At 31.6% G+C, this 144,179-nt stretch overlaps 1 protein-coding gene across 1 annotated transcript; it reads right to left on the bottom strand.

The window, feature by feature from the left end:
- Positions 1-51,977: 51,977 nt before the first annotated feature.
- Positions 51,978-139,222, bottom strand: LOC135711773 (uncharacterized). Its single transcript, XM_065234738.1, has 4 exons — positions 139,064-139,222; positions 53,964-54,221; positions 53,090-53,776; positions 51,978-52,829 (listed from the first exon to the last, which is right to left on the bottom strand). The coding sequence occupies exons 1-4, from the start codon at positions 139,220-139,222 to the stop codon at positions 51,978-51,980; spliced, it is 1,956 nt and encodes a 651-aa protein (XP_065090810.1).
- Between the last annotated feature and the right edge of the window lie 4,957 nt (positions 139,223-144,179).

The following is a 144,179-nucleotide window of genomic DNA, read 5'->3' as shown; positions in this document are numbered from 1 at the left end:
GAATAAGCCGATGTGCTTATTCTGTAGCCATTGCTGCTTCTTCGTCGTTGTCGAAGGATATAAAGATGCGTACTGTTCAGAGGTTTATTTTGACTAATTTGATACTGGTTTCTATATAGGTAGTAAGGGGAAACGGCTCTAATGTTGGCCTATTGATCTAAGATTGGGCCCATCGCTAAAAATCAACTATTTATCAATTTTATCTAGATGGACGCGTTGGGACGATACTAATGGATATTTTTGGTCGCTATTGAAAATTTAGTCGATTGCTGAATTTATGTGTAGGCATTTAGGCCGACATTACATCCATTTCCCCTATATATAGGATTTCTGTGCAGAAGGGATTGATCAAAAGGCCGACTCTATCGAGATCAATTTCGCTCCCTAGCTGAAGGCCAGTGATAGCAGAGGAAAGATTGTTATTGACATTCATATGGGAGTAAACGAGATCGTTAGTGCTATCGTATACCATTGCCTATATCAGTACATGAGAGTGTGTTGAAATCGGGATAAATTGATTCTTAATCCTAGAGTTGCTCCAACATACTGAAAAGATAAACTTTTATCACAAGTGATTATTTTGAATTTAATCATGCATGACTACTGGCAAAGTAATCATGGCTCGGACTCAATAAGGTGAAGCGTGAATTTGCATGCTTTTAAAGCTTTTTTGATGTCATTTATTATTGAGTGTATCCTCTTCGCGTTCAGACTCTTATCCCTCTGAAACTTTTTAACACCCCTCATTCAGACTGATTCTCTGATCCATTCCCATCTAATTTAAAAAAAAAAATATTAAGGGTTGTGTCCTAAACACGACCGCAGTATGACGTAGAACTACGGCAAATTGGTGTATGTCGTGCATTTTTGACCATTATACTTTATCTTAAATTTTTCAAGTATTACAATGTTTCGGTTATGGTTCAACGTACGTGTATCTCTTAGCGGAAGTGAATATTCACTGTAATAATTATTTTTGAGAGGCATTGTGTACTACCGCAAACTACGTTATAAGAAATATTCTCAGTGATTATTCACTTTCGCTACCTTGAAAAGCAACCGTTTCGTGATGAGTGTGTGAGTGAAGACCACGATTTGCGTCCATTTTTACAGTGGACGCGCAATGCCCCCCTTTGGCAATGTTGCCATACTTTGAAACCACTGGAAGTGAATGGACGAAGCTTTTTGGATAGCTGAAGATAAAATATTGTGTGCCTAGTAAAATAAAGTAATTATTAAAAAAATTGAATAATGTTCTCATAATAGGATTTGCGGTTAATATAAGGCATGAGGCTAATTGCGACCTTAAGCGAATAAAACTTATCATGTGACACCTCAAATCACATTAGAATGAAAAAAAAAAACTAGTTTAATGGTAGTCATTTGGTGACCCTGTGACACATTGGCCATGTTTTGATTTCTCCGGACAAGTGGCCAGTTACTGAATATGGTCGAAACCATCGAATCATTAAAATTCAACAACCAGTCCAATTAGGAATAGCCAGGATCTAATCAATTTCCGGAAACCCTTAGGAAAGTAGCCAGTTTTAGACTTGGATTTGTATAAATGAACCCAAGTTTCCTTCGACCTCATCGCTTGTTGTCAAGGTGATCACACCGTAGTCCACCTCGCTAGTGTACTTACCAGCTAGCACATGCCCTGCGTACATTATGCTGGCTACTTTTTTGCACAGTGCTAGCACACTAGCGCTAGCAAATTCGCATAGATGTAAACCACATTAACCACTGACTCGCTCCTGCCTGCTGCAGGACCCAGTGCCACGCCGTCCGAAGCGGTAATGAGCACAGGCTGTTTTATATCTTTTGAGGTTCAAGCAGAACGATGTGCAACCAAGTGGTACTCGATTATGACAACTGAGTTTGGGGAAAACATTTATTTTATGAAAAAAATTATAAAATTATCATTTGTAAATTTTTCAAAAGTTTTTATGGAAAATTGGAAAAGCATTTGTTTCAGAAGATGCGTAAAGTAATATCCTATCGATTGGCGTATTTGGATTTTAATTTCATCTATAAATGACAAATTTATGAGCGTTCAAAACCTAACACTACTTCACCACACATATTTTTTGATTTGCACCCCAGTATAGTCGACAAAGACGTAGTTCTACGTCAAAATCTCATCATTAATGTGTTTCCCCGAAAACCTAAGTAATTACTAGACTGTTAAAAAGCAACCAAGTGAGTGTCACTCCCCCTGGCACAAGAGATGGTAAAATGGCTAACCAGAAATCACTAAGGCCCTATATAGTAAAAGTATGGACGTCTGTCAGAGGTTGTTCCAAGCGAACCGACAAAATGCACCGCTTTCCTCGATTGGAACAGCTTTTTCAGTTTGGTGGTGACAGTCGTCCATACTTAGAGGGCTTTAGTAATCACCAGTCGCAAAAAAATCTCAAAAAATTTGCTAAGTTCCATCCGCAGTTTGCTAGTCTACGAGATTACGTGGTTTGCCATTTTTTTTTTCATCTCGTGCGTGTAGCGCCCACGTTTATTTTTATACGGGTCCCAAAATTGGCCTCCGATGGCCATCTACAGGAGCGGATGTTCTTTCAACGGGACCAAAGAGAACGAGTCAACTTGTTGAATATTTATAATGCTTTTGAACAAATAAAAAAAACCAAAACAATATTGATAATTTGTGTACTTTCTTTTCAGCCGGCTGAAATCAATGTAAGTAAACACGATAATTGCACACCTTTCATTATAATAATTTTAAATGTTGACGAATTGATCTGTTTGATGTGTTGAAAAGAGATTCACAGTGAAATATTTGTTGTGTTGGTGCTGTCAAAGTGATTGTGACAAAGTGAGCTTGTTTCAGTTAAAAACAATGTGTTTGTTTCCTGCCGGTATAGCCTCGATCGCGCGTGCTCTACTTTGTGGTTTTTGTTAGAACAAAGAAAAGTGATACTGTCGGTAAGGTGTGCACCCGAGTGCATGAACATAGTTGAGGCTTGTGGGGCAAAAGACACTATGATTTATCCCAGGCTACTATTGTAGAAAATCGTTAGTGATAGAACGCCAATCGAAACATTGAACGTCGTGTGATAGTGGAACCTAATGAAGGCCATGTGTTTTTTTCGTAGTTTTTAGATTTCGGAGTTGAAAGATCGTCGGTGGCAGTCGTTTGCTTACTGAGCAAAAAAAAAAACGGTCCAGGTCATTCATATTAATGAGATTTATGGTCAAATCACTTATTTATCGTGTATTTTGCAAAACTTGTCGTCGTTGCTGGTACCGGCTTTCAATGGGTATAACAACTAGAATAATGATAAGAGGGGCTCGGTGGCCTTACAGCGACCGTTCTAACTTACTGAGCAAAACATCATGAGTCTAATCTCAGGCCCATCCACATTCAAGATTCGTCAATCGTGTTTTTCGATGATTAACAAGGAGCTCGTTTACCTAGTGGCAAACGTTTCTGCTTACTGAGCAGAAGACCGTCGGTTCAATCCCAACATCCGTCGTATATGATCGTTAGGTGATTAATTCATATTATAGTTTACCAAACCGAATTATGCTGCAAACCCAACCCTCTTACCCAAAATGTTAAAATAAAGTTAAGTTATGAAAAAGCAAAAAAAAAAATTAAATTAAATCAAGTTGAGTTTATATAAAGTTAAAGTTTAGATATTTTAAAGGGAAGCTTAAGATGAAGTTAAGCTACAGTTAAGTTAAATATGTGTTAACACTATTTTATAGCTATGTTGAGTAAAATTAAAGTTAAATGGAATTTAAGTTTATGTTTAGATGAAGCTGACCTGTGGTCAATTAATGTTAATAAGTTAAAGTTAAGTTTAAATTATGTAAAAGTAATGTTGAGGTTATGATATAGTTTGGGTTAAGCAAAGACAAATTTGAAATAATGTTTAATTAAAGTCAAGTTGAAGTTAAGTTCAAGTTATTTCGAGATAACTTCAGGGAAACTTCGGGTCTTGTCAGTTTTTGAAACTTGAAAGTTCTTGTTCAGATAGAATTAAACCAAAGTTAACTTAGATAAAGAAATAAAAGTTAATGAATAGTTAAAAAAGTAAGTTTAAGTTGAGTTAATTAAATTAGTAAAAGTTTAGTAAAACATATGTCATAGTTTTATTAGAGATAAAATCCAGTTAAGCCAAAGTTTAGTCAAAGTTTAGTGAAGGTTTCGTTAAAATTCAGTTAAGGTATAGTTAAAGTCAATAATATGTTAAAATTTAGTGAAAGTTATAAAAAAATTATGCTAAAGCTCAGTACAATATAAATTGAAGTTATGTTAAACTAAAAGTTATGTTTATTTTATTAAATAAGGTTTTGTTAAAGTTATATTAAACAAATGTTAAAGTTAAGTTGAAGTATTATTGTTCAGCTTTTAGTTAACGGTTTTGTAATACATAAGTTATGTTATGTTTGTCTTAAATTAAAATGAACTTAATTTGTTAAGGTTATGTTACAGAAAATATAAAGTAAAGTTAACATTGAGTCAAAGTTTTGTTGAAGTTTATTGAAGGTTTAGTTAAAGTTTAGTTAAAGTTAACGTAATGATACTTTAAAATTATGATGAAGCCAAGAAAAAGTAAGTTAGTTAGTTGAAGCTGTGTTAAAGTTTATTAAAAGTTTCGTTAAGTTTATAAGATAAAGTTAAATTTAAATAAAGTCAAAGTTTAGATAAAGGTTTATTCAAGTTGAATTAAAATAAAGACACTGTTAAGTTAAAGTTAAGCGAAGGTTTAGTTAAAGTTAGGTTAAATATTTGTTAAAGTAATGATAAAGCTATAACTTAAAAAAGTGTTTAGTTTAAGTTATATTAATGTTATTTCCATGGAAATTCAGGAAAACTCCAGTTCATGGACTTCTTGGAAGTTGTTGAAAGCTTTTGAAATTTATTGATTGTTCTTGGAATATTTTGGAAGTTCTTAGAAGTTTTTGATATTTCTTGAAACTTCTGTAAGTATCAAGAATCATTTCACTTGGAAGTTCTTGCTATGTTAAAATTCATTCAAAGGTAATTTAAAGTTGATTTAAAGTTAAGTTTATGTTGAGTTGAAGCTTTAGTTTAGTTAAAGTGAAGTGTCTTTAATTGCAAAGTTTAGCATACAAGTTCAAGTTTAGTTAAAATAAAGTTGAACGTTTGCTAACGATAAAATCAAGTTGAGTTTCATTATGTCAATGATAAGTTGAAGTTTAGTTTAGGCTACGGTGAACATATGCTAAATATTTTTTAAAGCTAAGTTAAAGTTATGTTAAAGATAACTAAATGATAACTTTATGTTGAGTTAAAGAAAAAATTAATTTGAAGTTATTATTTTATGTGTAATTTAAGTTAAGTTGAACATATGCTATTATTAAGTTAATGCTATTATAAGCCCAACAAACGATTCTGGCTGCAGACTAGCTTATGCAGTTTAAAAATGGCTCTATATACTAATCTGCACCTAAAATTGTTAGTTGGAAAGTTACGTTATAGTATTATTATGAATATGACTATGACTATGACTATGACTATAACTATGACTATGACTATGATTAAGACTATGACTATGACTATGAATATGACTATGACTATAACTATGACTAACTATGATTATGTCAATGTCTATGTCCATGGCTTTGTCTTTGTCTATATCTTGTTTTTTATCCTTATCTTTGTTTTAGTCTTTGTATTTGTCTTAGTCTTTGTATTTGTCTTTGTTATTGTCTTTGGCTTTGGCTTTACACCAGTAACACTTGTAGATTACCTTCACGTGGTGTGTTACTGTTGCAGGCTTGCAATTGCTCATTACTGCTAAAATGCTAATTTTTAGAAATTATGAAACTATGAGATACTATAATGATAGTTTTTATTTGTAAGAAGCAAGAATGGGTGGTAAAGTTTGTGTATGACATACACAATAGAGTGATGCAAAATTTGAAATTTTCGCTCCACAATACTTAAACGATTCCAAATCGGATCCTGACTAACCTCTCAACATTTGAACCCATTTGGTGAGAAACTGAAATGGCACAAACCATTTGAAGTTTGTATGGGAATTACTATGGTAAAACCAAGATTTTTGTTCATGTCAATCTAATAATTTACCATATCGGTCTGCTTCAAAAGCCTTCAATTTTACTTTTAGGAAATTTTGCCAGCTACAACTTTGCTAAAGACCACTTTTTGATTAAATGCAAGGATCGAAAGTTATTAATGGTTCAATGCACTGATGTCTTATGATCACGCTCAATCAACTGCTCAGCAGGCAACATTGGTGTTTCTGGGGCGTTGAATAGGACACAAAAATTATGGCTACTATGTCACACTGCAAAATACAGTGTTGCCTACAGAGCAGCTGCTTGATCATGTCATAAGTTTACCAATCTCTTAAATAATTAAAAACTATTTCCTGTCTCGTTTAACATAGAAACGATCTTCAGCAAAGTTGTAGCTGAGAAATTTTTTTATAAGAATAGCTATCGAGCTGTTTCGCAGCTCAGTATGGAAAAAGACTAGAAGGAAATGAACAAAAACTTGAGATTTCCCATAGTAATTTACATGAGAACTTCAAATGGTTTGTGCGAAGTCTGTTCCTAACCAAATGAGTTGTAACTTTTGGAGGCTAATCACGACCCGATTTGAAACCATTTAAGCACTGTGGAGCGAAAAAGACAAATTTTGCATCAGTCTAATACACAATGTATCAATTTTGCTTTCAGAAGGTCACAACTAGCGATTTTATGATCTCTGATTGCTCGCTCATCACGTTGCTCATCGTTACAGCTAATCGCTATTGTGACTCTCTAAAGGCTTAATTAACAAGTTTTATGTATCATACAAATACTTTACCTACTCTTCTTGCATCTTGTCAATAAGAATTACCATTAAACTATTTCATACCTTCATAAATCCAAAAAAATAGCATTTTAGCTGTAATGAGCATTTGCAAGCTTGGTTATAAGATCTATTTCCTAAACCCTAGTCCTGACATCTTCAAACTAGGGGAACAGGATTTTTCAGTAATCAAAGGAACACATTTAAGTCCTTGTTACTTTTTCTGCCTTTTTAATAGTGACATGACTCGGAGAAGTAGTCACAATGTATGTTGAGTTTTTAAGTTAATTTAAATTAAATTTGAAAATTAAACACCATTTTTTTGAAAGATTGGATAATCTTCTTTGGATAAATTGACATAGTCATAGCCAATACCATAACTATAGTCATAACCAAAGCAGTTGTCTTTGTGTTTTTTTCTATTTCTTTGTCTTTGTCTTTGTCTACGGTTATGACTATGTCCATGACTATGATCATGGCTATGACCTTGAAAGTTCTTGTTAAGATAAAATTATACCAAAGTTAACTTAAATTAAGAAATAAAAGTTAATGTATAATTTAAAAGTTAAGTTATAGTTGAGTTAATTAAATTAAAATTAAGCCAAAGTTTAGTTAAAGTTCAGTGAAGGTTTCGTTAAAATTCAGTTAAGGTATAGTTAAAGTCAATAATATGTTAAAATTTAGTGAAAGTTATAAAAAAATTATGCTAAAGCTCAGTACAATAAAAATTGAAGTTATGTTAAACTAAAAGTTATGTTTAGTTAGTAAGATAAAGTTTTGTTAAAGTTATATTAAACATATTTTAAAGTTAAGTTGAAGTATTATTGCATGGCTTTCAGTTAACGTTTAGTTATGTTTGGTTTAAATTATAGCGAAATTAATTTGTTAAATTTATGATAAAGAAAATATCAAGTTAAGTTTAACATTGAGTCAAAGTTTTGTTAAAGTTTATTGAACGTTTAGTTAAAGTTTAGTTAAAGTTAAGGAAATGATTTTTTTAAATTATGTTAAAGCCAAGAAAAAGTTAAGAAACTGTTAAAAGTTTAAATAAAGTCAAAATTTAGATAAAGGTTTATTCAAGTTGAATTAAAATAAAACACTGTTAAGTTAAAGTTAAGCGAAGGTTTAGTTAAAGTTAAGTTAATTTTCACCAAAAGTTAGGTTAAATATTTGTTAAAGTAATGATAAAGGTATAACTTAAAAAAGTGTTTAGTTTAAGTTATATTAATGATATTTCCATGGAAATTCAGGAAAACTCCAGTTCGTGGACTTCTTGGAAGTTGTTGAAAGCTTTTGAAATTTATTGACTGTTCTTGGAATATTTTGGAAGTTCTTGGAAGTTTTTGATATTTCTTGAAACTTCTGTAAGTATCAAGAATCATTTCACTTGGAAGTTCTTGCTATGTTAAAATTCATTCAAAGGTAATTTAAAGTTGATTTAAAGTTAAGTTTATGTTGAGTTGAAGCTTTAGTTTAGTTAAAGTGAAGTGTCTTTAATTGCAAAGTTTAGCATACAAGTTCAAGTTTAGTTAAAATAAAGTTGAACGTTTGCTAACATGACTATGACTATGACCATGACTATGACCATGACTATGACTATGACTATGTCTATGAATATGACTATGAATATAACTATGACTAACTATGATTATGTCAATATCTATGTCCATGGCTTTGTCTTTGTCTATATCTTTTTTTTTATCCTTATCTTTGTTTTAGTCTTTGTATTTGTCTTAGTCTTTGTATTTGTCTTTGTTATTGTCTTTGGCTTTGGCTTTACACCAGTAACACTTGTAGATTACCTTCACGTGGTGTGTTACTGTTGCAGGCTTGCAATTGCTCATTACTGCTAAAATGCTAATTTTTAGAAATTATGAAACTATGAGATACTATAATGATAGTTTTTATTTGTAAGATGCAAGAATGGGTGGTAAAGTTTGTGTATGACATACACAATGTATCAATTTTGCTTTCAGAAGGCCACAACTAGCGATTTTATGATCTCTGATACCTCGCTCATCACGTTGCTTATCGTTACAGCTAATCGCTATTGTGACCCTCTAAAGGCTTAATTAACAAGTTTTATGTATTATACAAATACTTTACCTACTCTACTTGCATCTTGTCAATAATAATTACCATTAAACTATTTCATACCTTCATAAATCCGAAAAATAGCATTTTAGCTGAAATGAGCATTTGCAAGCTTGGTTATAAGATCTATTTCCTAAGCCCTAGTCCTGACATCTTCAAACTAGGGGAACAGGATTTTTCAGTAATCAGAGGAACACATTTGAGCCCTTGCTACTTTTTATGCCTTTTTATTAGTGACAAGACTCGGAGAAGTAGTCACAATGCATGTTGAATTGTAAAGTTAATGTAAATTAAATTTGAAAATTGACTATGACTATGACTTTGATTATGGCTTTGACTATGACATGACTATGACTATGATTAAGCCTATGACTATGACTATGACTATGACTATGACTATGACTATGACTATGACTATGACTATGACTATGACTATGACTATGACTATGACCATGACTATGACTATGACTATGACTATGACTATGACTATGACTATGGCTATGACTATGACTATGACTATGACTATGACTATGACTATGACTATGACTATGACTATGACTATGACTATGACTATGACTATGACTATGACTATGACTATGACTATGACTATGACTATGACTATGACTATGGCTATGACTATGACTATGACTATGACTATGACTATGACTATGACTATGACTATATGACTATGACTATGACTATGACTATATGACTATGACTATGACTATTACTATGACCATGACTATGACTATGACTATGACTATGACTATGACTATAACTATGACTATGACCATGACTATGACCATGACTATGACTATGACTATGACTATGAATATGACTATGACTATAACTATGACTTACTATGATTATGTCAATATCTATGTCCATGGCTTTGTCTTTGTCTATATCTTTTTTTTTTATCCTTATCTTTGTTTTAGTCTTTGTATTTGTCTTAGTCTTTGTATTTGTCTTTGTTATTGTCTTTGGCTTTGGCTTTACACCAGTAACACTTGTAGATTACCTTCACGTGGTGTGTTACTGTTGCAGGCTTGCAATTGCTCATTACTGCTAAAATGCTAATTTTTAGAAATTATGAAACTATGAGATACTATAATGATAGTTTTTATTTGTAAGAAGCAAGAATGGGTGGTAAAGTTTGTGTATGACATACACAATGTATCAATTTTGCTTTCAGAAGGTCACAACTAGCGATTTTATGATCTCTGATTGCTCGCTCATCACGTTGCTCATCGTTACAGCTTATCGCTATTGTGACTCTCTAAAGGCTTAATTAACAAGTTTTATGTATCATACAAATTACTTTACCTTCTCTTCTTGCATCTTGTCAATAATAATTACCATGAAACTATTTCATACCTTCATAAATCCAAAAAAATAGCATTTTAGCTGAAATGAGCATTTGCAAGTTTGGTTATAAGATCTATTTCCTAAGCCCTAGTCCTGACATCTTCAAACTAGGGGAACAGGGTTTTTCAGTAATCAGAGGAACACATTTAAGTCCTTGTTACTTTTTTCTGCCTTTTTAATAGTGACATGACTCGGAGAAGTAGTCACAATGCATGTTGAGTTTTTAAGTTAATTTAAATTAAATTTGAAAATTAAACACCATTTTTTTGAAAGATTGGATAATCTTCTTTGGATAAATTGACATAGTCATAGCCAATACCATAACTATAGTCATTACCAAAGCAGTTGTCTTTGTGTTTTTTTCTATTTCTTTGTCTTTGTCTTTGTCTACGGTTATGACTATGTCCATGACTATGATCATGGCTATGACCTTGAAAGTTCTTGTTAAGATAAAATTATACCAAAGTTAACTTAAATTAAGAAATAAAAGTTAATGTATAATTTAAAAGTTAAGTTATAGTTGAGTTAATTAAATTAAAATTAAGCCAAACTTTAGTTAAAGTTCAGTGAAGGTTTCGTTAAAATTCAGTTAAGGTATAGTTAAAGTCAATAATATGTTAAAATTTAGTGAAAGTTATAAAAAATTATGCTAAAGCTCAGTACAATATAAATTGAAGTTATGTTAAACTAAAAGTTATGTTTAGTTAGTAAGATAAAGTTTTGTTAAAGTTAAACTAAACATATTTTAAAGTTAAGTTGAAGTATTATTGCTTGGCTTTCAGTTAACGTTTAGTTATGTTTGGTTAAAATTATAGCGAAATTAATTTGTTAAATTTATGATAAAGAAAATATCAAGTTAAGTTTAACATTGAGTCAAAGTTTTGTTAAAGTTTATTGAACGTTTAGTTAAAGTTTAGTTAAAGTTAAGGAAATGATTTTTTTTTAACTTATGTTAAAGCCAAGAAAAAGTTAAGAAACTGTTAAAAGTTTAAATAAAGTCAAAATTTAGATAAAGGTTTATTCAAGTTGAATTAAAATAAAGACACTGTTAAGTTAAAGTTAAGCGAAGGTTTAGTTAAAGTTAAGTTAATTTTCAGTAAAAGTTAGGTTAAATATTGGTTAAAGTAATGATAAAGCTATAACTTAAAAAAGTGTTTAGTTTAAGTTATATTAATGTTATTTCCATGGAAATTCAGGAAAACTCCAGTTCGTGGACTTCTTAGAAGTTGTTGAAAGCTTTTGAAATTTATTGACAGTTCTTGGAATATTTTGGAAGTTCTTGGAAGTTTTTGATATTTCTTGAAACTTCTGTAAGTATCAAGAATCATTTCACTTGGAAGTTCTTGCTATGTTAAAATTCATTCAAAGGTAATTTAAAGTTGATTTAAAGTTAAGTTTATGTTGAGTTGAAGCTTTAGTTAAGTTAAAGTGAAGTGTCTTTAATTGCAAAGTTTAGCATACAAGTTCAAGTTTAGTTAAAATAAAGTTGAACGTTTGCTAACATGACTATGACTATGACCATGACTATGACCATGACTATGACTATGACTATGTCTATGAATATGACTATGAATATAACTATGACTAACTATGATTATGTCAATATCTATGTCCATGGCTTTGTCTTTGTCTATATCTTTTTTTTATCCTTATATTTGTTTTAGTCTTTGTATTTGTCTTAGTCTTTGTATTTGTCTTTGTTATTGTCTTTGGCTTTGGCTTTACACCAGTAACACTTGTAGATTACCTTCACGTGGTGTGTTACTGTTGCAGGCTTGCAATTGCTCATTACTGCTAAAATGCTAAATTTTAGAAATTATGCAACTATGAGATACTATAATGATAGTTTTTATTTGTAAGAAGCAAGAATGGGTGGTAAAGTTTGTGTATGACATACACAATGTATCAATTTTGCTTTCAGAAGGTCACAACTAGCGATTTTATGATCTCTGATTGCTCGCTCATCACGTTGCTCATCGTTACAGCTAATCGCTATTGTGACTCTCTAAAGGCTTAATTAACAAGTTTTATGTATCATACAAATACTTTACCTACTCTTCTTGCATCTTGTCAATAATAATTACCATTAAAATATTTCATACCTTCATAAATTCGAAAAATAGCATTTTAGCTGTAATGAGCATTTGCAAGCTTGGTTATAAGATCTATTTCCTAAACCCTAGTCCTGACATCTTCAAACTAGGGGAACAGGATTTTTCAGTAATCAAAGGAACACATTTAAGTCCTTGTTACTTTTTCTGCCTTTTTAATAGTGACATGACTCGGAGAAGTAGTCACAATGCATGTTGAGTTTTTAAGTTAATTTAAATTAAATTTGAAAATTAAACACCATTTTTTTGAAAGGTTGGATAATCTTCTTTGGATAAATTGACATAGTCATAGCCAATACCATAACTATAGTCATAACCAAAGCAGTTGTCTTTGTGTTTTTCTATTTCTTTGTCTTTGTCTTTGTCTACGGTTATGACTATGTCCATGACTATGATCATGGCTATGACCTTGAAAGTTCTTGTTAAGATAAAATTATACCAAAGTTAACTTAAATTAAGAAATAAAAGTTAATGTATAATTTAAAAGTTAAGTTATAGTTGAGTTAATTAAATTAAAATTAAGCCAAAGTTTAGTTAAAGTTCAGTGAAGGTTTCGTTAAAATTCAGTTAAGGTATAGTTAAAGTCAATAATATGTTAAAATTTAGTGAAAGTTATAAAAAAATTATGCTAAAGCTCAGTACAATATAAATTGAAGTTATGTTAAACTAAAAGTTATGTTTAGTTAGTAAGATAAAGTTTTGTTAAAGTTATATTAAACATATTTTAAAGTTAAGTTGAAGTATTATTGCTTGGCTTTCAGTTAACGTTTAGTTATGTTTGGTTAAAATTATAGCGAAATTAATTTGTTAAATTTATGATAAAGAAAATATCAAGTTAAGTTTAACATTGAGTCAAAGTTTTGTTAAAGTTTATTGAACGTTTAGTTAAAGTTTAGTTAAAGTTAAGGAAATGATTTTTTTTTAAATTATGTTAAAGCCAAGAAAAAGTTAAGAAACTGTTAAAAGTTTAAATAAAGTCAAAATTTAGATAAAGGTTTATTCAAGTTGAATTAAAATAAAGACACTGTTAAGTTAAAGTGAAACGAAGGTTTAGTTAAAGTTAAGTTAATTTTCAGTTAAAGTTAGGTTAAATATTTGTTAAAGTAATGATAAAGCTATAACTTAAAAAAGTGTTTAGTTTAAAATATATTAATGTTATTTCCATGGAAATTCAGGAAAACTCCAGTTCGTGGACTTCTTGGAAGTTGTTGAAAGCTTTTGAAATTTATTGACAGTTCTTGGAATATTTTGGAAGTTCTTGGAAGTTTTTGATATTTCTTGAAACTTCTGTAAGTATCAAGAATCATTTCACTTGGAAGTTCTTGCTATGTTAAAATTCATTCAAAGGTAATTTAAAGTTGATTTAAAGTTAAGTTTATGTTGAGTTGAAGCTTTAGTTAAGTTAAAGTGAAGTGTCTTTAATTGCAAAGTTTAGCATACAAGTTCAAGTTTAGTTAAAATAAAGTTGAACGTTTGCTAACATGACTATGACTATGACCATGACTATGACCATGACTATGAATATGACTATGACTATGAATATGACTATGACTATAACTATGACTAACTATGATTATGTCAATATCTATGTCCATGGCTTTGTCTTTGTCTATATCTTTTTTTTTATCCTTATATTTGTTTTAGTCTTTGTATTTGTCTTAGTCTTTGTATTTGTCTTTGTTATTGTCTTTGGCTTTGGCTTTACACCAGTAACACTTGTAGATTACCTTCACGTGGTGTGTTACTGTTGCAGGCTTGCAATTGCTCATTACTGCTAAAATGCTAAATTTTAGAAATTATGCAACTATGAGATACTATAATGATAGTTTTTATTTGTAAGAAGCAAGAATGGGTGGTAAAGTTTGTGTATGACATACACAATGTATCAATTTTGCTTTCAGAAGGTCACAACTAGCGATTTTATGATCTCTGATTGCTCGCTCATCACGTTGCTCATCGTTACAGCTAATCGCTATTGTGACTCTCTAAAGGCTTAATTAACAAGTTTTATGTATCATACAAATACTTTACCTACTCTTCTTGCATCTTGTCAATAATAATTACCATTAAAATATTTCATACCTTCATAAATTCGAAAAATAGTATTTTAGCTGTAATGAGCATTTGCAAGCTTGGTTATAAGATCTATTTCCTAAACCCTAGTCCTGACATCTTCAAACTAGGGGAACAGGATTTTTCAGTAATCAAAGGAACACATTTAAGTCCTTGTTACTTTTTCTGCCTTTTTAATAGTGACATGACTCGGAGAAGTAGTCACAATGCATGTTGAGTTTTTAAGTTAATTTAAATTAAATTTGAAAATTAAACACCATTTTTTTGAAAGGTTGGATAATCTTCTTTGGATAAATTGACATAGTCATAGCCAATACCATAACTATAGTCATAACCAAAGCAGTTGTCTTTGTGTTTTTCTATTTCTTTGTCTTTGTCTTTGTCTACGGTTATGACTATGTCCATGACTATGATCATGGCTATGACCTTGAAAGTTCTTGTTAAGATAAAATTATACCAAAGTTAACTTAAATTAAGAAATAAAAGTTAATGTATAATTTAAAAGTTAAGTTATAGTTGAGTTAATTAAATTAAAATTAAGCCAAAGTTTAGTTAAAGTTCAGTGAAGGTTTCGTTAAAATTCAGTTAAGGTATAGTTAAAGTCAATAATATGTTAAAATTTAGTGAAAGTTATAAAAAAATTATGCTAAAGCTCAGTACAATATAAATTGAAGTTATGTTAAACTAAAAGTTATGTTTAGTTAGTAAGATAAAGTTTTGTTAAAGTTATATTAAACATATTTTAAAGTTAAGTTGAAGTATTATTGCTTGGCTTTCAGTTAACGTTTAGTTATGTTTGGTTAAAATTATAGCGAAATTAATTTGTTAAATTTATGATAAAGAAAATATCAAGTTAAGTTTAACATTGAGTCAAAGTTTTGTTAAAGTTTATTGAACGTTTAGTTAAAGTTTAGTTAAAGTTAAGGAAATGATTTTTTTTTAAATTATGTTAAAGCCAAGAAAAAGTTAAGAAACTGTTAAAAGTTTAAATAAAGTCAAAATTTAGATAAAGGTTTATTCAAGTTGAATTAAAATAAAGACACTGTTAAGTTAAAGTTAAGCGAAGGTTAAGTTAAAGTTAAGTTAATTTTCAGTTAAAGTTAGGTTAAATATTTGTTAAAGTAATGATAAAGCTATAACTTAAAAAAGTGTTTAGTTTAAAATATATTAATGTTATTTCCATGGAAATTCAGGAAAACTCCAGTTCGTGGACTTCTTGGAAGTTGTTGAAAGCTTTTGAAATTTATTGACTGTTCTTGGAATATTTTGGAAGTTCTTGGAAGTTTTTGATATTTCTTGAAACTTCTGTAAGTATCAAGAATCATTTCACTTGGAAGTTCTTGCTATGTTAAAATTCATTCAAAGGTAATTTAAAGTTGATTTAAAGTTAAGTTTATGTTGAGTTGAAGCTTTAGTTACGTTAAAGTGAAGTGTCTTTAATTGCAAAGTTTAGCATACAAGTTCAAGTTTAGTTAAAATAAAGTTGAACGTTTGCTAACATGACTATGACTATGACCATGACTATGACCATGACTATGACTATGACTATGACTATGACTATGTCTATGAATATGACTATGAATATAACTATGACTAACTATGATTATGTCAATATCTATGTCCATGGCTTTGTCTTTGTCTATATCTTTTTTTTTTATCCTTATATTTGTTTTAGTCTTTGTATTTGTCTTAGTCTTTGTATTTGTCTTTGTTATTGTCTTTGGCTTTGGCTTTACACCAGTAACACTTGTAGATTACCTTCACGTGGTGTGTTACTGTTGCAGGCTTGCAATTGCTCATTACTGCTAAAATGCTAAATTTTAGAAATTATGCAACTATGAGATACTATAATGATAGTTTTTATTTGTAAGAAGCAAGAATGGGTGGTAAAGTTTGTGTATGACATACACAATGTATCAATTTTGCTTTCAGAAGGTCACAACTAGCGATTTTATGATCTCTGATTGCTCGCTCATCACGTTGCTCATCGTTACAGCTAATCGCTATTGTGACTCTCTAAAGGCTTAATTAACAAGTTTTATGTATCATACAAATACTTTACCTACTCTTCTTGCATCTTGTCAATAATAATTACCATTAAAATATTTCATACCTTCATAAATTCGAAAAATAGCATTTTAGCTGTAATGAGCATTTGCAAGCTTGGTTATAAGATCTATTTCCTAAACCCTAGTCCTGACATCTTCAAACTAGGGGAACAGGATTTTTCAGTAATCAAAGGAACACATTTAAGTCCTTGTTACTTTTTCTGCCTTTTTAATAGTGACATGACTCGGAGAAGTAGTCACAATGCATGTTGAGTTTTTAAGTTAATTTAAATTAAATTTGAAAATTAAACACCATTTTTTTGAAAGGTTGGATAATCTTCTTTGGATAAATTGACATAGTCATAGCCAATACCATAACTATAGTCATAACCAAAGCAGTTGTCTTTGTGTTTTTCTATTTCTTTGTCTTTGTCTTTGTCTACGGTTATGACTATGTCCATGACTATGATCATGGCTATGACCTTGAAAGTTCTTGTTAAGATAAAATTATACCAAAGTTAACTTAAATTAAGAAATAAAAGTTAATGTATAATTTAAAAGTTAAGTTATAGTTGAGTTAATTAAATTAAAATTAAGCCAAAGTTTAGTTAAAGTTCAGTGAAGGTTTCGTTAAAATTCAGTTAAGGTATAGTTAAAGTCAATAATATGTTAAAATTTAGTGAAAGTTATAAAAAAATTATGCTAAAGCTCAGTACAATATAAATTGAAGTTATGTTAAACTAAAAGTTATGTTTAGTTAGTAAGATAAAGTTTTGTTAAAGTTATATTAAACATATTTTAAAGTTAAGTTGAAGTATTATTGCTTGGCTTTCAGTTAACGTTTAGTTATGTTTGGTTAAAATTATAGCGAAATTAATTTGTTAAATTTATGATAAAGAAAATATCAAGTTAAGTTTAACGTTGAGTCAAAGTTTTGTTAAAGTTTATTGAACGTTTAGTTAAAGTTTAGTTAAAGTTAAGGAAATGATTTTTTTTTAAATTATGTTAAAGCCAAGAAAAAGTTAAGAAACTGTTAAAAGTTTAAATAAAGTCAAAATTTAGATAAAGGTTTATTCAAGTTGAATTAAAATAAAGACACTGTTAAGTTAAAGTGAAACGAAGGTTTAGTTAAAGTTAAGTTAATTTTCAGTTAAAGTTAGGTTAAATATTTGTTAAAGTAATGATAAAGCTATAACTTAAAAAAGTGTTTAGTTTAAAATATATTAATGTTATTTCCATGGAAATTCAGGAAAACTCCAGTTCGTGGACTTCTTGGAAGTTGTTGAAAGCTTTTGAAATTTATTGACAGTTCTTGGAATATTTTGGAAGTTCTTGGAAGTTTTTGATATTTCTTGAAACTTCTGTAAGTATCAAGAATCATTTCACTTGGAAGTTCTTGCTATGTTAAAATTCATTCAAAGGTAATTTAAAGTTGATTTAAAGTTAAGTTTATGTTGAGTTGAAGCTTTAGTTAAGTTAAAGTGAAGTGTCTTTAATTGCAAAGTTTAGCATACAAGTTCAAGTTTAGTTAAAATAAAGTTGAACGTTTGCTAACATGACTATGACTATGACCATGACTATGACCATGACTATGAATATGACTATGACTATGAATATGACTATGACTATAACTATGACTAACTATGATTATGTCAATATCTATGTCCATGGCTTTGTCTTTGTCTATATCTTTTTTTTTATCCTTATATTTGTTTTAGTCTTTGTATTTGTCTTAGTCTTTGTATTTGTCTTTGTTATTGTCTTTGGCTTTGGCTTTACACCAGTAACACTTGTAGATTACCTTCACGTGGTGTGTTACTGTTGCAGGCTTGCAATTGCTCATTACTGCTAAAATGCTAAATTTTAGAAATTATGCAACTATGAGATACTATAATGATAGTTTTTATTTGTAAGAAGCAAGAATGGGTGGTAAAGTTTGTGTATGACATACACAATGTATCAATTTTGCTTTCAGAAGGTCACAACTAGCGATTTTATGATCTCTGATTGCTCGCTCATCACGTTGCTCATCGTTACAGCTAATCGCTATTGTGACTCTCTAAAGGCTTAATTAACAAGTTTTATGTATCATACAAATACTTTACCTACTCTTCTTGCATCTTGTCAATAATAATTACCATTAAAATATTTCATACCTTCATAAATTCGAAAAATAGCATTTTAGCTGTAATGAGCATTTGCAAGCTTGGTTATAAGATCTATTTCCTAAACCCTAGTCCTGACATCTTCAAACTAGGGGAACAGGATTTTTCAGTAATCAAAGGAACACATTGAAGTCCTTGTTACTTTTTCTGCCTTTTTAATAGTGACATGACTCGGAGAAGTAGTCACAATGCATGTTGAGTTTTTAAGTTAATTTAAATTAAATTTGAAAATTAAACACCATTTTTTTGAAAGGTTGGATAATCTTCTTTGGATAAATTGACATAGTCATAGCCAATACCATAACTATAGTCATAACCAAAGCAGTTGTCTTTGTGTTTTTCTATTTCTTTGTCTTTGTCTTTGTCTACGGTTATGACTATGTCCATGACTATGATCATGGCTATGACCTTGAAAGTTCTTGTTAAGATAAAATTATACCAAAGTTAACTTATTAAGAAATAAAAGTTAATGTATAATTTAAAAGTTAAGTTATAGTTGAGTTGATTAAATTAAAATTAAGCCAAAGTTTAGTTAAAGTTCAGTGAAGGTTTCGTTAAAATTCAGTTAAGGTATAGTTAAAGTCAATAATATGTTAAAATTTAGTGAAAGTTATAAAAAAATTATGCTAAAGCTCAGTACAATATAAATTGAAGTTATGTTAAACTAAAAGTTATGTTTAGTTAGTAAGATAAAGTTTTGTTAAAGTTATATTAAACATATTTTAAAGTTAAGTTGAAGTATTATTGCTTGGCTTTCAGTTAACGTTTAGTAATGTTTGGTTAAAATTATAGCGAAATTAATTTGTTAAATTTATGATAAAGAAAATATCAAGTTAAGTTTAACATTGAGTCAAAGTTTTGTTGAAGTTTATTGAACGTTTAGTTAAAGTTTAGTTAAAGTTAAGGAAATGATTTTTTAAAAATTATGTTAAAGCCAAGAAAAAGTTAAGAAACTGTTAAAAGTTTAAATAAAGTCAAAGTTTAGATAAAGGTTTATTCAAGTTGAATTAAAATAAAGACACTGTTAAGTTAAAGTTAAGCGAAGGTTTAGTTAAAGTTAAGTTAATTTTCAGTAAAAGTTAGGTTAAATATTTGTTAAAGTAATGATAAAGCTATAACTTAAAAAAGTGTTTAGTTTAAGTTATATTAATGATATTTCCATGGAAATTCAGGAAAACTCCAGTTCGTGGACTTCTTGGAAGTTGTTGAAAGCTTTTGAAATTTATTGACTGTTCTTGGAATATTTTGGAAGTTCTTGGAAGTTTTTGATATTTCTTGAAACTTCTGTAAGTATCAAGAATCATTTCACTTGGAAGTTCTTGCTATGTTAAAATTCATTCAAAGGTAATTTAAAGTTGATTTAAAGTTAAGTTTATGTTGAGTTGAAGCTTTAGTTTAGTTAAAGTGAAGTGTCTTTAACTGCAAAGTTTAGCATACAAGTTCAAGTTTAGTTAAAATAAAGTTGAACGTTTGCTAACATGACTATGACTATGACCATGACTATGACCATGACTATGAATATGACTATGTCTATGAATATGACTATGAATATAACTATGACTAACTATGATTATGTCAATATCTATGTCCATGGCTTTGTCTTTGTCTATATCTTTTTTTTTATCCTTATCTTTGTTTTAGTCTTTGTATTTGTCTTAGTCTTTGTATTTGTCTTTGTTATTGTCTTTGGCTTTGGCTTTACACCAGTAACACTTGTAGATTACCTTCACGTGGTGTGTTACTGTTGCAGGCTTGCAATTGCTCATTACTGCTAAAATGCTAATTTTTAGAAATTATGAAACTATGAGATACTATAATGATAGTTTTTATTTGTAAGAAGCAAGAATGGGTGGTAAAGTTTGTGTATGACATACACAATGTATCAATTTTGCTTTCAGAAGGTCACAACTAGCGATTTTATGATCTCTGATTGCTCGCTCATCACGTTGCTCATCGTTACAGCTAATCGCTATTGTGACTCTCTAAAGGCTTAATTAACAAGTTTTATGTATCATACAAATACTTTACCTACTCTTCTTGCATCTTGTCAATAATAATTACCATTAAAATATTTCATACCTTCATAAATTCGAAAAATAGCATTTTAGCTGTAATGAGCATTTGCAAGCTTGGTTATAAGATCTATTTCCTAAGCCCTAGTCCTGACATCTTCAAACTAGGGGAACAGGATTTTTCAGTAATCAAAGGAACACATTTAAGTCCTTGTTACTTTTTCTGCCTTTTTAATAGTGACATGACTCGGAGAAGTAGTCACAATGCATGTTGAGTTTTTAAGTTAATTTAAATTAAATTTGAAAATTAAACACCATTTTTTTGAAAGATTGGATAATCTTCTTTGGATAAATTGACATAGTCATAGCCAATACCATAACTATAGTCATAACCAAAGCAGTTGTCTTTGTGTTTTTCTATTTCTTTGTCTTTGTCTTTGTCTACGGTTATGACTATGTCCATGACTATGATCATGGCTATGACCTTGAAAGTTCTTGTTAAGATAAAATTATACCAAAGTTAACTTAAATTAAGAAATAAAAGTTAATGTATAATTTAAAAGTTAAGTTATAGTTGAATTAATTAAATTAAAATTAAGCCAAAGTTTAGTTAAAGTTCAGTGAAGGTTTCGTTAAAATTCAGTTAAGGTATAGTTAAAGTCAATAATATGTTAAAATTTAGTGAAAGTTATAAAAAAATTATGCTAAAGCTCAGTACAATATAAATTGAAGTTATGTTAAACTAAAAGTTATGTTTAGTTAGTAAGATAAAGTTTTGTTAAAGTTATATTAAACATATTTTAAAGTTAAGTTGAAGTATTATTGCTTGGCTTTCAGTTAACGTTTAGTAATGTTTGGTTAAAATTATAGCGAAATTAATTTGTTAAATTTATGATAAAGAAAATATCAAGTTAAGTTTAACATTGAGTCAAAGTTTTGTTGAAGTTTATTGAACGTTTAGTTAAAGTTTAGTTAAAGTTAGAGAAATGATTTTTTTTTTTAAATTATGTTAAAGCCAAGAAAAAGTTAAGAAACTGTTAAAAGTTTAAATAAAGTCAAAGTTTAGATAAAGGTTTATTCAAGTTGAATTAAAATAAAGACACTGTTAAGTTAAAGTTAAGCGAAGGTTAAAGTTAAAGTTAAGTTAATTTTCAGTAAAAGTTAGGTTAAATATTTGTTAAAGTTATATTAATGATATTTCCATGGAAATTCAGGAAAACTCCAGTTCGTGGACTTCTTGGAAGTTGTTGAAAGCTTTTGAAATTTATTGACTGTTCTTGGAATATTTTGGAAGTTCTTGGAAGTTTTTGATATTTCTTGAAACTTCTGTAAGTATCAAGAATCATTTCACTTGGAAGTTCTTGCTATGTTAAAATTCATTCAAAGGTAATTTAAAGTTGATTTAAAGTTAAGTTTATGTTGAGTTGAAGCTTTAGTTTAGTTAAAGTGAAGTGTCTTTAATTGCAAAGTTTAGCATACAAGTTCAAGTTTAGTTAAAATAAAGTTGAACGTTTGCTAACATGACTATGACTATGACCATGACTATGACCATGACTATGACTATGACTATGTCTATGAATATGACTATGAATATAACTATGACTAACTATGATTATGTCAATATCTATGTCCATGGCTTTGTCTTTGTCTATATCTTTTTTTTTATCCTTATCTTTGTTTTAGTCTTTGTATTTGTCTTAGTCTTTGTATTTGTCTTTGTTATTGTCTTTGGCTTTGGCTTTACACCAGTAACACTTGTAGATTACCTTCACGTGGTGTGTTACTGTTGCAGGCTTGCAATTGCTCATTACTGCTAAAATGCTAATTTTTAGAAATTATGAAACTATGAGATACTATAATGATAGTTTTTATTTGTAAGAAGCAAGAATGGGTGGTAAAGTTTGTGTATGACATACACAATGTATCAATTTTGCTTTCAGAAGGTCACAACTAGCGATTTTATGATCTCTGATTGCTCGCTCATCACGTTGCTCATCGTTACAGCTAATCGCTATTGTGACTCTCTAAAGGCTTAATTAACAAGTTTTATGTATCATACAAATACTTTACCTACTCTTCTTGCATCTTGTCAATAATAATTACCATTAAACTATTTCATACCTTCATAAATCCAAAAAAATAGCATTTCAGCTGAAATGAGCATTTGCAAGTTTGGTTATAAGATCTATTTCCTAAGCCCTAGTCCTGACATCTTCAAACTAGGGGAACAGGGTTTTTCAGTAATCAGAGGAACACATTTAAGTCCTTGTTACTTTTTTCTGCCTTTTTAATAGTGACATGACTCGGAGAAGTAGTCACAATGCATGTTGAGTTTTTAAGTTAATTTAAATTAAATTTGAAAATTAAACACCATTTTTTTTGAAAGATTGGATAATCTTCTTTGGATAAATTGACATAGTCATAGCCAATACCATAACTATAGTCATAACCAAAGCAGTTGTCTTTGTGTTTTTCTATTTCTTTGTCTTTGTTATGACTATGTCCATGACTATGATCATGGCTATGACCTTGAAAGTTCTTGTTAAGATAAAATTATACCAAAGTTAACTTATTAAGAAATAAAAGTTAATGTATAATTTAAAAGTTAAGTTATAGTTGAGTTAATTAAATTAAAATTAAGCCAAAGTTTAGTTAAAGTTCAGTGAAGGTTTCGTTAAAATTCAGTTAAGGTATAGTTAAAGTCAATAATATGTTAAAATTTAGTGAAAGTTATAAAAAAATTATGCTAAAGCTCAGTACAATAAAAATTGAAGTTATGTTAAACTAAAAGTTATGTTTAGTTAGTAAGATAAAGTTTTGTTAAAGTTATATTAAACATATTTTAAAGTTAAGTTGAAGTATTATTGTTTGGCTTTCAGTTAACGTTTAGTTATGTTTGGTTAAAATTATAGCGAAATTAATTTGTTAAATTTATGATAAAGAAAATATCAAGTTAAGTTTAACATTGAGTCAAAGTTTTGTTAAAGTTTATTGAACGTTTAGTTAAAGTTTAGTTAAAGTTAAGGAAATGATTTTTTTTTTAAATTATGTTAAAGCCAAGAAAAAGTTAAGAAACTGTTAAAAGTTTAAATAAAGTCAAAATTTTGATAAAGGTTTATTCAAGTTGAATTAAAATAAAGACACTGTTAAGTTAAAGTTAAGCGAAGGTTTAGTTAAAGTTAAGTTAATTTTCAGTAAAAGTTAGGTTAAATATTTGTTAAAGTAATGATAAAGCTATAACTTAAAAAGTGTTTAGTTTAAGTTATATTAATGATATTTCCATGGAAATTCAGGAAAACTCCAGTTCGTGGACTTCTTGGAAGTTGTTGAAAGCTTTTGAAATTTATTAACTGTTCTTGGAAAATTTTGGGAGTTCTTGGAAGTTTTTGATATATCTTGAAACTTCTGTAAGTATCAAGAATCATTTCACTTGGAAGTTCTTGCTATGTTAAAATTCATTCAAAGGTAATTTAAAGTTGATTTAAAGTTAAGTTTATGTTGAGTTGAAGCTTTAGTTTAGTTAAAGTGAAGTGTCTTTAATTGCAAAGTTTAGCATACAAGTTCAAGTTTAGTTAAAATAAAGTTGAACGTTTGCTAACATGACTATGACTATGACCATGACTATGACCATGACCATGACTATGACTATGACTATGACTATGACTATGACTATGACTATGACTATGACTATGACTATGACTATGACTATGACTATGACTATGACTATGAGTATAGGACTATGACTATGACTATATGACTATGACTATGACTATATGACTATGACTATGACTATGACTATGACTATGACTATGACTATGACTATGACTATGACTATGACTATGACTATGACTATGACTATGACTATGACTATGACTATGACTATGACTATGACTATGACTATGACTATGACTATGACTATGACTATGACTATGACTATGACTATGACTATGACTATGACTATGACTATGACTATGACTATGACTATGACTATGACTATGACTATGACTATGACTATGACTATGACTATGACTATAACTATGACTATAACTATGACTATGTCAATGTCAATGTCCATGGCTTTGTCTTTGTCTGTATCTTTTTTTTATCCTTATCTTTGTTTTAGTCTTTGTATTTGTCTTAGTCTTTGTATTTGTCTTTGTTATTGTCTTTGGCTTTGGCTTTACACCAGTAACACTTGTAGATTACCTTCACGTGGTGTGTTACTGTTGCAGGCTTGCAATTGCTCATTACTGCTAAAATGCTAATTTTTAGAAATTATGAAACTATGAGATACTATAATGATAGTTTTTATTTGTAAGAAGCAAGAATGGGTGGTAAAGTTTGTGTATGACATACACAATGTATCAATTTTGCTTTCAGAAGGTCACAACTAGCGATTTTATGATCTCTGATTGCTCGCTCATCACGTTGCTCATCGTTACAGCTAATCGCTATTGTGACTCTCTAAAGGCTTAATTAACAAGTTTTATGTATCATACAAATACTTTACCTACTCTTCTTGCATCTTGTCAATAATAATTACCATTAAACTATTTCATACCTTCATAAATCCGAAAAATAGCATTTTAGCTGTAATGAGCATTTGCAAGCTTGGTTATAAGATCTATTTCCTAAACCCTAGTCCTGACATCTTCAAACTAGGGGAACAGGATTTTTCAGTAATCAGAGGAACACATTTAAGTCCTTGCTACTTTTTATGCCTTTTTATTAGTGACAAGACTCGGAGAAGTAGTCACAATGCATGTTGAATTGTAAAGTTAATGTAAATTAAATTTGAAAATTGACTATGACTATGACTTTGATTATAGCTATGACTATGACATGACTATGACTATGATTAAGCCTATGACTATGACTATGACTATGACTATGACTATGACTATGACTATGACTATGACCATGACCATGACTATGACTATGACTATGACTATGACTATGACTATGACTATGACTATGACTATGACTATGACTATGACTATGACTATGACTATGACTATGACTATGACTATGACTATGACTATGACTATGACTATGACTATGACTATATGACTATGACTATGACTATGACTATATGACTATGACTATGACTATTACTATGACCATGACTATGACTATGACTATGACTATGACTATGACTATGACTATGACTATGACCATGACTATGACCATGACTATGACCATGACTATGACTATGACTATGTCTATGAATATGACTATGAATATAACTATGACTAACTATGATTATGTCAATATCTATGTCCATGGCTTTGTCTTTGTCTATATCTTTTTTTTTTATCCTTATCTTTGTTTTAGTCTTTGTATTTGTCTTAGTCTTTGTATTTGTCTTTGTTATTGTCTTTGGCTTTGGCTTTACACCAGTAACACTTGTAGATTACCTTCACGTGGTGTGTTACTGTTGCAGGCTTGCAATTGCTCATTACTGCTAAAATGCTAATTTTTAGAAATTATGAAACTATGAGATACTATAATGATAGTTTTTATTTGTAAGAAGCAAGAATGGGTGGTAAAGTTTGTGTATGACATACACAATGTATCAATTTTGCTTTCAGAAGGTCACAACTAGCGATTTTATGATCTCTGATTGCTCGCTCATCACGTTGCTCATCGTTACAGCTAATCGCTATTGTGACTCTCTAAAGGCTTAATTAACAAGTTTTATGTATCATACAAATACTTTACCTACTCTTCTTGCATCTTGTCAATAATAATTACCATTAAACTATTTCATACCTTCATAAATCCGAAAAATAGCATTTTAGCTGTAATGAGCATTTGCAAGCTTGGTTATAAGATCTATTTCCTAAACCCTAGTCCTGACATCTTCAAACTAGGGGAACAGGATTTTTCAGTAATCAAAGGAACACATTTAAGTCCTTGTTACTTTTTCTGCCTTTTTAATAGTGACATGACTCGGAGAAGTAGTCACAATGCATGTTGAGTTTTTAAGTTAATTTAAATTAAATTTGAAAATTAAACACCATTTTTTTTGAAAGATTGGATAATCTTCTTTGGATAAATTGACATAGTCATAGCCAATACCATAACCATAGTCATAACCAAAGCAGTTGTCTTTGTGTTTTTCTATTTCTTTGTCTTTGTCTTTGTCTTTGTCTACGGTTATGACTATGTCCATGACTATGACCATGACTATGACCATGACTATGACCATGACTTTGACCTTGAAAGTTCTTGTTAAGATAAAATTATACCAAAGTTAACTTAAATTAAGAAATAAAAGTTAATGTATAATTTAAAAGTTAAGTTATAGTTGAATTAATTAAATTAAAATTAAGCCAAAGTTTAGTTAAAGTTCAGTGAAGGTTTCGTTAAAATTCAGTTAAGGTATAGTTAAAGTCAATAATATGTTAAAATTTAGAAAAAAATAAAAAAATTATGCTTAAGCTCAGTACAATATAAATTGAAGTTATGTTAAACTAAAAGTTATGTTTAGTTAGTAAGATAAAGTTTTGTTAAAGTTATATTAAACATATTTTAAAGTTAAGTTGAAGTATTATTGCTTGGCTTTCAGTTAACGTTTAGTTATGTTTGGTTAAAATTATAGCGAAATTAATTTGTTAAATTTATGATAAAGAAAATATCAAGTTAGGTTAATATTGAGTCAAAGTTTTGTTGAAGTTTATTGAACGTTTAGTTAAAGTTAAGGAAATGATTTTTTAAAATTATGTTAAAGGCGAGAAAAAGTTGAGAAACTGTTAAAATAAGTTAGATAAAGATAAACTCAAAATGAATTAAAATAAAGACACTGTTAAGTTAAAGTTAAGCGAAGGTTTAGTTAAAGTTAAGTTAATTTTCAGTTAAAGTTAGGTTAAATATTTGTTAAAGTAATGATAAAGCTATAATTTAAAAAAGTGTTAAGTTTAAGTTTTATTAATGTTATTTCCATGGAAACTCAGGAAAACTCCAGTTCGTGGACTTCTTGGAAGTTGTTGAAAGTTTTTGGAATTTATTGACTGTTCTTGGAATATTTTGGAAGTTCTTGGAAGTTTTTGGTACTGCTTGATACTTCTGCAAGTATCAACAATCACTTCACTTGGAGGTTTTTTGCTATGTTAAAATGAATTCAAAGTTAATTTAAATTAACTTTAAAGTTAAGTTTATGTTTAGATTAGTTAAAGTGAAGTTTCTTTTGTTACAAAATTTAGCTTACAAGTTCAAGTTTAGTTAAAATAAAGTTGAACTTTTGCTTAAGATAAAATCAAGTTGAGTTTAATTTAAGTCAATGATAAGTTGAAGTTAAGTTTAGGCTATAGTGATATTATGCTAAATATTTGTTTAAGTTATTTTAAAGTTATGTTAAAGATACTTAATGATAATTTTATGTTGAGTTGAAGAAAAAGTTATTTTAAGGTTATTACTTCTGCTTGAAAGTTTTATGAACATCTTGAAGTTTCTCTGAACATATCGAAAGTTTTTTGTATTACTTGGAAATTCTATGAACAACTTGGAATATTTACGACCATCTCGGAAGTTTTTTTTTTAACATTCTCGAATTTCTACGATCTGTTAGGAAGTTCTATGAAAATCTTGGAATCTCCGAGCCTACCTCGGAAATTCTAAGAAGAACACTGTTCGGAGGACCGCTCGGAAATTCAATGAACATTCAAGTTCTAAAAATTTATGTGTAGACTTACAAAAAAAAAAAAAAAATATTTTGATCGTTACGATGGTGATGATGGATTTTTGATATTTGTTTTTATAGTAGTAGTCAAAAAAAAAAAGAAAGTAGTCTACAAAAGTTTGAGCCTCGCGCGCGTTATACAGATATAGAGGACTAATTTTAACATTTGATAAAATAACTGTATACTGTAGTGGGAATTTATATCTGTAGCTGTAACCAGTTCGATTTTGTTTGCAAACCTGGTTAAAATGTCATAATTAATTATCTTAATTAATCAATCGTCCAGCTCAAACCTTTGTAGGGGTAAGAGGTGGGACCATCATCATCATCATCAAATTTCCTGATCTTCTGTTGCAATTTTCTGAAGATCTACAAACTTCCCTAAAGTTCAATGAATTTCCCTGAAGTCCTGCCAATTTCCTAAAAGTTCTGTGAACTTTTCAAAAGTACTCCATATTAGTCTAGAGATCTACGAACATCCATGAAGTTCTGTTAATTTCTCTCACGATCTTTGAACTTGCCTGCATTTCAGAAAATGTTTCTGAAAATGTTTCTGAAAATGTTTCTGAAAATGTTTCTGAAAATTTATGCACTTTCCTGAATCTATGCACTTTGCTGAAGTTCTGTGTACCTTCCTGAAATTCTGAAAACTTCTCTGAAGATCTACGAGCTTTCCTGAAGCACTGCAAATTTTTCTGAATGTCCACAAACTTCCATGATGTACTTAAAATTTATATCAAAAACTACGAACTTCTCTTAAGCTCTGCAAATTTCTCTGAAGATCTAAAAAGTTCAACAAATTTATCTGAAGATCTACATACTTCACTGAAGTTCCATTAAACAAACAAACACAGACATAGCCATAGAATAAGCCATAGCCACAGCCATAGCCACAGCCATAGCCACAGCCATAGCCACAGCCATAACCATAGCCATAGCCATAACCATAGCCAAGCTTGCAAATGCTCATTACAGCCAAAATGCTAATTTTCGGATTTAAGAAGCTATGAAATTTGTTAATGGTAATTCTTAGTGATAAGATGCAAGAAGAGAAGGTAAAGTATTTGTATGATACATAAAACATGTTAATTAAGCTTTCAGAGGGTCATAATAGCGGTTAGCTGTAACGATGAGCAACGCGATGAGCGAACAATCAGAGATCATAAAATCGCTAGTTGTGACCTTCTGAAAGCAAAATTTATAAATTGTGTATGTCATACACAAACTTTACCACCCATTCTTGTTTCTTACTAATAAAAATTATCATTATAGTATCTCATAGTTTCATAATTCCAAAAATTAACATTTTAGCTGTAATGAGCAATTGCAAGTCTGGCCATAACCATAGCCATAGCCATAACTATAGCCATAACTATAGCCATAACTATAGCCATAACTATAGCCATAACTATAGCCATAACTATAGCCATAACTATAGCCTTCGTTTTTGTCTGTGCCTTTGTCTTTGTATTTGTCTTTGTCTTTGTCTTTGTCTTTGTCTTTGTCTTTGTCTTTGTCTTTGTCTTTGTCTTTGTCTTTGTCTTTGTCTTTGTCTTTGTCTTTGTCTTTGTCTTTGTCTTTGTCTTTGTCTTTGTCTTTGTCTTTGTCTTTGTCTTTGTCTTTGTATTTGTCTTTGTATTTGTCTTTGTCTTTGTCTTTGTCTTTGTCTTTGTCTTTGTCATTAACTTTGTATTTGGCTTTGGATATACACCAGTAACGCTGGTAGATTACCTTTACGTGGTGCGTTACTGTTATAAGATCTTTTTCCTAAACCCAAGTTCTGACATCTTCAAACTAGGGTAGCAGGATTTTTCAGTAATCAAAGGAACACATTTTAGTCCTTGTTACTTTTTATACCTTTTTAATAGTGAACTCGGAGAAGTAGTCACAACACATGTTGTAAAGTTAATTTAAATAAAATTTGAATATTAAACGACGTTTTTTTTGAAAAATTGGATAATTTTCTTTGGATAAATTGACATAGTCAAAGTCATAGCCATAGCCATAGTCATAGCCATAGCCATAACCATAGCAGATATAGCCATAACCATAGCCATAACCATAGCCAAGCTTGCAAATGCTCATTACAGCCAAAATGCTAATTTTTGGATTTATGAAGCTATGAAATTTGTTAATGGTAATTCTTAGTGACAAGGTGCAAGAAGAGAAGGTAAAGTATTTGTATGATACATAAAACGTGTTAATTTAGCTTTCAGAGGTTCACAATAGCGATTAGCTGTAACGATGAGCAACGTGATGAGCGAGCAATCAGAGATCATAAAATCGCTAGTTGTGACCTTCTGAAAGCAAAATTTATAAATTGTGTATGTCATACACAAACTTTACCACCCATTCTTGTTTCTTACAAATAAAAATTATCATAGTATCTCATAGTTTCATAATTCCAAAAATCAACATTTTAGCTGTAATGAGCAATTGCAAGTCTGGCCATAGCCATAGCCATATTCATAACTATAGCTATAACTATAGCCTTTGTCTTTGTTTTTGTCTTGTTTTTCGTCTTGTTTTTTTGTCTTCTTTTTTTGTATTGTTTTTGTCTTTGTCTATGGCTTTGGCTCTGGCTATGACTAGTCTTAAAATTCTTACTGAGCAGAAGACCGTCGGTTCAATCCTAAGATCCTTCGTACATGATCGTTAGGACATTAATTCATCTTATAGTTTACCATTACGAATTATGCTGCAAACCCAACCCTATTACCCAAAATGTTAAAGTAAAGTTTAGTTAATTAGTTAAAGTTATGATAAAGCAAAAAAATAAAATTAAATTAAGTTAATATAAAGTTTAAGTTAAGATAATTATAAGTGAAGCTTAAGATAAAGTTTATCTACAGCTAAGTTAAATATGTGTTAAAGCTATTTTATAGTTATGTTGAGTTAAGTTTAAGTTAAATGGAAATTAAGTTAATGTTTAGATGAAGCTGACCTATAGTCAATAAAAGTTAGTTAAAGTTATGTTAATGTTATATAAATGTTATGTTAATGTTTAGTTAAAGTTAAGTTGAAGTTAAGTTCAAGTTATTTCCAGGCAATTTCAGGGAAACTTCATTTCTTGTCAGTTTTTGAAACTTGAAAGTTCTTGTTAAGATAAAATTAAACCAAAGTTAAATTAAATTAAGAAATAAAAATTAATGTGCAGTTAAAAAGTTAAGTAATAGTTGAGTTAATTAAATTAGTAAAATATATGTCAAAGTTTTATGAGAGATAAAAACCAGTTAAGTTAAGACTAAGCCAAAGTTTAGTTAAAGTTTAGGGAAGGTTTCGTTAAAATTCAGTTAAGTTATAATTAAAGCCAATGATATGTTAAAATTAAGTTAAAATTATTAGAAAATTATGTTAAAACTCAGTACAATATAAGTTGAAGTTATGTTAAACTAAAAGTTATGTTTAGTTAATAACATAAAGTTTTGTTAAAATTATATTAAACGTATGTTAAAGTAAAGTTGAAGCATTATTGTTTTGCTTTCAGTTAACGTTTAGTTACAGATAAGTTAAGTAATGTCTGGTTAAAATTATAGCGAAGTTAATTTGTTAAAGTTATGTTACAGAAAATATCAAGTTAAGTTAACGTTGAGTCAAAGTTTAGTTAAAGTTTATTGAAGGTTTAGTTAAAGTTTAGTTAAAGGTAAGGTAATCATGTTTTCAAATTTTGTTAAAGCGAAGAAAAAGTCAAGATACTGTTAAAATAAGCTAGTTAGTTGAAGCTGTGTTAAAGTTTATTAAAAGTTTCGTAAAGTTTATAAGATAAAGTTAAGTTTAACTAAAGTCAAAGTTTAGAAAAAGGTTTATTCAAGTTGAATTAAAATTAAGACACTGTAAAGTTAAAGTTTAGCAAAGCTTTAGTTAAAGTTAAGTTAATTTTCAGCTAAAGTTAGGTTAAATATTTGGTAAAGTAATGATAAAGCTTAAACTAAAAAAAGGGTTAAGTTTAAGTTTTAATAATGTTATTTCCATGGAAATTCAGGAAAACTCCAGTTCGTGGACTTCTTGGAAGTTGTTGAAAGCTTTTGGAATTTATTGACTGTTCTTGGAATATTTTGGAAGTTCTTGGAAGTTTTTGGTACTGCTTGATACTTCTGCAAGTATCAACAATCACTTCACTTGGAGGTTTTTTGCTATGTTAAAATGAATTCAAAGTTAATTTAAATTAACTTTAAAGTTAAGTTTATGTTTAGATTAGTTAAAGTGAAGTTTCTTTTGTTACAAAATTTAGCTTACAAGTTCAAGTTTAGTTAAAATAAAGTTGAACTTTTGCTTAAGATAAAATCAAGTTGAGTTTAATTTAAGTCAATGATAAGTTGAAGTTAAGTTTAGGCTATAGTGATATTATGCTAAATATTTGTTTAAGTTATTTTAAAGTTATGTTAAAGATACTTAATGATAATTTTATGTTGAGTTGAAGAAAAAGTTATTTTAAGGTTATTACTTCTGCTTGAAAGTTTTATGAACATCTTGAAGTTTCTCTGAACATATCGAAAGTTTTTTGTATTACTTGGAAATTCTATGAACAACTTGGAATATTTACGACCATCTCGGAAGTTTTTTTTTTAACATTCTCGAATTTCTACGATCTGTTAGGAAGTTCTATGAAAATCTTGGAATCTCCGAGCCTACCTCGGAAATTCTAAGAAGAACACTGTTCGGAGGACCGCTCGGAAATTCAATGAACATTCAAGTTCTAAAAATTTATGTGTAGACTTACAAAAAAAAAAAAAAAAATATTTTGATCGTTACGATGGTGATGATGGATTTTTGATATTTGTTTTTATAGTAGTAGTCAAAAAAAAAAAAGAAAGTAGTCTACAAAAGTTTGAGCCTCGCGCGCGTTATACAGATATAGAGGACTAATTTTAACATTTGATAAAATAACTGTATACTGTAGTGGGAATTTATATCTGTAGCTGTAACCAGTTCGATTTTGTTTGCAAACCTGGTTAAAATGTCATAATTAATTATCTTAATTAATCAATCGTCCAGCTCAAACCTTTGTAGGGGTAAGAGGTGGGACCATCATCATCATCATCAAATTTCCTGATCTTCTGTTGCAATTTTCTGAAGATCTACAAACTTCCCTAAAGTTCAGTGAATTTCCCTGAAGTCCTGCCAATTTCCTAAAAGTTCTGTGAACTTTTCAAAAGTACTCCATATTAGTCTAGAGATCTACGAACATCCATGAAGTTCTGTTAATTTCTCTCACGATCTTTGAACTTGCCTGCATTTCAGAAAATGTTCAAATCATAGTGTCTCATAGTTTCATAATTCCAAAAATTAACATTTTAGCTGTAATGAGCAATTGCAAGTCTGGCCATAACCATAGCCATAGCCATAACTAAAGCCATAACTATAGCCTTTGTCTTTGTCTGTGCCTTTGTCTTTGTCTTTGTCTTTGTCTTTGTCTTTGTCTTTGTATTTGTCTTTGTATTTGTCTTTGTCTTTGTCTTTGTCTTTGTCTTTGTCTTTGTCTTTGTCATTAACTTTGTCTTTGGCTTTGGATATACACCAGTAACGCTGGTAGATTACCTTTACGTGGTGCGTTACTGTTATAAGATCTATTTCCTAAACCCAAGTTCTGACATCTTCAAACTAGGGTAGCAGGATTTTTCAGTAATCAAAGGAACACATTTTAGTCCTTGTTACTTTTTATACCTTTTTAATAGTGAACTCGGAGAAGTAGTCACAACACATGTTGTAAAGTTAATTTAAATAAAATTTGAATATTAAACGACGTTTTTTTTGAAAAATTGGATAATTTTCTTTGGATAAATTGACATAGTCAAAGGTCATAGCCATAGCCATAGTCATAGCCATAGCCATAACCATAGCAGATATAGCCATAACCATAGCCATAACCATAGCCAAGCTTGCAAATGCTCATTACAGCCAAAATGCTAATTTTTGGATTTATGAAGCTATGAAATTTGTTAATGGTAATTCTTAGTGACAAGGTGCAAGAAGAGAAGGTAAAGTATTTGTATGATACATAAAACGTGTTAATTTAGCTTTCAGAGGTTCACAATAGCGATTAGCTGTAACGATGAGCAACGTGATGAGCGAGCAATCAGAGATCATAAAATCGCTAGTTGTGACCTTCTGAAAGCAAAATTTATAAATTGTGTATGTCATACACAAACTTTACCACCCATTCTTGTTTCTTACAAATAAAAATTATCATAGCATCTCATACTTTCATAATTCCAAAAATCAACATTTTAGCTGTAATGAGCAATTGCAAGTCTGGCCATAGCCATAGCCATATTCATAACTATAGCTATAACTATAGCCTTTGTCTTTGTTTGCAACTATTATTTATCTTTTTAACTACACATTAACTTTTATTTCTTAATTTAATTTAACTTTGATTTAATTTTATCTTAACAAGAACTTTCAAGTTTCAAAAACTGACAAGAACTGAAGTTTCCCTGAAATTGCCTGGAAATAACTTGAACTTAACTTGAACTTAACTTTAACTAAACATTAACATAACTTTTATATAACATTAACATAACTTTAACTAACTTTTATTGACTATAGGTCAGCTTCATCTAAACATTAATTTAACTTCCATTTTACTTTAACTTAACTCAACATAACTATAAAATAGCTTTAACACATATTTAACTTAGCTGTAGATAAATTTTATCTTAAGCTTCACTAATAATTATCTTAACTTAAACTTTATATTAACTTGAATTAATTTTATTTTTTTGTTTTATCATAACTTTAACTAATTAACTAAACTTTACTTTAACATTTTGGGTAGGAGGGTTGGGTTTGCAGCATAATTCGTAATGGTAAACTATAAGATGAATTAATGTCCTAACGATCATATACGAAGGATCTTAGGATTGAACCGACGGTCTTCTGCTCAGTAAGAATTTTAAGACTAGCCATAGCCATAGCCATAGCCATAGCCATAGCCATAGCCATAGCCATAGCCATAGCCATAGCCATAGCCATAGCCATAACCATAGCCATAACCAAAGCCAAGCTTGCAAATGCTCATTACAGCCAAAATGCTTATTTTTCGATTTATGAAGCTATGAAATTTGTTAATGGTAATTCTTAGTGACAAGATGCAAGAAGAGAAGGTAAAGTATTTGTATGATACATAAAACGTGTTAATTTAGCCTTCAGAGGTTCACAATAGCGATTAGCTGTAACGATGAGCAACGTGATGAGCGAGCAATCAGAGATCATAAAATCGCTAGTTGTGACCTTCTGAAAGCAAAATTGATAAATTGTGTATGTCATACACAAACTTTACCACCCATTCTTGTTTCTTACAAATAAAAATTATCATAGTATCTCATAGTTTCATAATTCCAAAAATTAACATTTTAGCTATAATGAGCAATTGCAAGTCTGGCCATAGCCATAGCCATAGTCATAACTATAGCCATAACTATAGCCTTTGTCTTTGTTTTTGTCTTGTTTTTCGTCTTGTTTTTTTGTCTTGTTTTTTGTATTGTTTTTGTCTTTGTCTATGGCTTTGGCTCTGGCTATGACTAGTCTTAAAATTCTTACTGAGCAGAAGACCGTCGGTTCAATCCTAAGATCCTTCGTACATGATCGTTAGGACATTAATTCATCTTATAGTTTACCATTACGAATTATGCTGCAAACCCAACCCTATTACCCAAAATGTTAAAGTAAAGTTTAGTTAATTAGTTAAAGTTATGATAAAGCAAAAAAATAAAATTAAATTTAGTTAATATAAAGTTTAAGTTAAGATAATTATAAGTGAAGCTTAAGATAAAATTTATCTACAGCTAAGTTAAATATGTGTTAAAGCTATTTTATAGTTATGTTGAGTAAAGTTAAAGTAAAATGGAAGTTAAGTTAATGTTTAGATGAAGCTGACCTATAGTCAATAAAAGTTAATTAGTTAAAGTTAAGTTAAAGTTATATAAAAGTCATGTTAATGTTTAGTTAAAGTTAAGTTGAAGTTAAGTTCAAGTTATTTCCAGGCAATTTCAGGGAAACTTCATTTCTTGTCAGTTTTTGAAACTTGAAAGTTCTTGTTAAGATAAAATTAAACCAAAGTTAAATTAAATTAAGAAATAAAAATTAATGTGCAGTTAAAAAGTTAAGTAATAGTTGAGTTAATTAAATTAGTAAAATATATGTCAAAGTTTTATGAGAGATAAAAACCAGTTAAGTTAAGACTAAGCCAAAGTTTAGTTAAAGTTTAGGGAAGGTTTCGTTAAAATTCAGTTAAGTTATAATTAAAGCCAATGATATGTTAAAATTAAGTTAAAATTATTAGAAAATTATGTTAAAACTCAGTACAATATAAGTTGAAGTTATGTTAAACTAAAAGTTATGTTTAGTTAATAACATAAAGTTTTGTTAAAATTATATTAAACGTATGTTAAAGTAAAGTTGAAGCATTATTGTTTTGCTTTCAGTTAACGTTTAGTTACAGATAAGTTAAGTAATGTCTGGTTAAAATTATAGCGAAGTTAATTTGTTAAAGTTATGTTACAGAAAATATCAAGTTAAGTTAACGTTGAGTCAAAGTTTAGTTAAAGTTTATTGAAGGTTTAGTTAAAGTTTAGTTAAAGGTAAGGTAATCATGTTTTCAAATTTTGTTAAAGCCAAGAAAAAGTCAAGATACTGTTAAAATAAGCTAGTTAGTTGATGCTGTGTTAAAGTTTATTAAAAGTCTCGTAAAGTTTATAAGATAAAGTTAAGTTTATCTAAAGTCAAAGTTTAGAAAAAGGTTTATTCAAGTTGAATTAAAATTAAGACACTGTAAAGTTAAAGTTTAGCAAAGCTTTAGTTAAAGTTAAGTTAATTTTCAGCTAAAGTTAGGTTAAATATTTGGTAAAGTAATGATAAAGCTTAAACTAAAAAAAGTGTTAAGTTTAAGTTTTAATAATGTTATTTCCATGGAAATTCAGGAAAACTCCAGTTCGTGGACTTCTTGGAAGTTGTTGAAAGCTTTTGGAATTTATTGACTGTTCTTGGAATATTTTGGAAGTTCTTGGAAGTTTTTGGTACTGCTTGATACTTCTGCAAGTATCAACAATCACTTCACTTGGAGGTTTTTTGCTATGTTAAAATGAATTCAAAGTTAATTTAAATTAACTTTAAAGTTAAGTTTATGTTTAGATTAGTTAAAGTGAAGTTTCTTTTGTTACAAAATTTAGCTTACAAGTTCAAGTTTAGTTAAAATAAAGTTGAACTTTTGCTTAAGATAAAATCAAGTTGAGTTTAATTTAAGTCAATGATAAGTTGAAGTTAAGTTTAGGCTATAGTGATATTATGCTAAATATTTGTTTAAGTTATTTTAAAGTTATGTTAAAGATACTTAATGATAATTTTATGTTGAGTTGAAGAAAAAGTTATTTTAAGGTTATTACTTCTGCTTGAAAGTTTTATGAACATCTTGAAGTTTCTCTGAACATATCGAAAGTTTTTTGTATTACTTGGAAATTCTATGAACAACTTGGAATATTTACGACCATCTCGGAAGTTTTTTTTTAACATTCTCGAATTTCTACGATCTGTTAGGAAGTTCTATGAAAATCTTGGAATCTCCGAGCCTACCTCGGAAATTCTAAGAAGAACACTGTTCGGAGGACCGCTCGGAAATTCAATGAACATTCAAGTTCTAAAAATTTATGTGTAGACTTACAAAAAAAAAAAAAAAAAAAAAAAAACTATTTTGATCGTTACGATGGTGATGATGGATTTTTAATATTTGGTTTTATAGTAGTAGTCAAAAAAAAAAAAGAAAGTAGTCTACAAAAGTTTGAGCCTCGCGCGCGTTATACAGATATAGAGGACTAATTTTAACATTTGATAAAATAACTGTATACTGTAGTGGGAATTTATATCTGTAGCTGTAACCAGTTCGATTTTGTTTGCAAACCTGGTTAAAATGTCATAATTAATTATCTTAATTAATCAATCGTCCAGCTCAAACCTTTGTAGGGGTAAGAGGTGGGACCATCATCATCATCATCAAATTTCCTGATCTTCTGTTGCAATTTTCTGAAGATCTACAAACTTCCCTAAAGTTCAGTGAATTTCCCTGAAGTCCTGCCAATTTCCTAAAAGTTCTGTGAACTTTTCAAAAGTACTCCATATTAGTCTAGAGATCTACGAACATCCATGAAGTTCTGTTAATTTCTCTCACGATCTTTGAACTTGCCTGCATTTCAGAAAATGTTCAAATCATAGTGTCTCATAGTTTCATAATTCCAAAAATTAACATTTTAGCTGTAATGAGCAATTGCAAGTCTGGCCATAACCATAGCCATAGCCATAACTAAAGCCATAACTATAGCCTTTGTCTTTGTCTGTGCCTTTGTCTTTGTCTTTGTCTTTGTCTTTGTCTTTGTCTTTGTATTTGTCTTTGTATTTGTCTTTGTCTTTGTCTTTGTCTTTGTCTTTGTCTTTGTCTTTGTCATTAACTTTGTCTTTGGCTTTGGATATACACCAGTAACGCTGGTAGATTACCTTTACGTGGTGCGTTACTGTTATAAGATCTATTTCCTAAACCCAAGTTCTGACATCTTCAAACTAGGGTAGCAGGATTTTTCAGTAATCAAAGGAACACATTTTAGTCCTTGTTACTTTTTATACCTTTTTAATAGTGAACTCGGAGAAGTAGTCACAACACATGTTGTAAAGTTAATTTAAATAAAATTTGAATATTAAACGACGTTTTTTTTTTAAAATTGGATAATTTTCTTTGGATAAATTGACATAGTCAAAGGTCATAGCCATAGCCATAGTCATAGCCATAGCCATAACCATAGCAGATATAGCCATAACCATAGCCATAACCATAGCCAAGCTTGCAAATGCTCATTACAGCCAAAATGCTAATTTTTGGATTTATGAAGCTATGAAATTTGTTAATGGTAATTCTTAGTGACAAGGTGCAAGAAGAGAAGGTAAAGTATTTGTATGATACATAAAACGTGTTAATTTAGCTTTCAGAGGTTCACAATAGCGATTAGCTGTAACGATGAGCAACGTGATGAGCGAGCAATCAGAGATCATAAAATCGCTAGTTGTGACCTTCTGAAAGCAAAATTTATAAATTGTGTATGTCATACACAAACTTTACCACCCATTCTTGTTTCTTACAAATAAAAATTATCATAGCATCTCATACTTTCATAATTCCAAAAATCAACATTTTAGCTGTAATAAGCAATTGCAAGTCTGGCCATAGCCATAGCCATATTCATAACTATAGCTATAACTATAGCCTTTGTCTTTGTTTGCAACTATTATTTATCTTTTTAACTACACATTAACTTTTATTTCTTAATTTAATTTAACTTTGATTTAATTTTATCTTAACAAGAACTTTCAAGTTTCAAAAACTGACAAGAACTGAAGTTTCCCTGAAATTGCCTGGAAATAACTTGAACTTAACTTGAACTTAACTTTAACTAAACATTAACATAACTTTTATATAACATTAACATAACTTTAACTAACTTTTATTGACTATAGGTCAGCTTCATCTAAACATTAATTTAACTTCCATTTTACTTTAACTTAACTCAACATAACTATAAAATAGCTTTAACACATATTTAACTTAGCTGTAGATAAATTTTATCTTAAGCTTCACTAATAATTATCTTAACTTAAACTTTATATTAACTTGAATTAATTTTATTTTTTTGTTTTATCATAACTTTAACTAATTAACTAAACTTTACTTTAACATTTTGGGTAGGAGGGTTGGGTTTGCAGCATAATTCGTAATGGTAAACTATAAGATGAATTAATGTCCTAACGATCATATACGAAGGATCTTAGGATTGAACCGACGGTCTTCTGCTCAGTAAGAATTTTAAGACTAGCCATAGCCATAGCCATAGCCATAGCCATATCCATAGCCATAGCCATAGCCATAGCCATAGCCATAGCCATAGCCATAGCCATAGCCATAGCCATAACCATAGCCATAACCAAAGCCAAGCTTGCAAATGCTCATTACAGCCAAAATGCTTATTTTTCGATTTATGAAGCTATGAAATTTGTTAATGGTAATTCTTAGTGACAAGATGCAAGAAGAGAAGGTAAAGTATTTGTATGATACATAAAACGTGTTAATTTAGCCTTCAGAGGTTCACAATAGCGATTAGCTGTAACGATGAGCAACGTGATGAGCGAGCAATCAGAGATCATAAAATCGCTAGTTGTGACCTTCTGAAAGCAAAATTGATAAATTGTGTATGTCATACACAAACTTTACCACCCATTCTTGTTTCTTACAAATAAAAATTATCATAGTATCTCATAGTTTCATAATTCCAAAAATTAACATTTTAGCTATAATGAGCAATTGCAAGTCTGGCCATAGCCATAGCCATAGTCATAACTATAGCCATAACTATAGCCTTTGTCTTTGTTTTTGTCTTGTTTTTCGTCTTGTTTTTTTGTCTTGTTTTTTGTATTGTTTTTGTCTTTGTCTATGGCTTTGGCTCTGGCTATGACTAGTCTTAAAATTCTTACTGAGCAGAAGACCGTCGGTTCAATCCTAAGATCCTTCGTATATGATCGTTAGGACATTAATTCATCTTATAGTTTACCATTACGAATTATGCTGCAAACCCAACCCTCTTACCCAAAATGTTAAAGTAAAGTTTAGTTAATTAGTTAAAGTTAGGATAAAGCAAAAAAATAAAATTAAATTAAGTTAATATAAAGTTTAAGTTAAGATAATTATAAGTGAAGCTTAAGATAAAATTTATCTACAGCTAAGTTAAATATGTGTTAAAGCTATTTTATAGTTATGTTGAGTAAAGTTAAAGTAAAATGGAAGTTAAGTTAATGTTTAGATGAAGCTGACCTATAGTCAATAAAAGTTAATTAGTTAAAGTTAAGTTAAAGTTATATAAAAGTCATGTTAATGTTTAGTTAAAGTTAAGTTGAAGTTAAGTTCAAGTTATTTCCAGGCAATTTCAGGGAAACTTCATTTCTTGTCAGTTTTTGAAACTTGAAAGTTCTTGTTAAGATAAAATTAAACCAAAGTTAAATTAAATTAAGAAATAAAAATTAATGTGCAGTTAAAAAGTTAAGTAATAGTTGAGTTAATTAAATTAGTAAAATATGTGTCAAAGTTTTATGAGAGATAAAAATCAGTTAAGTTAAGACTAAGCCAAAGTTTAGTTAAAGTTTAGGGAAGGTTTCGTTAAAATTCAGTTAAGTTATAATTAAAGCCAATGATATGTTAAAATTAAGTTAAAATTATTAGAAAATTATGTTAAAACTCAGTACAATATAAGTTGAAGTTATGTTAAACTAAAAGTTATGTTTAGTTAATAACATAAAGTTTTGTTAAAATTATATTAAACGTATGTTAAAGTAAAGTTGAAGCATTATTGTTTTGCTTTCAGTTAACGTTTAGTTACAGATAAGTTAAGTAATGTCTGGTTAAAATTATAGCGAAGTTAATTTGTTAAAGTTATGTTACAGAAAATATCAAGTTAAGTTAACGTTGAGTCAAAGTTTAGTTAAAGTTTATTGAAGGTTTAGTTAAAGTTTAGTTAAAGGTAAGGTAATCATGTTTTCAAATTTTGTTAAAGCCAAGAAAAAGTCAAGATACTGTTAAAATAAGCTAGTTAGTTGATGCTGTGTTAAAGTTTATTAAAAGTCTCGTAAAGTTTATAAGATAAAGTTAAGTTTAACTAAAGTCAAAGTTTAGAAAAAGGTTTATTCAAGTTGAATTAAAATTAAGACACTGTAAAGTTAAAGTTTAGCAAAGCTTTAGTTAAAGTTAAGTTAATTTTCAGCTAAAGTTAGGTTAAATATTTGGTAAAGTAATGATAAAGCTTAAACTAAAAAAAGTGTTAAGTTTAAGTTTTAATAATGTTATTTCCATGGAAATTCAGGAAAACTCCAGTTCGTGGACTTCTTGGAAGTTGTTGAAAGCTTTTGGAATTTATTGACTGTTCTTGGAATATTTTGGAAGTTCTTGGAAGTTTTTGGTACTGCTTGATACTTCTGCAAGTATCAACAATCACTTCACTTGGAGGTTTTTTGCTATGTTAAAATGAATTCAAAGTTAATTTAAATTAACTTTAAAGTTAAGTTTATGTTTAGATTAGTTAAAGTGAAGTTTCTTTTGTTACAAAATTTAGCTTACAAGTTCAAGTTTAGTTAAAATAAAGTTGAACTTTTGCTTAAGATAAAATCAAGTTGAGTTTAATTTAAGTCAATGATAAGTTGAAGTTAAGTTTAGGCTATAGTGATATTATGCTAAATATTTGTTTAAGTTATTTTAAAGTTATGTTAAAGATACTTAATGATAATTTTATGTTGAGTTGAAGAAAAAGTTATTTTAAGGTTATTACTTCTGCTTGAAAGTTTTATGAACATCTTGAAGTTTCTCTGAACATATCGAAAGTTTTTTGTATTACTTGGAAATTCTATGAACAACTTGGAATATTTACGACCATCTCGGAAGTTTTTTTTAACATTCTCGAATTTCTACGATCTGTTAGGAAGTTCTATGAAAATCTTGGAATCTCCGAGCCTACCTCGGAAATTCTAAGAAGAACACTGTTCGGAGGACCGCTCGGAAATTCAATGAACATTCAAGTTCTAAAAATTTATGTGTAGACTTACAAAAAAAAAAAAAAACTATTTTGATCGTTACGATGGTGATGATGGATTTTTAATATTTGGTTTTATAGTAGTAGTCAAAAAAAAAAAAAGAAAGTAGTCTACAAAAGTTTGAGCCTCGCGCGCGTTATACAGATATAGAGGACTAATTTTAACATTTGATAAAATAACTGTATACTGTAGTGGGAATTTATATCTGTAGCTGTAACCAGTTCGATTTTGTTTGCAAACCTGGTTAAAATGTCATAATTAATTATCTTAATTAATCAATCGTCCAGCTCAAACCTTTGTAGGGGTAAGAGGTGGGACCATCATCATCATCATCAAATTTCCTGATCTTCTGTTGCAATTTTCTGAAGATCTACAAACTTCCCTAAAGTTCAGTGAATTTCCCTGAAGTCCTGCCAATTTCCTAAAAGTTCTGTGAACTTTTCAAAAGTACTCCATATTAGTCTAGAGATCTACGAACATCCATGAAGTTCTGTTAATTTCTCTCACGATCTTTGAACTTGCCTGCATTTCAGAAAATGTTTCTGAAAATGTTTCTGAAAATTTATGCACTTTCCTGAATCTATGCACTTTGCTGAAGTTCTGTGTACCTTCCTGAAATTCTGAAAACTTCTCTGAAGATCTACGAGCTTTCCTGAAGCACTGCAAATTTTTCTGAATGTCCACAAACTTCCATGATGTACTTAAAATTTATATCAAAAACTACGAACTTCTCTTAAGCTCTGCAAATTTCTCTGAAGATCTACAAAGTTCAACAAATTTATCTGAAGATCTACAAACTTCACTGAAGTTCCATTAAACAAACAAACACAGACATAGCCATAGAATAAGCCATAGCCACAGCCATAGCCATAGCCATAGCCACAGCCATAGCCACAGCCATAACCATAGCCATAACCATAGCCAAGCTTGCAAATGCTCATTACAGCCAAAATGCTAATTTTCGGATTTAAGAAGCTATGAAATATTTTAATAGTAATTCTTAGTGATAAGATGTAAGAAGAGAAGGTTAAGTATTTGTATGATACATAAAACATGTTAATTAAGCTTTCAGAGGGTCATAATAGCGATTAGCTGTAACGATGAGCAACGCGATGAGCGAACAATCAGAGATCATAAAATCGCTAGTTGTGACCTTCTGAAAGCAAAACTGATAAATTGTGTATGTCATACACAAACTTTACCACCCATTCTTGTTTCTTACAAATAAAAATTATCATTATAGTATCTCATAGTTTCATAATTCCAAAAATTAACATTTTAGCTGTAATGAGCAATTGCAAGTCTGGCCATAACCATAGCCATAGCCATAACTATAGCCATAACTATAGCCTTTGTCTTTGTCTGTGCCTTTGTCTTTGTCTTTGTCTTTGTCTTTGTCTTTGTCTTTGTATTTGTCTTTGTATTTGTCTTTGTCTTTGTCTTTGTCTTTGTCTTTGTCTTTGTCTTTGTCTTTGTCTTTGTCATTAACTTTGTCTTTGGCTTTGGATATACACCAGTAACGCTGGTAGATTACCTTTACGTGGTGCGTTACTGTTATAAGATCTATTTCCTAAACCCAAGTTCTGTTATCTTCAAACTAGGGTAACAGGATTTTTCAGTAATCAAAGGAACACATTTTAGTCCTTGTTACTTTTTATACCTTTTTAATAGTGAACTCGGAGAAGTAGTCACAACACATGTTGTAAAGTTAATTTAAATAAAATTTGAATATTAAACGACGTTTTTTTGAAAAATTGGATAATTTTCTTTGGAGAAATTGACATAGTCAAAGTCATAGCCATAGCCATAGTCATAGCCATAGCCATAACCATAGCAGATATAGCCATAACCATAGCCATAACCATAGCCATAACCATAGCCAAACTTGCAAATGCTCATTACAGCCCAAAATGCTAATTTTCGGATTTAAGAAGCTATGAAATATTTTAATAGTAATTCTTAGTGATAAGATGCAAGAAGAGAAGGTAAAGTATTTGTATGATACATAAAACATGTTAATTAAGCTTTCAGAGGGTAATAATAGCGATTAGCTGTAACGATGAGCAACGCGATGAGCGAACAATCAGAGATCATAAAATCGCCAGTTGTGATCTTCTGAAAGCAAAATTGATAAACTGTGTATGTCATACACAAACTTTACCACCCATTCTTGTTTCTTACAAATAAAAATTATCATAGTATCTCATAGTTTCATAATTCCAAAAATTAACATTTTAGCTGTAATGAGCAATTGCAAGTCTGGCCATAGCCATAGCCATATTCATAACTATAGCTTTAACTATAGCCTTTGTCTTTGTTTTCAACTATTATTTAACTTTTTAACTACACATTAACTTTTATTTCTTTATTTAATTTAACTTTGATTTAATTTTATCTTAACAAGAACTTTCAAGTTTCAAAAACTGACAAGAACTGAAGTTTCCCTGAAATTGCCTGGAAATAACTTGAACTTAACTTGAACTTAACTTTAACTAAACATTAACTAAACATTAACATAACTTTTATGTAACTTTAACTTAACTTTAACTAACTTTTATTGACTATAGGTCAGCTTCATATAAACATTAACTTAACTTCCATTTTACTTTAACTTAACTCAACATAACTATAAAATAGCTTTAACACATATTTAACTTAGCTGTAGATAAATTTTATCGTAAGCTTCACTTATAATTATCTTAACTTAAACATTATATTAACTTGATTTAATTTTATTTTTTTGCTTTATCATAACTTTAACTAATTAACTAAACTTTACTTTAACATTTTGGGTAAGAGGGTTGGGCTTGCAGCATAATTCGTAATGGTAAACTATAAGATGAATTAATGTCCTAACGATCATATACGAAGGATCTTAGGATTGAACCGACGGTCTTCTGCTCAGTAAGAATTTTAAGACTAGTCATAGCCATAGCCATAGTCATAGCCATAGCCATAGCCATAGCCATAGCCATAACCATTGCCGTTTCCACCTCCCTCCCACTTTTCCACCACCCCATATCCATATCCTTCTCCTGTTTCCAACACCCACCTTCATACTAGGAAGGTCATGTGCACACTAGTGCTGCGTAGTGAGAGAGTTTTAAACTATTATGACCACCATCCGAAAGGAATTTGCTCAAGACAAAAATTTCATCTAAAAAAGTAGTTACCTGTGCTAGGCGAATGAGTGATTTGAGAGCTCGTTCGATTTCTGCCGGTGTCAGCCTTCCGAAGATACGATCCTCTGATTTGCTTCGAATGTTGTTGGTGAATCGCAGGCACCAAAAGTCTCCCCAAATCGGAGAATTTGGAGAAAATAGAATCATCGACTTGCAGGCAGCTTAAAGCGACAGTTTGACGTCTCTCGGGCTTCATATCTAAAATCCGTGATGGTGTAGAGTTGGGCAAAGCAATAGGTCAGCAGGTAACGGGATGCTCTAGAAATTGCGGTCCATGCCACCACAAGATATCGTCCTTTATTTGGCTAGGACGAATCCCACGGGAAATGCGATCGGCCGGGTTGAGTTCCGTCGGGACATGTCGCCATTGGAAACCCTTGGTGATTCGCTGCACCTCAGCTATACGATTTGACTCAAACACTTTCCAGTTGGTCGGTGGAGCACGAAGCCAATAGAGCACCACTGTTGAATCTGTCCAGAACGTAACGGGTCCCGAAAAGTCTGTCGCATTACGTAATTTGTCCACTAACTGACTGCCCACCAACGCTGCACATAATTCAAGTCGCGGCATCGACAATCCGCTCAATGGAGCTACTCGAGACTTTGTAACCAAGAGATGACTTGTGGTTTTTCCTCTACCATCTGAACCCACGACGTAGACACAACAGCCATAGCCCTTTTCAGAAGCATCGCAGAAACAATGGAGGTGGTAATTTCGATCAGGGTGTGATAGAACTCGACGAGGAATGGTTAGCTGTTGGATGAGGTTTAGCTCACTTCGAAATTGCTTCCACAACACACTCTTCTCGGTGGAAAGTTCCTCATCCCACGGAGTATTTTTTGCCCAAAGCCGCTGAACAAAAATCCTAGCACTAATCACGATCGACCCAAGGAGCCCTAGTGGGTCAAAAAGCTGAGCAGTTTCAGATACCACAATTCATAAAACAGTACTTGTTTAGGTAGACCTTGGAATGAAAATAGAAAAACATATAATTTGTTCTGGGTTTGTATAAAAACAATATCAAGCCTAATTGTCCCATGTTGAAATTCTACGCATAACTGTCCCACAAAGATTTTCTTGAGTGAATCTACTATCATTAACGAATCGATTTGTGTACACAAATGTTTGAAACTGGATTTATATAATCAAAAGTAACGGTATGAACCATTTTATGAAGTGGAAGTTTTATTTTATGTTCATGATTTCATATTAAAACACCAGTTTCTAATTTCAAACAATGCCTTATTAGACACTTACGTAGACACTCTCCACCCCCACACTCCCCCTATAGTGTCTACGTGTTTCATGAAAAGCCACTTTTATAATATGATATTACGCAGCATAAAGGTCGCCTCCGTACGGAAGAAATTTGCATGTGCATGTCAACTCATCCAAAGTATTTCTTGAAATCATCGAAGCCCACGGTCAACGATCGTGTAACGTATTGATCTTTTGTCCACAGTATGTCAGCCACCATAAATCTATGGTTGGACTCAAAATGATTAAGCACAATCTCCTTTTGGCCTACGTTCATCTTGCTAAGGAGTAGAACAAGATGTTAAGAAGTTTATGTTCTAAATAGTGCATTCATCATTAGTTTCTTGAAATGCCCATACTTTTAATGGTTTTATAGAAGAAGCAATGTCAACAAATTTATTGTTGGTGTAATTTAATGGTGGAAAGCTATACAAATTATCCAGGATCTTCCAAAACTTCGCGGAGAACGCAAGCACGCTCATGCAAGCTCAAGATTAAAGACGTCAAACGCAACGTGGCCATCAAAGCAACACTGAAAGTAACAGTTCCTAGTGGGACTAACATGCGTAGAATATCCTACTTCATTGCAAATTTCTAGGCATAACAGTCCCATTAAATATTGTTCGTTTAAAAACCGGATTAACGTATATTTCTTCCAATGAGCAGAAATGATTCGAAACATTATTCACGATTTTCTCAGAAGCAACCTTTGAAACATGGGACTGATATGCGTAGAACGGCAGTAAAGCAGTCACCGTCGAACGACAAATTTCCATCTTAGGGGCGCTTTCCCACAGGTTACTAGGAATGTGATTTAAGACACTCTGGTTGTTGTTGCTCTTTTTTTCTCAACGAAAATCCTCCCAGGCTGAGTAGCTCCCGTAATTGACGACAAATTTATGTGGCTTCTTCTAGGCTGTCACTTCCAGCTAGAATGTCGTCAACGTAGAAACGGCTTGATTACAACATCCGCAGCGAGAGGGTAGTTGTGACCATCGTCTTCGGCAAGCTTGATGAGCACCCGCGCAGCTTGGTACGGCGATCAAGCAAGTCCATAAGTCACCGTTTTCAGCTGATAGACTTGCAGTGGCATAGATTGTTCCCGACGCCATACGATCTTTAGATACCGCCGATCCGCAGGATGCACCCACATTTGGCGAAACATTTTTTCCGCGTCCGCAGTGAAGACGTACTGCGGCATCCGGAAATTAAAAACGCTGGATAGCAGTGGTGGTTGTACAGTGGGGCCAGTGTGAAGAATATCGTTGAGAGAAAGGGCACTGGATCCTTTGCTGCTAGCGTCAAAGACAATCCGAGTTTTTGTCGTGCTGCTTTCTGGCCGAATTCGGGAATTTTGATCTCGGGAAGCTTCACAGATACGGAATGGTTAGCAGGGGGTACATTTTGCATTGACGGGCGTGGTCCAGGGGAAGAGGGATGTGAAGTTGTAGGGCAGGGAAGCTTGCTAACAAGAGATGCTTTGAGTTCGAAGTACAGATTTTGAAACTCTTGACGAGTTTCCGAGAAGCCCTCCTCTTGATCCTCTAACGCTTCGCTTTCATCCTCCGTATCCTCAAACTTCTCCCACAGGCCATCTAAACGCTCAATTCTTATACCAACTTGATTGATTTGAGTAACCTCAAACTCTTCATCAAACCGTTGAATTAGTTTAGCAGAACCGAGTATGTGGTCTCTTCTACGGTGAAGACTTTTTAGATGCAACACATTTTTCCACAGAGAAGATTTTTTGGGCAAACTCATCTTCAATTAGCATAGACAAAAGGTACCCACCTGCCTTGATGCTTCACTTACGATCGTCACGAACTTCTGGAACAATATATCGGAGCCAGCGAACCTTCTGGAGTCTTCCTTTTTCCTGGTGATCTGCAGGGCACGTGCGACGAGAAATTTGGCGCAGTCAATTGGCCAACGACAGTGACGAGATCCAGCGTGCTCTATCACCTACGGTAGAAGATTTCTCCTTATCCAGAACGATATCCTCCTTCAGACGACGAATGGGAATTCCTCCCGGGTTTCGGCACCATAAATGTTCGTGACGCACTCGCGAACTTCTCAACAAATGACGGCGTACCAGGAGTTCAGGAAAAACACGAAAGTTAAACTTGACAGAGTGAACTTAACTGACTCGAAAGCGAAACGCGGCGGACTGTTCGACCTCTTCGGATTTGGAATTTAGACTTGGGTATACGTTTGATGACTTTGATGGCTGTATTCATACTGAAGTTCAATCGTTTTACAAATGCATGGTTCTCCTATCTATTTTATCAATGAGTATGTGTAGGTGAGCAAACGGAAAGGAAATAGATCAACGCGAACTATATTGGTTTCATTTTTATAGCGATACGTTTTCCCTACACTGAAATTTATTTTTATGAGTTTTATTTCAATAAGTTAGTTTCGAAAAGTATAACAAACTTAAGCTCTCGACAAGTACTATTCTGTCCCAGTGGGCACTAGTTTCCTAGTATTGCTAAGAAAACTGAAACGAAATTAAATGCTTTTCAACGTATATACTTCGGTGACATCGTTCCCTGGTACATAAGCGTAGTTTTCACTTGATGATCTATTCATTGTTCACCAAGTAACCTTAAATCATCGCTATACAAACCGTACGTTTTACGACTGGGTTCTTTAGGGGTATTGAGGACTACACTGCCCATAATCGCATATCAGTCCCATATGGATAGGAAATCAAGCAAAGATGGGACTGATATGCGATTATGGGTAGTACATGTCAAATGGAACCGAAATCTTAAATTTCATCAACATTGAAATTATTTTAAATAAGTGTGATTAAACTAGCGCCCTTCGGTGGTTCTTTGTATGGGAGCGAAATATCAATGTGTTAGTTTAGTGTCAAACAGTGAAGTGGCTATTTTGTTTTACTCCGTTACAAAACCAACACAACACAACGCAAACATTGAAGTGGTTGTTTGCTTAAAATATTAATTTAAAAATCAAAATGGGAGTAAATAAAATCGAAAAAAAAATCTTTGCGCTCAGAAAGCGAAGTTCTTTCAGATGACGTATAGTAACCGATATATTTCTCAAAATTAAATAACTCAATTTATGGCGCTCCAATAGCTTTTGGAGCTATGTTGGCTGATGCAAATATTATTTTTATTAAGGGGAAGTTTACCACTCCGAATATATTTTTTTCGGCATGTTTTTTATTTTGCGAAAAATTTAGAGAAAATAATCAAAAATGCAAGAAAAACAGTTTTTCCTGGTGCTCTACCTAACGGGTAAGCTTTACCTCGGTACCTGGTAATTATTCTTTATTTGGGAAAATATCCTAACGGTAAGCAAGGTTGCAAATACTCATTTCAGATAAAACAATGTTTTTTTAAATTATGAAATAATTAGATGTCATGATCATATTTTGAATTGGTAGGATACAAGAGGAGGTTGCAAATAATGTGTTTGACATATTAAACCTGCTTATTTCACTTCATGAGAGTCACAATCAGCGATTTTTCACAAACTCACTAACTCACTCACTCACTCACTCAGCGATCAGAAAATCGCTGATTGTGACTCATAGAAAGCAAAATTTACAGGTTTTATATTTCAAACGCATACTTTGTAGCCTCTTCTTGTAAGTTACAAGTAAAACATACCATCATACCATGTTTTGGTTTTATTATTCCGAAAAACATTATTTTAGCTGAAATGAGTATTTGCAACCTAAGAGGTAAAAAATAGTCAGACGAACGTTGCAACGAAAAGTGTACTTTTTATGATATATGTAGCAACATGGCAGCGAAAGTGGGAGGTGTGAACAGTTAAACTCCTCCTGGAAATCACCCATTGCACGGTACACTCGGATACACTTTCGCACTCGAATGAATGCTTGCGTCCAAACCATCTCTATTGAATGATGCCACCCACACATTCCCCGTCTCGTCCCGAGAAAATGAAATGAAATTAAGAACTATTTAAAAACGGGCTACGGTGTGCCTTCGAGGAAAAAGAAAAAAAAAACATAGTAGCCTGAGTCTTCAGCGGTTCTACTTTTTTGACACAATGTCTGTGAATATCGAAGCAAGAAGACAGAATTTCTCAGGAGAACGTGAATGCACTGGAGTTTGTACCGAGCTTTGCCAGCACGACAGCTTCGGTCACGACGGTTGCAGTAGTGGTGCCGGAGCCGACTGAAACGCCAACTGCCAACACCACCAAAGGAATTTCCTCGTCCGGCGGAGGAAATACGCCAACTTACGCAGCGACCACAACGACGCCACCGTCGAGGAGTGCAGCCCCGACGCCCATGGATGTGAAGGGATACAAGGAGGCCAAAACGTCGGAAAATAAAGGTAAGTCCCGTTGTTACCACATTGAGCAATTTTCGCTGTGTGGGGTGGTCAGGCGGAGACACTCCTTTGCCGAGTGGAGCAAAAGCAGCAGCAGTAGCAGAATAGGTGGAGGGGGAACAAAAGTAAAGAGGAGCTACGTAGGTAAATGCAGTCGAATCATTTTCCGAATAATGGAATTCACCGAACACCTGCTACTCTTTAATACTGTCGTGTTCTATCGCAACGTTCTTTCAATAACGTCTAGACAAGAGGACTTTCAGTATTACAACATCCGCAGCGAGAGGGTAGTTGTGACCATCGTCTTCGGCAAGCTTGATGAGCACCCGCGCAGCTTGGTACGGCGAACAAGCAAGTCCATAAGTCACCGTTTTCAGCTGATAGACTTGCAGTGGCATAGATTGTTCCCGACGCCATACGATCTTTAGATACCGCCGATCCTCAGGATGCACCCACATTTGGCGAAACATTTTTTCCGCGTCCGCATTGAAGACGTACTGCGGCATCCGGAAATTAAAAACGCTGGATAGCAGTGGTGGTTGTACAGTGGGGCCAGTGTGAAGAATATCGTTGAGAGAAAGGGCACTGGATCCTTTGCTGCTAGCGTCAAAGACAATCCGAGTTTTTGTCGTGCTGCTTTCTGGCCGATGAACGGCATGGTGCGGGAGGAAATACTGCGGGCCCGCGACACGAGAACCAACTTCCATATGCCCTAATCGTTCATAGTCGTCCATAAACTTTACATATTCGTCACGCAGATCGTTGTCTCGAGCGAACCGTTTCTCCATAAACAGAAAACGTCGTACTGCTTGGTCGTAAGAGTCTCCTAACAGCGGGACCATGGACTCCCAAAAAGGAAGACGTACAATGTACCGCCCAGTAGTATCGCGTGACACGGTTTGAAGAAAGTGTTTTTCAACATCCTGTTCTATCTGGTTGAGAGTCTTTCCGACATCGAAATTCTCGATCTCCCACATCTTCTCTAGTTGGGTATTTAAATTTTGATCAGTGGCAACATGACATGCCACCGTTCTGATAGCGCTTGTTGAATATTTTCCACAGACCACGTAACCGAGCACAGTTTTCTGCAAAATAGGGTAATTGTCAGCCAAAACCATTTGATGCGATTCAATAAGCGAGAAGAATAATTCGGCCCCCACAATCATATCGACTCCATTACTAATATTAAACTTTGGATCTGCTAATGGTAAATTACGTGGGATGCTCCACCGCGAGATATCAACTGACAACTTGGGAGGCTTACTGTGAGTTTCGGGAGAACCAAGCAATCTTGCACGAATTTTCCGAAACGAGATGCAAGTGAAAGCTGTACACAGTAACGTACACTGACCATTGCTTGACCAATGCCGCTCACGGGTAGATTAATAAAAGTGCGCTTCAATCCCAACTTCTGACACAAAGACTCTGATACGAAATTGGATTGTGATCCACTATCGAGAAGGGCTCTGGCGTAGTGACCAATACCATCAGCATCCTGTACTCGTACCATCGCAGTAGATAAAAACACCATCGCATCTCGTGGCTTGTTGGATAGAGTGGGCGACATCACGGTATCGTAAGAGCAAGAGGGAAGTGGTTCATTAGACTCGGACCGATCTTTCGAGTAAACCGACGACGAGGGAGAGAAGCTACTAACGGCGAACGACTGCAGAGACGATACAACTACCGACGATCCCGACGACGACACGTTTGCCTGTGGTGAATTACGCGAAGGCACCACCGACGGTGCTACCGATCCCGAAAACGAAGTTCCTGCCAGAGGGAAGCTACTGTCTGATGAATAAACAGCTCTGCATGTTGTTGAAGTAGAAGGCCTTTCTTCCACAACGCTCGGGACAGATGCAATTGGGGGTAGGTGCAGTAAGCTATGTTGTTTCTTTGCACACGTCCTGCATAGGCTACTGCGGCAGTCTTTAGCCAGATGTCCTCCTCGCAAGCAGTTTATGCAAAGTTGATGTTTTTTGACGAAATCCAACCGATTGTTTGGTGATAGTTTCAAAAAGGCCTCACACTGAGAGATTGCGTGAGTCTGTTTACAATTGGGGCATTTAACTACGCTCTCAGAGACAATGTGAGAGGATGATTTACCTCTAAATGGCTTTGTTGGAATTGCTGTATGTAGACTGAGGTTTGGTTTGCACATTTGCATTCGTTTTTTTTTAAATAAAGCTCATCAAATCTTTATACTGTGGAACCACATTGTCATCACAGTGCGCCTCCCAATCCATCAAAGATTTCTCATCCAGCAGACTACTCAAGCGCTCCACTAGGAACGAATTCCAATTTTCCGAAGTGATAGCAAATGACGAAATCAAACGAGATGCTTCACCTTTCAACGCGCTACGTAAATAGTGAAGCTTTTGATTGTTGGAGTGTTCTAAGGCTTTGAACAAGTCGCGGAACTCGATCCATTCATCCGATTTTCCGCCGAATTCGGGAATTTTGATCTCGGGAAGCTTCACAGATACGGAATGGTTAGCAGGGGGTACATTTTGCATTGACGGACGTGGGCCATATCACCGATATCATTGAAAGCTGCTGCTTTCACAATTAACTTGATTCGAATTTTCGGGGGAATTTTCCAACTAAAAAACTTTTATGTTTTTTTTTGAATATATTTGAATTTAATATTTAATTTTGTAGGACAATCGTGTTCCTTGGACTAAAACATATAACATAAGAAAAGTTAACAACAAAATTTCAAAGTATAGTTGCTGTAATAAAGAATTTTGAGAGAAAAAAAATATATATCAAGAAAGTGATTTTCCAAAGCAGATGGAATCCCTCTTCAGACAAATTGTTTTGAATGTTTTTATGTTATTGAATTTATTATTGTTATCTTTTGTTCTCTTTTTCACTACTGTTAGTATCCAACTCCATTATTTTTTTTTGCATTTCAGGGATCCTGGAAGTTTTCCTCAAATATTTTGTTCCTGTTCAAGGGTTTACTGGAAAGCCTATTGGTAAGCAGTCTTTTTCTTGATAATGTATTTATTTTACATTTACATTCATATATATACAAATATATACATACATATGCCCAGTGTATATATATATATATATATACTCAAGTAAACTGCTTTTGAATAAAAAAAAAAAAACAAAACAATATTGATAATTTTTGTATTTTTTTTCAGCCGGTTGGAATCACGGTAAGTAAACACGATAATATACTACTAGATACGATAATTAGCTTTTCCCGGACGCATGCTACAAGCAGCTGAGGTTCGGCGTGTAAATTTTTCACGTGATAGTAGGTCACAATTGACTTGGTAAGTGGATGTCGTGCCAGTAGGATAATAGGATGTTTTCTATTTTCGGGTATAGCCACGTGCCTGAGGCGGCCACGGATTTTAAAAATTCCGTCGACGAGAATCGTCATAACTCGTAAGTCTGAATTGGGTGCAACCTGCCTTTTTCTGGCTATTGCTGCGATGTCTTCAGTGAAAATTTCGAGTTGTGCCAACCGAACTAGGCTGTTGGTGGCTTTAGTGAGTTCATAAGAATCCATACGCGCGATTATGGGTGGTTGCCGGGCTTACTGTTGTGGCTAAAGTGACGTAGAAGAGCAGCGATACGCACGAAAGTCTTAAAAATGCACCGGTAGGGAAACGGATCTCTCTTCGTCTCTTTCTAAAGATGCTAAGAAAAAAATAGAATCCGTAGAGCACACTGCAGCAAATTATATTGTCGCCTGGACCTTATTGGAACAGCGATTTTAACAATAGAAGATTAATTGTGAAATCCTACATTGGCGCCCTGTTTTCAAATTGTGCCCATGAAAAGAAAGTACTACGAATCTCTAATGCACTGGATAGATGATTTGAAGCAAAACCTGTGCATGGTTGACAACATGGGCATTCTGACGGACGGCTGGAGTGCGTTGCGGGCACACATGGTTTGTAGCTGTCTAGATGCGTCGACCCTAAAGCAGTGGGAAATCCATCATTAACAACAGATGTTCCTAAATACAAAGATCTCATCAAATTTCTACGTACTCATCTTAAAGTGCTCCAGTCGCTGACACTGTCGAAGTCTCGTTCAATCGATCCAGTCAAATCGAACTCGTTTCGATCTCAGAAGTACAAAACACGGTTACCAATACCAGCTCATCCCTCGGTATCATGCTGTTGATGTTCGGATAGGGTCTCGTTGCACCAAATTTACAATCGAAGACTGAAAAAAAAAAAATATACCCGTGAGCTTCCAGTGAACACGGTCGATTCTTCTTGCTGAAGCATTCCATTCGGAGTTATACTGGCCGATCACAAGTTCCATGAACCGGGATCGATTGATCTGCTGCTGGGTATAGAACTGTACTTTGAACTGCTCTTAGAAGGATTCATTAAGCCGGGTCCTGAGAAGCCTGTTCTACAGAACACTGTTTTCGGATGGGTAGCACTTCATCATCCTCGTGACCAACCTAAGGCAGCTCACGTATGTAGCACAGAATCACTCGATGACCCAATCTCCCGCTTTTGGGAAATATAATCTTACTGGTCATCTAGCACTCGTTCTCCTGAGGAACCCTTCTGTGAAGAACACTTTATAGCTAACACTTTTCGTGACCAATCGGGAAGATTTGTGATCACCCTTCCGAAACGACCCGACGTATTGTCCCAACTCGGAAGTTCTAAGGAAATAGCCACTCGTAGATTTCTTGTCCTTTAACGCAGACTTGATGTGAACCCTAAGCTCAAGGAGGTTTATGCTGCATTTATTGGGGAGTATTTGCACCTCAACCATATGCGGGAAATCGACGACACTGACAACACATTCCCATCTTACTACCAACCTCATCATGATGTGGGGAGAGCTGACAGCACGTCTACCAACTACGGGTAATGTTCGATGCCTCTTGTCGGACGGATAGCAGAGTATCCCTTAATCAAGCGTTGATAGTGGGTCCAGTGTTGCAGGACGACGTACAGGATATATCGCTTTGCTTTAGGATGCACCAGTTTGCGATTATTGCCGATGCTGAGAAATTTTATGGACAGCTTCGTCTTAACTCTGTTGATTTTTCACTGCATCGTATTCGCTGGCGTTTCTCCTCTTCGGAACCGCTCAAAACTTTCTAATTAACCTCCTACGTTACGTACGTTACTGCCTCGACACCGTAACGCTGCCGTACTGCTTCGACACTGCTTGGCCACAAGATGTCTTTTAGAGCTGTCAAATCAAGGCGCTGATCAGTTTACTCAAGCGGGGGATGTCCGACGAAGAAGGACAGGAATAGTGCAGAAAATTGCAAAACCTGTTGCAGTCTGCTGGATTCAATTTACGCAAATAGGCACCCAACTCGCCGTCTATTCTCTCAGTCATACCACCAGAACTGCGTGAAGAACGTTTCGTGCTTGCGCTAGATTCCCCAACAACCATCAAAACCCTTGAACTCATGTGGGAACCATCGATGGATCTACTCCACTATTCCGTTCCCAAATGGTCCCAAACGAACATTATCACAAGACGAACCGTGCTGTCAGACACAGTAAACTTGTTCGACCCGCTCGGGTTGATTGGCCCTGTAATAGTCCTTGCTAAAATCTTTGTCCAATGTCTGTTGCGAACGTCTGAATCCTGGGACGAATCATTAGACGAGCTCCAACAGAAGCATGCACTAGCATTTATCACCATTCCTAGATAGGCAACACCCGCCTCCGTTTGCGTATCAATTGAAATACACGGTTTCTGTGACGCTTCTGAGAAAGCCTAAGAATCGTTTCAACCGACGGGAAGATTGTCGGTCATCTATTGGCTGCCAAGTCGAAAGTAGCACCTCTTTTTTTTTCCTCTGGTTTGTTTTTTTCTGTTAAAATTATATTGCATTTTATTGTTTCTATAATACTTATTCATATAAGTTCCAAATAAGATTATTTTTGTTTTAAAAACCCATATTTCAATTGCAACCACTGTAAAACTTACAATATTCTTTTATTAAGCCAACAATAGTAAGTTTTAATTGAAAATTTATTTGTTGTGTCCATTTCCCATGAATGCAAAAATATCTACCAACCATTCTTTCGTTTTCACCCGGATAAAGTGTAAACAATAACACAAAACTGTTCTCTTTTGAGTTCAGCTCTTTTCCGGGTGCCACGTTAATATTATTTTGAACTGTGAATTTCGGGAAATAAGTGCAAAATTTCCAAAATTATTGAGACTTGAGGTAAGTCAGCATGCTGCAGTTGCTAAATATAAACAGTTTGTCTTTTTTTCTTTGATTTGTTTTTTGTAATCAGAGATTTTATGATTCAGAAAGGTTTTCTAAATAAAATTGCAATTCTGTATATTACAAAAAAAAAAAACAAAACACAAAAATAATCGCCAAATTACTATTGAATCAATAAACGTATTTCTATTTCTACTGCGTGTATTGATGATGATGATGGTCCCACCTCTTACCCCTACAAAGATTTGAGCTGGACGATTTATCTTTAAGATAATTAAATGAAAATAATGACATTTTAACCAGGTTGGCAAACTAAATTCAAACTGGCTTCAGTTACAGATATAAATTCCCTCTAGAGTTTACAGTTGCTTCACAGTTGTCAGACTTCATAAAATAAATATAATTGAATCAACAAGCAATGTCTTTTAAAAACAAACATTTTTTGTTGAACCAGCTACAAAATTTGACAGTTTACGTCAAAACCATGTAAATACGAAAACATTTTCTTTTTGATTCAACAATCCATGAGTTTTCAGGAACAAAAATACTGGATTGTTGAAACAATAATGATATCATTTTGCAGCCAAAACAAAATGAAATTCTTATTGATTTTACGTCAGATATTATTACGTTTAAAATATTTTTTCTGCGTGTTTTTCTGACAAGGTTGGAACTCTCTTCAGCACTTCTGTTGGGCCATCTCTACCAGAATTTTCAAAACAGTACAGCATAGGTAAAGACCATCTTTTGGACTGACTCGATAATAACGCTACACTGACTCCGTTCAACTCTATCGCGGTGGAAGACTTTCATTGCCAAGTTTCGGAAGTGCAACATCTCACGGTCAATGGCCTTTGGGCACATGTACCTGGTATCGAAAATTCGACGGATATCATCTCCCGTGGAATGTATCCGACACAGCTGATGAGGCAACCATCACGGTTTTGGCCATCTAACGCAACAAACATCCATGGACTTACCGGCTGAACTACTCGAAGAGAGATCCGTTTCACTAACGGTGCAGGTGCATTCACCAAATGAAATCCTTTTCATTCGATCGTCGTTTCCGGCTCTCGTGCGTATCGTTGCTCTTCTATGTTCCTTTAGTCACAACAACCGCCATGATCGAACGTATTCAGACTTACGAATTGTGACGATTCTCGTCGACGGAACTCTTAGAATCCGTGGCCGTCTCAGGCACACGGCTATACCCGAAGATAGGAAACATCCTGACATCCACTTATCGAGTCAATTGCGACCTACTATCACGAGAAAAAATTACACGTCGGACCTCAGCTGCTTGTAGCATGTGTCCGGAAAAAGCTCTGGCCAATTCGCATTTGAAACATGGCACGAAGCATAGTGCACTCCGAGGGGCTGTCAACTTGAGTATATTCAATTCATACAAAATTACAGCCCATGGGAGGTTTGCCTCCAGAAAGAGTTACTCCAACGTTACCCTCCCTAAACACCGCAGTGGACCGCTCCAGTATTGTAAAGGGCTCCGTCAACAAAGTGCTTCGTACATAGCAAAAGAAAATGTAATATCGATCAACGTAATTCAAACTGATGTATGAAATAATGATGTAATAGACAGCCGATGTAATTTTGTTCGCAAATCTGTATACATCGTACAACGTAATTTTTTGTATTACACTTAAAGCGGAATGACCTCTGTGCAGCTGTTTGGATGTAATACTCAACTACTCTTTTTCTGTGAAGCCATGTCTTGTCGTGTGTCTTGTCACTAAGGCAGTTCATGTAGAGTTTGTCTACAATCTCTCCACTAACCAGCATCTTTAGAAAGAGACGTAACGCGGTACGACAACTTGTCGATCGGCGACAGTTGGGGATTTGAGCCTATGAGGGACTTGAAAGTGTCACGGAAGGTTAACCATTCTGACACGCCAATTTCAGGAAACAATTTCCAACTAAAGGTTGGAAGTTTGACTTCTGGGAGCTTAATGCATGAATAAGGGTGATCTGTGAAATTTGCACTACCTCTGGAGTTAGTCGGTAAATTCAATTTCGTTTCCGCGGCTATCTTGTGAATTCCATGGTAAGAAAACTAAAGAGTCGCACATAATTATTTTCAAACGATTGCCGAATAAGCCGATTTGCTTATTCTGTAGCCATTGCTGCTTCTTCGTCGTTGTCGAAGGATATAAAGATGCGTACTGTTCAGAGGTTTATTTTGACTAATTTGATACTGGTTTCTATATAGGTAGTAAGGGGAAACGGCTCTAATGTTGGCCTATTGATCTAAGATTGGGCCCATCGCTAAAAATCAACTATTTATCAATTTTATCTAGATGGACGCGTTGGGACGATACTAATGGATATTTTTGGTCGCTATTGAAAATTTAGTCGATTGCTGAATTTATGTATAGGCATTTAGGCCGACATTACATCCATATATATAGGATTTCTGTGCAGAAGGGATTGATCAAAAGGCCGACTCTATCGAGATCAATTTCGCTCCCTAGCTGAAGGCCAGTGATAGCAGAGGAAAGATTGTTATTGACATTCATATGGGAGTAAACGAGATCGTTAGTGCTATCGTATACCATTGCCTATATCAGTACATGAGAGTGTGTTGAAATCGGGATAAATTGATTCTTAATCCTAGAGTTGCTCCAACATACTGAAAAGATAAATTTTTATCACAAGTGATTATTTTGAATTTAATCATGCATGACTACTGGCAAAGTAATCATGGCTCGGACTCAATAAGGTGAAGCGTGAATTTGCATGCTTTTAAAGCTTTTTTGATTTCATTTATTATTGAGTGTATCCTCTTCGCGTTCAGACTCTTATCCCTCTGAAACTTTTTAACACCCCTCATTCAGACTGATTCTCTGAACCATTCCCATCTAATTTCAAAAAAATCTCATCATTAATGTGTTTCCCCGAAAACCTAAGTAATTACTAGACTGTTAAAAAACAACCAAGTGAGTGTCACTCCCCCTGGCACAAGAGATGGTAAAATGGCTAACCAGAAATCACTAAGGCCCTATATAGTAAAAGTATGGACGTCTGTCAGAGGTTGTTCCAAGCGAACCGACAAAATGCACCGCTTTCCTCGATTGGAACAGCTTTTTCAGTTTGGTGGTGACAGTCGTCCATACTTAGAGGGCTTTAGTAATCACCAGTCGCAAAAAAATCTCAAAAAATTTGCTAAGTTCCATCCGCAGTTTGCTAGTCTACGAGATTACGTGGTTTGCCATTTTTTTTTTCATCTCGTGCGTGTAGCGCCCACGTTTATTTTTATACGGGTCCCAAAATTGGCCTCCGATGGCCATCTACAGGAGCGGATGTTCTTTCAACGGGACCAAAGAGAACGAGTCAACTTGTTGAATATTTATAATGCTTTTGAACAAATAAAAAAAACCAAAACAATATTGATAATTTGTGTACTTTCTTTTCAGCCGGCTGAAATCAATGTAAGTAAACACGATAATTGCACACCATTCATTATAATAATTTTAAATGTTGACGAATTGATCTGTTTGATGTGTTGAAAAGAGATTCACAGTGAAATATTTGTTGTGTTGGTGCTGTCAAAGTGATTGTGACAAAGTGAGCTTGTTTCAGTTAAAAACAATGTGTTTGTTTCCTGCCGGTATAGCCTCGATCGCGCGTGCTCTACTTTGTGGTTTTTGTTAGAACAAAGAAAAGTGATACTGTCGGTAAGGTGTGCACCCGAGTGCATGAACATAGTTGAGGCTTGTGGGGCAAAAGACACTATGATTTATCCCAGGCTACTATTGTAGAAAATCGTTAGTGATAGAACGCCAATCGAAACATTGAACGTCGTGTGATAGTGGAACCTAATGAAGGCCATGTGTTTTTTTCGTAGTTTTTAGATTTCGGAGTTGAAAGTCGTTTGCTTACTGAGCAAAAAAAAAACGGTCCAGGTCATTCATATTAATGAGATTTATGGTCAAATCACTTATTTATCGTGTATTTTGCAAAACTTGTCGTCGTTGCTGGTACCGGCTTTCAATGGTTATAACAACTAGAATAATGATAAACCCCTCGTGGCCTTAGAGCGACCGTTTTAACTTACTGAGCAAAACATCATGAGTCTAATCTCAGGCCCATCCACATTCAAGATTCGTCAATCGTTTTCGTTTTTCGTGTTTCGTTTTTTTCGATGATTAACAAGGAGCTCGTTTACCTAGTGGCAAACGTTTCTGCTTACTGAGCAGAAGACCGTCGGTTCAATCCCAACATCCGTCGTATATGATAGTTAGGTGATTAATTCATATTATAGTTTACCAAAACGAATTATGCTGCAAACCCAACCCTCTTACCCAAAATGTTAAAATAAAGTTAAGTTATGAAAAAGCAAAAAAAAAAAATTAAATTAAATCAAGTTGAGTTTATATAAAGTTAAAGTTTAGATATTTTAAAGGGAAGCTTAAGATGAAGTTAAGCTACAGTTAAGTTAAATATGTGTTAACACTATTTTATAGCTATGTTGAGTAAAATTAAAGTTAAATGGAATTTAAGTTTATGTTTAGATGAAGCTGACCTGTGGTCAATTAATGTTAATAAGTTAAAGTTAAGTTTAAATTATGTAAAAGTAATGTTGAGGTTATGATATAGTTTGGGTTAAGTAAAGACAAATTTGAAATAATGTTTAATTAAAGTCAAGTTGAAGTTAAGTTCAAGTTATTTCGAGATAACTTCAGGGAAACTTCGGGTCTTGTCAGTTTTTGAAACTTGAAAGTTCTTGTTCAGATAGAATGAAACCAAAGTTAACTTAGATAAAGAAATAAAAGTTAATGAATAGTTAAAAAAGTAAGTTTAAGTTGAGTTAATTAAATTAGTAAAAGTTTAGTAAAACATATGTCATAGTTTTATTAGAGATAAAATCCAGTTAAGCCAAAGTTTAGTCAAAGTTTAGTGAAGGTTTCGTTAAAATTCAGTTAAGGTATAGTTAAAGTCAATAATATGTTAAAATTAAGTTAAAGTTATTAAAAAACTCTGCTAAAGCTCAGTACTATATAAGTTGAAGTTATGTTAAACTAAAAGTTATGTTTATTTTATTAAATAAGGTTTTGTTAAAGTTATATTAAACAAATGTTAAAGTTAAGTTGAAGTATTATTGTTCAGCTTTTAGTTAACGGTTTTGTAATACATAAGTTATGTTATGTTTGTCTTAAATTAAAATGAACTTAATTTGTTAAAGTTATGTTACAGAAAATATAAAGTAAAGTTAACATTGAGTCAAAGTTTTGTTGAAGTTTATTGAAGGTTTAGTTAAAGTTTAGTTAAAGTTAACGTAATGATACTTTAAAATTATGATGAAGCCAAGAAAAAGTAAGTTAGTTAGTTGAAGCTGTGTTAAAGTTTATTAAATGTTTCGTAAAGTTTATAAGATAAAGTTAAATTTAAATAAAGTCAAAGTTTAGATAAAGGTTTATTCAAGTTGAATTAAAATAAAGACACTGTTAAGTTAAAGTTAAGCGAAGGTTTAGTTAAAGTTAGGTTAAATATTTGTTAAAGTAATGATAAAGGTATAACTTAAAAAAGTGTTTAGTTTAAGTTATATTAATGTTATTTCCATGGAAATTCAGGAAAACTCCAGTTCATGGACTTCTTGGAAGTTGTTGAAAGCTTTTGAAATTTATTGATTGTTCTTGGAATATTTTGGAAGTTCTTGGAAGTTTTTGATATTTCTTGAAACTTCTGTAAGTATCAAGAATCATTTCACTTGGAAGTTCTTGCTATGTTAAAATTCATTCAAAGGTAATTTAAAGTTGATTTAAAGTTAAGTTTATGTTGAGTTGAAGCTTTAGTTTAGTTAAAGTGAAGTGTCTTTAATTGCAAAGTTTAGCATACAAGTTCAAGTTTAGTTAAAATAAAGTTGAACGTTTGCCAACGATAAAATCAAGTTGAGTTTCATTATGTCAATGATAAGTTGAAGTTTAGTTTAGGCTACGGTGAACATATGCTAAATATTTTTTAAAGCTAAGTTAAAGTTATGTTAAAGATAACTAAATGATAACTTTATGTTGAGTTAAAGAAAAAATTAATTTGAAGTTATTATTTTATGTGTAATTTAAGTTAAGTTGAACATATGCTATTATTAAGTTAATGCTATTATAAGCCCAACAAACGATTCTGGCTGCAAACTAGCTTATGCAGTTTAAAAATGGCTCTATATACTAATCTGCACCTAAAATTGTTAGTTGGAAAGTTACGTTATAGTATTATTAAGAATATGACTATGACTATGACTATGACTATAACTATGACTATGACTATGACTATGATTAAGACTATGACTATGACTATGAATATGACTATGACTATAACTATGACTAACTATGATTATGTCAATGTCTATGTCCTCCATGGCTTTGTCTTTGTCTATATCTTGTTTTTTATCCTTATCTTTGTTTTAGTCTTTGTATTTGTCTTAGTCTTTGTATTTGTCTTTGTTATTGTCTTTGGCTTTGGCTTTACACCAGTAACACTTGTAGATTACCTTCACGTGGTGTGTTACTGTTGCAGGCTTGCAATTGCTCATTACTGCTAAAATGCTAAATTTTAGAAATTATGCAACTATGAGATACTATAATGATAGTTTTTATTTGTAAGAAGCAAGAATGGGTGGTAAAGTTTGTGTATGACATACACAATGTATCAATTTTGCTTTCAGAAGGTCACAACTAGCGATTTTATGATCTCTGATTGCTCGCTCATCACGTTGCTCATTGTTACAGCTAATCGCTATTGTGACCCTCTTAAAGCTTAATTAACAAGTTTAATGTATCATATACATACTTTACCTTCTCTTCTTGCATCTTGTCAATAAGAATTACCATTAAAATATTTCATACCTTCATAAATTCGAAAAATAGCATTTTAGCTGTAATGAGCATTTGCAAGTTTGGTTATAAGATCTATTTCCTAAGCCCTAGTCCTGACATCTTCAAACTAGGGGAACAGGGTTTTTCAGTAATCAGAGGAACACATTTAAGTCCTTGTTACTTTTTCTGCCTTTTTAATAGTGACATGACTCGGAGAAGTAGTCACAATGCATGTTGAGTTTTTAAGTTAATTTAAATTAAATTTGAAAATTAAACACCATTTTTTTTGAAAGATTGGATAATCTTCTTTGGATAAATTGACATAGTCATAGCCAATACCATAACTATAGTCATAACGAAAGCAGTTGTCTTTGTGTTTTTTTTCTATTTCTTTGTCTTTGTCTTTGTCTACGGTTATGACTATGTCCATGACTATGATCATGGCTATGACCTTGAAAGTTCTTGTTAAGATAAAATTATACCAAAGCTAACTTAAATTAAGAAATTAAAATTAATGTATAATTTAAAAGTTAAGTTATAGTTGAGTTAATTAAATTAAAATTAAGCCAAAGTTTAGTTAAAGTTCAGTGAAGGTTTCGTTAAAATTCAGTTAAGGTATAGTTAAAGTCAATAATATGTTAAAATTTAGTGAAAGTTATAAAAAAATTATGCTAAAGCTCAGTACAATATAAATTGAAGTTATGTTAAACTAAAAGTTATGTTTAGTTAGTAAGATAAAGTTTTGTTAAAGTTATATTAAACATATTTTAAAGTTAAGTTGAAGTATTATTGCTTGGCTTTCAGTTAACGTTTAGTAATGTTTGGTTAAAATTATAGCGAAATTAATTTGTTAAATTTATGATAAAGAAAATATCAAGTTAAGTTTAACATTGAGTCAAAGTTTTGTTGAAGTTTATTGAACGTTTAGTTAAAGTTTAGTTAAAGTTAAGGAAATGATTTTTTTAAAATTATGTTAAAGCCAAGAAAAAGTTAAGAAACTGTTAAAAGTTAAAATAAAGTCAAAGTTTAGATAAAGGTTTATTCAAGTTGAATTAAAATAAAGACACTGTTAAGTTAAAGTTAAGCGAAGGTTTAGTTAAAGTTAAGTTAATTTTCAGTAAAAGTTAGGTTAAATATTTGTTAAAGTAATGATAAAGCTATAACTTAAAAAAGTGTTTAGTTTAAGTTATATTAATGATATTTCCATGGAAATTCAGGAAAACTCCAGTTCGTGGACTTCTTGGAAGTTGTTGAAAGCTTTTGAAATTTATTGACTGTTCTTGGAATATTTTGGAAGTTCTTGGAAGTTTTTGATATTTCTTGAAACTTCTGTAAGTATCAAGAATCATTTCACTTGGAAGTTCTTGCTATGTTAAAATTCATTCAAAGGTAATTTAAAGTTGATTTAAAGTTAAGTTTATGTTGAGTTGAAGCTTTAGTTTAGTTAAAGTGAAGTGTCTTTAATTGCAAAGTTTAGCATACAAGTTCAAGTTTAGTTAAAATAAAGTTGAACGTTTGCTAACATGACTATGACTATGACCATGACTATGACCATGACTATGACTATGACTATGTCTATGAATATGACTATGAATATAACTATGACTAACTATGATTATGTCAATATCTATGTCCATGGCTTTGTCTTTGTCTATATCTTTTTTTTTTATCCTTATCTTTGTTTTAGTCTTTGTATTTGTCTTAGTCTTTGTATTTGTCTTTGTTATTGTCTTTGGCTTTGGCTTTACACCAGTAACACTTGTAGATTACCTTCACGTGGTGTGTTACTGTTGCAGGCTTGCAATTGCTCATTACTGCTAAAATGCTAATTTTTAGAAATTATGAAACTATGAGATACTATAATGATAGTTTTTATTTGTAAGAAGCAAGAATGGGTGGTAAAGTTTGTGTATGACATACACAATGTATCAATTTTGCTTTCAGAAGGTCACAACTAGCGATTTTATGATCTCTGATTGCTCGCTCATCACGTTGCTCATCGTTACAGCTAATCGCTATTGTGACTCTCTAAAGGCTTAATTAACAAGTTTTATGTATCATACAAATACTTTACCTACTCTTCTTGCATCTTGTCAATAAGAATTACCATTAAACTATTTCATACCTTCATAAATCCAAAAAAATAGCATTTTAGCTGAAATGAGCATTTGCAAGTTTGGTTATAAGATCTATTTCCTAAGCCCTAGTCCTGACATCTTCAAACTAGGGGAACAGGGTTTTTCAGTAATCAGAGGAACACATTTAAGTCCTTGTTACTTTTTTCTGCCTTTTTAATAGTGACATGACTTGGAGAAGTAGTCACAATGCATGTTGAGTTTTTAAGTTAATTTAAATTAAATTTGAAAATTAAACACCATTTTTTTTGAAAGATTGGATAATCTTCTTTGGATAAATTGACATAGTCATAGCCAATACCATAACTATAGTCATAACCAAAGCAGTTGTCTTTGTGTTTTTTTCTATTTCTTTGTCTTTGTCTTTGTCTACGGTTATGACTATGTCCATGACTATGATCATGGCTATGACCTTGAAAGTTCTTGTTAAGATAAAATTATACCAAAGTTAACTTAAATTAAGAAATAAAAGTTAATGTATAATTTAAAAGTTAAGTTATAGTTGAATTAATTAAATTAAAACTAAGCCAAAGTTTAGTTAAAGTTGAGTGAAGGTTTCGTTAAAATTCAGTTAAGGTATAGTTAAAGTCAATAATATGTTAGAATTTAGTGAACGTTATAAAAAAATTATGCTTTAGCTCAGTACAATATAAATTGAAGTTATGTTAAACTAAAAGTTATGTTTAGTTAGTAAGATAAAGTTTTGTTAAAGTTATATTAAACATATTTTAAAGTTAAGTTGAAGTATTATTGCTTGGCTTTCAGTTAACGTTTAGTTATGTTTGGTTAAAATTATAGCGAAATTAATTTGTTAAATTTATGATAAAGAAAATATCAAGTTAAGTTTAACATTGAGTCAAAGTTTTGTTAAAGTTTATTGAACGTTTAGTTAAAGTTTAGTTAAAGTTAAGGAAATGATTTTTTTTTTAAATTATGTTAAAGCCAAGAAAAAGTTAAGAAACTGTTAAAAGTTTAAATAAAGTCAAAATTTAGATAAAGGTTTATTCAAGTTGAATTAAAATAAAGACACTGTAAAGTTAAAGTTAAGCGAAGGTTTAGTTAAAGTTAAGTTAATTTTCAGTAAAAGTTAGGTTAAATATTTGTTAAAGTAATGATAAAGCTATAACTTAAAAAAGTGTTAAGTTTAAGTTATATTAATGTTATTTCCATTCTTGGAAGTTGTTGAAAGCTTTTGAAATTTATTGACAGTTCTTGGAATATTTTGAAGTTCTTGGAAGTTTTTGATATTTCTTGAAACTTCTGTAAGTATCAAGAATCATTTCACTTGGAAGTTCTTGCTATGTTAAAATTCATTCAAAGGTAATTTAAAGTTGATTTAAAGTTAAGTTTATGTTGAGTTGAAGCTTTAGTTTAGTTAAAGTGAAGTGTCTTTAATTGCAAAGTTTAGCATACAAGTTCAAGTTTAGTTAAAATAAAGTTGAACGTTTGCTAACATGACTATGACTATGACCATGACTATGACCATGACTATGACTATGACTATGTCTATGAATATGACTATGAATATAACTATGACTAACTATGATTATGTCAATATCTATGTCCATGGCTTTGTCTTTGTCTTGATCTTTTTTTTATCCTTATCTTTGTTTTAGTCTTTGTATTTGTCTTAGTCTTTGTATTTGTCTTTGTTATTGTCTTTGGCTTTGGCTTTACACCAGCAGTTTAAAAATGGCTCTATATGCTAATCTGCACCTAAAATTGTTAGTTGGAAAATTACGTTATAGTATTATTATGAATATGACTATGACTATGACTATGACTATGACTATGACTATGACTATGACTATGACTATGACCATGACTATGACCATGACTATGAATATGACTATGACTATGAATATGACTATGACTATAACTATGACTAACTATGATTATGTCAATATCTATGTCCATGGCTTTGTCTTTGTCTTTATCTTTTTTTTTATCCTTATCTTTGTTTTAGTCTTTGTATTTGTCTTAGTCTTTGTAGTTGTCTTTGTTATTGTCTTTGTCTTTGGCTTTACACCAGTAACACTTGTAGATTACCTTCACGTGGTGTGTTACTGTTGCAGGCTTGCAATTGCTCATTACTGCTAAAATGCTATTTTTTAGAAATTATGAAACTATGAGATACTATAATGATAGTTTTTATTTGTAAGAAGCAAGAATGGGTGCTAAAGTTTGTGTATAACATACACAATGTATCAATTTTGCTTTCAGAAGGTCACAACTAGCGATTTTATGATCTCTGATTGCTCGCTCATCACGTTGCTCATCGTTACAGCTAATCGCTATTGTGACTCTCTAAAGGCTTAATTAACAAGTTTTATGTATCATATATATACTTTACCTACTCTTCTTGCATCTTGTCAATAAGAATTACCATTAAAATATTTCATACCTTCATAAATTCGAAAAATAGCATTTTAGCTGTAATGAGCATTTGCAAGCTTGGTTATAAGATCTATTTCCTAAACCCTAGTCCTGACATCTTCAAACTAGGGGAACAGGATTTTTCAGTAATCAAAGGAACACATTTAAGTCCTTGTTACTTTTTCTGCCTTTTTAATAGTGACATGACTTGGAGAAGTAGTCACAATGCATGTTGAGTTTTTAAGTTAATTTAAATTAAATTTGAAAATTAAACACCATTTTTTTTGAAAGATTGGATAATCTTCTTTGGATAAATTGACATAGTCATAGCCAATACCATAACCATAGTCATAACCAAAGCAGTTGTCTTTGTGTTTTTCTATTTCTTTGTCTTTGTCTTTGTCTTTGTCTACGGTTATGACTATGTCCATGACTATGACCATGACTATGACCATGACTATGACCATGACTTTGACCTTGAAAGTTCTTGTTAAGATAAAATTATACCAAAGTTAACTTAAATTAAGAAATAAAAGTTAATGTATAATTTAAAAGTTAAGTTAAAGTTGAATTAATTAAATTAAAATTAAGCCAAAGTTTATTTAAAGTTCAGTGAAGGTTTCGTTAAAATTCAGTTAAGGTATAGTTAAAGTCAATAATATGTTAAAATTTAGAAAAAAATAAAAAAATTATGCTTAAGCTCAGTACAATATAAATTGAAGTTATGTTAAACTAAAAGTTATGTTTAGTTAGTAAGATAAAGTTTTGTTAAAGTTATATTAAACATATTTTAAAGTTAAGTTGAAGTATTATTGCTTGGCTTTCAGTTAACGTTTAGTTATGTTTGGTTAAAATTATAGCGAAATTAATTTGTTAAATTTATGATAAAGAAAATATCAAGTTAGGTTAATATTGAGTCAAAGTTTTGTTGAAGTTTATTGAACGTTTAGTTAAAGTTAAGGAAATGATTTTTTAAAATTATGTTAAAGGCGAGAAAAAGTTGAGAAACTGTTAAAATAAGTTAGATAAAGATAAACTCAAAATGAATTAAAATAAAGACACTGTTAAGTTAAAGTTAAGCGAAGGTTTAGTTAAAGTTAAGTTAATTTTCAGTTAAAGTTAGGTTAAATATTTGTTAAAGTAATGATAAAGCTATAATTTAAAAAAGTGTTAAGTTTAAGTTTTATTAATGTTATTTCCATGGAAACTCAGGAAAACTCCAGTTCGTGGACTTCTTGGAAGTTGTTGAAAGTTTTTGGAATTTATTGACTGTTCTTGGAATATTTTGGAAGTTCTTGGAAGTTTTTGGTACTGCTTGATACTTCTGCAAGTATCAACAATCACTTCACTTGGAGGTTTTTTGTTATGTTAAAATGAATTCAAAGTTAATTTAAATTAACTTTAAAGTTAAGTTTATGTTTAGATTAGTTAAAGTGAAGTTTCTTTTGTTACAAAATTTAGCTTACAAGTTCAAGTTTAGATAAAATAAAGTTGAACTTTTGCTTAAGATAAAATCAAGTTGAGTTTAATTTAAGTCAATGATAAGTTGAAGTTAAGTTTAGGCTATAGTGATATTATGCTAAATATTTGTTTAAGTTATTTTAAAGTTATGTTAAAGATACTTAATGATAATTTTATGTTGAGTTGAAGAAAAAGTTATTTTAAGGTTATTACTTCTGCTTGAAAGTTTTATGAACATCTTGAAGTTTCTCTGAACATATCGAAAGTTTTTTGTATTACTTGGAAATTTTATGAACAACTTGGAATATTTACGATCATCTCGGAAGTTTTTTTTTTAACATTCTCGAATTTCTACGATCTGTTAGGAAGTTCTATGAAAATCTTGGAATCTCCGAGCCTACCTCGGAAATTCTAAGAAGAACACTGTTCGGAGGACCGCTCGGAAATTCAATGAACATTCAAGTTCTAAAAATTTATGTGTAGACTTACAAAAAAAAAAAAAAAAAAAAAAAACCATTTTGATCGTTACGATGGTGATGATGGATTTTTAATATTTGGTTTTATAGTAGTAGTCAAAAAAAAAAAAAGAAAGTAGTCTACAAAAGTTTGAGCCTCGCGCGCGTTATACAGATATAGAGGACTAATTTTAACATTTGATAAAATAACTGTATACTGTAGTGGGAATTTATATCTGTAGCTGTAACCAGTTCGATTTTGTTTGCAAACCTGGTTAAAATGTCATAATTAATTATCTTAATTAATCAATCGTCCAGCTCAAACCTTTGTAGGGGTAAGAGGTGGGACCATCATCATCATCATCAAATTTCCTGATCTTCTGTTGCAATTTTCTGAAGATCTACAAACTTCCCTAAAGTTCAGTGAATTTCCCTGAAGTCCTGCCAATTTCCTAAAAGTTCTGTGAACTTTTCAAAAGTACTCCATATTAGTCTAGAGATCTACGAACATCCATGAAGTTCTGTTAATTTCTCTCACGATCTTTGAACTTGCCTGCATTTCAGAAAATGTTCAAATCATAGTGTCTCATAGTTTCATAATTCCAAAAATTAACATTTTAGCTGTAATGAGCAATTGCAAGTCTGGCCATAACCATAGCCATAGCCATAACTAAAGCCATAACTATAGCCTTTGTCTTTGTCTGTGCCTTTGTCTTTGTCTTTGTCTTTGTCTTTGTCTTTGTCTTTGTCTTTGTCTTTGTATTTGTCTTTGTATTTGTCTTTGTCTTTGTCTTTGTCTTTGTCTTTGTCTTTGTCTTTGTCTTTGTCTTTGTCATTAACTTTGTCTTTGGCTTTGGATATACACCAGTAACGCTGGTAGATACCTTTACGTGGTGCGTTACTGTTATAAGATCTATTTCCTAAACCCAAGTTCTGACATCTTCAAACTAGGGTAGCAGGATTTTTCAGTAATCAAAGGAACACATTTTAGTCCTTGTTACTTTTTATACCTTTTTAATAGTGAACTCGGAGAAGTAGTCACAACACATGTTGTAAAGTTAATTTAAATAAAATTTGAATATTAAACGACGTTTTTTTTGAAAAATTGGATAATTTTCTTTGGATAAATTGACATAGTCAAAGTCATAGCCATAGCCATAGTCATAGCCATAGCCATAACCATAGCAGATATAGCCATAACCATAGCCATAACCATAGCCAAGCTTGCAAATGCTCATTACAGCCAAAATGCTAATTTTTGGATTTATGAAGCTATGAAATTTGTTAATGGTAATTCTTAGTGACAAGATGCAAGAAGAGAAGGTAAAGTATTTGTATGATACATAAAACGTGTTAATTTAGCTTTCAGAGGTTCACAATAGCGATTAGCTGTAACGATGAGCAACGTGATGAGCGAGCAATCAGAGATCATAAAATCGCTAGTTGTGACCTTCTGAAAGCAAAATTTATAAATTGTGTATGTCATACACAAACTTTACCACCCATTCTTGTTTCTTACAAATAAAAATTATCATAGCATCTCATAGTTTCATAATTCCAAAAATCAACATTTTAGCTGTAATGAGCAATTGCAAGTCTGGCCATAGCCATAGCCATATTCATAACTATAGCTATAACTATAGCCTTTGTCTTTGTTTGCAACTATTATTTAACTTTTTAACTACACATTAACTTTTATTTCTTAATTTAATTTAACTTTGATTTAATTTTATCTTAACAAGAACTTTCAAGTTTCAAAAACTGACAAGAACTGAAGTTTCCCTGAAATTGCCTGGAAATAACTTGAACTTAACTTGAACTTAACTTTAACTAAACATTAACATAACTTTTATATAACATTAACATAACTTTAACTAACTTTTATTGACTATAGGTCAGCTTCATCTAAACATTAATTTAACTTCCATTTTACTTTAACTTAACTCAACATAACTATAAAATAGCTTTAACACATATTTAACTTAGCTGTAGATAAATTTTATCTTAAGCTTCACTAATAATTATCTTAACTTAAACTTTATATTAACTTGAATTAATTTTATTTTTTTGTTTTATCATAACTTTAACTAATTAACTAAACTTTACTTTAACATTTTGGGTAGGAGGGTTGGGTTTGCAGCATAATTCGTAATGGTAAACTATAAGATGAATTAATGTCCTAACGATCATATACGAAGGATCTTAGGATTGAACCGACGGTCTTCTGCTCAGTAAGAATTTTAAGACTAGCCATAGCCATAGCCATAGCCATAGCCATAGCCATAGCCATAGCCATAGCCATAGCCATAGCCATAGCCATAGCCATAGCCATAGCCATAGCCATAGCCATAGCCATAACCATAGCCATAACCAAAGCCAAGCTTGCAAATGCTCATTACAGCCAAAATGCTTATTTTTCGATTTATGAAGCTATGAAATTTGTTAATGGTAATTCTTAGTGACAAGATGCAAGAAGAGAAGGTAAAGTATTTGTATGATACATAAAACGTGTTAATTTAGCCTTCAGAGGTTCACAATAGCGATTAGCTGTAACGATGAGCAACGTGATGAGCGAGCAATCAGAGATCATAAAATCGCTAGTTGTGACCTTCTGAAAGCAAAATTTATAAATTGTGTATGTCATACACAAACTTTACCACCCATTCTTGTTTCTTACAAATAAAAATTATCATAGTATCTCATAGTTTCATAATTCCAAAAATTAACATTTTAGCTATAATGAGCAATTGCAAGTCTGGCCATAGCCATAGCCATAGTCATAACTATAGCCATAACTATAGCCTTTGTCTTTGTTTTTGTCTTGTTTTTCGTCTTGTTTTTTTGTCTTGTTTTTTGTATTGTTTTTGTCTTTGTCTATGGCTTTGGCTCTGGCTATGACTAGTCTTAAAATTCTTACTGAGCAGAAGACCGTCGGTTCAATCCTAAGATCCTTCGTATATGATCGTTAGGACATTAATTCATCTTATAGTTTACCATTACGAATTATGCTGCAAACCCAACCCTCTTACCCAAAATGTTAAAGTAAAGTTTAGTTAATTAGTTAAAGTTATGATAAAACAAAAAAATAAAATTAAATTAAGTTAATATAAAGTTTAAGTTAAGATAATTATAAGTGAAGCTTAAGATAAAATTTATCTACAGCTAAGTTAAATATGTGTTAAAGCTATTTTATAGTTATGTTGAGTAAAGTTAAAGTAAAATGGAAGTTAAGTTAATGTTTAGATGAAGCTGACCTATAGTCAATAAAAGTTAATTAGTTAAAGTTAAGTTAAAGTTATATAAAAGTCATGTTAATGTTTAGTTAAAGTTAAGTTGAAGTTAAGTTCAAGTTATTTCCAGGCAATTTCAGGGAAACTTCATTTCTTGTCAGTTTTTGAAACTTGAAAGTTCTTGTTAAGATAAAATTAAACCAAAGTTAAATTAAATTAAGAAATAAAAATTAATGTGCAGTTAAAAAGTTAAGTAATAGTTGAGTTAATTAAATTAGTAAAATATATGTCAAAGTTTTATGAGAGATAAAAACCAGTTAAGTTAAGACTAAGCCAAAGTTTAGTTAAAGTTTAGGGAAGGTTTCGTTAAAATTCAGTTAAGTTATAATTAAAGCCAATGATATGTTAAAATTAAGTTAAAATTATTAGAAAATTATGTTAAAACTCAGTACAATATAAGTTGAAGTTATGTTAAACTAAAAGTTATGTTTAGTTAATAACATAAAGTTTTGTTAAAATTATATTAAACGTATGTTAAAGTAAAGTTGAAGCATTATTGTTTTGCTTTCAGTTAACGTTTAGTTACAGATAAGTTAAGTAATGTCTGGTTAAAATTATAGCGAAGTTAATTTGTTAAAGTTATGTTACAGAAAATATCAAGTTAAGTTAACGTTGAGTCAAAGTTTAGTTAAAGTTTATTGAAGGTTTAGTTAAAGTTTAGTTAAAGGTAAGGTAATCATGTTTTCAAATTTTGTTAAAGCCAAGAAAAAGTCAAGATACTGTTAAAATAAGCTAGTTAGTTGAAGCTGTGTTAAAGTTTATTAAAAGTTTCGTAAAGTTTATAAGATAAAGTTAAGTTTAACTAAAGTCAAAGTTTAGAAAAAGGTTTATTCAAGTTGAATTAAAATTAAGACACTGTAAAGTTAAAGTTTAGCAAAGCTTTAGTTAAAGTTAAGTTAATTTTCAGCTAAAGTTAGGTTAAATATTTGGTAAAGTAATGATAAAGCTTAAACTAAAAAAAGTGTTAAGTTTAAGTTTTAATAATGTTATTTCCATGGAAATTCAGGAAAACTCCAGTTCGTGGACTTCTTGGAAGTTGTTGAAAGCTTTTGGAATTTATTGACTGTTCTTGGAATATTTTGGAAGTTCTTGGAAGTTTTTGGTACTGCTTGATACTTCTGCAAGTATCAACAATCACTTCACTTGGAGGTTTTTTGCTATGTTAAAATGAATTCAAAGTTAATTTAAATTAACTTTAAAGTTAAGTTTATGTTTAGATTAGTTAAAGTGAAGTTTCTTTTGTTACAAAATTTAGCTTACAAGTTCAAGTTTAGTTAAAATAAAGTTGAACTTTTGCTTAAGATAAAATCAAGTTGAGTTTAATTTAAGTCAATGATAAGTTGAAGTTAAGTTTAGGCTATAGTGATATTATGCTAAATATTTGTTTGAGTTATTTTAAAGTTATGTTAAAGATACTTAATGATAATTTTATGTTGAGTTGAAGAAAAAGTTATTTTAAGGTTATTACTTCTGCTTGAAAGTTTTATGAACATCTTGAAGTTTCTCTGAACATATCGAAAGTTTTTTGTATTACTTGGAAATTCTATGAACAACTTGGAATATTTACGACCATCTCGGAAGTTTTTTTTAACATTCTCGAATTTCTACGATCTGTTAGGAAGTTCTATGAAAATCTTGGAATCTCCGAGCCTACCTCGGAAATTCTAAGAAGAACACTGTTCGGAGGACCGCTCGGAAATTCAATGAACATTCAAGTTCTAAAAATTTATGTGTAGACTTACAAAAAAAAAAAAAAAAAAAAAAAAAAAAAAAAAAAAAAAAAAAATTATTTTGATCGTTACGATGGTGATGATGGATTTTTAATATTTGGTTTTATAGTAGTAGTCAAAAAAAAAAAAGAAAGTAGTCTACAAAAGTTTGAGCCTCGCGCGCGTTATACAGATATAGAGGACTAATTTTAACATTTGATAAAATAACTGTATACTGTAGTGGGAATTTATATCTGTAGCTGTAACCAGTTCGATTTTGTTTGCAAACCTGGTTAAAATGTCATAATTAATTATCTTAATTAATCAATCGTCCAGCTCAAACCTTTGTAGGGGTAAGAGGTGGGACCATCATCATCATCATCAAATTTCCTGATCTTCTGTTGCAATTTTCTGAAGATCTACAAACTTCCCTAAAGTTCAGTGAATTTCCCTGAAGTCCTGCCAATTTCCTAAAAGTTCTGTGAACTTTTCAAAAGTACTCCATATTAGTCTAGAGATCTACGAACATCCATGAAGTTCTGTTAATTTCTCTCACGATCTTTGAACTTGCCTGCATTTCAGAAAATGTTCAAATCATAGTGTCTCATAGTTTCATAATTCCAAAAATTAACATTTTAGCTGTAATGAGCAATTGCAAGTCTGGCCATAACCATAGCCATAGCCATAACTAAAGCCATAACTATAGCCTTTGTCTGTGCCTTTGTCTTTGTCTTTGTCTTTGTCTTTGTCTTTGTCTTTGTCTTTGTCTTTGTATTTGTCTTTGTCTTTGTCTTTGTCTTTGTCTTTGTCTTTGTCTTTGTCTTTGTCTTTGTCTTTGTCATTAACTTTGTCTTTGGCTTTGGATATACACCAGTAACGCTGGTAGATTACCTTTACGTGGTGCGTTACTGTTATAAGATCTATTTCCTAAACCCAAGTTCTGACATCTTCAAACTAGGGTAGCAGGATTTTTCAGTAATCAAAGGAACACATTTTCGTCCTTGTTACTTTTTATACCTTTTTAATAGTGAACTCGGAGAAGTAGTCACAACACATGTTGTAAAGTTAATTTAAATAAAATTTGAATATTAAACGACGTTTTTTTTTAAAAATTGGATAATTTTCTTTGGATAAATTGACATAGTCAAAGTCATAGCCATAGCCATAGTCATAGCCATAGCCATAACCATAGCAGATATAGCCATAACCATAGTCATAACCATAGCCAAGCTTGCAAATGCTCATTACAGCCAAAATGCTAATTTTTGGATTTATGAAGCTATGAAATTTGTTAATGGTAATTCTTAGTGACAAGGTGCAAGAAGAGAAGGTAAAGTATTTGTATGATACATAAAACGTGTTAATTAAGCTTTCAGAGGTTCACAATAGCGATTAGCTGTAACGATGAGCAACGTGATGAGCGAGCAATCAGAGATCATAAAATCGCTAGTTGTGACCTTCTGAAAGCAAAATTTATAAATTGTGTATGTCATACACAAACTTTACCACCCATTCTTGTTTCTTACAAATAAAAATTATCATAGCATCTCATAGTTTCATAATTCCAAAAATCAACATTTTAGCTGTAATGAGCAATTGAAAGTCTGGCCATAGCCATAGCCATATTCATAACTATAGCTATAACTATAGCCTTTGTCTTTGTTTGCAACTATTATTTAACTTTTTAACTACACATTAACTTTTATTTCTTAATTTAATTTAACTTTGATTTAATTTTATCTTAACAAGAACTTTCAAGTTTCAAAAACTGACAAGAACTGAAGTTTCCCTGAAATTGCCTGGAAATAACTTGAACTTAACTTGAACTTAACTTTAACTAAACATTAACATAACTTTTATATAACATTAACATAACTTTAACTAACTTTTATTGACTATAGGTCAGCTTCATCTAAATATTAATTTAGCTTCCATTTTACTTTAACTTAACTCAACATAACTATAAAATAGCTTTAACACATATTTAACTTAGCTGTAGATAAATTTTATCTTAAGCTTCACTAATAATTATCTTAAATTAAACTTTATATTAACTTGAATTAATTTTATTTTTTTGTTTTATCATAACTTTAACTAATTAACTAAACTTTACTTTAACATTTTGGGTAATAGGGTTGGGTTTGCAGCATAATTCGTAATGGTAAACTATAAGATGAATTAATGTCCTAACGATCATATACGAAGGATCTTAGGATTGAACCGACGGTCTTCTGCTCAGTAAGAATTTTAAGACTAGCCATAGCCATAGCCATAGCCATAGCCATAGCCATAGCCATAGCCATAGCCATAGCCATAGCCATAGCCATAGCCATAGCCATAGCCATAGCCATAGCCATAACCATAGCCATAACCAAAGCCAAGCTTGCAAATGCTCATTACAGCCAAAATGCTTATTTTTCGATTTATGAAGCTATGAAATTTGTTAATGGTAATTCTTAGTGACAAGATGCAAGAAGAGAAGGTAAAGTATTTGTATGATACATAAAACGTGTTAATTTAGCCTTCAGAGGTTCACAATAGCGATTAGCTGTAACGATGAGCAACGTGATGAGCGAGCAATCAGAGATCATAAAATCGCTAGTTGTGACCTTCTGAAAGCAAAATTGATAAATTGTGTATGTCATACACAAACTTTACCACCCATTCTTGTTTCTTACAAATAAAAATTATCATAGTATCTCATAGTTTCATAATTTCAAAAATTAACATTTTAGCTATAATGAGCAATTGCAAGTCTGGCCATAGCCATAGCCATAGTCATAACTATAGCCATAACTATAGCCTTTGTCTTTGTTTTTGTCTTGTTTTTCGTCTTGTTTTTTTGTCTTGTTTTTTGTATTGTTTTTGCCTTTGTCTATGGCTTTGGCTCTGGCTATGACTAGTCTTAAAATTCTTACTGAGCAGAAGACCGTCGGTTCAATCCTAAGATCCTTCGTATATGATCGTTAGGACATTAATTCATCTTATAGTTTACCATTACGAATTATGCTGCAAACCCAACCCTATTACCCAAAATGTTAAAGTAAAGTTTAGTTAATTAGTTAAAGTTATGATAAAACAAAAAAATAATATTAATTCAAGTTAATATAAAGTTTAAGTTAAGATAATTATTAGTGAAGCTTAAGATAAAATTTATCTACAGCTAAGTTAAATATGTGTTAAAGCTATTTTATAGTTATGTTGAGTAAAGTTAAAGTAAAATGGAAGTTAAGCTGACCTATAGTCAATAAAAGTTAATTAGTTAAAGTTAAGTTAAAGTTATATAAAAGTCATGTTAATGTTTAGTTAAAGTTAAGTTGAAGTTAAGTTCAAGTTATTTCCAGGCAATTTCAGGGAAACTTCATTTCTTGTCAGTTTTTGAAACTTGAAAGTTCTTGTTAAGATAAAATTAAACCAAAGTTAAATTAAATTAAGAAATAAAAATTAATGTGCAGTTAAAAAGTTAAGTAATAGTTGAGTTAATTAAATTAGTAAAATATATGTCAAAGTTTTATGAGAGATAAAAACCAGTTAAGTTAAGACTAAGCCAAAGTTTAGTTAAAGTTTAGGGAAGGTTTCGTTAAAATTCAGTTAAGTTATAATTAAAGCCAATGATATGTTAAAATTAAGTTAAAATTATTAGAAAATTATGTTAAAACTCAGTACAATATAAGTTGAAGTTATGTTAAACTAAAAGTTATGTTTAGTTAATAACATAAAGTTTTGTTAAAATTATATTAAACGTTTTAACCAGACATTACTTAACTTATCTGTAACTAAACGTTAACTGAAAGCAAAACAATAATGCTTCAACTTTACTTTAACATTAAAGTTGAAGCATTATTGTTTTGCTTTCAGTTAACGTTTAGTTACAGATAAGTTAAGTAATGTCTGGTTAAAATTATAGCGAAGTTAATTTGTTACAGTTATGTTACAGAAAATATCAAGTTAAGTTAACGTTGAGTCAAAGTTTAGTTAAAGTTTATTGAAGGTTTAGTTAAAGTTTAGTTAAAGGTAAGGTAATCATGTTTTCAAATTTTGTTAAAGCCAAGAAAAAGTCAAGATACTGTTAAAATAAGCTAGTAAGTTGAAGCTGTGTTAAAGTTTATTAAAAGTTTCGTAAAGTTTATAAGATAAAGTTAAGTTTAACTAAAGTCAAAGTTTAGAAAAAGGTTTATTCAAGTTGAATTAAAATTAAGACACTGTAAAGTTAAAGTTTAGCAAAGCTTTAGTTAAAGTTAAGTTAATTTTCAGCTAAAGTTAGGTTAAATATTTGGTAAAGTAATGATAAAGCTTAAACTAAAAAAAGTGTTAAGTTTAAGTTTTAATAATGTTATTTCCATGGAAATTCAGGAAAACTCCAGTTCGTGGACTTCTTGGAAGTTGTTGAAGGCTTTTGGAATTTATTGACTGTTCTTGGAATATTTTGGAAGTTCTTGGAAGTTTTTGGTACTGCTTGATACTTCTGCAAGTATCAACAATCACTTCACTTGGAGGTTTTTTGCTATGTTAAAATGAATTCAAAGTTAATTTAAATTAACTTTAAAGTTAAGTTTATGTTTAGATTAGTTAAAGTGAAGTTTCTTTTGTTACAAAATTTAGCTTACAAGTTCAAGTTTAGTTAAAATAAAGTTGAACTTTTGCTTAAGATAAAATCAAGTTGAGTTTAATTTAAGTCAATGATAAGTTGAAGTTAAGTTTAGGCTATAGTGATATTATGCTAAATATTTGTTTAAGTTATTTTAAAGTTATGTTAAAGATACTTAATGATAATTTTATGTTGAGTTGAAGAAAAAGTTATTTTAAGGTTATTACTTCTGCTTGAAAGTTTTATGAACATCTTGAAGTTTCTCTGAACATATCGAAAGTTTTTTGTATTACTTGGAAATTCTATGAACAACTTGGAATATTTACGACCATCTCGGAAGTTTTTTTTTAACATTCTCGAATTTCTACGATCTGTTAGGAAGTTCTATGAAAATCTTGGAATCTCCGAGCCTACCTCGGAAATTCTAAGAAGAACACTGTTCGGAGGACCGCTCGGAAATTCAATGAACATTCAAGTTCTAAAAATTTATGTGTAGACTTACAAAAAAAAAAAAAAAAAAAAAAAAAAACTATTTTGATCGTTACGATGGTGATGATGGATTTTTAATATTTGGTTTTATAGTAGTAGTCAAAAAAAAAAAAAGAAAGTAGTCTACAAAAGTTTGAGCCTCGCGCGCGTTATACAGATATAGAGGACTAATTTTAACATTTGATAAAATAACTGTATACTGTAGTGGGAATTTATATCTGTAGCTGTAACCAGTTCGATTTTGTTTGCAAACCTGGCTAAAATGTCATAATTAATTATCTTAATTAATCAATCGTCCAGCTCAAACCTTTGTAGGGGTAAGAGGTGGGACCATCATCATCATCATCAAATTTCCTGATCTTCTGTTGCAATTTTCTGAAGATCTACAAACTTCCCTAAAGTTCAGTGAATTTCCCTGAAGTCCTGCCAATTTCCTAAAAGTTCTGTGAACTTTTCAAAAGTACTCCATATTAGTCTAGAGATCTACGAACATCCATGAAGTTCTGTTAATTTCTCTCACGATCTTTGAACTTGCCTGCATTTCAGAAAATGTTCAAATCATAGTGTCTCATAGTTTCATAATTCTAAAAATTAACATTTTAGCTGTAATGAGCAATTGCAAGTCTGGCCATAACCATAGCCATAGCCATAACTAAAGCCATAACTATAGCCTTTGTCTTTGTCTGTGCCTTTGTCTTTGTCTTTGTCTTTGTCTTTGTCTTTGTCTTTGTATTTGTCTTTGTATTTGTCTTTGTCTTTGTCTTTGTCTTTGTCTTTGTCTTTGTCATTAACTTTGTCTTTGGCTTTGGATATACACCAGTAACGCTGGTAGATTACCTTTACGTGGTGCGTTACTGTTATAAGATCTATTTCCTAAACCCAAGTTCTGACATCTTCAAACTAGGGTAGCAGGATTTTTCAGTAATCAAAGGAACACATTTTAGTCCTTGTTACTTTTTATACCTTTTTAATAGTGAACTCGGAGAAGTAGTCACAACACATGTTGTAAAGTTAATTTAAATAAAATTTGAATATTAAACGACGTTTTTTTTTGAAAAATTGGATAATTTTCTTTGGATAAATTGACATAGTCAAAGTCATAGCCATAGCCATAGTCATAGCCATAGCCATAACCATAGCAGATATAGCCATAACCATAGATAACCATAGCCAAGCTTGCAAATGCTCATTACAGCCAAAATGCTAATTTTTGGATTTATGAAGCTATGAAATTTGTTAATGGTAATTCTTAGTGACAAGGTGCAAGAAGAGAAGGTAAAGTATTTGTATGATACATAAAACGTGTTAATTTAGCTTTCAGAGGTTCACAATAGCGATTAGCTGTAACGATGAGCAACGTGATGAGCGAGCAATCAGAGATCATAAAATCGCTAGTTGTGACCTTCTGAAAGCAAAATTTATAAATTGTGTATGTCATACACAAACTTTACCACCCATTCTTGTTTCTTACAAATAAAAATTATCATAGCATCTCATAGTTTCATAATTCCAAAAATCAACATTTTAGCTGTAATGAGCAATTGCAAGTCTGGCCATAGCCATAGCCATATTCATAACTATAGCTATAACTATAGCCTTTGTCTTTGTTTGCAACTATTATTTAACTTTTTAACTACACATTAACTTTTATTTCTTAATTTAATTTAACTTTGATTTAATTTTATCTTAACAAGAACTTTCAAGTTTCAAAAACTGACAAGAACTGAAGTTTCCCTGAAATTGCCTGGAAATAACTTGAACTTAACTTGAACTTAACTTTAACTAAACATTAACATAACTTTTATATAACATTAACATAACTTTAACTAACTTTTATTGACTATAGGTCAGCTTCATCTAAGCATTAATTTAACTTCCATTTTACTTTAACTTCCATTTTACTTTAACTCAACTCAACATAACTATAAAATAGCTTTAACACATATTTAACTTAGCTGTAGATAAATTTTATCTTAAGCTTCACTAATAATTATCTTAACTTAAACTTTATATTAACTTGAATTAATTTTATTTTTTTGTTTTATCATAACTTTAACTAATTAACTAAACTTTACTTTAACATTTTGGGTAGGAGGGTTGGGTTTGCAGCATAATTCGTAATGGTAAACTATAAGATGAATTAATGTCCTAACGATCATATACGAAGGATCTTAGGATTGAACCGACGGTCTTCTGCTCAGTAAGAATTTTAAGACTAGCCATAGCCACAGCCATAGCCATAGCCATAGCCATAGCCATAGCCATAGCCATAGCCATAGCCATAGCCATAGCCATAGCCATAGCCATAGCCATAGCCATAGCCATAACCATAGCCATAACCAAAGCCAAGCTTGCAAATGCTCATTACAGCCAAAATGCTTATTTTTCGATTTATGAAGCTATGAAATTTGTTAATGGTAATTCTTAGTGACAAGATGCAAGAAGAGAAGGTAAAGTATTTGTATGATACATAAAACGTGTTAATTTAGCCTTCAGAGGTTCACAATAGCGATTAGCTGTAACGATGAGCAACGTGATGAGCGAGCAATCAGAGATCATAAAATCGCTAGTTGTGACCTTCTGAAAGCAAAATTGATAAATTGTGTATGTCATACACAAACTTTACCACCCATTCTTGTTTCTTACAAATAAAAATTATCATAGTATCTCATAGTTTCATAATTCCAAAAATTAACATTTTAGCTATAATGAGCAATTGCAAGTCTGGCCATAGCCATAGCCATAGTCATAACTATAGCCATAACTATAGCCTTTGTCTTTGTTTTTGTCTTGTTTTTCGTCTTGTTTTTTTGTCTTGTTTTTTGTATTGTTTTTGTCTTTGTCTATGGCTTTGGCTCTGGCTATGACTAGTCTTAAAATTCTTACTGAGCAGAAGACCGTCGGTTCAATCCTAAGATCCTTCGTATATGATCGTTAGGACATTAATTCATCTTATAGTTTACCATTACGAATTATGCTGCAAACCCAACCCTCTTACCCAAAATGTTAAAGTAAAGTTTAGTTAATTAGTTAAAGTTAGGATAAAGCAAAAAAAAATAAAATTAAATTAAGTTAATATAAAGTTTAAGTTAAGATAATTATAAGTGAAGCTTAAGATAAAATTTATCTACAGCTAAGTTAAATATGTGTTAAAGCTATTTTATAGTTATGTTGAGTTAAGTTAAAGTAAAATGGAAGTTAAATTAATGTTTAGATGAAGCTGACCTATAGTCAATAAAAGTTAGTTAAAGTTATGTTAATGTTATATAAAAGTTATGTTAATGTTTAGTTAAAGTTAAGTTCAAGTTAAGTTCAAGTTATTTCCAGGCAATTTCAGGGAAACTTCATTTCTTGTCAGTTTTTGAAACTTGAAAGTTCTTGTTAAGATAAAATTAAACCAAAGTTAAATTAAATTAAGAAATAAAAATTAATGTGCAGTTAAAAAGTTAAGTAATAGTTGAGTTAATTAAATTAGTAAAATATATGTCAAAGTTTTATGAGAGATAAAAACCAGTTAAGTTAAGACTAAGCCAAAGTTTAGTTAAAGTTTAGGGAAGGTTTCGTTAAAATTCAGTTAAGTTATAATTAAAGCCAATGATATGTTAAAATTAAGTTAAAATTATTAGAAAATTATGTTAAAACTCAGTACAATATAAGTTGAAGTTATGTTAAACTAAAAGTTATGTTTAGTTAATAACATAAAGTTTTGTTAAAATTATATTAAACGTTTTAACCAGACATTACTTAACTTATCTGTAACTAAACGTTAACTGAAAGCAAAACAATAATGCTTCAACTTTACTTTAACATTAAAGTTGAAGCATTATTGTTTTGCTTTCAGTTAACGTTTAGTTACAGATAAGTTAAGTAATGTCTGGTTAAAATTATAGCGAAGTTAATTTGTTACAGTTATGTTACAGAAAATATCAAGTTAAGTTAACGTTGAGTCAAAGTTTAGTTAAAGTTTATTGAAGGTTTAGTTAAAGTTTAGTTAAAGGTAAGGTAATCATGTTTTCAAATTTTGTTAAAGCCAAGAAAAAGTCAAGATACTGTTAAAATAAGCTAGTAAGTTGAAGCTGTGTTAAAGTTTATTAAAAGTTTCGTAAAGTTTATAAGATAAAGTTAAGTTTAACTAAAGTCAAAGTTTAGAAAAAGGTTTATTCAAGTTGAATTAAAATTAAGACACTGTAAAGTTAAAGTTTAGCAAAGCTTTAGTTAAAGTTAAGTTAATTTTCAGCTAAAGTTAGGTTAAATATTTGGTAAAGTAATGATAAAGCTTAAACTAAAAAAAGTGTTAAGTTTAAGTTTTAATAATGTTATTTCCATGGAAATTCAGGAAAACTCCAGTTCGTGGACTTCTTGGAAGTTGTTGAAGGCTTTTGGAATTTATTGACTGTTCTTGGAATATTTTGGAAGTTCTTGGAAGTTTTTGGTACTGCTTGATACTTCTGCAAGTATCAACAATCACTTCACTTGGAGGTTTTTTGCTATGTTAAAATGAATTCAAAGTTAATTTAAATTAACTTTAAAGTTAAGTTTATGTTTAGATTAGTTAAAGTGAAGTTTCTTTTGTTACAAAATTTAGCTTACAAGTTCAAGTTTAGTTAAAATAAAGTTGAACTTTTGCTTAAGATAAAATCAAGTTGAGTTTAATTTAAGTCAATGATAAGTTGAAGTTAAGTTTAGGCTATAGTGATATTATGCTAAATATTTGTTTAAGTTATTTTAAAGTTATGTTAAAGATACTTAATGATAATTTTATGTTGAGTTGAAGAAAAAGTTATTTTAAGGTTATTACTTCTGCTTGAAAGTTTTATGAACATCTTGAAGTTTCTCTGAACATATCGAAAGTTTTTTGTATTACTTGGAAATTCTATGAACAACTTGGAATATTTACGACCATCTCGGAAGTTTTTTTTTAACATTCTCGAATTTCTACGATCTGTTAGGAAGTTCTATGAAAATCTTGGAATCTCCGAGCCTACCTCGGAAATTCTAAGAAGAACACTGTTCGGAGGACCGCTCGGAAATTCAATGAACATTCAAGTTCTAAAAATTTATGTGTAGACTTACAAAAAAAAAAAAAAAAAAAAAAAAAAACTATTTTGATCGTTACGATGGTGATGATGGATTTTTAATATTTGGTTTTATAGTAGTAGTCAAAAAAAAAAAAAGAAAGTAGTCTACAAAAGTTTGAGCCTCGCGCGCGTTATACAGATATAGAGGACTAATCTTAACATTTGATAAAATAACTGTATACTGTAGTGGGAATTTATATCTGTAGCTGTAACCAGTTCGATTTTGTTTGCAAACCTGGCTAAAATGTCATAATTAATTATCTTAATTAATCAATCGTCCAGCTCAAACCTTTGTAGGGGTAAGAGGTGGGACCATCATCATCATCATCAAATTTCCTGATCTTCTGTTGCAATTTTCTGAAGATCTACAAACTTCCCTAAAGTTCAGTGAATTTCCCTGAAGTCCTGCCAATTTCCTAAAAGTTCTGTGAACTTTTCAAAAGTACTCCATATTAGTCTAGAGATCTACGAACATCCATGAAGTTCTGTTAATTTCTCTCACGATCTTTGAACTTGCCTGCATTTCAGAAAATGTTCAAATCATAGTGTCTCATAGTTTCATAATTCCAAAAATTAACATTTTAGCTGTAATGAGCAATTGCAAGTCTGGCCATAACCATAGCCATAGCCATAACTAAAGCCATAACTATAGCCTTTGTCTTTGTCTGTGCCTTTGTCTTTGTCTTTGTCTTTGTCTTTGTCTTTGTCTTTGTATTTGTCTTTGTATTTGTCTTTGTATTTGTCTTTGTCTTTGTCTTTGTCTTTGTCTTTGTCTTTGTCATTAACTTTGTCTTTGGCTTTGGATATACACCAGTAACGCTGGTAGATTACCTTTACGTGGTGCGTTACTGTTATAAGATCTATTTCCTAAACCCAAGTTCTGACATCTTCAAACTAGGGTAGCAGGATTTTTCAGTAATCAAAGGAACACATTTTAGTCCTTGTTACTTTTTATACCTTTTTAATAGTGAACTCGGAGAAGTAGTCACAACACATGTTGTAAAGTTAATTTAAATAAAATTTGAATATTAAACGACGTTTTTTTGAAAAATTGGATAATTTTCTTTGGATAAATTGACATAGTCAAAGTCATAGCCATAGCCATAGTCATAGCCATAGCCATAACCATAGCAGATATAGCCATAACCATAGCCATAACCATAGCCAAGCTTGCAAATGCTCATTACAGCCAAAATGCTAATTTTTGGATTTATGAAGCTATGAAATTTGTTAATGGTAATTCTTAGTGACAAGGTGCAAGAAGAGAAGGTAAAGTATTTGTATGATACATAAAACGTGTTAATTTAGCTTTCAGAGGTTCACAATAGCGATTAGCTGTAACGATGAGCAACGTGATGAGCGAGCAATCAGAGATCATAAAATCGCTAGTTGTGACCTTCTGAAAGCAAAATTTATAAATTGTGTATGTCATACACAAACTTTACCACCCATTCTTGTTTCTTACAAATAAAAATTATCATAGCATCTCATAGTTTCATAATTCCAAAAATCAACATTTTAGCTGTAATGAGCAATTGAAAGTCTGGCCATAGCCATAGCCATATTCATAACTATAGCTATAACTATAGCCTTTGTCTTTGTTTGCAACTATTATTTAACTTTTTAACTACACATTAACTTTTATTTCTTAATTTAATTTAACTTTGATTTAATTTTATCTTAACAAGAACTTTCAAGTTTCAAAAACTGACAAGAACTGAAGTTTCCCTGAAATTGCCTGGAAATAACTTGAACTTAACTTGAACTTAACTTTAACTAAACATTAACATAACTTTTATATAACATTAACATAACTTTAACTAACTTTTATTGACTATAGGTCAGCTTCATCTAAGCATTAATTTAACTTCCATTTTACTTTAACTTCCATTTTACTTTAACTCAACTCAACATAACTATAAAATAGCTTTAACACATATTTAACTTAGCTGTAGATAAATTTTATCTTAAGCTTCACTAATAATTATCTTAACTCAAACTTTATATTAACTTGAATTAATTTTATTTTTTTGTTTTATCATAACTTTAACTAATTAACTAAACTTTACTTTAACATTTTGGGTAGGAGGGTTGGGTTTGCAGCATAATTCGTAATGGTAAACTATAAGATGAATTAATGTCCTAACGATCATATACGAAGGATCTTAGGATTGAACCGACGGTCTTCTGCTCAGTAAGAATTTTAAGACTAGCCATAGCCATAGCCATAGCCATAGCCATAGCCATAGCCATAGCCATAGCCATAGCCATAGCCATAGCCATAGCCATAGCCATAGCCATAACCATAGCCATAACCAAAGCCAAGCTTGCAAATGCTCATTACAGCCAAAATGCTTATTTTTCGATTTATGAAGCTATGAAATTTGTTAATGGTAATTCTTAGTGACAAGATGCAAGAAGAGAAGGTAAAGTATTTGTATGATACATAAAACGTGTTAATTTAGCCTTCAGAGGTTCACAATAGCGATTAGCTGTAACGATGAGCAACGTGATGAGCGAGCAATCAGAGATCATAAAATCGCTAGTTGTGACCTTCTGAAAGCAAAATTGATAAATTGTGTATGTCATACACAAACTTTACCACCCATTCTTGTTTCTTACAAATAAAAATTATCATAGTATCTCATAGTTTCATAATTCCAAAAATTAACATTTTAGCTATAATGAGCAATTGCAAGTCTGGCCATAGCCATAGCCATAGTCATAACTATAGCCATAACTATAGCCTTTGTCTTTGTTTTTGTCTTGTTTTTCGTCTTGTTTTTTTGTCTTGTTTTTTGTATTGTTTTTGTCTTTGTCTATGGCTTTGGCTCTGGCTATGACTAGTCTTAAAATTCTTACTGAGCAGAAGACCGTCGGTTCAATCCTAAGATCCTTCGTATATGATCGTTAGGACATTAATTCATCTTATAGTTTACCATTACGAATTATGCTGCAAACCCAACCCTCTTACCCAAAATGTTAAAGTAAAGTTTAGTTAATTAGTTAAAGTTAGGATAAAGCAAAAAAATAAAATTAAATTAAGTTAATATAAAGTTTAAGTTAAGATAATTATAAGTGAAGCTTAAGATAAAATTTATCTACAGCTAAGTTAAATATGTGTTAAAGCTATTTTATAGTTATGTTGAGTAAAGTTAAAGTAAAATGGAAGTTAAGTTAATGTTTAGATGAAGCTGACCTATAGTCAATAAAAGTTAGTTAAAGTTATGTTAATGTTATATAAAAGTTATGTTAATGTTTAGTTAAAGTTAAGTTGAAGTTAAGTTCAAATTATTTCCAGGCAATTTCAGGGAAACTTCATTTCTTGTCAGTTTTTGAAACTTGAAAGTTCTTGTTAAGATAAAATTAAACCAAAGTTAAATTAAATTAAGAAATAAAAATTAATGTGCAGTTAAAAAGTTAAGTAAAAGTTGAGTTAATTAAATTAGTAAAATATATGTCAAAGTTTTATGAGAGATAAAAACCAGTTAAGTTAAGACTAAGCCAAAGTTTAGTTAAAGTTTAGGGAAGGTTTCGTTAAAATTCAGTTAAGTTATAATTAAAGCCAATGATATGTTAAAATTAAGTTAAAATTATTAGAAAATTATGTTAAAACTCAGTACAATATAAGTTGAAGTTATGTTAAACTAAAAGTTATGTTTAGTTAATAACATAAAGTTTTGTTAAAATTATATTAAACGTATGTTAAAGTAAAGTTGAAGCATTATTGTTTTGCTTTCAGTTAACGTTTAGTTACAGATAAGTTAAGTAATGTCTGGTTAAAATTATAGCGAAGTTAATTTGTTAAAGTTATGTTACAGAAAATATCAAGTTAAGTTAACGTTGAGTCAAAGTTTAGTTAAAGTTTATTGAAGGTTTAGTTAAAGTTTAGTTAAAGGTAAGGTAATCATGTTTTCAAATTTTGTTAAAGCCAAGAAAAAGTCAAGATACTGTTAAAATAAGCTAGTTAGTTGAAGCTGTGTTAAAGTTTATTAAAAGTTTCGTAAAGTTTATAAGATAAAGTTAAGTTTAACTAAAGTCAAAGTTTAGAAAAAGGTTTATTCAAGTTGAATTAAAATTAAGACACTGTAAAGTTAAAGTTTAGCAAAGCTTTAGTTAAAGTTAAGTTAATTTTCAGCTAAAGTTAGGTTAAATATTTGGTAAAGTAATGATAAAGCTTAAACTAAAAAAAGTGTTAAGTTTAAGTTTTAATAATGTTATTTCCATGGAAATTCAGGAAAACTCCAGTTCGTGGACTTCTTGGAAGTTGTTGAAAGCTTTTGGAATTTATTGACTGTTCTTGGAATATTTTGGAAGTTCTTGGAAGTTTTTGGTACTGCTTGATACTTCTGCAAGTATCAACAATCACTTCACTTGGAGGTTTTTTGCTATGTTAAAATGAATTCAAAGTTAATTTAAATTAACTTTAAAGTTAAGTTTATGTTTAGATTAGTTAAAGTGAAGTTTCTTTTGTTACAAAATTTAGCTTACAAGTTCAAGTTTAGTTAAAATAAAGTTGAACTTTTGCTTAAGATAAAATCAAGTTGAGTTTAATTTAAGTCAATGATAAGTTGAAGTTAAGTTTAGGCTATAGTGATATTATGCTAAATATTTGTTTAAGTTATTTTAAAGTTATGTTAAAGATACTTAATGATAATTTTATGTTGAGTTGAAGAAAAAGTTATTTTAAGGTTATTACTTCTGCTTGAAAGTTTTATGAACATCTTGAAGTTTCTCTGAACATATCGAAAGTTTTTTGTATTACTTGGAAATTTTATGAACAACTTGGAATATTTACGATCATCTCGGAAGTTTTTTTTTTAACATTCTCGAATTTCTACGATCTGTTAGGAAGTTCTATGAAAATCTTGGAATCTCCGAGCCTACCTCGGAAATTCTAAGAAGAACACTGTTCGGAGGACCGCTCGGAAATTCAATGAACATTCAAGTTCTAAAAATTTATGTGTAGACTTACAAAAAAAAAAAAAAAAAAAAAAAAAAACTATTTTGATCGTTACGATGGTGATGATGGATTTTTAATATTTGGTTTTATAGTAGTAGTCAAAAAAAAAAAGAAAGTAGTCTACAAAAGTTTGAGCATCGCGTTTGTTATACAGATATAGAGGACTTATTTTAACATTTGATAAAATAACTGTATACTGTAGTGGGAATTTATATCTGTAGCTGTAACCAGTTCGATTTTGTTTGCAAACCTGGTTAAAATGTCATAATTAATTATCTTAATTAATCAATCGTCCAGCTCAAACCTTTGTAGGGGTAAGAGGTGGGACCATCATCATCATCATCAAATTTCCTGATCTTCTGTTGCAATTTTCTGAAGATCTACAAACTTCCCTAAAGTTCAGTGAATTTCCCTGAAGTCCTGCCAATTTCCTAAAAGTTCTGTGAACTTTTCAAAAGTACTCCATATTAGTCTAGAGATCTACGAACATCCATGAAGTTCTGTTAATTTCTCTCACGATCTTTGAACTTGCCTGCATTTCAGAAAATGTTCAAATCATAGTGTCTCATAGTTTCATAATTCCAAAAATTAACATTTTAGCTGTAATGAGCAATTGCAAGTCTGGCCATAACCATAGCCATAGCCATAACTAAAGCCATAACTATAGCCTTTGTCTTTGTCTGTGCCTTTGTCTTTGTCTTTGTCTTTGTCTTTGTCTTTGTCTTTGTATTTGTCTTTGTATTTGTCTTTGTCTTTGTCTTTGTCTTTGTCTTTGTCTTTGTCATTAACTTTGTCTTTGGCTTTGGATATACACCAGTAACGCTGGTAGATTACCTTTACGTGGTGCGTTACTGTTATAAGATCTATTTCCTAAACCCAAGTTCTGACATCTTCAAACTAGGGTAGCAGGATTTTTCAGTAATCAAAGGAACACATTTTAGTCCTTGTTACTTTTTATACCTTTTTAATAGTGAACTCGGAGAAGTAGTCACAACACATGTTGTAAAGTTAATTTAAATAAAATTTGAATATTAAACGACGTTTTTTTTGAAAAATTGGATAATTTTCTTTGGATAAATTGACATAGTCAAAGTCATAGCCATAGCCATAGTCATAGCCATAGCCATAACCATAGCAGATATAGCCATAACCATAGCCATAACCATAGCCAAATGCTCATTACAGCCAAAATGCTAATTTTTGGATTTATGAAGCTATGAAATTTGTTAATGGTAATTCTTAGTGACAAGGTGCAAGAAGAGAAGGTAAAGTATTTGTATGATACATAAAACGTGTTAATTTAGCTTTCAGAGGTTCACAATAGCGATTAGCTGTAACGATGAGCAACGTGATGAGCGAGCAATCAGAGATCATAAAATCGCTAGTTGTGACCTTCTGAAAGCAAAATTTATAAATTGTGTATGTCATACACAAACTTTACCACCCATTCTTGTTTCTTACAAATAAAAATTATCATAGCATCTCATAGTTTCATAATTCCAAAAATCAACATTTTAGCTGTAATGAGCAATTGCAAGTCTGGCCATAGCCATAGCCATATTCATAACTATAGCTATAACTATAGCCTTTGTCTTTGTTTGCAACTATTATTTAACTTTTTAACTACACATTAACTTTTATTTCTTAATTTAATTTAACTTTGATTTAATTTTATCTTAACAAGAACTTTCAAGTTTCAAAAACTGACAAGAACTGAAGTTTCCCTGAAATTGCCTGGAAATAACTTGAACTTAACTTGAACTTAACTTTAACTAAACATTAACATAACTTTTATATAACATTAACATAACTTTAACTAACTTTTATTGACTATAGGTCAGCTTCATCTAAACATTAATTTAACTTCCATTTTACTTTAACTTAACTCAACATAACTATAAAATAGCTTTAACACATATTTAACTTAGCTGTAGATAAATTTTATCTTAAGCTTCACTAATAATTATCTTAACTTAAACTTTATATTAACTTGAATTAATTTTATTTTTTTGTTTTATCATAACTTTAACTAATTAACTAAACTTTACTTTAACATTTTGGGTAGGAGGGTTGGGTTTGCAGCATAATTCGTAATGGTAAACTATAAGATGAATTAATGTCCTAACGATCATATACGAAGGATCTTAGGATTGAACCGACGGTCTTCTGCTCAGTAAGAATTTTAAGACCAGCCATAGCCATAGCCATAGCCATAGCCATAGCCATAGCCATAGCCATAGCCATAGCCATAGCCATAGCCATAGCCATAGCCATAGCCATAGCCATAGCCATAGCCATAGCCATAGCCATAGCCATAACCATAGCCATAACCAAAGCCAAGCTTGCAAATGCTCATTACAGCCAAAATGCTTATTTTTCGATTTATGAAGCTATGAAATTTGTTAATGGTAATTCTTAGTGACAAGATGCAAGAAGAGAAGGTAAAGTATTTGTATGATACATAAAACGTGTTAATTTAGCCTTCAGAGGTTCACAATAGCGATTAGCTGTAACGATGAGCAACGTGATGAGCGAGCAATCAGAGATCATAAAATCGCTAGTTGTGACCTTCTGAAAGCAAAATTGATAAATTGTGTATGTCATACACAAACTTTACCACCCATTCTTGTTTCTTACAAATAAAAATTATCATAGTATCTCATAGTTTCATAATTCCAAAAATTAACATTTTAGCTATAATGAGCAATTGCAAGTCTGGCCATAGCCATAGCCATAGTCATAACTATAGCCATAACTATAGCCTTTGTCTTTGTTTTTGTCTTGTTTTTCGTCTTGTTTTTTTGTCTTGTTTTTTGTATTGTTTTTGTCTTTGTCTATGGCTTTGGCTCTGGCTATGACTAGTCTTAAAATTCTTACTGAGCAGAAGACCGTCGGTTCAATCCTAAGATCCTTCGTATATGATCGTTAGGACATTAATTCATCTTATAGTTTACCATTACGAATTATGCTGCAAACCCAACCCTCTTACCCAAAATGTTAAAGTAAAGTTTAGTTAATTAGTTAAAGTTAGGATAAAGCAAAAAAAAATAAAATTAAATTAAGTTAATATAAAGTTTAAGTTAAGATAATTATAAGTGAAGCTTAAGATAAAATTTATCTACAGCTAAGTTAAATATGTGTTAAAGCTATTTTATAGTTATGTTGAGTTAAGTTAAAGTAAAATGGAAGTTAAATTAATGTTTAGATGAAGCTGACCTATAGTCAATAAAAGTTAGTTAAAGTTATGTTAATGTTATATAAAAGTTATGTTAATGTTTAGTTAAAGTTAAGTTCAAGTTAAGTTCAAGTTATTTCCAGGCAATTTCAGGGAAACTTCATTTCTTGTCAGTTTTTGAAACTTGAAAGTTCTTGTTAAGATAAAATTAAACCAAAGTTAAATTAAATTAAGAAATAAAAATTAATGTGCAGTTAAAAAGTTAAGTAATAGTTGAGTTAATTAAATTAGTAAAATATATGTCAAAGTTTTATGAGAGATAAAAACCAGTTAAGTTAAGACTAAGCCAAAGTTTAGTTAAAGTTTAGGGAAGGTTTCGTTAAAATGTTGAAGTTATGTTAAACTAAAAGTTATGTTTAGTTAATAACATAAAGTTTTGTTAAAATTATATTAAACGTATGTTAAAGTAAAGTTGAAGCATTATTGTTTTGCTTTCAGTTAACGTTTAGTTACAGATAAGTTAAGTAATGTCTGGTTAAAATTATAGCGAAGTTAATTTGTTAAAGTTATGTTACAGAAAATATCAAGTTAAGTTAACGTTGAGTCAAAGTTTAGTTAAAGTTTATTGAAGGTTTAGTTAAAGTTTAGTTAAAGGTAAGGTAATCATGTTTTCAAATTTTGTTAAAGCCAAGAAAAAGTCAAGATACTGTTAAAATAAGCTAGTTAGTTGAAGCTGTGTTAAAGTTTATTAAAAGTTTCGTAAAGTTTATAAGATAAAGTTAAGTTTAACTAAAGTCAAAGTTTAGAAAAAGGTTTATTCAAGTTGAATTAAAATTAAGACACTGTAAAGTTAAAGTTTAGCAAAGCTTTAGTTAAAGTTAAGTTAATTTTCAGCTAAAGTTAGGTTAAATATTTGGTAAAGTAATGATAAAGCTTAAACTAAAAAAAGTGTTAAGTTTAAGTTTTAATAATGTTATTTCCATGGAAATTCAGGAAAACTCCAGTTCATGGACTTCTTGGAAGTTGTTGAAAGCTTTTGGAATTTATTGACTGTTCTTGGAATATTTTGGAAGTTCTTGGAAGTTTTTGGTACTGCTTGATACTTCTGCAAGTATCAACAATCACTTCACTTGGAGGTTTTTTGCTATGTTAAAATGAATTCAAAGTTAATTTAAATTAACTTTAAAGTTAAGTTTATGTTTAGATTAGTTAAAGTGAAGTTTCTTTTGTTACAAAATTTAGCTTACAAGTTCAAGTTTAGTTAAAATAAAGTTGAACTTTTGCTTAAGATAAAATCAAGTTGAGTTTAATTTAAGTCAATGATAAGTTGAAGTTAAGTTTAGGCTATAGTGATATTATGCTAAATATTTGTTTAAGTTATTTTAAAGTTATGTTAAAGATACTTAATGATAATTTTATGTTGAGTTGAAGAAAAAGTTATTTTAAGGTTATTACTTCTGCTTGAAAGTTTTATGAACATCTTGAAGTTTCTCTGAACATATCGAAAGTTTTTTGTATTACTTGGAAATTCTATGAACAACTTGGAATATTTACGACCATCTCGGAAGTTTTTTTTTAACATTCTCGAATTTCTACGATCTGTTAGGAAGTTCTATGAAAATCTTGGAATTTCCGAGCCTACCTTGGAAATTCTAAGAAGAACACTGTTCGGAGGACCGCTCGGAAATTCAATGAACATTCAAGTTCTAAAAATTTATGTGTACACTTACAAAAAAAAAAAAAAAAAAAAAAAAAACTTTTTTGATCGTTACGATGGTGATGATGGATTTTTGATATTTGGTTTTATAGTAGTAGTCAAAAAAAAAAAAAAAAAAGCAGTCTACAAAAGTTTGAGCCTCGCGCGCGTTATACAGATATAGAGGACTAATTTTAACATTTGATAAAATAACTGTATACTGTAGTGGGAATTTATATCTGTAGCTGTAACCAGTTCGATTTTGTTTGCAAACCTGGTAAAAATGTCATAATTAATTATCTTAATTAATCAATCGTCCAGCTCAAACCTTTGTAGGGGTAAGAGGTGGGACCATCATCATCATCATCAAATTTCCTGATCTTCTGTTGCAATTTTCTGAAGATCTACAAACTTCCCTAAAGTTCAGTGAATTTCCCTGAAGTCCTGCCAATTTCCTAAAAGTTCTGTGAACTTTTCAAAAGTACTCCATATTAGTCTAGAGATCTACGAACATCCATGAAGTTCTGTTAATTTCTCTCACGATCTTTGAACTTGCCTGCATTTCAGAAAATGTTCAAATCATAGTGTCTCATAGTTTCATAATTCCAAAAATTAACATTTTAGCTGTAATGAGCAATTGCAAGTCTGGCCATAACCATAGCCATAGCCATAACTAAAGCCATAACTATAGCCTTTGTCTTTGTCTGTGCCTTTGTCTTTGTCTTTGTCTTTGTCTTTGTCTTTGTCTTTGTATTTGTCTTTGTATTTGTCTTTGTCTTTGTCTTTGTCTTTGTCTTTGTCTTTGTCATTAACTTTGTCTTTGGCTTTGGATATACACCAGTAACGCTGGTAGATTACCTTTACGTGGTGCGTTACTGTTATAAGATCTATTTCCTAAACCCTAGTCCTGACATCTTCAAACTAGGGGAACAGGATTTTTCAGTAATCAAAGGAACACATTTAAGTCCTTGTTACTTTTTCTGCCTTTTTAATAGTGATATGACTCGGAGAAGTAGTCACAATGCATGTTGAGTTTTTAAGTTAATTTAAATTAAATTTGAAAATTAAACACCATTTTTTTGAAAGATTGGATAATCTTCTTTGGATAAATTGACATAGTCATAGCCAATACCATAACTATAGTCATAACCAAAGCAGTTGTCTTTGTGTTTTTCTATTTATTTGTCTTTGTCTTTGTCTACGGTTATGACTATGTCCATGACTATGATCATGACTATGACCATGACCATGACTATGACCATGACTATGACCTTGAAAGTTCTTGTTAAGATAAAATTATACCAAAGTTAACTTAAATTAAGAAATAAAAGCTTATGTAAAATTTAAAAGTTAAGTTATAGTTGAATTAATTAAATTAAAATTAAGCCAAAGTTTAGTTAAAGTTCAGTGAAGGTTTCGTTAAAATTCAGTTAAGGTATAGTTAAAGTCAATAATATGTTAGAATTTAGTGAACGTTATAAAAAAAAATATGCTAAAGCTCAGTACAATATAAATTGAAGTTATGTTAAACTAAAAGTTATGTTTAGTTAGTAAGATAACGTTTAGTTAAAGTTATATTAAACATATTTTAAAGTTAAGTTGAAGTATTATTGCTTGGCTTTCAGTTAACGTTTAGTTATGTTTGGTTAAAATTATAGCGAAATTAATTTGTTAAATTTATGATAAAGAAAATATCAAGTTAAGTTTAACATTGAGTCAAAGTTTTGTTGAAGTTTATTGAACGTTTAGTTAAAGTTTAGTTAAAGTTAAGGAAATGATTTTTTAAAAATTATGTTAAAGCCAAGAAAAAGTTAAGAAACTGTTAAAAGTTTAAATAAAGTCAAAGTTTAGATAAAGGTTTATTCAAGTTGAATTAAAATAAAGACACTGTTAAGTTAAAGTTAAGCGAAGGTTAAGTTAAAGTTAAGTTAATTTTCAGTTAAAGTTAGGTTAAATATTTGTTAAAGTAATGATAAAGCTATAACTTAAAAAAGTGTTTAGTTTAAAATATATTAATGTTATTTCCATGGAAATTCAGGAAAACTCCAGTTCGTGGACTTCTTGGAAGTTGTTGAAAGCTTTTGAAATTTATTGACTGTTCTTGGAATATTTTGGAAGTTCTTGGAAGTTTTTGATATTTCTTGAAACTTCTGTAAGTATCAAGAATCATTTCACTTGGAAGTTCTTGCTATGTTAAAATTCATTCAAAGGTAATTTAAAGTTGATTTAAAGTTAAGTTTATGTTGAGTTGAAGCTTTAGTTTAGTTAAAGTGAAGTGTCTTTAACTGCAAAGTTTAGCATACAAGTTCAAGTTTAGTTAAAATAAAGTTGAACGTTTGCTAACATGACTATGACTATGACCATGACTATGACCATGACTATGAATATGACTATGACTATGAATATGACTATGACTATAACTATGACTAACTATGATTATGTCAATATCTATGTCCATGGCTTTGTCTTTGTCTATATCTTTTTTTTTATCCTTATCTTTGTTTTAGTCTTTGTATTTGTCTTAGTCTTTGTATGTGTCTTTGTTATTGTCTTTGGCTTTGGCTTTACACCAGTAACACTTGTAGATTACCTTCACGTGGTGTGTTACTGTTGCAGGCTTGCAATTGCTCATTACTGCTAAAATGCTAATTTTTAGAAATTATGAAACTATGAGATACAATAATGATAGTTTTTATTTGTAAGAAGCAAGAATGGGTGGTAAAGTTTGTGTATGACATACACAATGTATCAATTTTGCTTTCAGAAGGTCACAACTAGCGATTTTATGATCTCTGATTGCTCGCTCATCACGTTGCTCATCGTTACAGCTAATCGCTATTGTGACTCTCTAAAGGCTTAATTAACAAGTTTTATGTATCATACAAATACTTTACCTACTCTTCTTGCATCTTGTCAATAATAATAACCATTAAAATATTTCATACCTTCATAAATTCGAAAAATAGCATTTTAGCTGTAATGAGCATTTGCAAGCTTGGTTATAAGATCTATTTCCTAAACCCTAGTCCTGACATCTTCAAACTAGGGGAACAGGATTTTTCAGTAATCAAAGGAACACATTTAAGTCCTTGTTACTTTTTCTGCCTTTTTAATAGTGACATGACTCGGAGAAGTAGTCACAATGCATGTTGAGTTTTTAAGTTAATTTAAATTAAATTTGAAAATTAAACACCATTTTTTTGAAAGATTGGATAATCTTCTTTGGATAAATTGACATAGTCATAGCCAATACCATAACTATAGTCATAACCAAAGCAGTTGTCTTTGTGTTTTTCTATTTCTTTGTCTTTGTCTTTGTCTACGGTTATGACTATGTCCATGACTATGATCATGGCTATGACCTTGAAAGTTCTTGTTAAGATAAAATTATACCAAAGTTAACTTAAATTAAGAAATAAAAGTTAATGTATAATTTAAAAGTTAAGTTATAGTTGAGTTAATTAAATTAAAATTAAGCCAAAGTTTAGTTAAAGTTCAGTGAAGGTTACGTTAAAATTCAGTTAAGGTATAGTTAAAGTCAATAATATGTTAAAATTTAGTGAAAGTTATAAAAAAATTATGCTAAAGCTCAGTACAATATAAATTGATGTTATGTTAAACTAAAAGTTATGTTTAGTTAGTAAGATAAAGTTTTGTTAAAGTTATATTAAACATATTTTAAAGTTAAGTTGAAGTATTATTGCTTGGCTTTCAGTTAACGTTTAGTAATGTTTGGTTAAAATTATAGCGAAATTAATTTGTTAAATTTATGATAAAGAAAATATCAAGTTAAGTTTAACATTGAGTCAAAGTTTTGTTAAAGTTTATTGAACGTTTAGTTAAAGTTTAGTTAAAGTTAAGGAAATGATTTTTTTAAAATTATGTTAAAGCCAAGAAAAAGTTAAGAAACTGTTAAAAGTTTAAATAAAGTCAAAGTTTAGATAAAGGTTTATTCAAGTTGAATTAAAATAAAGACACTGTTAAGTTAAAGTTAAGCGAAGGTTTAGTTAAAGTTAAGTTAATTTTCAGTAAAAGTTAGGTTAAATATTTGTTAAAGTTATATTAATGATATTTCCATGGAAATTCAGGAAAACTCCAGTTCGTGGACTTCTTGGAAGTTGTTGAAAGCTTTTGAAATTTATTGACTGTTCTTGGAATATTTTGGAAGTTCTTGGAAGTTTTTGATATTTCTTGAAACTTCTGTAAGTATCAAGAATCATTTCACTTGGAAGTTCTTGCTATGTTAAAATTCATTCAAAGGTAATTTAAAGTTGATTTAAAGTTAAGTTTATGTTGAGTTGAAGCTTTAGTTTAGTTAAAGTGAAGTGTCTTTAATTGCAAAGTTTAGCATACAAGTTCAAGTTTAGTTAAAATAAAGTTGAACGTTTGCTAACATGACTATGACTATGACCATGACTATGACCATGACTATGACTATGACTATGTCTATGAATATGACTATGAATATAACTATGACTAACTATGATTATGTCAATATCTATGTCCATGGCTTTGTCTTTGTCTATATCTTTTTTTTTTATCCTTATCTTTGTTTTAGTCTTTGTATTTGTCTTAGTCTTTGTATTTGTCTTTGTTATTGTCTTTGGCTTTGGCTTTACACCAGTAACACTTGTAGATTACCTTCACGTGGTGTGTTACTGTTGCAGGCTTGCAATTGCTCATTACTGCTAAAATGCTAGTTTTTAGAAATTATGAAACTATGAGATACTATAATGATAGTTTTTATTTGTAAGAAGCAAGAATGGGTGGTAAAGTTTGTGTATGACATACACAATGTATCAATTTTGCTTTCAGAAGGTCACAACTAGCGATTTTATGATCTCTGATTGCTCGCTCATCACGTTGCTCATCGTTACAGCTAATCGCTATTGTGACTCTCTAAAGGCTTAATTAACAAGTTTTATGTATCATACAAATACTTTACCTTCTCTTCTTGCATCTTGTCAATAATAATTACCATGAAACTATTTCATACCTTCATAAATCCAAAAAAATAGCATTTTAGCTGAAATGAGCATTTGCAAGTTTGGTTATAAGATCTATTTCCTAAGCCCTAGTCCTGACATCTTCAAACTAGGGGAACAGGGTTTTTCAGTAATCAGAGGAACACATTTAAGTCCTTGTTACTTTTTCTGCCTTTTTAATAGTGACATGACTCGGAGAAGTAGTCACAATGCATGTTGAGTTTTTAAGTTAATTTAAATTAAATTTGAAAATTAAACACCATTTTTTTGAAAGATTGGATAATCTTCTTTGGATAAATTGACATAGTCATAGCCAATACCATAACTATAGTCATAACCAAAGCAGTTGTCTTTGTGTTTTTCTATTTATTTGTCTTTGTCTTTGTCTACGGTTATGACTATGTCCATGACTATGATCATGACTATGACCATGACCATGACTATGACCATGACTATGACCTTGAAAGTTCTTGTTAAGATAAAATTATACCAAAGTTAACTTAAATTAAGAAATAAAAGCTTATGTAAAATTTAAAAGTTAAGTTATAGTTGAATTAATTAAATTAAAATTAAGCCAAAGTTTAGTTAAAGTTCAGTGAAGGTTTCGTTAAAATTCAGTTAAGGTATAGTTAAAGTCAATAATATGTTAGAATTTAGTGAAAGTTATAAAAAAATTATGCTAAAGCTCAGTACAATATAAATTGAAGTTATGTTAAACTAAAAGTTATGTTTAGTTAGTAAGATAACGTTTAGTTAAAGTTATATTAAACATATTTTAAAGTTAAGTTGAAGTATTATTGCTTGGCTTTCAGTTAACGTTTAGTTATGTTTGGTTAAAATTATAGCGAAATTAATTTGTTAAATTTATGATAAAGAAAATATCAAGTTAAGTTTAACATTGAGTCAAAGTTTTGTTGAAGTTTATTGAACGTTTAGTTAAAGTTTAGTTAAAGTTAAGGAAATGATTTTTTTAAAATTATGTTAAAGCCAAGAAAAAGTTAAGAAACTGTTAAAAGTTTAAATAAAGTCAAAGTTTAGATAAAGGTTTATTCAAGTTGAATTAAAATAAAGACACTGTTAAGTTAAAGTTAAGCGAAGGTTTAGTTAAAGTTAAGTTAATTTTCAGTAAAAGTTAGGTTAAATATTTGTTAAAGTAATGATAAAGCTATAACTTAAAAAAGTGTTTAGTTTAAGTTATATTAATGATATTTCCATGGAAATTCAGGAAAATTCCAGTTCGTGGACTTCTTGGAAGTTGTTGAAAGCTTTTGAAATTTATTGACTGTTCTTGGAATATTTTGGAAGTTCTTGGAAGTTTTTGATATTTCTTGAAACTTCTGTAAGTATCAAGAATCATTTCACTTGGAAGTTCTTGCTATGTTAAAATTCATTCAAAGGTAATTTAAAGTTGATTTAAAGTTAAGTTTATGTTGAGTTGAAGCTTTAGTTTAGTTAAAGTGAAGTGTCTTTAACTGCAAAGTTTAGCATACAAGTTCAAGTTTAGTTAAAATAAAGTTGAACGGTTGCTAACATGACTATGACTATGACCATGACTATGACCATGACTATGAATATGACTATGACTATGAATATGACTATGACTATAACTATGACTAACTATGATTATGTCAATATCTATGTCCATGGCTTTGTCTTTGTCTATATCTTTTTTTTTATCCTTATCTTTGTTTTAGTCTTTGTATTTGTCTTAGTCTTTGTATGTGTCTTTGTTATTGTCTTTGGCTTTGGCTTTACACCAGTAACACTTGTAGATTACCTTCACGTGGTGTGTTACTGTTGCAGGCTTGCAATTGCTCATTACTGCTAAAATGCTAATTTTTAGAAATTATGAAACTATGAGATACAAAAATGATAGTTTTTATTTGTAAGAAGCAAGAATGGGTGGTAAAGTTTGTGTATGACATACACAATGTATCAATTTCGCTTTCAGAAGGTCACAACTAGCGATTTTATGATCTCTGATTGCTCGCTCATCACGTTGCTCATCGTTACAGCTAATCGCTATTGTGACTCTCTAAAGGCTTAATTAACAAGTTTTATGTATCATACAAATACTTTACCTACTCTTCTTGCATCTTGTCAATAATAATAACCATTAAAATATTTCATACCTTCATAAATTCGAAAAATAGCATTTTAGCTGTAATGAGCATTTGCAAGCTTGGTTATAAGATCTATTTCCTAAACCCTAGTCCTGACATCTTCAAACTAGGGGAACAGGATTTTTCAGTAATCAAAGGAACACATTTAAGTCCTTGTTACTTTTTCTGCCTTTTTAATAGTGACATGACTCGGAGAAGTAGTCACAATGCATGTTGAGTTTTTAAGTTAATTTAAATTAAATTTGAAAATTAAACACCATTTTTTTGAAAGATTGGATAATCTTCTTTGGATAAATTGACATAGTCATAGCCAATACCATAACTATAGTCATAACCAAAGCAGTTGTCTTTGTGTTTTTCTATTTCTTTGTCTTTGTCTTTGTCTACGGTTATGACTATGTCCATGACTATGATCATGGCTATGACCTTGAAAGTTCTTGTTAAGATAAAATTATACCAAAGTTAACTTAAATTAAGAAATAAAAGTTAATGTATAATTTAAAAGTTAAGTTATAGTTGAGTTAATTAAATTAAAATTAAGCCAAAGTTTAGTTAAAGTTCAGTGAAGGTTACGTTAAAATTCAGTTAAGGTATAGTTAAAGTCAATAATATGTTAAAATTTAGTGAAAGTTATAAAAAAATTATGCTAAAGCTCAGTACAATATAAATTGATGTTATGTTAAACTAAAAGTTATGTTTAGTTAGTAAGATAAAGTTTTGTTAAAGTTATATTAAACATATTTTAAAGTTAAGTTGAAGTATTATTGCTTGGCTTTCAGTTAACGTTTAGTAATGTTTGGTTAAAATTATAGCGAAATTAATTTGTTAAATTTATGATAAAGAAAATATCAAGTTAAGTTTAACATTGAGTCAAAGTTTTGTTAAAGTTTATTGAACGTTTAGTTAAAGTTTAGTTAAAGTTAAGGAAATGATTTTTTTAAAATTATGTTAAAGCCAAGAAAAAGTTAAGAAACTGTTAAAAGTTTAAATAAAGTCAAAGTTTAGATAAAGGTTTATTCAAGTTGAATTAAAATAAAGACACTGTTAAGTTAAAGTTAAGCGAAGGTTTAGTTAAAGTTAAGTTAATTTTCAGTAAAAGTTAGGTTAAATATTTGTTAAAGTTATATTAATGATATTTCCATGGAAATTCAGGAAAACTCCAGTTCGTGGACTTCTTGGAAGTTGTTGAAAGCTTTTGAAATTTATTGACTGTTCTTGGAATATTTTGGAAGTTCTTGGAAGTTTTTGATATTTCTTGAAACTTCTGTAAGTATCAAGAATCATTTCACTTGGAAGTTCTTGCTATGTTAAAATTCATTCAAAGGTAATTTAAAGTTGATTTAAAGTTAAGTTTATGTTGAGTTGAAGCTTTAGTTTAGTTAAAGTGAAGTGTCTTTAATTGCAAAGTTTAGCATACAAGTTCAAGTTTAGTTAAAATAAAGTTGAACGTTTGCTAACATGACTATGACTATGACCATGACTATGACCATGACTATGACTATGACTATGTCTATGAATATGACTATGAATATAACTATGACTAACTATGATTATGTCAATATCTATGTCCATGGCTTTGTCTTTGTCTATATCTTTTTTTTTTATCCTTATCTTTGTTTTAGTCTTTGTATTTGTCTTAGTCTTTGTATTTGTCTTTGTTATTGTCTTTGGCTTTGGCTTTACACCAGTAACACTTGTAGATTACCTTCACGTGGTGTGTTACTGTTGCAGGCTTGCAATTGCTCATTACTGCTAAAATGCTAGTTTTTAGAAATTATGAAACTATGAGATACTATAATGATAGTTTTTATTTGTAAGAAGCAAGAATGGGTGGTAAAGTTTGTGTATGACATACACAATGTATCAATTTTGCTTTCAGAAGGTCACAACTAGCGATTTTATGATCTCTGATTGCTCGCTCATCACGTTGCTCATCGTTACAGCTAATCGCTATTGTGACTCTCTAAAGGCTTAATTAACAAGTTTTATGTATCATACAAATACTTTACCTTCTCTTCTTGCATCTTGTCAATAATAATTACCATGAAACTATTTCATACCTTCATAAATCCAAAAAAATAGCATTTTAGCTGAAATGAGCATTTGCAAGTTTGGTTATAAGATCTATTTCCTAAGCCCTAGTCCTGACATCTTCAAACTAGGGGAACAGGGTTTTTCAGTAATCAGAGGAACACATTTAAGTCCTTGTTACTTTTTCTGCCTTTTTAATAGTGACATGACTCGGAGAAGTAGTCACAATGCATGTTGAGTTTTTAAGTTAATTTAAATTAAATTTGAAAATTAAACACCATTTTTTTGAAAGATTGGATAATCTTCTTTGGATAAATTGACATAGTCATAGCCAATACCATAACTATAGTCATAACCAAAGCAGTTGTCTTTGTGTTTTTCTATTTATTTGTCTTTGTCTTTGTCTACGGTTATGACTATGTCCATGACTATGATCATGACTATGACCATGACCATGACTATGACCATGACTATGACCTTGAAAGTTCTTGTTAAGATAAAATTATACCAAAGTTAACTTAAATTAAGAAATAAAAGCTTATGTAAAATTTAAAAGTTAAGTTATAGTTGAATTAATTAAATTAAAATTAAGCCAAAGTTTAGTTAAAGTTCAGTGAAGGTTTCGTTAAAATTCAGTTAAGGTATAGTTAAAGTCAATAATATGTTAGAATTTAGTGAAAGTTATAAAAAAATTATGCTAAAGCTCAGTACAATATAAATTGAAGTTATGTTAAACTAAAAGTTATGTTTAGTTAGTAAGATAACGTTTAGTTAAAGTTATATTAAACATATTTTAAAGTTAAGTTGAAGTATTATTGCTTGGCTTTCAGTTAACGTTTAGTTATGTTTGGTTAAAATTATAGCGAAATTAATTTGTTAAATTTATGATAAAGAAAATATCAAGTTAAGTTTAACATTGAGTCAAAGTTTTGTTGAAGTTTATTGAACGTTTAGTTAAAGTTTAGTTAAAGTTAAGGAAATGATTTTTTTAAAATTATGTTAAAGCCAAGAAAAAGTTAAGAAACTGTTAAAAGTTTAAATAAAGTCAAAGTTTAGATAAAGGTTTATTCAAGTTGAATTAAAATAAAGACACTGTTAAGTTAAAGTTAAGCGAAGGTTTAGTTAAAGTTAAGTTAATTTTCAGTAAAAGTTAGGTTAAATATTTGTTAAAGTAATGATAAAGCTATAACTTAAAAAAGTGTTTAGTTTAAGTTATATTAATGATATTTCCATGGAAATTCAGGAAAACTCCAGTTCGTGGACTTCTTGGAAGTTGTTGAAAGCTTTTGAAATTTATTGACTGTTCTTGGAATATTTTGGAAGTTCTTGGAAGTTTTTGATATTTCTTGAAACTTCTGTAAGTATCAAGAATCATTTCACTTGGAAGTTCTTGCTATGTTAAAATTCATTCAAAGGTAATTTAAAGTTGATTTAAAGTTAAGTTTATGTTGAGTTGAAGCTTTAGTTTAGTTAAAGTGAAGTGTCTTTAATTGCAAAGTTTAGCATACAAGTTCAAGTTTAGTTAAAATAAAGTTGAACGTTTGCTAACATGACTATGACTATGACCATGACTATGACCATGACTATGACTATGACTATGTCTATGAATATGACTATGAATATAACTATGACTAACTATGATTATGTCAATATCTATGTCCATGGCTTTGTCTTTGTCTATATCTTTTTTTTTATCCTTATCTTTGTTTTAGTCTTTGTATTTGTCTTAGTCTTTGTATTTGTCTTTGTTATTGTCTTTGGCTTTGGCTTTACACCAGTAACACTTGTAGATTACCTTCACGTGGTGTGTTACTGTTGCAGGCTTGCAATTGCTCATTACTGCTAAAATGCTAATTTTTAGAAATTATGAAACTATGAGATACTATAATGATAGTTTTTATTTGTAAGAAGCAAGAATGGGTGGTAAAGTTTGTGTATGACATACACAATGTATCAATTTTGCTTTCAGAAGGTCACAACTAGCGATTTTATGATCTCTGATTGCTCGCTCATCACGTTGCTCATCGTTACAGCTAATCGCTATTGTGACTCTCTAAAGGCTTAATTAACAAGTTTTATGTATCATACAAATACTTTACCTACTCTTCTTGCATCTTGTCAATAATAATTACCATTAAACTATTTCATACCTTCATAAATCCGAAAAATAGCATTTTAGCTGTAATGAGCATTTGCAAGCTTGGTTATAAGATCTATTTCCTAAACCCTAGTCCTGACATCTTCAAACTAGGGGAACAGGATTTTTCAGTAATCAAAGGAACACATTTAAGTCCTTGTTACTTTTTCTGCCTTTTTAATAGTGACATGACTCGGAGAAGTAGTCACAATGCATGTTGAGTTTTTAAGTTAATTTAAATTAAATTTGAAAATTAAACACCATTTTTTTGAAAGATTGGATAATCTTCTTTGGATAAATTGACATAGTCATAGCCAATACCATAACCATAGTCATAACCAAAGCAGTTGTCTTTGTGTTTTTCTATTTCTTTGTCTTTGTCTTTGTCTTTGTCTACGGTTATGACTATGTCCATGACTATGACCATGACTATGACCATGACTATGACCATGACTTTGACCTTGAAAGTTCTTGTTAAGATAAAATTATACCAAAGTTAACTTAAATTAAGAAATAAAAGTTAATGTATAATTTAAAAGTTAAGTTATAGTTGAATTAATTAAATTAAAATTAAGCCAAAGTTTAGTTAAAGTTCAGTGAAGGTTTCGTTAAAATTCAGTTAAGGTATAGTTAAAGTCAATAATATGTTAAAATTTAGAAAAAAATAAAAAAAATTATGCTTAAGCTCAGTACAATATAAATTGAAGTTATGTTAAACTAAAAGTTATGTTTAGTTAGTAAGATAAAGTTTTGTTAAAGTTATATTAAACATATTTTAAAGTTAAGTTGAAGTATTATTGCTTGGCTTTCAGTTAACGTTTAGTTATGTTTGGTTAAAATTATAGCGAAATTAATTTGTTAAATTTATGATAAAGAAAATATCAAGTTAGGTTAATATTGAGTCAAAGTTTTGTTGAAGTTTATTGAACGTTTAGTTAAAGTTAAGGAAATGATTTTTTAAAATTATGTTAAAGGCGAGAAAAAGTTGAGAAACTGTTAAAATAAGTTAGATAAAGATAAACTCAAGTTGAATTAAAATAAAGACACTGTTAAGTTAAAGTTAAGCGAAGGTTTAGTTAAAGTTAAGTTAATTTTCAGTTAAAGTTAGGTTAAATATTTGTTAAAGTAATGATAAAGCTATAATTTAAAAAAGTGTTAAGTTTAAGTTTTATTAATGTTATTTCCATGGAAACTCAGGAAAACTCCAGTTCGTGGACTTCTTGGAAGTTGTTGAAAGTTTTTGGAATTTATTGACTGTTCTTGGAATATTTTGGAAGTTCTTGGAAGTTTTTGGTACTGCTTGATACTTCTGCAAGTATCAACAATCACTTCACTTGGAGGTTTTTTGCTATGTTAAAATGAATTCAAAGTTAATTTAAATTAACTTTAAAGTTAAGTTTATGTTTAGATTAGTTAAAGTGAAGTTTCTTTTGTTACAAAATTTAGCTTACAAGTTCAAGTTTAGTTAAAATAAAGTTGAACTTTTGCTTAAGATAAAATCAAGTTGAGTTTAATTTAAGTCAATGATAAGTTGAAGTTAAGTTTAGGCTATAGTGATATTATGCTAAATATTTGTTTAAGTTATTTTAAAGTTATGTTAAAGATACTTAATGATAATTTTATGTTGAGTTGAAGAAAAAGTTATTTTAAGGTTATTACTTCTGCTTGAAAGTTTTATGAACATCTTGAAGTTTCTCTGAACATATCGAAAGTTTTTTGTATTACTTGGAAATTCTATGAACAACTTGGAATATTTACGACCATCTCGGAAGTTTTTTTTTTAACATTCTCGAATTTCTACGATCTGTTAGGAAGTTCTATGAAAATCTTGGAATCTCCGAGCCTACCTCGGAAATTTCTAAGAAGAACACTGTTCGGAGGACCGCTCGGAAATTCAATGAACATTCAAGTTCTAAAAATTTATGTGTAGACTTACAAAAAAAAAAAAAAAATATTTTGATCGTTACGATGGTGATGATGGATTTTTGATATTTGTTTTTGTAGTAGTAGTCAAAAAAAAAAGAAAGTAGTCTACAAAAGTTTGAGCCTCGCGCGCGTTATACAGATATAGAGGACTAATTTTAACATTTGATAAAATAACTGTATACTGTAGTGGGAATTTATATCTGTAGCTGTAACCAGTTCGATTTTGTTTGCAAACCTGGTTAAAATGTCATAATTAATTATCTTAATTAATCAATCGTCCAGCTCAAACCTTTGTAGGGGTAAGAGGTGGGACCATCATCATCATCATCAAATTTCCTGATCTTCTGTTGCAATTTTCTGAAGATCTACAAACTTCCCTAAAGTTCAATGAATTTCCCTGAAGTCCTGCCAATTTCCTAAAAGTTCTGTGATCTTTTCAAAAGTACTCCATATTAGTCTAGAGATCTACGAACATCCATGAAGTTCTGTTAATTTCTCTCACGATCTTTGAACTTGCCTGCATTTCAGAAAATGTTTCTGAAAATGTTTCTGAAAATGTTTCTGAAAATGTTTCTGAAAATTTATGCACTTTCCTGAATCTATGCACTTTGCTGAAGTTCTGTGTACCTTCCTGAAATTCTGAAAACTTCTCTGAAGATCTACGAGCTTTCCTGAAGCACTGCAAATTTTTCTGAATGTCCACAAACTTCCATGATGTACTTAAAATTTATATCAAAAACTACGAACTTCTCTTAAGCTCTGCAAATTTCTCTGAAGATCTAAAAAGTTCAACAAATTTATCTGAAGATCTACAAACTTCACTGAAGTTCCATTAAACAAACAAACACAGACATAGCCATAGAATAAGCCATAGCCACAGCCATAGCCACAGCCATAGCCACAGCCATAGCCACAGCCAAAGCAACAGCCATAACCATAGCCATAGCCATAACCATAGCCAAGCTTGCAAATGCTCATTACAGCCAAAATGCTAATTTTCGGATTTAAGAAGCTATGAAATTTGTTAATGGTAATTCTTAGTGATAAGATGCAAGAAGAGAAGGTAAAGTATTTGTATGATACATAAAACATGTTAATTAAGCTTTCAGAGGGTCATAATAGCGGTTAGCTGTAACGATGAGCAACGCGATGAGCGAACAATCAGAGATCATAAAATCGCTAGTTGTGACCTTCTGAAAGCAAAATTTATAAATTGTGTATGTCATACACAAACTTTACCACCCATTCTTGTTTCTTACTAATAAAAATTATCATTATAGTATCTCATAGTTTCATAATTCCAAAAATTAACATTTTAGCTGTAATGAGCAATTGCAAGTCTGGCCATAACCATAGCCATAGCCATAACTATAGCCATAACTATAGCCATAACTATAGCCATAACTATAGCCATAACTATAGCCATAACTATAGCCATAACTATAGCCATAACTATAGCCTTCGTTTTTGTCTGTGCCTTTGTCTTTGTATTTGTCTTTGTCTTTGTCTTTGTCTTTGTCTTTGTCTTTGTCTTTGTCTTTGTCTTTGTCTTTGTCTTTGTCTTTGTCTTTGTCTTTGTCTTTGTCTTTGTCTTTGTCTTTGTCTTTGTCTTTGTCTTTGTCTTTGTATTTGTCTTTGTCTTTGTCTTTGTCTTTGTCTTTGTCTTTGTCATTAACTTTGTATTTGGCTTTGGATATACACCAGTAACGCTGGTAGATTACCTTTACGTGGTGCGTTACTGTTATAAGATCTATTTCCTAAACCCAAGTTCTGACATCTTCAAACTAGGGTAGCAGGATTTTTCAGTAATCAAAGGAACACATTTTAGTCCTTGTTACTTTTTATACCTTTTTAATAGTGAACTCGGAGAAGTAGTTACAACACATGTTGTAAAGTTAATTTAAATAAAATTTGAATATTAAACGACGTTTTTTTGAAAAATTGGATAATTTTCTTTGGATAAATTGACATAGTCAAAGTCATAGCCATAGCCATAGTCATAGCCATAGCCATAACCATAGCAGATATAGCCATAACCATAGCCATAACCATAGCCAAGCTTGCAAATGCTCATTACAGCCAAAATGCTAATTTTTGGATTTATGAAGCTATGAAATTTGTTAATGGTAATTCTTAGTGACAAGGTGCAAGAAGAGAAGGTAAAGTATTTGTATGATACATAAAACGTGTTAATTTAGCTTTCAGAGGTTCACAATAGCGATTAGCTGTAACGATGAGCAACGTGATGAGCGAGCAATCAGAGATCATAAAATCGCTAGTTGTGACCTTCTGAAAGCAAAATTTATAAATTGTGTATGTCATACACAAACTTTACCACCCATTCTTGTTTCTTACAAATAAAAATTATCATAGCATCTCATAGTTTCATAATTCCAAAAATCAACATTTTAGCTGTAATGAGCAATTGCAAGTCTGGCCATAGCCATAGCCATATTCATAACTATAGCTATAACTATAGCCTTTGTCTTTGTTTTCAACTATTATTTAACTTTTTAACTACACATTAACTTTTATTTCTTAATTTAATTTAACTTTGATTTAATTTTATCTTAACAAGAACTTTCAAGTTTCAAAAACTGACAAGAACTGAAGTTTCCCTGAAATTGCCTGGAAATAACTTGAACTTAACTTGAACTTAACTTTAACTAAACATTAACATAACTTTTATATAACATTAACATAACTTTAACTAACTTTTATTGACTATGGGTCAGCTTCATCTAAACATTAATTTAACTTCCATTTTACTTTAACTTAACTCAACATAACTATAAAATAGCTTTAACACATATTTAACTTAGCTGTAGATAAATTTTATCTTAAGCTTCACTAATAATTATCTTAACTTAAACTTTATATTAACTTGAATTAATTTTATTTTTTTGTTTTATCATAACTTTAACTAATTAACTAAACTTTACTTCAACATTTTGGGTAAGAGGGTTGGGTTTGCAGCATAATTCGTAATGGTAAACTATAAGATGAATTAATGTCCTAACGATCATATACGAAGGATCTTAGGATTGAACCGACGGTCTTCTGCTCAGTAAGAATTTTAAGACTAGTCATAGCCATAGCCATAGCCATAGCCATAGCCATAGCCATAGCCATAGCCATAGCCATACCCATAGCCATAGCCATAGCCATAGCCATAGCCATAGCCATAGCCATAGCCATAGCCATAGCCATAGCCATAGCCATAACCAAAGCCAAGCTTGCAAATGCTCATTACAGCCAAAATGCTTATTTTTCGATTTATGAAGCTATGAAATTTGTTAATGGTAATTCTTAGTGACAAGGTGCAAGAAGAGAAGGTAAAGTATTTGTATGATACATAAAACGTGTTAATTTAGCTTTCAGAGGTTCACAATAGCGATTAGCTGTAACGATGAGCAACGTGATGAGCGAGCAATCAGAGATCATAAAATCGCTAGTTGTGACCTTCTGAAAGCAAAATTGATAAATTGTGTATGTCATACACAAACTTTACCACCCATTCTTGTTTCTTACAAATAAAAATTATCATAGTATCTCATAGTTTCATAATTCCAAAAATTAACATTTTAGCTATAATGAGCAATTGCAAGTCTGGCCATAGCCATAGCCATAGTCATAACTATAGCCATAACTATAGCCTTTGTCTTTGTTTTTGTCTTGTTTTTCGTCTTGTTTTTTTGTCTTGTTTTTTGTATTGTTTTTGCCTTTGTCTATGGCTTTGGCTCTGGCTATGACTAGTCTTAAAATTCTTACTGAGCAGAAGACCGTCGGTTCAATCCTAAGATCCTTCGTATATGATCGTTAGGACATTAATTCATCTTATAGTTTACCATTACGAATTATGCTGCAAACCCAACCCTCTTACCCAAAATGTTAAAGTAAAGTTTAGTTAATTAGTTAAAGTTAGGATAAAGCAAAAAAATAAAATTAAATTAAGTTAACATAAAGTTTAAGTTAAGATAATTATAAGTGAAGCTTAAGATAAAATTTATCTACAGCTAAGTTAAATATGTGTTAAAGCTATTTTATAGTTATGTTGAGTAAAGTTAAAGTAAAATGGAAGTTAAGTTAATGTTTAGATGAAGCTGACCTATAGTCAATAAAAGTTAATTAGTTAAAGTTAAGTTAAAGTTATATAAAAGTCATGTTAATGTTTAGTTAAAGTTAAGTTGAAGTTAAGTTCAAATTATTTCCAGGCAATTTCAGGGAAACTTCATTTCTTGTCAGTTTTTGAAACTTGAAAGTTCTTGTTAAGATAAAATTAAACCAAAGTTAAATTAAATTAAGAAATAAAAATTAATGTGCAGTTAAAAAGTTAAGTAATAGTTGAGTTAATTAAATTAGTAAAATATATGTCAAAGTTTTATGAGAGATAAAAATCAGTTAAGTTAAGACTAAGCCAAAGTTTAGTTAAAGTTTAGGGAAGGTTTCGTTAAAATTCAGTTAAGTTATAATTAAAGCCAATGATATGTTAAAATTAAGTTAAAATTATTAGAAAATTATGTTAAAACTCAGTACAATATAAGTTGAAGTTATGTTAAACTAAAAGTTATGTTTAGTTAATAACATAAAGTTTTGTTAAAATTATATTAAACGTATGTTAAAGTAAAGTTGAAGCATTATTGTTTTGCTTTCAGTTAACGTTTAGTTACAGATAAGTTAAGTAATGTCTGGTTAAAATTATAGCGAAGTTAATTTGTTAAAGTTATGTTACAGAAAATATCAAGTTAAGTTAACGTTGAGTCAAAGTTTAGTTAAAGTTTATTGAAGGTTTAGTTAAAGTTTAGTTAAAGGTAAGGTAATCATGTTTTCAAATTTTGTTAAAGCCAAGAAAAAGTCAAGATACTGTTAAAATAAGCTAGTTAGTTGAAGCTGTGTTAAAGTTTATTAAAAGTTTCGTAAAGTTTATAAGATAAAGTTAAGTTTAACTAAAGTCAAAGTTTAGAAAAAGGTTTATTCAAGTTGAATTAAAATTAAGACACTGTAAAGTTAAAGTTTAGCAAAGCTTTAGTTAAAGTTAAGTTAATTTTCAGCTAAAGTTAGGTTAAATATTTGGTAAAGTAATGATAAAGCTTAAACTAAAAAAAGTGTTAAGTTTAAGTTTTAATAATGTTATTTCCATGGAAATTCAGGAAAACTCCAGTTCGTGGACTTCTTGGAAGTTGTTGAAAGCTTTTGGAATTTATTGACTGTTCTTGGAATATTTTGGAAGTTCTTGGAAGTTTTTGGTACTGCTTGATACTTCTGCAAGTATCAACAATCACTTCACTTGGAGGTTTTTTGCTATGTTAAAATGAATTCAAAGTTAATTTAAATTAACTTTAAAGTTAAGTTTATGTTTAGATTAGTTAAAGTGAAGTTTCTTTTGTTACAAAATTTAGCTTACAAGTTCAAGTTTAGTTAAAATAAAGTTGAACTTTTGCTTAAGATAAAATCAAGTTGAGTTTAATTTAAGTCAATGATAAGTTGAAGTAAAGTTTAGGCTATAGTGATATTATGCTAAATATTTGTTTAAGTTATTTTAAAGTTATGTTAAAGATACTTAATGATAATTTTATGTTGAGTTGAAGAAAAAGTTATTTTAAGGTTATTACTTCTGCTTGAAAGTTTTATGAACATCTTGAAGTTTCTCTGAACATATCGAAAGTTTTTTGTATTACTTGGAAATTCTATGAACAACTTGGAATATTTACGACCATCTCGGAAGTTTTTTTTTAACATTCTCGAATTTCTACGATCTGTTAGGAAGTTCTATGAAAATCTTGGAATCTCCGAGCCTACCTCGGAAATTCTAAGAAGAACACTGTTCGGAGGACCGCTCGGAAATTCAATGAACATTCAAGTTCTAAAAATTTATGTGTAGACTTACAAAAAAAAAAAAAAAAAAAAAAAAAAAAAACTATTTTGATCGTTACGATGGTGATGATGGATTTTTAATATTTGGTTTTATAGTAGTAGTCAAAAAAAAAAAAGAAAGTAGTCTACAAAAGTTTGAGCCTCGCGCGCGTTATACAGATATAGAGGACTAATTTTAACATTTGATAAAATAACTGTATACTGTAGTGGGAATTTATATCTGTAGCTGTAACCAGTTCGATTTTGTTTGCAAACCTGGTTAAAATGTCATAATTAATTATCTTAATTAATCAATCGTCCAGCTCAAACCTTTGTAGGGGTAAGAGGTGGGACCATCATCATCATCATCATCAAATTTCCTGATCTTCTGTTGCAATTTTCTGAAGATCTACAAACTTCCCTAAAGTTCAGTGAATTTCCCTGAAGTCCTGCCAATTTCCTAAAAGTTCTGTGAACTTTTCAAAAGTACTCCATATTAGTCTAGAGATCTACGAACATCCATGAAGTTCTGTTAATTTCTCTCACGATCTTTGAACTTGCCTGCATTTCAGAAAATGTTCAAATCATAGTGTCTCATAGTTTCATAATTCCAAAAATTAACATTTTAGCTGTAATGAGCAATTGCAAGTCTGGCCATAACCATAGCCATAGCCATAACTAAAGCCATAACTATAGCCTTTGTCTTTGTCTGTGCCTTTGTCTTTGTCTTTGTCTTTGTCTTTGTCTTTGTCTTTGTATTTGTCTTTGTATTTGTCTTTGTCTTTGTCTTTGTCTTTGTCTTTGTCTTTGTCATTAACTTTGTCTTTGGCTTTGGATATACACCAGTAACGCTGGTAGATTACCTTTACGTGGTGCGTTACTGTTATAAGATCTATTTCCTAAACCCAAGTTCTGACATCTTCAAACTAGGGTAGCAGGATTTTTCAGTAATCAAAGGAACACATTTTAGTCCTTGTTACTTTTTATACCTTTTTAATAGTGAACTCGGAGAAGTAGTCACAACACATGTTGTAAAGTTAATTTAAATAAAATTTGAATATTAAACGACGTTTTTTTTGAAAAATTGGATAATTTTCTTTGGATAAATTGACATAGTCAAAGTCATAGCCATAGCCATAGTCATAGCCATAGCCATAACCATAGCAGATATAGCCATAACCATAGCCATAACCATAGCCAAGCTTGCAAATGCTCATTACAGCCAAAATGCTAATTTTTGGATTTATGAAGCTATGAAATTTGTTAATGGTAATTCTTAGTGACAAGGTGCAAGAAGAGAAGGTAAAGTATTTGTATGATACATAAAACGTGTTAATTTAGCTTTCAGAGGTTCACAATAGCGATTAGCTGTAACGATGAGCAACGTGATGAGCGAGCAATCAGAGATCATAAAATCGCTAGTTGTGACCTTCTGAAAGCAAAATTTATAAATTGTGTATGTCATACACAAACTTTGCCACCCATTCTTGTTTCTTACAAATAAAAATTATCATAGCATCTCATAGTTTCATAATTCCAAAAATCAACATTTTAGCTGTAATGAGCAATTGCAAGTCTGGCTATAGCCATAGCCATATTCATAACTATAGCTATAACTATAGCCTTTGTCTTTGTTTGCAACTATTATTTAACTTTTTAACTACACATTAACTTTTATTTCTTAATTTAATTTAACTTTGATTTAATTTTATCTTAACAAGAACTTTCAAGTTTCAAAAACTGACAAGAACTGAAGTTTCCCTGAAATTGCCTGGAAATAACTTGAACTTAACTTGAACTTAACTTTAACTAAACATTAACATAACTTTTATATAACATTAACATAACTTTAACTAACTTTTATTGACTATAGGTCAGCTTCATCTAAACATTAATTTAACTTCCATTTTACTTTAACTTAACTCAACATAACTATAAAATAGCTTTAACACATATTTAACTTAGCTGTAGATAAATTTTATCTTAAGCTTCACTAATAATTATCTTAACTTAAACTTTATATTAACTTGAATTAATTTTATTTTTTTGTTTTATCATAACTTTAACTAATTAACTAAACTTTACTTTAACATTTTGGGTAGGAGGGTTGGGTTTGCAGCATAATTCGTAATGGTAAACTATAAGATGAATTAATGTCCTAACGATCATATACGAAGGATCTTAGGATTGAACCGACGGTCTTCTGCTCAGTAAGAATTTTAAGACTAGCCATAGCCATAGCCATAGCCATAGCCATAGCCATAGCCATAGCCATAGCCATAGCCATAGCCATACCCATAGCCATAGCCATAGCCATAGCCATAGCCATAGCCATAGCCATAGCCATAGCCATAGCCATAGCCATAACCAAAGCCAAGCTTGCAAATGCTCATTACAGCCAAAATGCTTATTTTTCGATTTATGAAGCTATGAAATTTGTTAATGGTAATTCTTAGTGACAAGATGCAAGAAGAGAAGGCAAAGTATTTGTATGATACATAAAACGTGTTAATTTAGCTTTCAGAGGTTCACAATAGCGATTAGCTGTAACGATGAGCAACGTGATGAGCGAGCAATCAGAGATCATAAAATCGCTAGTTGTGACCTTCTGAAAGCAAAATTGATAAATTGTGTATGTCATACACAAACTTTACCACCCATTCTTGTTTCTTACAAATAAAAATTATCATAGTATCTCATAGTTTCATAATTCCAAAAATTAACATTTTAGCTATAATGAGCAATTGCAAGTCTGGCCATAGCCATAGCCATAGTCATAACTATAGCCATAACTATAGCCTTTGTCTTTGTTTTTGTCTTGTTTTTCGTCTTGTTTTTTTGTCTTGTTTTTTGTATTGTTTTTGTCTTTGTCTATGGCTTTGGCTCTGGCTATGACTAGTCTTAAAATTCTTACTGAGCAGAAGACCGTCGGTTCAATCCTAAGATCCTTCGTATATGATCGTTAGGACATTAATTCATCTTATAGTTTACCATTACGAATTATGCTGCAAACCCAACCCTCTTACCCAAAATGTTATAGTTAAGTTTAGTTAATTAGTTAAAGTTAGGATAAAGCAAAAAAATAAAATTAAATTAAGTTAATATAAAGTTTAAGTTAAGATATTTTTTTTTTTTTTTTTTTTTTTATTATTATAGTCACTTTAACACTCTAGGGTCATTCATGACTTGTCCGGGGTGAGATTTGAACTCGTGACTTAGGCGTGAGAGGCATGGATGTTAACCACTACGCCGGGGTCGCCCCCTTTAAGTTAAGATAATTATAAGTGAAGCTTAAGATAAAATTTATCTACAGCTAAGTTAAATATGTGTTAAAGCTATTTTATAGTTATGTTGAGTAAAGTTAAAGTAAAATGGCAGTTAAGTTAATGTTTAGATGAAGCTGACCTATAGTCAATAAAAGTTAATTAGTTAAAGTTAAGTTAAAGTTATATAAAAGTCATGTTAATGTTTAGTTAAAGTTAAGTTGAAGTTAAGTTCAAGTTATTTCCAGGCAATTTCAGGGAAACTTCATTTCTTGTCAGTTTTTGAAACTTGAAAGTTCTTGTTAAGATAAAATTAAACCAAAGTTAAATTAAATTAAGAAATAAAAATTAATGTGCAGTTAAAAAGTTAAGTAATAGTTGAGTTAATTAAATTAGTAAAATATATGTCAAAGTTTTATGAGAGATAAAAACCAGTTAAGTTAAGACTAAGCCAAAGTTTAGTTAAAGTTTAGGGAAGGTTTCGTTAAAATTCAGTTAAGTTATAATTAAAGCCAATGATATGTAAAAATTAAGTTAAAATTATTAGAAAATTATGTTAAAACTCAGTACAATATAAGTTGAAGTTATGTTAAACTAAAAGTTATGTTTAGTTAATAACATAAAGTTTTGTTAAAATTATATTAAACGTATGTTAAAGTAAAGTTGAAGCATTATTGTTTTGCTTTCAGTTAACGTTTAGTTACAGATAAGTTAAGTAATGTCTGGTTAAAATTATAGCGAAGTTAATTTGTTAAAGTTATGTTACAGAAAATATCAAGTTAAGTTAACGTTGAGTCAAAGTTTAGTTAAAGTTTATTGAAGGTTTAGTTAAAGTTTAGTTAAAGGTAAGGTAATCATGTTTTGAAATTTTGTTAAAGCCAAGAAAAAGTCAAGATACTGTTAAAATAAGCTAGTTAGTTGAAGCTGTGTTAAAGTTTATTAAAAGTTTCGTAAAGTTTATAAGATAAAGTTAAGTTTAACTAAAGTCAAAGTTTAGAAAAAGGTTTATTCAAGTTGAATTAAAATTAAGACACTGTAAAGTTAAAGTTTAGCAAAGCTTTAGTTAAAGTTAAGTTAATTTTCAGCTAAAGTTAGGTTAAATATTTGGTAAAGTAATGATAAAGCTTAAACTAAAAAAAGTGTTAAGTTTAAGTTTTAATAATGTTATTTCCATGGAAATTCAGGAAAACTCCAGTTCGTGGACTTCTTGGAAGTTGTTGAAAGCTTTTGGAATTTATTGACTGTTCTTGGAATATTTTGGAAGTTCTTGGAAGTTTTTGGTACTGCTTGATACTTCTGCAAGTATCAACAATCACTTCACTTGGAGGTTTTTTGCTATGTTAAAATGAATTCAAAGTTAATTTAAATTAACTTTAAAGTTAAGTTTATGTTTAGATTAGTTAAAGTGAAGTTTCTTTTGTTACAAAATTTAGCTTACAAGTTCAAGTTTAGTTAAAATAAAGTTGAACTTTTGCTTAAGATAAAATCAAGTTGAGTTTAATTTAAGTCAATGATAAGTTGAAGTTAAGTTTAGGCTATAGTGATATTATGCTAAATATTTGTTTAAGTTATTTTAAAGTTATGTTAAAGATACTTAATGATAATTTTATGTTGAGTTGAAGAAAAAGTTATTTTAAGGTTATTACTTCTGCTTGAAAGTTTTATGAACATCTTGAAGTTTCTCTGAACATATCGAAAGTTTTTTGTATTACTTGGAAATTCTATGAACAACTTGGAATATTTACGACCATCTCGGAAGTTTTTTTTTAACATTCTCGAATTTCTACGATCTGTTAGGAAGTTCTATGAAAATCTTGGAATCTCCGAGCCTACCTCGGAAATTCTAAGAAGAACACTGTTCGGAGGACCGCTCGGAAATTCAATGAACATTCAAGTTCTAAAAATTTATGTGTAGACTTACAAAAAAAAAAAAAAAAAAAAAAAAAACTATTTTGATCGTTACGATGGTGATGATGGATTTTTAATATTTGGTTTTATAGTAGTAGTCAAAAAAAAAAAAGAAAGTAGTCTACAAAAGTTTGAGCCTCGCGCGCGTTATACAGATATAGAGGACTAATTTTAACATTTGATAAAATAACTGTATACTGTAGTGGGAATTTATATCTGTAGCTGTAACCAGTTCGATTTTGTTTGCAAACCTGGTTAAAATGTCATAATTAATTATCTTAATTAATCAATCGTCCAGCTCAAACCTTTGTAGGGGTAAGAGGTGGGACCATCATCATCATCATCAAATTTCCTGATCTTCTGTTGCAATTTTCTGAAGATCTACAAACTTCCCTAAAGTTCAGTGAATTTCCCTGAAGTCCTGCCAATTTCCTAAAAGTTCTGTGAACTTTTCAAAAGTACTCCATATTAGTCTAGAGATCTACGAACATCCATGAAGTTCTGTTAATTTCTCTCACGATCTTTGAACTTGCCTGCATTTCAGAAAATGTTCAAATCATAGTGTCTCATAGTTTCATAATTCCAAAAATTAACATTTTAGCTGTAATGAGCAATTGCAAGTCTGGCCATATCCATAGCCATAGCCATAACTAAAGCCATAACTATAGCCTTTGTCTTTGTCTGTGCCTTTGTCTTTGTCTTTGTCTTTGTCTTTGTCTTTGTCTTTGTCTTTGTATTTGTCTTTGTATTTGTCTTTGTCTTTGTCTTTGTCTTTGTCTTTGTCTTTGTCATTAACTTTGTCTTTGGCTTTGGATATACACCAGTAACGCTGGTAGATTACCTTTACGTGGTGCGTTACTGTTATAAGATCTATTTCCTAAACCCAAGTTCTGACATCTTCAAACTAGGGTAGCAGGATTTTTCAGTAATCAAAGGAACACATTTTAGTCCTTGTTACTTTTTATACCTTTTTAATAGTGAACTCGGAGAAGTAGTCACAACACATGTTGTAAAGTTAATTTAAATAAAATTTGAATATTAAACGACGTTTTTTTTGAAAAATTGGATAATTTTCTTTGGATAAATTGACATAGTCAAAGTCATAGCCATAGCCATAGTCATAGCCATAGCCATAACCATAGCAGATATAGCCATAACCATAGCCATAACCATAGCCAAGCTTGCAAATGCTCATTACAGCCAAAATGCTAATTTTTGGATTTATGAAGCTATGAAATTTGTTAATGGTAATTCTTAGTGACAAGGTGCAAGAAGAGAAGGTAAAGTATTTGTATGATACATAAAACGTGTTAATTTAGCTTTCAGAGGTTCACAATAGCGATTAGCTGTAACGATGAGCAACGTGATGAGCGAGCAATCAGAGATCATAAAATCGCTAGTTGTGACCTTCTGAAAGCAAAATTTATAAATTGTGTATGTCATACACAAACTTTACCACCCATTCTTGTTTCTTACAAATAAAAATTATCATAGCATCTCATAGTTTCATAATTCCAAAAATCAACATTTTAGCTGTAATGAGCAATTGCAAGTCTGGCCATAGCCATAGCCATATTCATAACTTTAGCTATAACTATAGCCTTTGTCTTTGTTTGCAACTATTATTTAACTTTTTAACTACACATTAACTTTTATTTCTTAATTTAATTTAACTTTCATTTAATTTTATCGTAACAAGAACTTTCAAGTTTCAAAAACTGACAAGAACTGAAGTTTCCCTGAAATTGCCTGGAAATAACTTGAACTTAACTTGAACTTAACTTTAACTAAACATTAACATAACTTTTATATAACATTAACATAACTTTAACTAACTTTTATTGACTATAGGTCAGCTTCATCTAAACATTAATTTAACTTCCATTTTACTTTAGCTTAACTCAACATAACTATATTTCAACAGTTTCATCTAAACATTAACTTAATTTTCATTTTACTTTAACTTAACTCAACATAACTATAAAATAGCTTTAACACATATTTAACTTAGCTGTAGATAAATTTTATCTTAAGCTTCACTTATAATTATCTTAACTGAAACTTTATATAAACTTGATTTAATTTTATTTTTTTGCTTTATCATAACTTTAACTAATTAACTAAACTTTACTTTAACATTTTGGGTAAGAGGGTTGGGTTTGCAGCATAATTCGTAATGGTAAACTATAAGATGAATTAATGTCCTAACGATCATATACGAAGGATCTTAGGATTGAACCGACGGTCTTCTGCTCAGTAAGAATTTTAAGACTAGTCATAGCCATAGCCATAGTCATAGCCATAGCCATAGCCATAGCCATAGCCATAACCAAAGCCAAGCTTGCAAATGCTCATTACAGCCAAAATGCTAATTTTTGGATTTATGAAGCTATGAAATTTGTTAATGGTAATTCTTAGTGACAAGATGCAAGAAGAGAAGGTAAAGTATTTGTATGATACATAAAACGTGTTAATTTAGCCTTCAGAGGTTCACAATAGCGATTAGCTGTAACGATGAGCAACGTGATGAGCGAGCAATCAGAGATCATAAAATCGCTAGTTGTGACCTTCTGAAAGCAAAATTGATAAATTGTGTATGTCGTACACACACTTTACCACCCATTCTTGTTTCTAACAAATAAAAATTATCATAGTATCTCATGGTTTCATAATTCCAAAAATTAACATTTTAGCTATAATGAGCAATTGCAAGTCTGGCCATAGCCATAGCCATAGTCATAACTATAGCCATAACTATAGCCTTTGTCTTTGTTTTCAACTATTATTTAACTTTTTAACTACACATTAACTTTTATTTCTTAATTTAATTTAACTTTGATTTAATTTTATCTTAACAAGAACTTTCAAGTTTCAAAAACTGACAAGAACTGAAGTTTCCCTGAAATTGCCTGGAAATAACTTGAACTTAACTTGAACTTAACTTTAACTAAACATTAACATAACTTTTATATAACATTAACATAACTTTAACTAACTTTTATTGACTATAGGTCAGTTTCATCTAAACATTAACTTAATTTTCATTTTACTTTAACTTAACTCAACATAACTATATTGCAACAGTTTCATCTAAACATTAACTTAATTTTCATTTTACTTTAACTTAACTCAACATAACTATAAAATAGCTTTAACACATATTTAACATAGCTGTAGATAAATTTTATCTTAAGCTTCACTTATAATTATCTTAACTGAAACTTTATATAAACTTGATTTAATTTTATTTTTTTGCTTTATCATAACTTTAACTAATTAACTAAACTTTACTTTAACATTTTGGGTAAGAGGGTTGGGTTTGCAGCATAATTCGTAATGGTAAACTATAAGATGAATTAATGTCCTAACGATCATATACGAAGGATCTTAGGATTGAACCGACGGTCTTCTGCTCAGTAAGAATTTTAAGACTAGTCATAGCCATAGCCATAGTCATAGCCATAGCCATAGCCATAGCCATAGCCATAACCAAAGCCAAGCTTGCAAATGCTCATTACAGCCAAAATGCTAATTTTTGGATTTATGAAGCTATGAAATTTGTTAATGGTAATTCTTAGTGACAAGATGCAAGAAGAGAAGGTAAAGTATTTGTATGATACATAAAACGTGTTAATTTAGCCTTCAGAGGTTCACAATAGCGATTAGCTGTAACGATGAGCAACGTGATGAGCGAGCAATCAGAGATCATAAAATCGCTAGTTGTGACCTTCTGAAAGCAAAATTGATAAATTGTGTATGTCGTACACACACTTTACCACCCATTCTTGTTTCTAACAAATAAAAATTATCATAGTATCTCATGGTTTCATAATTCCAAAAATTAACATTTTAGCTATAATGAGCAATTGCAAGTCTGGCCATAGCCATAGCCATAGTCATAACTATAGCCATAACTATAGCTTTTGTCTTTGTTTTTGTCTTGTTTTTCGTCTTGTTTTTTGTCTTGTTTTTTGTATTGCTTTTGTCTTTGTCTATGGCTTTGGCTCTGGCTATGACTAGTCTTAAAATTCTTACTGAGCAGAAGACCGTCGGTTCAATCATAAGATCCTTCGTATATGATCGTTAGGACATTAATTCATCTTATAGTTTACCATTACGAATTATGCTGCAAACCCAACCCTATTACCCAAAATGTTAAAGTAAAGTTTAGTTAATTAGTTAAAGTTATGATAAAGCAGAAAAATAAAATTAAATTAAGTTAATATAAAGTTTAAGTTAAGATAATTATATGTGAAGCTTAAGATAAAGTTTATCTACAGCTAAGTTAAATATGTGTTAAAGCTATTTTATAGTTATGTTGAGTAAAGTTAAAGTAAAATGGAAGTTAAGTTAATGTTTAGATGAAGCTGACCTATAGTCAATAAAAGTTAATTAGTTAAAGTTAAGTTAAAGTTATATGAAAGTCATGTTAATGTTTAGTTAAAGTTCAGTTGAAATTAAGTTCAAGTTATTTCCAGGCAATTTCAGGGAAACTTCATTTCTTGTCAGTTTTTGAAACTTGAAAGTTCTTGTTAAGATAAAATTAAATCAAAGTTATATTAAATTAAGAAATAAAAGTTAATGTGTAGTTAAAAAGTTAAATAATAGTTATGGCTGTGGCTATGGCTGTGGCTATGGCTGTGGCTATGGCTGTGGCTATGGCTGTGGCTATGGCTGTGGCTATGGCTTATTCTATGGCTATGTCTGTGTTTGTTTGTTTAATGGAACTTCAGTGAAGTTTGTAGATCTTCAGATAAATTTGTTGAACTTTGTAGATCTTCAGAGAAATTTGCAGAGCTTAAGAGAAGTTCGTAGTTTTTTATATAAATTTTAAGTACATCATGGAAGTTTGTGGACATTCAGAAAAATTTGCAGTGCTTCAGGAAAGCTCGTAGATCTTCAGAGAAGTTTTCAGAATTTCAGGAAGGTACACAGAACTTCAGCAAAGTGCATAGATTCAGGAAAGTGCATAAATTTTCAGAAACATTTTCAGAAACATTTTCAGAAACATTTTCTGAAATGCAGGCAAGTTCAAAGATCGTGAGAGAAATTAACAGAACTTCATGGATGTTCGTAGATCTCTAGACTAATATGGAGTACTTTTGAAAAGTTCACAGAACTTTTAGGAAATTGGCAGGACTTCAGGGAAATTCACTGAACTTTAGGGAAGTTTGTAGATCTTCAGAAAATTGCAACAGAAGATCAGGAAATTTGATGATGATGATGATGGTCCCACCTCTTACCCCTACAAAGGTTTGAGCTGGACGATTGATTAATTAAGATAATTAATTATGACATTTTAACCAGGTTTGCAAACAAAATCGAACTGGTTACAGCTACAGATATAAATTCCCACTACAGTATACAGTTATTTTATCAAATGTTAAAATTAGTCCTCTATATCTGTATAACGCGCGCGAGGCTCAAACTTTTGTAGACTACTTTCTTTTTTTTTTTTTGACTACTACTATAAAACCAAATATTAAAAATCCATCATCACCATCGTAACGATCAAAATAGTTTTTTTTTTTTTGTAAGTCTACACATAAATTTTTAGAACTTGAATGTTCATTGAATTTCCGAGCGGTCCTCCGAACAGTGTTCTTCTTAGAATTTCCGAGGTAGGCTCGGAGATTCCAAGATTTTCATAGAACTTCCTAACAGATCGTAGAAATTCGAGAATGTTAAAAAAAAAACTTCCGAGATGGTCGTAAATATTCCAAGTTGTTCATAGAATTTCCAAGTAATACAAAAAACTTTCGATATGTTCAGAGAAACTTCAAGATGTTCATAAAACTTTCAAGCAGAAGTAATAACCTTAAAATAACTTTTTCTTCAACTCAACATAAAATTATCATTAAGTATCTTTAACATAACTTTAAAATAACTTAAACAAATATTTAGCATAATATCACTATAGCCTAAACTTAACTTCAACTTATCATTGACTTAAATTAAACTCAACTTGATTTTATCTTAAGCAAAAGTTCAACTTTATTTTAACTAAACTTGAACTTGTAAGCTAAATTTTGTAACAAAAGAAACTGCACTTTAACTAATCTAAACATAAACTTAACTTTAAAGTTAATTTAAATTAACTTTGAATTCATTTTAACATAGCAAAAAACCTCCAAGTGAAGTGATTGTTGATACTTGAAGAAGTATCAAGCAGTACCAAAAACTTCCAAGAACTTCCAAAATATTCCAAGAACAGTCAATAAATTCCAAAAACTTTCAACAACTTCCAAGAAGTCCACGAACTGGAGTTTTCCTGAATTTCCATGGAAATAACATTATTAAAACTTAAACTTAACACTTTTTTTAGTTTAAGCTTTATCATTACTTTAGCTAATGTTTAACCTAACTTTAGCTGAAAATTAACTTAACTTTAACTAATGCTTTGCTAAACTTTAACTTAACAGTGTCTTAATTTTAATTCAACTTGAATAAACCTTTTTCTAAACTTTTACTTTATTTAAACTTAACTTTATCTTATAAACTTTACGAAACTTTTAATAAACTTTAACACAGCTTCAACTAACTAGCTTATTTTAACAGTATCTTGACTTTTTCTTGGCTTTAACAAAATTTGAAAACATGATTACCTTACCTTTAACTAAACTTTAACTAAACCTTCAATAAACTTTAACTAAACTTTGACTCAACGTTAACTTAACTTGATATTTTCTGTAACATAACTTTAACAAATTAACTTCGCTATAATTTTAACCAAACATTACTTAACTTATCTGTAACTAAACGTTAACTGAAAGCAAAATAATAATGCTTCAACTTTACTTTAACATACGTTTAATATAATTTTAACAAAACTTTATGTTATTAACTAAACATAACTTTTAGTTTAACATAACTTCAACTTATATTGTACTGAGTTATAACATAGTTTTCTAATAATTTTAACTTAATTTTAACATATCATTGGCTTTAATTATAACTTAACTGAATTTTAACGAAACCTTCCCTAAACTTTAACTAAACTTTGGCTTAATCTTAACTTAACTGGTTTTTATCTCTCATAAAACTTTGACATATATTTTACTAATTTAATTAACTCAACTATTACTTAACTTTTTAACTACACATTAACTTTTATTTCTTAATTTAATTTAACTTTGATTTAATTTTATCTTAACAAGAACTTTCAAGTTTCAAAAACTGACAAGAACTGAAGTTTCCCTGAAATTGCCTGGAAATAACTTGAACTTAACTTGAACTTAACTTTAACTAAACATTAACATAACTTTTATATAACATTAACATAACTTTAACTAACTTTTATTGACTATAGGTCAGCTTCATCTAAACATTAACTTAACTTCCATTTTACTTTAACTTAACTCAACATAACTATAAAATAGCTTTAACACATATTTAACTTAGCTGTAGATAAATTTTATTTTAAGCTTCACTTATAATTATCTTAACTTAAACTTTATATTAACTTGAATTAATTTTATTTTTTTGTTTTATCATAACTTTAACTAATTAACTAAACTTTACTTCAACATTTTGGGTAAGAGGGTTGGGTTTGCAGCATAATTCGTAATGGTAAACTATAAGATGAATTAATGTCCTAACGATCATATACGAGGGATCTTAGGATTGAACCGACGGTCTTCTGCTCAGTAAGAATTTTAAGACTAGTCATAGTCTGGGGTGATCAGTTCCGTATCCCTTGTAACCGCATATCTTTGAAGCGCCTTTTGTTCGAATAGAAAATAGATGTAAATCTGACATCGATGTGTATACTGCTTGTCGATTCTTCTTGTCAATATCCAAATTCATGGTCCTTCGAATATTACTTCAAATTCCGTGTCTTCACATCTTTGGTTTAAACTAATATCCCAGGTGGAATATCCATCTTCGGAGTCTAGACACTTTCCATATGAATAAGGGCATACGACGCCATGTTGTAGTATTATTTGATCATTTTCATTATCGACGGTTGCCATATAATTGTAAAGTAATATTTCGTATTCAAAACATACTAACGCATTTATCCAAGTATATTCATGTGTTTTTTACACGCCTCCACTACAAGAGCTAGACCATACACTACCAATTACTAAGGTTTCGCCTCTTGAGGTGCTGTTTCTTTTTAATTCACCGATCCTGGTATCATGAGCTAAGGTTACGGATCCTGTCAGGTGTGCGTTTCTGCATTCCTCCGCTGTGAATGATTTCACCGTGTAGGAGTATCCTCGCTCGTAATCTGATGTGTGCGAATGCATCCCACAGTGTCGAATGGATCTTCTGATGATTACTTTGCACTGCTAGACCATAGTTGAACTCCTTGTATTCTGTTGCAGTACTTGAATAGGTATCTCAGTAATAGATAAATTCTTTAGTAATGGCAGGCAAGATGATACGTCTTTTAATTAATAGCTTGTCATATTTATTTCTGGATTTGCACAATCATATGCAATTAAGCCTTTGATTTGAGCATATCTCTCATCCTTTTAACTTTGTCAACATCAATCTTTTGACGTTCTCCCCACGAATTGAAGTTCAATTTAGCTTTTTCTCCGATTGGCAGATCCACCTTCTCGTCAGGAACATCCCTTTCAGGATTCTTAATATATTCCTTCTGAAAAGGATTAAAATGCCTTTTTCGGCTTTTGCGTAGTTCTGCTTTCGATACTGGAACCTCGTTATGATGGTGTAACGCATGATACTCCTCAGTGTCATTGTCCTCTTTATTCATTTCGTTTCATTTCTTCTCCTCTCACATCTAGAACGACTACTTTAACAGATGGCCTGGTGTATATCCCTTTTTCAGTTTGGATTTCTACTGAACGCACTTGTCCATCTGTTGCGGCACGCGTACTAATGACTCTTCCTTTGAGCCATTTATATCGTGGTGAATTGTTGTCCGTAATAAGAACAATGTCATCTTTTTTTATTGGATTAACTTTAGCAGCCCACTTGTTTCTTTTTATTAAGGTGGGTAAGTGTTCCTTTCTCTACCTATCCCAAAAATGTCGTGCATAGTGTTGCACTAATTTCCACTTATCTCTAGATAGTTCTCCGGCTAATGGATCGTATGGAGGTACATATTCTCCTGCCCGTCCGATTAAGAAGTGGAATGGGGTCAATACTTCGTCCTCGAAACTCTCCATTGGCATATGAGTTAGAGGAAGACAGTTTAGTATAAATTCAGCCTGTATTAATGCTGATCTTAACACTTCCAATTGAGGCTTTCTGTTTTTGCTTATTCGTTGATCCATCTTACTTGTTTTGATCCAGTCGGCATATCTTTTCAGGATGCTTATATGATGAACTAATTTATTCCAATCCGAATATCGATGCTCGCGGATAAACTCGAATTCTGGGTCGTCATATGCATGAAACATGACTACGTCTCGTATTTCTTCCTGAGTATCCCGAGAAAAGTTGGATTTCGGCCATTGATACTCAAGATTCTTTAAGAAGGAAGGCCCTGTTATCCATTTGGACTCTCTCTTTAGTTCTTTAGTTCCTTCATCAGCGGGATTTGAATTAGTGGGAACATAACGCCATTGTTCCATTTTTGTACTTTCAAGTATTTCACCAATTCGATAGGCTATGAATGGCTTATACTTTCGATGATCGGAGTAAATCCATGATAACACTGTTTGAGAATCAGACCAAAATGTACATGCTGTTGGTTGGATTCTCAATTCTTGTTTGACAGTGTATAATAGGCGGGAGCCCAAGATTGCAGCTTGCAATTCAAGTCTTGGTATTGAGAGCTTACGAACTGGTGTCACTCTTGACTTTGCGGTCATCAGTTTAACACTCATAGTTTCTCCGGAACCTCCTACGCCTCTCACGTATATCACTGCAGCATACGCATATTCTGATGCGTCGACGAAGGTGTGTAGCTCAAATGTTTTGTAGTTTTTACTTAGAACCCACCTTGGTATTTTTATATTTGTGGCTGTCTGTATGATTTTAAGCCAATGTTTCCATTGAACGTTCAGATGGTTTGAAATTACGCTGTCTAAATCTTGCATGAGTATTTTTCCATGGATTGTTAAATTTGATATCAATCCCAATGGATCGTAGATGCTCATTATGAAGGATAGTAACTCTCTAATAGTCGGTTTTCTACCTTCGTTCCTTATTTCCGGATCTGGACGATCAAGCTTTAACTGGAAGCTTAAATAGTCCAGAGTCGTGTTCCAAAAAACACCAAGGATTTTTTCATCCATTGCATCCTTGTCTTCTAAAATTCGTACAGTACCTTGCTGTGCTCGATCCTAAGGTAACGTCACTAATACTGCTTGTTTGAAACAAAGTTTCTTATATAGAATCCAGCATTATCGTGAATTTCGATGACGTCCTTTATCGTCGAACTGGCCTCTTCGATTGTCTTGAAACTGTCGATGTAGTCGTCGACGTAGTGTTGTTTTACTACTGCTTCCGCTGCCTTGGGTTTTATGTCCTTATACAGTGCAGCATTATAGTTTTTAACGACTTGTGCACAGGCTGGGGAGCAAGTAGATCCAAATAACATAACTAGCATGATGTAGACATCTGGGTTTTGTTTTTCATCATCTCGAAACAGGAAACACTGCTTACGCTGGTCCATCTCGTTCATCTCGACCTGGTTGAACATCTCCCTTATATCTCCGGCAGAGGCGATGGGTCCTTCTCGTCATCTTGCTAAGACGCCATACGCTGATGTTGTCGCATCCGGTCCCGTTAGTAGCGCGGAATTAAAAGACACACCGTGGGTTTTTGCAGCTGCGTCAAACACTAATGTAGGTTTCGGAGGTTGCTTGTTTTTATTAATAACCAAAAAGTGTGGGTGATAGTAGATGTTATCAGACCAGTCTCTAATTTCCTGTTCGGTTAGCTTTCGAGCATAACCTTTGTCAACATAATCTGAAATATATGGTATAAAGCTAGAATTTTTAACTTGTCCTTAGATTTTTTTTTTAAGCAAGATGAAAATTTATTTCTTCTAAGATGAGGTATTCTTCGTCATCATCATTCTGCTGCTACAATGTTTGTGTTAGATTCGGGTTCATCATCTGAGATAGCTTCAAATTCTTTTCTTTTTGGCTATGGTTATTAACTTGCATTTTTGAAACGTTAGTTCGCATTGACACGTCGTCATCTATTTGTTGGCGGTTTCTAAATATACCTGATGATGTCTTATCACCATAACGTGAATTAGAGCTAGAAGTACTCGGTTTATTTCTGATCTGTTCCCCATTCTGCTGTTTAATGTAAGGTGTCGGGTGATTTATTTTCCGATCCAACTTGTGTCGGTAGGCGGCATTGGAGTTTTGCTGTGTGATTTAGTAAGCATGCTCCAGTATCTCTGGTCTACAACTTCTCACATGCATAGACATTTCATTGTTTAGCCCACCTATGAATTGAAAAAGTGTTATCAGATTCACAAAGGAGTAAATGAATTTTGGTGATTGCCTTTTGTGGATGTTTTGTTATAATATTCCGTATGAGTTCTCTTTCGCTGACAGGTATCAAATAATGGTTGTATGCAATAATTGTAAGATCTCTACGATCACCATACGTACTTAGCAAGATTTCTGTATATTTCGTCCCAGGTTGTGGAATTTCCGGAAGCAATCCAGATTTTTCGAGCTTCACCGATTACTTTATTTTTAATGCTCTGAACTATTTGACTTTATCAAACAAGCTTGCAAATGCTCATTACAGCTAAAATGCTATTTTTCGGATTTATGAAGCTATGAGATATTTTAATGATTATTCTTATTTACAAGATGCAAGTACAGAAGGTAAAGTGTGTGTATAGCTTTCAGAGGGTCACAATAACGATTAGCTGCAACGCGATGAGCGAGCAATCAGTGATAATTAAATCGCTAGCTGTGACCTTCTGAAAGCAAAATTGATAAATTGTGTATGTCATATACAAACTAAACCACCTCTTCTTGCATCTTAAGAATACAAATTATCATTATAGTATCCCATTGTTTCATAATACCGAAAAATAGCATTTTAGCTGTAATGAGCAATTGCAAGCCTGGTAGCAAATGTCATTTTCATAATGTTTAAACATTTCGAGTGTTTGCTCTGCGTCTTGCACCCACGCTAGATTTTCTATTCTTTTCCACTAAAATTTGGAATATTCCTGACCGGGTCAGGTATTGTAAAATTGAAGAATGGATCCTTTGCTCGGGTTTCCATTGCTTTAATTGTTATGATTAACTGTTCTTAATGTTCAGTTAGAGCTTTAACTTTCTCAAGTAGTAATGAGTATGTTTAGATTTCCATTCTGACAGCACCGTCGTGCTCCCCAAAAAATAATATGCGTATTTCTTTTAAAGATTGCTAAGCATTATGAGACATTTTTTCCTATTTTCTTTTCAACCGGTCTTCTAAGTAAAAGAACTCATCTTCTTCGGAAGGGAAGTAAAGCCCTTGGTCCCCAGTTCATGAGTTGATGGGTCGATAGGTAGGGTCCAGGTGTGGGAGCTGCCTCCCTGGCGTCGGTAGCATTGGTGCTCAGCACGGAAAACAAGATCGACGGAAAACAAATCAAGGAAAAAAAAAAAGAACTCATCTTGCTTGCCTACTTTTTAAATGATTTTTTTTTCAATGCCACATTACGAAACTTCTTTTTTCCTCATTCGGTAGGTCAAAATTTCCTAACTAAAATAATCGTGCGCAAAATTAACGTTGTCTCTCGTCGACCAACCTTGAACTTGAAAAATTGTGATACTAATATTTCGTAACCTACTGGATCAAAAAGTTTTGGTCATACGTATGGACGTCAATATGCAATTAATCTTGAAACGGCATTCTAAACACATACGAATTAAAAAAAAAATGTTGCATGCAACTCATAGCAAAAGTCGATATTTTCAGCACTTATCGTTATATGTGCTGATAAAATTTTCATTTTATAACTTCTGCATAAATAACTATTTGCAAGAAAATATGAAATTCATTAAAAAAAACAATTACAGTTTAAGTTTAATTTTCCAACTAAAAAAACTTTAATGTTTTTTTTTTGGGAATATATTTGAATTTAATATTTAATTTTGTAGGACAATCGTGTTCCTTGGACTAAAACATATAACATAAGAAAAGTTAACAACAAAATTTCAAAGTATAGTTGCTGTAATAAAGAATTTTGAGAGAAAAAAAAATAAATATATCTGTAAAAATTTACATGTAAAAACATTTTTTTTTTAATTTCATCATGAAAAAAATGTCCCTCACCAAAACCGAAACCACGATGTTTTGAGGTTTTTCAGTCCAACTTTGTGCCATGATGACTTGTAAAAAAAAAAATCACGGAGGTTTTCTTTGATTTTTTTTTTCTAAAAAATTGATTTTTTTTATATCTTTTCCAACATATTTTTAGAAAATTCAAAACGTAGTTATTTGTTTTGGAACGGTAAACTTTCCCTTAAGGAGTTTTTTTATGGTTCCGGTACACAAGAAGGGAAAAAACCTGACGTTAAAAAAAACTACAGAGGAAAATTTAAATACGCCATTGTGATGTTTTTAACGAGATTCAAAATGGCCGAATTTTAGCACAAATGTGAATGATTTAACATAACAAAAAATTATGAAAAGTTTCAGGAAAATCGAAGAAGCTCGCATCCGATCGATAAGTCATTTCTAGAGTAACATTTGAAATGGGCCTATGCCCATAACGTAAACAAATCGGGTTTTGATACCATTCTTTAGCACCGCTTGATAGCTACTAATCGTGAAAGAAAGTTCCGCATAATCGAGAAAAATCATTAAAAATAACTCAATTTTTGAAACGGCCGATCAACGAAATTTTTCGATTCATTTATAGGCCCGTACGCTAAAACGACCAACCATTCATTTATTTCATTTCATTGCTAAGCCTAGTGACGTAGAAGGGCCGATGATTGAAAAATTTCAAACCAAAGCTAGGCCCTACTGCTTGAGGCAGGGCCGATGATTTGTTTTGAATTTATTTGACGTTGCGAAAAGGCTTAGCAAAGGGCCTACCATTTCTGATGACAAGCACAACGGCTTAACAAAAAGGGCCTATCCATTGAAAGATTCACAAAAAAGGCTTATTAATTTATGAAATTATATTGCTATCGATTTTCATATATTTTTGAAAGCTTTACGCATATTTTGGATGTTGTATACTGAGATACAGTTACTATTGTTATTGTGAACAATATAAATGCCTTAAATACTTCAATATTCTTAAATATGAATTGAATAGAGGCGGCCAAAAATTAAAATTCATTTTCTGGTTTGTTTACGTTTTGGACATAGGCCCATTTCAAATGTTACTCTAGATTTGGCGTAGAACTGCCCGTAGCCAACGTAGTTATCACGCTTTGGTTCTGGTAATCCAAATTCATTGCTGTTGCTATGGAAATAACCAACAAACCTCTTTCGGCTAGTTTGGAGAAAAAAATTAAGAAGCATGTAAATGCGAAAAACTCGGCAAAATTCGGTAAATATATCTGTCTATCAACAACATCAATTTCATGTGTGTTTAAAATCTCACTAATTTCATTAATTTTTAAATGATTTTTGCAACTGTAGCAAATATTTTTGCAAGGTTAGATCACACTTTCTTTAATTGACTTGCTTGAATGTTTACGAATGATGCATAAAATAAACAAATATTGATGAATATGTACGTATGCAATTCATCAATTCATATGTCAATTTGTTAGCGAAGACAGTGAGAATGTCGTACAGTATGAAGCTAGAAAAATGGTTACTTCGCAATATGACGCTGAAGTAGTGTCAGCAATCGTAATCATAATATTCATGTGGCAGGTCTCGTGCAACTGTCATTGATGTTACATCATACAAAAATGTACTGAATGAAAATAATACTTTAGCACATCAAAAAGGCGGGGTACTCAATTATAAAGTCCTCTAAGTAAAAGTATGGACTGTCAAAAGTTGTTCCAATCAAACCATCAAAATGCACTACTTTGTTCGATTGGAACAGCTTTTTTCAGTTTTGTGGTGACAGTCGTCCATACTTTTACTAGAGTGCTTTACTCAATTCAATGTAAGCAGACATATATGCAATACAAAAAATAAACAGACGTTTGAATACGCCTCTAATTTCTGATGATGATTCCATTGGTTGACAACTAAAAAAAAAATGGTACAACTCGATTTGTTTTGTAACGAGACGGACTGATGTCATCATCTCAATAGAGCTAATTCACAGGTAAACAGCATTAACCGTTAGTTATGTCTCAATGTGCAAACTATGTATCTGTAATAAATTTGGCATCGCTGAGTCATAATGTACAATCAAGCATCTAACAGTTCATAGTTATTGACGATTAATGTTATAGGATAGCTACTCATTTCCATAATTGTTCATTTAGGAAGACCTCATCAATCTTTAAAGTTCATTGGTGTCGTTGAAGGACAGTTCGTTTGTCAACAACTCTTATCGGTATTAGGGGTAGGGGTTGATAAAATTGGCTCTAAAAATCTGAAACATTCGCTCCACAATGCTTAAACGGTTTCAAATTTGGTCCTGATTAGCTACTCAAAACTCATTTAGTTAAAAACTGAATGTACACAAACAATTATATAAGAAATGCAAATTTTTTGTTCATATCTTTCTAACAATTGACTACATTTATGTACAACATTTTTTGATGACTTTGTATTTATTTTTCTCAGCTACATCTTTACTAAAGACCACAAAATTTATTAATGGTTCAAGACGATGCTGTCTTGTGATTATGCTAAATCAACTGCTGGTGTTTCTGGCGCGTGAAATAGCTGAAATAAAGCACTCAAATCATGGCCAATTTCGAATCGCGATACCACTGTTGAGCATTTTTACTGTACTGACAACTCTCCAAATCTGGCAAAAACATCACGGGGTCCCGGTGGGACCTAATAAACGGCAAAACACGTTTTATCAGGCATTCGCTGATGTATAACTGTCCGTTCATATTATTGGTTGTGATGATAATCGGAGTCTTCTGGCCACAGCTACAGATTCCCTGCCGGCAAACTTATCCGCGAAAACAAATTTATGTTTCTTGTGAACATCTCCGCGACCCCATACATCATTCATCGTCCATAAGGATGCATCCGTTGGATTTCGTCAGCACCTAGTCATACAGATTTCGGGCCCGCGACCGTAATGTTTTGCGTTGTGGTTCGGTTCGGTTGCTTAATAGACCGATAATTTAAAAAACCTTCCGAAATGCGTATATTCCGAACTTTACTGTGAACAGCGCCGAGTTTGTCGGCCAAATCCACATCTGAAAGTCATGAAAAAATCTCTTCTTTTACGTTCCATCGCGTGGCAATTCAAGATTTTTTTTAATATTGTCGCAGGATTTTAACAAAAAGACATTTTAAACAAATTTCTGTCAAAAGATTCCAGAACCGACGACTTGGAGCGCTGTACCGGACAAAAAAGCGTAGCGATTCTAAATTGACAGAGCTTTAAGCTTATCATCTTTTAAAAAATTAACTAATTCATTTGTCGTAAAAAAAAACGATCTTCACCAAAGTTGTAGCAAAACTTCCTGCAATAATAGCTATTGACTTATCTTTCAAAGCAATATTTTTTCGGTGCAGTTGAAAACCGGAATAACACACAAGCGACAATCGATTTTATACTCGTTCCGTACGAACGTCAGAAGTACATATAGAGCTCTAATTCCGATACTATGTTCTGATGGGCGGGATGGATAAAGGGTCTCCACGATGAAATTGCCACACACAAAATTGATTCGCAAAATTCGAGTTTTCATCCGATTGCCATCAAATTTTCAGGGATTGAGAAATAACTATTAAACTTCATTTTACCATTTTACTCGTATTTTATTTACAGTGCATACGCAAATGCCCGCACCTTGGCCTTAACCCTTAAGATTCTGCACAACCTGTGAATCAACCGTTTTTTGCATGTAAACCCATACTTTCTTCAGTTCCTCGGCTGTCTTCACTACCTTAGGTCGTTTAAGAAGGTGCTGCTTCATAATCGCCCAGTACTTCTCGATGGGGCGGAGCTCCGGAGTGTTGGGAGGGTTGAACATTTTCGGCACGAAATTGACCTTATTGTCCGCATACCACTTCAGCACGTCCTTGGAGTAGTGGCATGAGGCCAAATCCGGCCAGAAGATTGTTGGGACGTTGTGGGCCTTCAGGAGAGGAAGCAGCCGCTTCTGGAGGCACTCTTTTATGTACACCTGTCCGTTCATCGTGTCCTGGGTCACGAAAGGTGCACTCCGCTTCCCGCACGTGCAGATGGCTTGCCAAACCAGGAATTTCTTCGCAAATTTGGACATCTTCTGAGTGCGGACATGCTCCGGAACGCTGAACTTATCCTTGGCCGTGAAAAACAGGTTGCCGGGGATCTGTTTGAAGTCGGCCTTCACATATGTTTCGTCGTCCATGATGCAGCATTCAACTTTCGTCAGCATGTTGAGGTACAACTTCCTGGCACGGGTTTTGGTGGACTTGTTCTGCTTCTCGTCGCGATTAGGGGCCTTTTGTACCTTGAACGTTCGAAGCCCAGCCTTAGTTTTGGCCTTCTTAGCCACATCCCTAACGGAGGTGTTCGGATTTCGGTTGAAGGCCCCAACTACGCGGTTGTGATTTTTGGTGTTGTACGTAATACTTTTTCCTTCACTTCTGGGCTTCCGATCGGTGGTCAACCGTTCCTCGAACCGCTTAATCACTCGCGACATCGTGGAATTCGCGATTCCCAACGTTTTAGCGATGGAACGATGCGAGAGATCCTTGTTCTCGTGATGAATGCGCAAGATTTTATCACGCACGAGCTGTTTTTTCGACTCCATATCCGCGAGTTTTGATCACAGGACTTTAAAACTTGCAGGATGTAAATAATGCACTATGAACTAAATCCACCCAAATTTTCATTAAATTCTACCCAACGGTTAAAAAGTTAGAGCAATTTCATAGTGTGGCAATTTCATCGTGGACGCCCTTTAGAACCATAGACCAGGGTTACGTAGCGGACACAATCCTGACGGAACAAGCGGAGGCCGTAAGACTTTCGGATGTGTGAAAATAATGGTGAACCGAACGAGTTGTTATATTTGCGAGGGTTAACTTGGGAATTAGAAAAAAAAGTTTACAATTAAAACTCCCTCCCCCTTCCTGTAAGGGGGGGCTCCCATACAAATGAAATAGAAACTCGAGAACTAATCAAGCAAATGGAACCAAATTTGGCATGAAGATATAAGGAGATGATCATAGGGGGTAGCCCCTTAGATAAGGGGGGGGGGGGCTACGTTCAATATAACATGCTTTTTTTAATCGGCGAATTAGCTCAAGCTAATATAGAATCCCGAGCAAGGCCGGGCACACACAGCTAGTACTATTTAAAAATAATTCAAATCAGTGGAAAGAGTTGAAAACATCCATGAAGCATTGATGCCTACATTTACTATCAAAATGTGCGTGGATTACCGTTCTTTTCGGCCGCTAGCGAAAGTGATTATGATGCCATTGTGCTAACTGAGACGTGGCTTGATGGGTGTGAGTAATGGTGCTAACAGTGTCGAGTCTGAAATTCATTTAATTTTGCTATTTGGCCTGAAAAAGCTCCTAGACATCTTGAAAATCAACAATCAACTTTGTCCGCTCGTTCCCCTCCCAAACACCTCTCCACCCCATAAAACACCCACGAAATGATACTCACATCAGCAATGTTTTGCAGCAGCGGTGCCGCGATGAACACAACGTACGGTGTGAATTCGGCTGTGCGCAGTATTTTTAAGGCCTGTGGTTCGACGTCCAGGATTGCCATCTTGCCGTCGGCGTGGATGCGTCGTATCGTTTCCAGCTTGGTGCCGTACATGGCGTCCTCGTGGTGTAGTGGTAAGCGTGACTGCTTTCTAACACCCCAATGGGTCTGGGTTCAATCCCAGCCGAGGTCGGTGGGATTTTTCTGAGGCATAAAAATCTCTGGTCACGTCTTCCTTCGGAAGGGAAGTAAAGCCGTTGGTCCCGGCCCATGTGTGTGTTGAATGGGTGCGATATCCTACGCAGGTGTGGAAGCTGCCTTCCTGCACATTCGATTGCCGTCAATGGATGGAAATCGATGTCCGTCGGTGATTGGCACTAGATTGCGGAACAGAGACCGACGTTAAATAAAGGAAAGAAGTATAAGTGTAAAAGCTGATGTGGAGGTGTGCACCAGTTATATTAATACAACACCCATTTGTGATGCTTTGGAGCAACTGTGGGTTCGAATCACAACAGACAGTCGTAGTGTTACCGTGGGCGTAATATATTTACCACCGGACGGATCGTCGCAACAATATCAATATCATTCAGGATCATGTGAACTCCATCGGTGCTATTGTTTCCAATTTGGGATTCAATGACTATGCTCTGCAGTTTAGAAATTACAATCAAGTTTCGCTTCAGTGGAAGATTTCGGACGGATCTTGACGTATTGAGCCTCAGACGGTCTTATCGACTGCAAACTCAACGCTTATTGATGACTTGCGCAGATCAATAGTATATCGAACATGAACAATCGGTTTCTCAACCATGTTCTGGCTAACGATGCAGTAACTCCAGCAACTACCGTTTCGGAAGCCGTTGAACCTTTGATCTCACTAGATGCAGACCGCAGGGTGGTGAATGTTCCAACCCCGATTGTTTTTGAGAAACCTTACGAAAATTTCCGTCCATTGGATTCCCGACGAGCTCACTATGCTTATATTAGTGTAGCTATCTCCCGTGTTCAAAACCATCCTTGCAATGCCTATACAATACAATGCAATATATTCATATATCGTCGATGTGTATTACGTACGCAGTCATCTTTTCATAGAAATCCAAAGTATTTTGGTCATTCGTAAGCTCATTTGCCATTATCAGTTCAACTCGGTGAGCAAACAGCTTGTTTTGAACCTGAGAAATGCCGCCTATTCGCTCAACATCTCATGAGCTCCTTCAAAGAAACCTCAGCTTCACCATGTCAAGTTACGATTGCTACAAATCACAATCCAAAACCTGCATTCGATTTCCGTCTGTGTCATGTTAAAATTGGATTTGTGAATTTCACTACAAGTTGAACATTTAAATTTCTTAATATCTTCCTTCACAGGACAAGCGTCTTTTGCGTGAGAGGAATCACCACAATTCATGCATTTAGCTGGGATGTAGCAGTTTTTTGTTCCGTGACCCCATCTCTGGCACTTATACCACTGGGTGAGGTTTTGGAAATCTTCTCCTGTCGTCCTGAAGTGTTCCCATTTCACTCGGACATGGAGTATAACCGCGAATCGCCAGGACGGGATCTCATTTTCATTTTGATTACTTGGACTGGATCAACTGCAAGTAATTTTGTCAATTCATCTATGATCTGATTCAGGGATTCATCACTGGGCAGACCTTTCAAGGCAACTTTGAACATTTGGAAAAAAAATGGGTTGCTTCTTAGTAAAATACTGAAGAAAACGTTTGAATCCGTCCAAGGTTATATACACGGCATTCACCCCGACGGCCAAACTGAAGTGAACACTTGAATTTAACGAAGTTCAAAAGATCCGTACAAAGAGCGCGTAAATCAGTTGTGGTTCCCGCAATAGAGGGAACCTTCTCCTTCTTGGCATTAAGCCAGCAAAGTTTATTAGAATTTTGCTTGAATGATGGATCAATCCTATCAAATTGATTGCTCACATTAATTTCATTTGGCGGTAGAAAAACGTTTCTCCAAATCAACTTCCAAGCAGATTACTATAAGAATCCGAAGGATCGAAGAGGAATTTTCCAATTCGATGTGATGTTTATATGAGCTGCATCCACATTTCCTGTGTGGTTCCCCATTGTGATTCCGATTCATGTTGGTTCCCCTTCAGAAGGGAAACGTCTACAATTGGGATTACTGTATGAGGTTGATCATATGTCTACGGTTTGAGTTGTTATTTGTCTTTATTGTGGACTTCTATGGATGCTTGGATGTTTGTGAGCCATCAGATCCCTGGCTCTGGGAATGGATAACATAAATCTAGCACGTCCAAGTTGTTGCACTTTTCTAAAATGTCAAAGAATTTAATAAATTTCATTTAGAGAAATTTATACTTCTCAATGAATTGTATGAACAAATGGATAGGAACACCTACTATAAAACAATTTGAATTTTCTATTTTAATTTGAAAAGATAGACAAGTGTTGCCTACTGTAGATCCGCTAATGGTTGCCACGAATAGATCATGTCTAGGTCAAACACGTTTTGAACATGCTTTATTCCCAATATTTTATATTATTAGGAATAAAACAAAACTGACCGTTTTCAAAAGTGGTAGCCCTTGTACAAAAGTATGTTTAATTTCCTGATCCTAAGCCACTGGACTGGAGCAGGAATTGAATCAAGTTCGCCATTGATAGTCAGCAACGCCAAATGCTTCTGACAATAGAGCCCACTTAATTATTTCTCAGGTATCGTATCTGCATGCATATATACGGACTGATTGGTGATTAGGGCGTACATGCTTTTGTAAACAAACACGTCAATCGCCGATATTTTCCGTATAAAAGCTCAATCGTGGAAAGTAACAACACAATCCGATAGAGGAATGATTCCTCTACCATTTGGTATAATTTGTTTGCGAAATTGAGCATTAATCGGTGAGATCTATTTTATTACAAAATCAAGTGTGCCCTAATCAAAAATCAGTCCGGATGTAGCAATACGAATCGATCGTACGTGTTTCATTTGCAATAGCGTGCAAAGCAGTTTGTTGTAGTCAAAGCTGCAAATGGGTGTGACTTTCACTGTTTACAAACAGACCGCTTGGAATGATGAATTTTACCCACTAAAGCTAAAACAAGTAGGTTTAAAAGCGGTTTCAGTTCAACTTGCAGCTATTTTCTCCTGAAGGTCAACAGGCTTGCGTGACATGAATACTTGTTTGATTAAATTTGCATAAAATCATAGAAATTAATTTAACCGGCTTTCGGCTTTGCATTTGCCTGTCGGTGCAGTTTATTGTTCACAATACTCGATATTGCAAAAAGAATTTGGTGCCTATTGAAGCTTATTTATAGGTAATTGAAATGCATGGCGTGCCAGTACTATTCCAGTCAGACGTCTTTCCTCTTCCTGTTTCTATATTCATGTTGAAGCATTTACTGGATCGACAAATACTAGCTCATGCTTCATGAACGATCTTTGTTTCAATCAAACTAAGAACAAATTCAATATGAAAAGAATGAGTGGGTGTATGGTTTTGCATAGCAATCTATTCATTTTATATTTTAATTTCGTGCCTCTTAAAATGTGCGCCATACCATTTCCTGTAAGTCATGCAAATCACGAATCGTGATCAGTGGCTACAAGAGTAAAGGCTTCTGGTCAGAGGTATCTCCCTTGCCCCTGCGTCCCATGGAACACCATTCCCACTATATAGATAGTCTTGTTAAAGTTGAAGACGATCGCTTTGTCGTTCCATTGCTATAGCGAGTTTTACTTTCGTATATTTGTATGAATCACATTAAAACCAATCACGTTTGCAGCAAAGAGTGAAGACGTGACATTATTTCAAACGAGGACATGTACAACTAGCCACTGAAAAAATTTTCAACCAAACAATCTCATGAAGTTTGAATATGTTGAGCTGAGATCGGGTAAATTGTTTCGTTAGTGTTACTTTTGTGAAAGTTAAGTGTAGTTCATATTTAGATTCCTCGTATAATTTTCTCATAAAAACACTATACAATGTAAATTATAGCTTTATATGTTCCGAAGGTATTGATAAAAGAAAGAAGTGCTTTCTTGAAAATCACGAAATATAGAAAATGCTCCCTTGAACGAGGGGTGCTTCGATCGGCACAAAAAGTAGGATTCATAAAATTTAGACCACAACAAACATCTCCTCCAAATTTGGTCCAAATCGGATAAGGACAATTTCACGTGCCTCGGGCGCAAAATGACCCATATTGATATATCAAATATGCTCACGGATGATGAGAATAATCTATCAAAATTCAAATAAACTTTCCCGGGTTAATTCCAAGAAGAAAAGGTCCGTTTTATTGTGATAACCACTTCCGTTTTCCATGCTCTTCGCACGGGACTTTCGAGCTTCGTTAAATTCAAGTTTTCACCTCAGATAGGTGGTCGGGGAGAATGCCGTGTATTGGCTGGAACCTTGGACGTATTAAAATGGCGTCCAAGTATCTTACCATAGAGGTAACTCTAAGACCAGAAGGTCCCGAAGAAACGTGGAAAACTTTTTGGTTCAGCTCTGGTACTATCTTCGGTCCCAAGCTAATCGATGAACCCCTCGAAAGATCGGAAAATCCACGAACCCCTCATTTTATCTGTCAAACTTTCAGGCTAGTCAAGTAGTGAGCCAATTTGAAATCGTTAGTTTCCACTGGTTGATCTTACTGAAAAGCAACAACATTTTTTTCACTTACGACACCAAAACTGAATTGTCTTGAAAAGTATGCCCCGTGGTGAATTCCTGCTTCAGATCAAAGATACATTGACAAAATTATTTGGAGTTGAGTAATCAAAATGAAGATTAAATCTCTTCCTGGCAGTTAAATGCATAAATTGTGATGATTCCTCCCGTGCAAAGGGTGGCTGTCCTGTGAAGGAAGATCCTAAGAAATTTAAATGTTGAGATTGTGGTGAAAACCATAAACACAATTTCTGGAAATGAAAGACTTGCAATCTCATTCTAAGTGACAGGTAGGAAACGCTCCACGTTCCTGCCTAATTCCTCTGCTGTTACCAACAGTCAGCGATGAAAAAATTCTACATTCGTACCCGTAGGTACAAACAGATCCCGTGC

Source organism: Ochlerotatus camptorhynchus, unplaced genomic scaffold (genome assembly GCF_037179485.1).
Source record: "Ochlerotatus camptorhynchus isolate MF236.1 unplaced genomic scaffold, CSIRO-AGI_Acam_v1.1 ptg000440l, whole genome shotgun sequence".
In the NCBI taxonomy this organism is placed as follows: Eukaryota; Metazoa; Arthropoda; class Insecta; order Diptera; family Culicidae; genus Ochlerotatus; species Ochlerotatus camptorhynchus.
Note: the sequence above shows the minus strand (reverse complement) of the source record. Positions and strands in the feature narration are given on the sequence as shown.

Coding starts and splice junctions, on each gene's coding strand:
- LOC135711773 (XM_065234738.1), bottom strand. CDS start 139,222: ATGTACGGCACCAAGCTGGAAACGATACGACGCATCCACGCCGACGGC. Junction 54,222..139,063: donor TGCTGCAAAACATTGCTGAT/GTGAGTATCATT, acceptor GTATCTGTGAAG/CTTCCCGAGATCAAAATTCC. Junction 52,830..53,089: donor TTGGTCAAGCAATGGTCAGT/GTACGTTACTGT, acceptor CCTATTTTGCAG/AAAACTGTGCTCGGTTACGT.